The following is a 144,179-nucleotide window of genomic DNA, read 5'->3' as shown; positions in this document are numbered from 1 at the left end:
TAATTATGTTTTGACAGTATAGTTGGCCTTTCATTAGTGTTACAGGGCTGTAACATCTCCCGAAGGAGGAACCAGAGCACAGCTTCCATCACATGTGGGTTTCCTTTGATACTCCCCTGACTGCACCGTGAAGGAACTCTGAATTCTGCATTCAGGCCGTAAAGGAGCAGCCCAGCTGAGCTCCACAGGGCACCGCTTCTGACAGCCAACTGGTGCTTTCTCCATCCCATTAAGGCATAAAGGGATGAAAAATGCAATCTAAGCATCTGTGCAGGTTATTCATATGCAGACTGTGCTGTGCATAGGTGCTGGAATAGTCACTTGCCTCAGCTGCTGAGCTCTCATCAGGTGCAAGAACAGGTAGAAACTTGCTTATATATCATCAGGAAAACAAAGCTGGAGAGATGGGGAGAACTATTTGCTGTTACAGACAAGTTACAGTACTGCTTCCTCTAGGTCTACAGATAAAGGAGATGATGCTCAGAAAGTTTTACCTCTCTGGACTTCTGCTACTGCAATATTTTTGATGGGGACTGCTTTAGCAGTGAGTGATCACAAAGCCCAGCTCCATTCAATCAGCCTTGCAAAGAGATTTAAAATCCTAGAGTTGTTTTCAGAGGGAGGAATGGTTGACCATATATATAGATCCCAGCTTTAAAAATCCCAAACAACTTAATTAATAAAACTGTCACAAAAACCTTTTGTTTCCCACATGTTCAATGTAAATATCTATACTCTTATACCTGTATGGCATGTTCCTGCTGAATAATGTTATTTTCCATCTTCCAATAAGCTTGTTAAATACATGATAGACAATTTTTTTAAGACTCAGGGATTTAGATGGCAATACAACATGAGGTACAAAATTATTTTCCTTCGCTTCATACTGAAAATTAAATTACATTTGATTAGATTGGATTTAAAGCCAAATTCATTTTGGAGAAATCACACTCAATGCATCACCCGTTGCATTTTGCTCTTCTAAAATCATCTGCCATCTGTTGAATGTGTTATTAATAACTTTGGATTTAGGGTGTGATTTTTAACAATCAGTTGCAATGAATAAAATCGCAGCAGAAATTCCCTGACGCAATCTGAACTGGGAGTGAGACAATGGAAATCTGCAGCTAACATTTGTCAAGTTGGAAACAGGCCTTCTATTGTTTGGCTGTCTGCACAAAGTTTGTGCTAGGCATTATGCAAAGCCTGGTTGTTACCAACTGGGCTATCTGCAAAGCAGATTCTTTTTCAAGTATGCCATAAAATTTAAATAAAAAATATAACTGAATTGGAAACAAATTGTGTTTGCATGAAAGCTTTGTAATAATTCAAATTATAGTACCTTTCAAAGTGTGGTATTTGCTAATTAAAACAAATTCTGTATTTTCAAAAAAACCAATAATTTTCATTGTGAAAATGAACTGATATATTAAATGAGAGAGAAATTACTCAAAAAACTCTGCTCTCCTGAAGCCCTGTAAAACAGATAATGCAGAAGAGCTACAATGGTGTAATATGAAAATTGCTGCAGGTCAGTGCACAGATTGAACCACAGACCCTTAGCTTCTCCCATCTTGCTTGGTGTTTCTTGTGGGACATTAAAAGTCTCATTGAGAGAGAGCAGCATGTTGGACAAGAAAAAAATTAAATTAATGACGGTATATATGTAAGACAAAAATACTTTGAATACCTCTAAGGAAAAAAGAAAAATATGAGCTGCATGCTTTTCTACCTTTGTCAAAAAAAAAAAAAAACAAACTTGAGCAGTAGATCTAAAAATGGAGAAAGATGAATTGCTGCAGAGGAAGTACATGATGCTGAAGTGGGAAAGTATCTGCAGCAAAAATCAGTATAATAACAGAAACAAAACCCCACACAATTAACATGTGCCTTTACTTGGGTTTGACACCTGTCACAACATCATACTCAAAATGAACATGAGAAATCAAAGGCAGTTGTTGTCTAAGATGTGCAAAGGAATGACCAGCTAGGTACCAGGAAAACCAAGCATTATTTTTATCTCTTTTTATCTGTTATTTTTGTAAGAGTTATGAACAAATGACAGATGAAATCTTCAGTCATTTTTTATTTTCTTTTATACCCACGGTCCTCACACAGAAAACATTGCTAACCCTACTGACAAAATGGGAAGAGATCCTGCTTCAAAATAACCTGTTGACATATGGAAAACGATGGAAACAAATGCTGCTGAGAAGCAGAAGGAACATCTGAAATGAATCATTTGAAAGCTGAGCATATGTAGGTGGATTTGGCCAAATTAGACTTTGCTAAAAGGGAAAAAAAAACCCTTTGGAGGGAAAAAAAAGGAAAAAGCAGAATGAGATAATTGTTAGGAAAGATAGTACTGTAATACTTACAGAGAATGGAAATACTTCAGCTTACAAAGCAAAAGGAAGGATTTATGTAGTGAGAATAAAATCTTCATCAGGAAAAAAAATAAATCTAGGAATTATTTCTCTTGATCTTTGCAATTCTATTAGATAGTTTTTAAAGCATATCCTGGTTAAGGTGAGGCAATCTGTTTACAAGATATTTGTCCAAAATGTAAATTCAAAGCATACTGTGTTGTATGCAGGAATCATTCAGTCAATTGCTCTATTAAACTGACCAGGGGATTGCTCATGCAACACTGGAGCAGTTCCTGGTTTCATGCCATGAGTGACCACCAGGACAGCTGGGCTGAAACCCCAGTGCCTCAGCACTACCACAGCAGTGCTGTCTTTAACTGCATATAGAAAGATTTCCTTCTGCAGTAGCCTCTAAAAAAAGCTGTAAGACAACTGACCTAATTTTGGTTTCTAAAAATTCTTATTGGGTTGTTCTGAGAAAAAAAATATTGTTTGAGCATATATAGCCAAGGATACATTGATATGTAGATACTTTTGGCCATGCAAAATTTACCCACAGGTGTCAGCTAATACGAAATTTAATAGAAGGCAAGACACAGGATTTTTAAATTATGTTCAGTTGAACTTAACCATGTGATTTTTTAAATGAAGTTTTATGTAGAAACTAGGCCAACTTCACATGCACTATGCACAATAATTTACCAAGTTGAAGCAGCAATGATGCAAATTACACAACTACAGAACCTCCTAAGAATCCAGTTTGAATCACTGCATCTGGTTTCCAAAACACTGTATTCTGAAAAGCAATAAGGTTTTCCTTAAGCTGTTATTTGTTATAAATTCTCTGTAATTTGTTTAGTAAATTCTTTTCATACTGGCCCTAAACATTTGTGACACCAAACAACATCTCTAAATTAGTAAAGTTAAGTCTCCTTTTCCAGACATGAAGCATCTGCTGCAGTCCTGATCTCTTCTGGCATCCTGAAATGTAAAAGTTTTACCTAATGCACTCTTGAATCCTGCTATCTGCCAACTGCAAACTGCATCCTTTGAGGGTTTTTTTTCATTCTAGAATAAGGTATCTAGATATTACCTAGATAGAATCATATCCTTATCCATGTTTTGCAAATCTGGGTAACAGATTTCAGGGAGGTGTCTGGTGCCAATTTTTTATTACAATGTGAATTATAACCATCTAAACCATCTGCACCAGTTATAAATTCTAAATATCTCTTTGAGATTTTTCTTCCACCTGGATCATCTCACAAGTTTAAAGTGCACCAGTTTTGCTGAGCTCTTGTGTGAAATGAAGAATGTTATTCCGTACATGCCTTAACTCTCACTTTGAAATATCTAGGATTTGTCACACTGACTAATTTTTGTACAGTCTATAGTTCTGCAACATGTGGTAGTTGAAAGACTTCCCATTTGGACTAGGTTTTGCAGGTGCAATCTAGTCTTTGATCCAATAAAAACCACTATTCCTCTTGGAGGTCAGCAGGGAGATTTCCAGAGGCCTCCATCTCATAGCAGCCATGACCTTCTACAAAGCTGCAATTAGACCTTGCTCAGCATTGTTTGAAAATACTGATTCAGCATTTTTCAAAGTGGGTTTGGCTCCAGCAGGAATATATATTTACTCCTCACCAAAATCAGTACAAATCCATCTTTTTTTTTTTTTCCCCGCAGAGGATCACTCACACAATCATAGCTCATGGTCTTGAATAGCTATTATGGTCATTAACTTGCTTCTAGACATCTGCATCACAGCTTTGGTGGATCACAGGAAGCAGAGACTACCAAAGTTTGCTGGAGTGAGCATTCTTTCAGATGCATATTGTACCAAGGCTTACATATTTATTTCCACTTGAAAAATCTATTGTGTCTGTAAAACTCCACGAAAAGTCACTAGCACTGCACAGCCATGTAGGAGAATTTTTGAAATGCATAAAGTATTTTAGGAAAAGAGTGAATAGTAGACAGCAGTCAGACCAAATTTAGCTCTGTGGTACAATCCTTTGTTCAGAAATAGGCATGAAAAATAATTAAAATTTATAAATATCTAAGTTGATGATGCATCCTATACCACCAAATCATAGTTTCCAAAACTTCAAACTGACTATTAGGAAATAAAGTGTTCTTCCTTAATTCTTGAACAGGCAACACTTCTCTTCACTGTCCCATATGGAGCACTAGGGATGCAACAGGGTGTTGGATTGTCTTGACAAGCACTTTTAAACTTAACAGTGTGTCTAAAAACTCTAGGCTCTCCTAAAAATGGGGGAGGAATATGTCATATCTATCTCAGGAAATCCTAGCTTGCAAACCAGCTTTGCTAGCAAATTTTTTGTGGTATGATACCCAATGTGCACACATTGGAATAGTTTAACCACGGCCGCTCCAAAACACATTAGTGTGGTGAATTCTAAATGACTGGCTTGTAGTTGCATCTGTTGTATCATTTATGATGAAGATTGTTTCTTAGCAATATTTACTGTTTTTTTTACAGGTGTGCTAGGTGTGCATCCCAATTCTAGTTGTCAGAGTAAATATTTATATCTCAGAAATAATTTTCTGTTGCCTTTCTCTAGACCTCACCATAGACATTGAGTTTTCCTCATTCAGTATTGCTATTTATTTTACACATTCCTTTTTTTCTTTTGCTATCTCATTATGACAGTATCTCTAAGTACAGAACATGGCAGCACCACCTCAGTATCATTGATACTGTAAAAATATAGGGTCACAATTCCAAAGCCAAAGTGGTTTTGATATAAAAAGGATAAAGACAAAAAGTAGGAAATGTTGTTTAAGCAGTAAATCAGTAAAGGTAAGCTTTACATATTTTACATATTTGCATCTGTGGATTGCCAGAGATGACTCCTTGTGGTTTCAAGGAAACAGATGAAGAACATTACAGAAGTAAGAAATGTGAAAGGACAGACAAGGGAACTAGGTGCTGGAAAATGGGAAACAGAGTGGACAGAGTGAATGAGACTGTGCAGCTGAAAGCTGGGAAGAAACATCCAACAGCAAGGTCAGTGGCACAAATATTGAAAAACTGCAGAATTTTAGCATGCCCAGAGGTACTCAGCCATGGAGCAGTAGTGCAGTGCTACATATGCAATTCAAATGGAAGGATCTTTCAGGTAACGTGAACTGACAAAATGTGTGAGGAATGACTGGTAAGGAGAAACATGTCTGTTTATTTTCCATATCAATGACATCCTTTAGCTCTCTCAGTGGAAGCACAACCATGCAGCTGATGCTTTGTGTCCTGGATTCTCATGGTTTGTCTGTATCTCAGAAAGACATTCACCTAAACTGCTTGCATTTCTTGTAGTTCTACTTTTAAAACATTTTGCTGTTAATGTTTCATCCAGGAAATATTTTTATAAATCTTTCACATACTTTCAGCAAATGCTTGTGTACATTGGCTGGCTTCCTGGAATAGTTTTAAATATAATTCTTCTGAAGGGCATCTCCTTACAACTTAAAACATGCCTTATAGCAATAAAACTTCAATCTCCAGTCTTACCTTCCTAAAGCATCACATGTTGATCTCTCTTTATTGATGGGTAAATCCCAAAAGGGCAATTCCAGAAGGCCCAGCTTGCTATAGAATTATTTAAGAGATAGTTAATGTAGCATTGGTTGCTAAGATCTGCCACCTTATTTTCCAATTAAAATATGTGTTTATAATTTGTTCTTCCTGGTTAGACACAGCTGAACTACAGTTACTGCATGACAAGAACCTGGAAACCTTCCAGCTTTCACTCATCATTGGAAGATGGGTTATAATGTATTAAAAAACATTTAAGTAATGCAAAATAGGCCCTGTAAAGTCTGTCATCATTATCAGAGTTAGTATTTCATGTTAAGTGCTTACCCTCATCCCATTGTTCATCAAAATCAAGCACAAGAAAATGGTGCACTGTCCTATGATCCGTTCCCTCTGCAATGAGCGCATGGGAATGCCAGGGTGCAGGTTAGCTCAGCAAACATCCCTCCTGGAGACAGCCAGCCTCCCCCTGACATCCCTGCCTTTCCTCACCAAATGCCTTGTTCATTCACAGCTCTTTGGACACAGTTACTTAGCTCACATCACAAGTTGGCTGCCAATGGGTGGGCAGTTTGTTTGCCTTCTCTAAGATGCCAGCCAGGAGAGCCTGAAGAGTGGCCCTGCCAGAGGTCCTGCAGTATCAGCCACTGGAGCCCTCTGGGGCTCAAACAGGGAGAAAGAGAAATCTCCTGCAGGCAAATGATAGATTGTCCACGAGGAATCCTGTAGATGGAAGGCAGCTGAATCATGGTCCATACTGATTATAACTGCTTTCACAGCTGCCTGTAAACAGGACTTGAGGTACAACCTAAAGGGCCCTAAATGGTTTAGATGCAGATGCATACAAGTAGACAATTAGAATAAGATTACACCTTCCTGCAGCCAGGAATTTGGATCACTCTCAAAATGATCAGACTTACTACTGTGTACTGTAAGTAAGCTCATGCTCCCATTTCCTCCTTTATTGAGGAGCATCTGGGAAAGTGGCCAGGAACAAGCTGGTTTCTCCAAAAGAGACATTCAAGGAGCTCTCACCTTCTGCTGGCTTCCTCCAGGGCTCCTGAGACACAAGCAGGAAGAGGGCTGGAGGTTGCATACCTTGCTGCAGTCCTCTCCCACATAACACCTTTCCTGAAAGCTCTTCAGCCTCTCAGAGTCTGCCCAAATGTGCACTCATCACACTCCTGGGTCGGTGCAGTGACCCAAAGCAAGATCTGTAGGAGTCCTAATACTAAACCATTCAGCAGAGGCCTTTTAAAATCCAAATTACAGGAAAATAAAGGGCTGAGACTCAGAAATTTCAAGCCCAGGAAGAGAGCATGGAGCTGTTGATGTTTCAGCCTCCTTTCCAAGTCTCTCCACAGTAGCCTGGCTCATGAGGAAAATGTGTTTCAGCAGATCCCCACACTGCTCCTGCTCAATTTCTATGGTGCCAGTGAGTGTGGGTGCACATGCACAGCCCAGCCATAATCAGGATGAACCTCCCAGACATCAGCTTTTCTGGCCACACCTGCAGGACATCACCATTCCAAGAAACTCAGATAAAAGTTAACTTTGCAATGAAGTCTGCAGCCACTGATCAATCCCCTGCCTTATATGCTACATTTGTATTTTGTAGACACAAAATTCAGGATGAAACTTTAAGCATCTTTTGAATATGGTCAGGCCTTAAGAAGTATCATAATTGTAGGTGCTTTATACAGAGCTAAAACACCTCAATCAAGAATAATTTTTTTCCTATGTTGAGATTGTGCCATCTGCCTAGTCCTGGGAAGACATGGCTTACACAGGAGTCACGGGCGCACTTGAGCCCATTGGTGGTTTTGGAAACAATGGTCCAAGTGTTTTACTGGAAGTAGAACAGGGTGGAGACCATAGCTGTAGCTGTACCACTCCTCATTTATTCCCACCAGTTTCTTTGGACAGAGACAAATGAATGAAGTTCATAGAATCATAGAATTGGTGGGAAAGGACCTTAAATATTTTCTATCTGCAACTCCTTTGCCACGGGCAAGGACCCCTTCCACTAGGCCAGGTTGCTCAAAGTCATGTCCAAACTGGCCTTAAACACTTCCAGGGACGGGCCGCCACAGCTTCTCTGGGCAAAGTCTTCCAGTGTCTTACCACTCTCACAGGAAAGAATTTCTTCTAATATCTAATCTAAGTCTACCCTCTTCCAGTGTAAAGCCTTTATCCCCTGTCCTGTCATTACGCCTCCTTGAGAAAAGTCCCTGTCCATCTTTCTTGTAACCCCCTCCAGGTAGCAGGCTGCAGTAAGGTCTCCCCAGAGCAAGCCTGCTGAGATTCGCTCAATGCCAGTGTCTGTGTCACTGACAAAGATGTGACACAGGGCCAGTCCCAACACTGTCCCCTGAGGAGCACCACTGGTCTCCCCTTGGGTATCGAGTCTTTGATCACAACACCTTGAGTGTGACCATCCAGCCAATTCCTTATCTGCTGCAAAGTCCATCCATCAAATCCACGCCCCTTCAATTTAGAGACAAGTGTGAGACAGTGTCAAATGCTTTGCACAAGTCCAGGTAGATTATGTCAGTCACTCTTCAAGGTGTGTGGCTGTCATGAATTGCCTCCTTATTTTTCATGTGCCTTAGCACAATTTCCAGGAGGATCTGCTTCATGATCCTGCCAGGCACAGAGATAAGATTGGCCTGTAGTTCCCCCAGTCTTCATTTTTTCCCTTTTTAAAAATGGGTGTTATGTTTCCCCTTTTCCAGTCAGTGGGAACTTCATGGGACTGCCATGACTTCTCAAATATGATGGACAGCTTAGCAACTCCATCTGCTGGTTCCCTAAGGGCCTGTACATTGATTTCATCAGGTCCCATGGCCTTGTGCACCTTCAGGTGCCTCAGATGGTCTCAAACCCCATCTCCTACAGTGGGTGGTTCTTCACTGTCCCACTCCCTGCCTTTGCTCTCTGTGATGTGGGTGATGTGCTTGGAGCAGTTGCCACTGAAGACTGAGCTCACTGAGTGCCTCAGCCTTCTCCATATCCCAGGTAACCAGGTTTCCTTCTGGAGAGAGCCTACATTTCCTTTAGTGTTCCTTCCATCATCAACACAGAGTATAGAAACTCTTCATGTCACTCTTGATGTCCCTGGCCAGATTTAATTCTATCAGGATTTGAGCCTTCCTAACCTGATACTTGTAGACTTAGACAATTTCTCTGTATTCCTTCCATATTATCTGTCCATGCTTCCATTCTCTCTAAGTTCCCTTTTTGTGTTTGAGTTTGTCCAGGACCTCCTTTTTCATGCATAGAGGTCTACTGGCATTTTTTATTTACTTTGTCTTTGTTGGGATGCATTACTTCTGAGCTTGGAGGTGATCCTTGAATATTAACCATTTCTCTTGGGTCCCTCTTCCCTCCAGGGCTCTATCCCATGGTACCCTACCAAGCAGATCCCTGAAGAGGCCAACATCTGCTCTCCTGAAGTCCAGGCAAGTGAGCTTGCTGTGCATGTCCTCTCTGCCCTAAGGATCTTATATTGCACAATTTCAGCATCACTGCAGCCCAGGCTGCCCTTGAGCATCACGTTCATCACCAGCCCCTCCTCCTGAGAGTGAACAAAGCCCAGAACAGCCCCACTCCTCCTTGATGTTTCTATCACTTGGACAAGGAGGTTTTCACTAACATATTCCAGGAAAGCTCGTGCTAGAAATCCAGGGTTACTTCCAGCAATGTCTAGCAGTGCAGCCTGGGAAGAACACACATGTGGATCTCACTAGTGGGAGGAGGTGAGTTCCCTGCAAGCCTAACCAAAGAAAGAGAAATCACACAATGTGATACCTATTACACTTGTGTGCTGTGAAACAAGGAAACACATATGCTTTGTACTCAGCTCAGAGAATGATGTGTGTGAGCAGAAACAACTGTGCTGCAGCTCACCAGGATTCTGCTCAACACAAGATGATAACAAGTTCATAGGTATTTCCTGCTTAACAATTAAGTGAATCAAAAGCAGAGCAGCACATGCCAGACATCAGCTAAACGTGGCCAGATCCCAGCCAGGGAAATACACCCTAGCAACAGATCATAAACCAAACACAAGAACAGCAGCACTGGTGACAAGAGAAAGACAAAAACTTTTGTAAGTAATGGAGGCACTCTGTGTAGTCAAGTGACAGACAACCTTCAGGATGGCAGGTGACTCCTCTGCAGCTATCAAACCAGCAGACTGAAAACCAAGAGCAAGAAAACACTCTTTTCTCTTTTTTCAGGTAGAAGTACTCTCCTGAGATTCCTCAAGGTCCAAATGACTACAGATGGGAGAAAACAGCTGCACCAAGAAAAAAAAACCAACTTCCTCTCAGCCCCAAATCAACTGGTCCAGCACATACCATAATAGCATCCTGGTTCTACCATCATGATTCATTTTTTGGTATTTTAACTACATCAAAGAAGTGATTTAAGAGATAACATTTGCTGGAGTGATTGCTGCCAGAAAATGCATTGAGTGCTCTCCCTTAGACTAACTGAACATGCAGCAGAGCTTGAAGCAGTGTTTAGAAAGGTATGAGTTGTCTCCCCTATGGTTGTTCAGTGAAAATGTTTGGGATCTGAAGTGCCATTAACTTGTCACAGCTTAAATTCTCCAAAATAGCAGAGGGGAGATGACAGGAAGGGATGGAGGAACAATCACTGCCCTCACTCTGTCATTTAGGAAGGTGGGAGAACTCCTTTCTGGGTCTGTGAAAAATTTCATCTGAAAAAAATTGAACATTTTATTTCAAGAGACTAAAAGCAAATATTTTGATATTTCATTTTGAAATGACATATTTCCTTTTGATAGAAACTTGTATCTTGCAGAAAAGAAAAACATGCAGAACATATCAGTAGGAAACCAAAGCATTATTAAAAATGTTTCACTTCAGTTCTGGGGAAAAAAATACTACACATCTTCTCATTGACATGCCTGAAGTAATACTGGCTATTTTTTTCTCAATTGGAAAAGTTATTTCAACTATCTCCTAATTTAGCTACATGTCCGCTTTTGGCCAGGTTTTAATGAAGATCTGAACAGTTGAGTGTAGTGATATGTCACCCAAGACATGCACATTTGAAAGACAAATTCGATTTTCCCCCTTTCTTTTTTTCCTTCCCCCTGACCTTGTCTCAGAAATAAACCCCCAAGCAGATCTAATAGTCCCTCTAATGCATGACTCAATTTGGGTAGCAAATCTCACCACTCCCATCCATCCAGTCCATATTGTCACCCCAGGTAGTGCTAGTGCTGAGCTGGGCAGCCCGGTGCAGAGGACCTGTAAGCAAACAGGTGCAGGCCTAGGTGGGCTCAGCTCCCAGATTTTTTCCAGGAACAGGCAGAGCAGCAGGTCAGAGTGAGGGGAGTAGCAGCAGCAGGACACAAGGGACAGCAAGACCAGGGTGCCACCTTAAAATGCCAGGGCTGCACCTTCCAACCTGTGTCAGGACTCCAGGACAGGACTGTGTTTGGTAAATGAGCTTGACAGACCACCACTGTCTTTCCTTCCCTCTCAACAGCAAAATTTGCAATATTAAAAAGGACAAGGAAAACAGAAAAACAACTAAGAGCAATATACCCCAGCTGATATTCTTTGCTCAGGCAGAAGAATCCCCAACCACCAGTTTTCTCTGCTCTGCATTCACATGTCCAGATCCTTCTTTTGTGCTCTCTGGTCAGAAACAAAGCCAGTAGGGAAGACCCCAGTGAGATGGAAGAAGGACACCACTGAAGTTACCAGAATGAGACTTTGGAGACAGAACTCGCTTTTGGTTCACTCCTAAGCTCATGAGTGGCTGCAGGCAATTTCCCAGGTCTCATTTCATTAAAGTCATTCCCCAGGAGCTGGACTTAATTACTTCAGTGGGATTCATGTTATGTTCTTAAGTATTTTCCCAAATCAGAACCTTAATTGCTCTGTGCCTTTGCTGCCCATCTGCTAAGAGAGGTTTAATGTTTGCTTTCTCCCGCCGCCGCCAGTTGAGATCTGCGCTCTCCCAGTCGAAGCCCGTCTCACAGTCCCTGTCGGTTCAGCACTTTGCCTGATAAGGCTGAGGTTGCACTCAAGCTATTTTTGGGCCTTGTCACCATTCACATGTGTAGAAGCCATGCTCCAAAATCTGATGGCCTTTTTTGTGGATTTGTGTCTCTTACAGTGACAAAATGAGTTGCTTGTTGATTTGGGAGCAAGGCTGCAAGTGTTTTTTTTTACTTGAACACCATCACAAATAGAATAATTACATGGCACTTTGAGACAATTTGCTAAAGATGATCACACATTTCAAGAGGGTAAAATTACTTTATCCAAAGCAATTACAAAATAGCTAATTAGTGAAACTGACTGTGAGCTCTTACAAATGTGCTTTGTGGAGATGCTGCTTTTAGTGCCAGACAACAAGCCTCCAGTTTATGAGTTATTTTCAGGTAATGAAGAAACTCTTGCAATGCAATAAACACGTTCTTTTCATCTGAGATTTTCTTAGCCAAGATGTGCATAGATTCCCAAATCAATAAATGTGTTCTTGCCACATGCCTTCCCTATGGCCTCATTGCACCGTTGCAACATTGTCAGGTGAGCAGCAAGATAATGTCTGGAGCAGCTGGGCAACAGCTTTGCGAGAGGAGGGACAGCCAGGACATCATCACACTTGGCACAAAACAGACCAGGGGCACCTCCCAGGTGAATGTGCTCTCCCCTGTGTATTCAGGACCAGTGGCCACAGAAAACAGCTTTGGAAGAGCTTTCTAATTCTGATATAAGGATTAATCACCAATTAATTCCTTCTGTCATGTCCCTGCATGCTGACAAAAGACCTGTGGTTAAAAAGGGGTTATCTTGGCCCTGCTGGTTTGCTATGTGAGACCATGGATCCATGAAAACAGAAGGCATTTAATTTAAGTGAATCATATTTAGATTCTACTAGCTGATAAAAAATGAACATGGACAAAATTTCTTTGCAAAAATACAACTTTAAAATTCTTTGGGGAGAAAAATCACGTGTGAAGAAAAATGCAGTTTCTGGGTTGTTGGAGTTTTATTTTCAGACAAAAGGTATCCATTATGTATGAAGTAATTGTTGCAGGCTGTGAAATCAGTCTTAAACATAAGTGATGGACAGGAGTGACATAGTTTTACAGAATTAATAAAATAAAAATTGGAGAGAAAGTGAGCCCCTGGGTTTTTCTTTTTTTTAATTTTTTCTATATTTTGAGAGCTGTTAAAGCAATTGCCAGCAGAACATTACACCTAAGCGTAGATTTAGGGACATTTTGCAATAAATAATGTTTATTAAAAATCCAGACTATGAATATAACGTACAATTTTAAACAGTGTCTACACTGTCACTCTAAGACTGAGATCTCTCTTATTTGTGTATTTTACCCATATGATCTGATGTAAGGGGGAATAGGAAGAAAACACTGACTCCATCAAAATCAGAGATAACACAGATAAGCAATTCATTCTGTGTGGGTATAAGATTTCATTATTTTCATTTTAAAACCCCATCCACATTTTGGGCCCTCTTCATCTGTCATAAAAGCCAGAATTTATGTTTATAGAGCTACAAAAGCATAGATATTTTGTACATTAAACTTCACAAAGTGGAAAAATGAACAATTCTACTCCTTCTGCCCATATAATAAGGGAAGAAACTGGAATATACAGGTGTGTTTTTTAGTTATAACTTCTGTTTTGCAAATTTGCTTGTTTTTTGGATTGATTATTCTCTTACAAATGAATGAAACTGCAGCAAATCTGTTTCAAAACCAAATACCTTCCTTTGCCTGTCTCTTACTCCCTGCAGGTCTCTGAGAGCATTGTATTAATGCTGTAACTGAAATATAAGACCATTATGCAAATCTGATCTAGAGGTATATAGCAAACTCATATTCTTAATAACTAGACACCCCAAATGTGACCTCCACATTTCTGAATACCCAAATTATAAGCAGGCAGTCGATCTAAGGTGAATTCAGTTTAGGAAAACAGAATGAGATGAACTAAAAAATCATGGATTATTGGGAATTACATGTTTGCTCTTACCAAGGACATCTTCCTTTGCTGGTTCATCCATTGCTCCAAGCAGTATTGTAGTAATGTTGCCTCCATTAAAACATTTGGCTACCTTGGATAGGTTCTGGACTAACTTACAGTTCATATATCTGTCTTAGGCCAGAATGGAATGATTTTTGCCACCTGTTTGTGATGATTTTTTTCCGCTGTTTTCATAAAGAAGACCCAATTCCTTATTTGTAAATGCATCAAGCAGCCATTTAAAAAAAAAAAAGTTTGGCTAATCAATTTATTTAAAACTTCTCAGTCATGATACATAAATAACTACATATTCCCACATATTTACTAGACTCTTCTAGTTTGAAATCTTTTGCAAGGAGCTGACCTTCCCACCTGTCACAGTCAGAGCTGCATCACATAGCGTAGCTCACCCCTATTGACAGCCATAGCGTGGTTTCCAAGCAAGACAAGTTGACTCGTAGACATCAATAGCAAACTATGGTCTGGAGGATTTTCCTCCTTGTTTTCATAATGTCTTGACAGTTTTTTTAACAAGCTGTTGATAAGAAGCAATAAATCTACTCAAGTGCTGACAGGGACAATCCAGACAATTGTTTCTCTCTGACTGAGGTAGAACAGGTTTTCTTGGTTTGTTTATTTGTTGAACATTATCTAACACTTATTCTCTTCTGTATGTGAGAAATTTACTATGTGTTGCCCTCTGGCAGATGTTTGAGACAGTGTCATCCTACACTAAAGCTGTATATCTAGGCATCCAGCAGGGTCTAGACTTGGTTATCATCGTTAATCTATGTGTCAGCCTGTGGTTTATGTGCTTGCTCCGGCATAATAGATACTCTCTCACCCAGATGGGAAACCCACTTAACCCTACAACATCACTAAATTACACAGATGCTATACCTCCTAGGTCTTTCCTGTCAGTCCTGGAACAGATATGGCATGTGCAGGTTTCACTAAGCCAGCATTCCTGCCACCCTCTCCATAGCTAAGGCTCTTTCCAACCCCTTTTCAGGTGGCCTTGTTTTGAGACAGACAGCTGGAGGAAGCATGTCTTTGTGCCTTAGCCCTGACCAGCAAATTTATACTTTGCATGTTCCCCCCTCAACACCTCTGTAAATGCTGGGACAGATAAAACCATTCAGACTGAATGGTTTTTGTTCAATAAATATGTCATTGCAATGGTATAGCATCATGCAAGTACAACAAACTCTTTACAAAAATGTAACAATTACACTCAAAAATTACTCTAAGATTCTACTATAAAAGATAAGTAGAGTCGTTCTTTACAATTATTAAAAGTGGACATCCAGTCTTGTCCTCCTGTGTTCATTATACTCTCTGATTGGTCATAGTTAAATTTGCTGCATCGTTGCCTTATCCGGGTTCATTGCCAAACCAGACCACCTTTGTGTCCTGCTGGTCCATTCTCTTTCTGTTTCCCACCACCTGACAGAATGCACTACCATGAGATGCAAGCTGGGATGAAAATGGTATGAAAATACGTAAGAAAGAGTCTCCAAATTGCAGATGCTTCTGAAAAAATAATTAAACTACAATGACAGCTGAACACTGAGAATAGACACAAAAATAAAGATGGTACTCTTTGTCTTCTGCAGGAAATAAGAAACATTTTCTGCTTTCATTTCAGAGCATTAGAAAACATTCTTAAATATTTTGGAACGAAAAGCTGTTATTTCTTGGAGGGTGATATTTTCTCCTTATTCTAGGAGACTGACTGTGCTGGGGAAAATCTCATGGAAGGAGAGACTGCCTGATGGTGAGATGCCATCCAGACGGTAACACCTCACTGCCAGTTATGTAGACACTTTGAAATCTAAAAATGGGTTTTCCCCAAGTGCCCTGTTGGCTGCTAACCTCTTCTCTGGTGCCATCAAAGTGTGCAAGTGTTTGAGATTTACCAGCAAAGCCCACAGAGACTGAATTCCCTGCTGCTGCACACAAATAAATTGCCTGAAGGTGCAACAGCGTCGATGGGTGGCCACCTCAGCCCGGTGCCTATTTGAGGCACCCTGTGCTCATCCTCCCTGCACTGGGAAACTCTGCACACACCAGACTGGACTCACAGAATGTTGGACTGCTCCCCACCACTGCTACATAATAGAATAGAACCATAAAGTCCTACTGTAGTTTGGGTTGGAAAGGACCTTTAAAGGTCACGTAGTCCAACCCTCTGCAATGAAAAGGGACATCTTGAAACAGATCTGGCTGCTCAGGGCCCTGTCCAACCTGATCTTGAATGTTTGCAGGGATGGGGCATCCAACACTTCTCTGGGCAACTTAATTCCCTACATTTGAAGGCTTAGGGTATTCAAAGGAGACTTGGGAGACACAAAGACTTATTATTTTATAATACAGGGATTAGTACTAAATAGAACGTTCATTAATATGCAGGTCTCTCACGTCTCAGATAAGAGCTGTCCTCCCAGCTACAGATTCTTATGGGCATTGACCCAAGATAGTAATAATGAATATATAATTAATCCATACAAAATGAAAGAGGGACTACAACCTGCATAGCTACAGACCAGCAGTCTGTAGTCTAGGAGGAAGCAAATGGGAAAGACTAAAGGAAAAGGGGATTTGAACTTGAGTTCTGCTAAAGAAAGGACAGAAGTCTAAATTTTTGTAACAGGAGATGATGATGATAGAGAAGATCTCTTCTGTCTGCATTTTATAAGAAAGGCTTGGTAAGAGGTCTAACCCCTGGGACAGGCTGCACATGTGAAAAGTGGAAGTCTGTACTCAGAGATGTGACTCTCCAGAGCCACCCTGTCCTCCACAACATTTCCCCCTCAAGTCTCTAGGAAAGATGTCTCCTCCCTGGTCAGCTTACTAAAGTTTGTGTGTTCTGTCTTTGATGCTAAATCCTCCTGTACTCTGTAATAGCCTGTGGGTCTAGATTAGTCTGTAAATTACAGTACAAGCAGAACATTTAACAGGAAGGTGCTGCCATAATTCAAATAATAAGGCTGAAATTTTCTTGAGGAACTATCCCAAAACATAATTTTACTCCTTTTTTTAATAGGAATGCCTGGTTTTCTAATACCGAAGATTCATAGCTGCAAAACCTAATTTATTTTTGAACTGATGATGTTGACATAGTTCAATTTTCTAAATTGGCTTAAGGTGAAATCTGTAGCATGAATTCTCCCTTTACTCTAACCATTCAAAATACCATAGAACCAGTCCTACAAAACTGAACAGTCAGCAGCCAGGTTTAACCCCCATGCAGAGGACTAGCAAAGCATGCACAGCACTAAAGGATTTGCTATCAAAGACGGGTCATCTCTTCACAAGCCAGCCTTTTTTCTCTGTTTCCTTCTTCTGCAATAGTGTCACTCTCTCTCTTCAGAATGTGATTAAAAAATAGTTAGAGCAGCTATCCTCTATAAGCTTATATCCTTTCTAGTTTAAAACAAGAACAACCCTATTTTACTTTCCTTTTAGCTCAGCACAGCAGCCTCAGGCTCCAATACTTTGTCATGCTGTTCTATAGCAGTCTAAATACTAGAAACCACAATTATTTTGGAAATTATTTTAGAACTTGATCTTTATTTTAATAAGAGTATGGTTTTGTTCCTATTTTTCACATAAATCAACTGTTATGATTTCCAAGTTTAATATTATTTGGTATATTTATTTTTGCAACTACCACAGTGAAAGCAGATCAGATATCAGAAACTGCATTTTGTTTCATCACCTTACAAATGCCAACTGTGCATATGGATGTTCCATAAGCTGCTATCACCAAAGCAATCATCTGTAATGGGTTGCCTTGTAAACACAAGTTGTGTGTATTTTTTCTTTCTGAAGTCAGGTGAAGTTCTTTCATCTCAATTCAGATGTGATTTACTGTAAATAACTCTGATGTTGCTAAGAGACAAATTTCAAAACAAGTCCCAACTACAAAAGGATTAATATTAAAAAAATTAAATAGGTGTTCACAGTGTGTAGAACACACTTTAACACCCTTTGATAAGGCCAAGTAACTTTTTATTTGTGGGAAGCTGACTTGCCATCCCTGGCAGGTCAGAGGGCAGTGGGTCTGACATGTTCCATACTGTACCTGTCACACACTCCAGGGATCCCTGCACTCCAGGAGCTGTTTCTCCATGTGCCTCAGAGTGTGGGCTACTCAAATCCAGAACACTGGTGCACTTGAGAGGTCTAGGGGAGGATCTTTTCTTACGTGTAAAAATTGCTTTGTCTTCAAAAGACAACATTAATCTCACTATTAATGCAGAAGATAATTTGTTGCAACAAAGTTGTTTAACAGAAAATATGGGAATCAGACACTGAAAATACATTGTAAGAGTCTGTCTGGTGCAAGGAGAAAAATTACACTATAACTTCCAGATGGGGGCGTTATATGTTGCTTTTTGGTAAACAATCTAAAAACAATCCTCCCTCATTTTAGCCCTTCCTCCTTTTCCAGTATGTATGCAGCTTTGCCTGACCTGGGTAGGGAATAAGGAACCACCTTTTGCCTGCCTTAGGGTAACAATGTAGATGCTATTCAGGAAGAAACGGACAAGCTTTAACTCTTGAATAAGATTCGTAGTGGCACACTGATGGGAATGACAAGAAAAAGATGAGTAAGCTTTCTAGGTGTCTGTGTGAGAGCCTTCAAGTGACAGGTGCTTCATCTAACACCATTCTAATATGTATCCATTCTTTTTTCTTGTATCCATTTAAGTATAATTGAAAAAGGTATCTTAGCACTTATTGCTACGTGCTAACTGCATGGATGCACTTTCACAAGACGCTCCTATTGATTTATCCAAAGGTGGTAGTTAGTTCCCATGAGAATGAAAAAATAACTTTTCACCAAGGATTTGAGAGAGGATTGAAGAAGCAGAGTGCTGAGAACCAAAGGAGGTTTCCTGAAATAAGGCTGTGGGCACTTAACAATGCTGATATGCCTCCATTCTTTTTGGAAGTTGTTGTTCATGCTTGACCTAAATTGCAGAGGCAATTCACTTCACCCTGTTACTTTCTTTACAGATATAGAATTTGAACTTCTAAAAAGCAAACAGATATTTCAAATTTAACATTTGTATTAGTGTTGGGGCCAGGCAGATAATACAAATGCTGGCTGAGGGAGGGTGCAGCTGCAGCCAGGAGATCTGGGAAGACTCGGTTCCCCTGTCATGAGAACAAGCACATGGAAAAGGATGTTTAGAGGATGAAGGGTTCAAAGTGATGAGGAGGAAAAAAATTACAAGAAAGATAAAAAGAGAAGGAATGGGAGGGTCAGACCATGTTGCCACAATTTTAATTACACTGTCTATGGTAACAGTAAAATTAATTGGCAGTGCATGCAATTCATGACATTTGGATTGTCTTATGCCTAGAGAAAGTGAAGCAGAGGAAGAAAAAGTGTATGCAATTTTGGAGTGCTCAAATATCACAACAAAAAGTACCTGGAAATACATGAGTGGCCAGAAACATTCTCCACTTTTTGCTATAGCAACAAACTTTATTTATAGTGTTCAAGTCAGCTGTGAAAAATGAGAATTAAATTAACCCAAGTAAACAACATTGGACAGACCTTCCTGAGCTTTAACAAACTTTGGTGAGCAGGTACTTGCAGCCACAGTGATAGAGTGCTAACTACACTAAAGTCTGGTGTATCCTTTGGCAAGTGCTCCTCTACCATATGAAATGTTCAGGCTGTTTTTGAATGAGCAAGATTTCATGACAATCAGAATGAAACTAATTACATCTGTTTGATGGTAGGGCCTACTTTAAGATAATTTGCAACAAGATCCCTAGGGAAGTTTTCCCCTTTGAAGTGCTTCTTACTCCAGGGTTGCCTTTTGAAGTAGCTCCCCCTTCGGATTGCTTTTGAAGTGCTACTTTTTCCTTTTTTAAGTCTTTGAGTTCTGCTTTGTTGCACCTTTCACATTGGAGGTTAACAGCTGAAGATCACTAGGTAGACTTTGATTTTGAGCAGTTTCTCTCTCACACCATGCAGGAAGGCCTGCCTTCATCTCCCCAGAAGCAGCCAAACAGGGAGGATTAGGAAAGCTATTCATTCACCTCCTCACTGGCACCAGCTTCACATGTAAACTGGCCACCACCCAAACCAAGGTGCAGAAATGTCTCCAGCTATCAAAAATGCCTGTTTTGCATGATTACAGAAAAAAACCTTTTTTTTTTTTTCTTTCCTTTCTCCCATCATCTTGGCTATCTGATTTTCTCCTCTTATTCCCTATGGTATAGGTCTCCACCTGCCATGTGGAAAGCCCTTAGCTCTGAGTGAGTTTGTAAAGCCACAGCTGTGAAGAATGTTTTGGAGACAACACCTTACTCTGGCAGTGAGACATTCTCATCACTAGAAAGATATCAGCTCCCACAACTTCATCCTGACTTAAGGGCTTGGAAATGCTCAGAACAGAGAGAAGAAAGCAAAGGTTTGAGGCTGCAGAAGGTTTTTTAGGTCAGATAAGGCTGATATAAGCCTGAAATAAGGCTGTGTTTGGGAGGCCCTTGCAGAAACACACGAGATCTATCAGTGACCTGAGAGGAGCCTCTCCATCCCTTCAAAGCACCCTATCACACTTCACTACATGCTATATACCATACTGTGGGGACAGATTGAAACAAGGAAAATATAGGTTAGGTATTAGGGGAAATTCTTTACTCTGAGAATGGTCAGACACTGGAACAGATTGACCTGTGAGGGGGGAGTGAAGGCCCCAACCCTGGCAGTGTTCAACGCCAGGCTGGACAAGGCCTTGGGCAACCTGGTCTAGTGGGAGGTGCCTCGGTCTATGGCAAAAGTGTTTCAGATGGTCTTTAAGGGCCATTCCAACCCCTTAATGTTCTGTCATTCAGTGATTCTATGCTGTGGCAGGAGCTCAAAACACTTATGTTATTCTGCATGGGATATCCCACCAATTGTTATCGCAGCCTTTATGCCCCAGTGGTTTTGGTTTCCACAGTTTGGAAATCCCTTTTGTCTCCAGATGAGATGTCCTGGTGTGCAGTTTAGAAGCCTTCATCCACTTTCACCTCCCAGAGTAGCAACCAGCTGTGCAAACCTCTGCTTCCCTCTGTGACCAGACACAACACCCCTGGCTGCCCCTGAAACTGGCCTGGGTCTGGAAGCACTTGACTCTGCTGCTACCCCAAGGCCTGAGGGAACAGGATACTTTTGACAGGGCCAGAGATATTTCTGAGGCAGGAATTGAAGGCAATTCCTCATGGTTGTGGAACTCAGGAAAGCAAGGGTAGATAAGAAAGGCATAGATGCTGTGTGGGGATAGATCTTGGACAGCTGCAAAACCTAATTTATTTTTGAACTGATGCCCCTAAGGCATCACTTCATTTCTTCTTCTTCCCTCCAACCCCCTACTGCGACCTCCTGAGCCATTTCTCCCTCTTCTCTGCATGGGCCCCAGTGTGTGGTACTGACCAGCCCAGCCTCCACCCACAGCCATGCACTGCTGTGAGGGAAAGGTCTCTTGTGATGCCAGCAGAGAAGGGCAAGGTCAGCCATGGAGTTGGACCAACACTGCTGACATCAGGCACTTTGCAACCTGGCCAGAAAACCAGTATGGAACGGCAGTGCACTTCTTAAAGACAAACTGCTCTTTGAACAAGACAGCTAACTGACCACCTGTCAAAACAGCAAATGTTTTAGGGCTTCACTAATAACACTTTCCCCAAGTAATGTAGAGGATATGAAATTGGGCTCAACAGTCTGGGCTGTAGATGTAAGAGCATGAAAAGCTGGCTGACATTAATTTAAGAATACAGTGCTGTCTAAACCAGATTTTAACAACTTACAAAATGTTTTCATTTTAACAGGGTCATAATTGAAACAGAAACAAATGTGCCCCACGAGCAAAGCAATCCAAAAAAATGTGAGAATTGGAAATTTTTTTGGCTCTGCAGAGAAACCAGGTTAAATTAAATCAGCATAGCTGAAAATACTGAAACAAATGGTAAAGAGAAAGATTAAATATTATATAAAATGACATTAAATCAGTGGAAATTCCTTTGCAACACTGTCATTCTTGTTATCATAATAGTAAAATACTAATAATGAAAATGCCAGGGCCTTTGAAATGCAGAAGGATGCTGACAACACCACACTCAGAACTGAGAATCTTCTAATTCATCTAGTCAGAGATCATAATTAGCATCAGTATAAAATTCTACCACCATAATGACTATTTATTAGGTATTTCTGTGGTTATGTCATAGAAAGTTTAGTCATTAAGACTTCTGTATTTAAACTGAAGCTTTAGTTTCATGTTATGTTTTTCCTGGTACTATTGTCAGTGTGAGGAGATTTCCTCCCTGTCTCTGCTACTGTCCCTGCCTTTATGCAGTCTCACCAGGTTGAATGAAATATTTGCAGGTCCACAAGAAAGTCAGTGAAGTAAACTGATGCTTTTGAGTTGGGGGGAGTCTGAAAAACATATCCCTCCGGCAATGTCTCCAGAGAAAACTTCCTATGAATCCATAGCCTCAGAGATTATTCAACACTCTCCATCAGCATTTGTCAAGCAGGGATACATGTGCGTAAAATGAATGAATTATCTATTGTCAGGGAAATTATAACACTTTCTGGGCCACCCAGGTTGAGGTAGAGTTTCAAAAGCATTTTTGCATATCAAAAGCTAACATTGAATCAAGCAGCTTTTCACTAGCAAGAAGATCATAAATTGATAGCCTAATTAAACCAATTATCGAGTCTTTAAGCTACAGGAAACTCCCAGTGTGGCATTTACACTCTGTTGAATTCCCAGGGAAAGCATGAGCTCACCGAGTTTTGGCACAGTCCAGGGGGATGACATTAGAGGGATGAGACTGCTCAGAAGCAGGGCTGTAAGTGCCCCTGGGCTGGTGCCCAGCTGGCTGAGCAGAGGAAGGCAGGCTGTGCCACCCTGCATCCTGTGCCCACCACCATCCTTCCCTGCTCCCTTCTGCAGCCCTGGTATCTGCCAGACATCCTGCCGAGCCCAATGACCCAACTACAACTCCAGACAACCCTTTACTCCCTTTCCTCCTTCTGGGATTCCTTTTCTACTGTTTCAGTGAGCTAAATCAGCCTGTGAAAAGCTTAAGGAAGGTCCAGATCTCATGCAAGAGATGCACAGATGAGTGGCCAGGGGCTGAGATGGGGAGGGGGTATGTGAGGTGAGAGCTGCTCCTTGATTCTTTGCACCTGCTTTCCAAATCTAGAACGCTTTTAAGAACTATTTCTAGCATAGCACAATGAAACTTGTTTTATTTTTTCACCTCAGCAGGATAACCAGTGAAATTCTGCAATGTCATCCTGCACCAGGAGCAATGCGCAAAGAGGAATCCTCTTAGGAGTGTAAGCCTTATTCCCTACTCAGGAATTTTCCTGCCACTGAGCTGACAGGATCTCCTTAGAGGTCTCTAACACTGACAGCCAAGTTGTGGGGAGCAGACCATCACTGAGATTCCTTAGACAAACTCAGTGGCATGGAATCAAATGATGGAGATGAGTAGCAACACTGAGCATAAGGATCTACCTACTCACTTGTGACACTACCTGGTCAGCTGTCACATTGCTCAAAATGCTGCTGTTGGCCCCCATGCATGGTGTCCTTGGTGTTCCTAACACACGTGATGCTGCAGCAGTAACAGCGGGAGGAGGAAGGACTGCAAATCTTTCTGAATCACTCTAAGGGACTCACCTTAGATTCAGCCTGTCTGGGGTTAAGCACCAATTTCTTTGGCTTCCTCAGTCACTGAGCCATGGGCTCTTGCATTGACTGCAAGGGGCCTTGGGAGGCAGATCAGGCTAGAGATCTGCCAGAGATGCCAAGGAGAAGGGATATTTCCTGCTGATTCTCACATGTATTCCCGTCCTGCACCTTCAGGAGGTCTGCACTGCAACACAAAACAGAACAAAATTTGCTTTCTTCCTTTCACAATCACTGAAAGCTGAAACAAATTGCAGTCATCCCTTGGACTAAGCACTAGTTAAAAGCAGAGAGTTTCAAAGCCAAACAAAAAGATCCTGGATCTTTTCCTGATGATGAAATGATTTGATTGTATGAATTTGAGTTATTTCACAAAATTGTTCAAAATATATTTGTTATTTATCTCAAGGTATTGTGAATCAGAGAGCTGCTGACATGGGCCCTGGGACACATCACTCACCCTGGCCATAAAAAGCTGCAGAACAAACAGCAGCACTCATAAAGCATATCCATTGGGCTCTGGCCAAGCAGTCAGTGACTGTGATAAGGGAGGTGGCTGAGTGGGAAAATTAGTTTGATTAACTTTATCAGCAGGAAGGTGAGGAGTGGAAAATCCCTAAGCAGGAGAACAAAGGGGCAGAGGTGATAGAGCAGCAGCTTGAAGAGCCACCAAAGTGGCTTTGGGCAAAAAGGAAGAACAAAGGTGGGTGCCTCCATGGAGAGGGCTTTCCTCCCCACCACCACCAACCAAAGAAACAGGGAACTAGCTGGAGGAGATTTTCTCTGAGCTTCAGGGAAATGATCATGTGGAGGTTGGGGAGAAGGGGTAGATAAAGGGAGATGAAGGTTACTGGCCTTAGTTGATTTTCAAACACATCATCTCTGGATTTTCCCAGACATGCCCACTTTCACTCTCTGCACAAAAACTTTGTTAGGAGAAAGGGTGAGATTTTTTGTCTAACATGTCTGGCCATGTAAAAAGAAGGACAAAGATATAGAATGCTAATGGAAATGCCAGGTGTCTGTAAGTCTCTGACACACAGCCATCACAAAGGGCAGATTGACCACACAGCACATAAAAGGTGGTACTAGGCTCTCCCAGACAGACTGAACTTCACAAGTAGGCTCTGTATGGTTACTCTGCACATGAGCTCACCACCAGCACAACTCATGCTCCAGAGCATGCTGGTATCATATATTGTCCTGGCAGGTGCTTATAGGCCATTTGAAAGGATGCTCCAGAAAGGTGCAGAATTCCAGGAGTTGAGATTCTGTTTCTCCTGTGCAGTCTACGGTCAAGTTGAATTGTGCCAGGGTCCTTCAGAGAGCCTGGGTGCTATCCCTTATTTCAAATTGCTTCAAATATCATATTTCTTTACACATCAAATCAGAAGTTAAACAATAAATTAAAACTCTAATGCTATTTCTTTGATAATTAATGTTTTTTCTGTCAAGAGTGCTATGATGGAACTTAGGATGAATAGAGTATTATCGTCCATTTTCATGAAGACTAAGAGCACAAAGACTGTGCCCAGGAAGTATAAGAGAGAGGCTAAAAAAAACAAAAATAAATAGTGCCTCAGTGCACCTGCAAGCATGAGAGCACATAGCTTGAACATTCTCTCAACAGACAGCAGGCTGACAGATAATTAGGAAGGGAAATTGTGTTACAGCTTAGCTAATTGCTTTTCATCAAGAAACATTAAATATCTCTTCCAACATGTGAGGAGAGTGAAGCATAGGACAGGGAACAAACTCCTCCAAGGTGACCCACTAAGTGAGATAAGAATAGACTCCTCATTCCAAATTCTCACACAGACTGACCTGCAAAAATCCATCCCTTGTGCACTCACCTTAGCAAGGCTAAGGGCACTCACGGTCACTGTGGGGAACTAAAGGTTCAAGGGCACTTGAAAGATAGTACTGTGACTATTGAGGCACCAGGCTCATGGACTTTTTCAGACATTGCTGTGGAAAAGGAGATCTCAAGACAATCATGATTAAAACAAGAGTGGACTGTAGTGCACCAGCAAAAGAAATAAATAGCAGCATATGGAACAAATACACTGGAGAGCATGACCTTCTCTTATGATGACTTAACCTGCTCCAGGGAAAAGTGTGGCACTGTCCAAGGCAAGCTGCTGCTCTGACAGATGTGCTCTGTCTCAAAAACACTTTTCCCAGGCAGATTGTCCTTCCGAGGAGGATACTGGTATGTGGTCAGTGGTGCTGCTAGTTTTCAGCCAGTTGTCCGGAAAACATTCTTGCCTTTCATCTTGTACAAATGACCACAGCATTACAGCCACTTGATTTCAGTACTTTTGAAAAGACATTTCACACTAAGAAGTTCTTACCTGGCCATGCACATCCATTCCAGCTTGCATGGTGTTCTCCAAAGAGAGCTTTTTCCTGCATAGTTCTGGTTATACAGGATAATAAATTGTGCACTCTGCCACTGCTGAGGGTGAATCCTGGCTTTGGGGACAGAAAGTTGCAGATAATTGGCACAAAGTGGATAGAAAAAGCAGTAAAAGCAAGAACACATTCAGGACTAGGATGAAAACTAGCAAGACACAGCAAGCCAGAGAAATATAGATGGACATGGTGCAGTTTACATCTCTGTGGCTCCTGAATTGTATGAAGACATCTGAAGTACACATAGTTACTCTCTGGTTTTGACAAAAGGAGCATTAGAGGAATGTAAAAGCATCAGAGGATTGTAGAGGAAAGTCCCAGGCTGGATCTTAAAGGGAACAAGGATGGCAGAATGACAGAGACAAATCAGAATAGTAGAAGACTGGGTGAAGCTGGGGCCTCCATCAGCTCACAGGAGAAGGAGATGTGGTTTGCAGTCTCATACTGCTCATCAGATGTGGTGTGCACTGATCTGCAGCTCTGATCTCTTTGTGTAAATGGATTGCTCAGAGAGGATGTGAGCACTTACTGCAGAGAGGGAGCGAGATCATTTATTCCTGCAATGTCACTGCATGACACCACAAGGATAGTGTTCCTGCAGCACAGCCTCTTGGCAATACCATTCTGCTATCAAACATCATAAATCTTTTTGATGAAGGGCAAGATATAAATGTGTGGAGTTTAGCTAGAAAGGCATTAGACGTTTATGGGCGGTGTTCCCTGCTTCCTGAGTTCTTTCCTGGGATGCCTGTGTTACCTTTCCTGGTGTCAGCTTTCCTTCAACCTTACGGTATCTTAGCAGCAAAATAAAATATTGTGGAATGACTTCATTCATTGCCTTTACCTCTGGGAGTCTACAGCGAATTTCTCTCAAGTCTCAAGACGGTGAATGGATGGATGGAGAACAGGTGTACTAAACCCACCCTGTTCTCCTTTATGTGCTTTATCCTAGAGCTGAAAGTGTTCAGCTTGGAGCTGTATGTCAACATCTCAAACCACGAAAATCTGACAGTCTGGGAATCACACACGCTCCCAGAATAATTGGTTAGCCATGGTGATTTTGCATGTGCTGTGGCTGGGAAAGGGACTTACAGGGACAGACTTTGGGAAGCACAGATGATTTTCTAGGAACCTCTCAAATGTGCAGGATTTTGTTTCGGGTAGCAGAGCTGGTGCTGAAGTAGGAAATAATTTTAATGATAGCATTGGCTTCTGAGACTGTTCAAATAGTGAGTCCAGAGCCTTGGCCAATGCTCCACTTGAATGACTTGTTTTGTCCAGGTGAGTGCACAGTTAGGAATAAAGTCTTACCAAGAAGGATGGAAAAAATGATTTTAAAGTAGTTCTTTCAACCTTTTTCAATGATCTTAATTCTTGTGCAAAACCAAATGCATTAGCATAAAGCACTGGCACTTTCCATATTGACCCTTTCAGCTTTGCACTGGGCTGAAATAGATACAACTTAAAGAGTTTTCAGAGGAAATTTCTGCTCCATGGCTACTATTGGTGTCCAGGCTGCACATGGGAAGTTCTCCTGGACAGGCTGGCCTTTTGCTGATGCTTGGCTCCTGCTTGCTTAGCAGGCACCATGAAAGTGGGGGCAGAGTTGGAGTTCAGAGATTGAGGAGTTTGTTTGACTTCAAATCAGCAGCTAAGATGGGGCTTAACCAAGACTGTGGGCATCCCTTTAGCATCCTTTAGTGCTCTACAAATGTGTCATTAACAGGGATTTGTGTGAGAGAGTTAGGCTCTTGCAAATGGAAATGGAAATAAATATCTGTAAATAAATTTTGGCCAAATGCAAAATAACACAACAGAGCTCAGAAAATCCTGCTTAGAGATCATCTGTTTGTTTTCTCCTCTAAAAACTAAAGGAGATGTAATGGACCCTTTAGAGAATTCTTTCCTAAATGTAGTCTTAAAATAACTTTACCTGAGTTAAAAGAGGTCTGTACCTCCACAGTGGGCCAGCTCTTGCCTGACTGACAGTGAATAGGCTCTGTGGCTCTGCAGGGGTGGGAAAACAAGGATCACTCTAAGCCTTCAAGATCAGCTCAATCTTCAGTATAGATCAGAGAAATCTGTTCTGATCCTGCTCAGTTGATCATCAAGGCATAGAAGTCACACACATTTTTCATCCTGAAATTGAACTGACTGATTCTATTTGAGGACAGGCAGAAAGCCATCAACCTTGTGGTATTAGAGACCTCTAGATAAATTTATGTGTCTAGATAAATAATTTTGCTTTCTAGATAAAATAATTTAGAGATTTATCTAGAGTAAAAACATCTGCTCATGTCTGATAAGGTCACACACAGTTGCCTCATCAATTTGGGCAGTATATTTTTTTTTCAAGAAGCACACAAAAATTTTCATTTAGAACCAGCCGCATTAAATGTAAGACTTAACTACTTACTTAAAATTTTTAAATGGGAGCACTTGTATTGAGTAATATTTTGAATGTTAATTTTCAAGTAAACTGAACTGATATGACAGCATTGCAGTTGTGCAAAAAGGAAGATGATTAAAAATAGCTGTAGCGCTATATCTGTAAATAAAAGCCATGTGCTTACCACCTCCACGTCCAGCATGACTGTGCCAGTTTTCAACCACATCATTTCAATGCCAGATGGTCTGTGCAAGCACATGGTTGTGCTGAAAGAGGGCTAGAGTCCCAGAGGTAAGGGAATCCCACAGATGAGGGTGGGAATTGCACTGCAGGAAATTGAGAGGAGTGCTTTGTGCAGGGAAGGTGCCACTGGGAGATCAGCGATTGTCAGGGAGTAAAGGCAGTCACACAGAGGTGGGGAAGGCAGTGCTCATCTACCTCAGGCAGGGTCTGACTGGGAAAAGGATGACTGGAACTCAGATCCCAGGGTCTGACTCTCTGTTCCCATGGTAGCTTCTCCATGTGCCTCAGGCCTTACACAAGATTGGTATGTAAAACTCCCTGTGGAGGTGGCTCAGTGTCTCACAAGACAAGACTAGGCTTTGTCCAGCATCAATAACCACCACACTATCCTCCCTCACCACTACAAGAGCTAACAGTTATTTCTTGCTTCACAGCACTCCTAAGTAATTGAATTTTTTAGCAGATGTCCACATGCTATCATCAAGAATGTTCATATACATGTAGAAACATATGCAGATAGAATTGTGTTCATTACAGTGTTTGTATAGTATGCTCTTTTGATGGGAAAACTACTTGACTTCAGTTTTATTTTCATGTTTCCTTCTCTTATTGCTCACTGTTCAGGACATGCCAAAGCCACCACACTGTTTAAAATACTAAAGAGTTGCATGTCATATCTAATGATCTAGTTAATGATCTAACAAATAGATAATTAAAAAACCTTACTGTATACATTTGTGTTAAGGAGATGGAAATTGCAATCACCATCATTTTCATTTTCTGTTTTGTCTGCACTGAAAGTATTCCACCTCCTCCCTCCTCCTCTTTAAACACCAAAGGAAAAAAAACCACATCTCCATGTGTTTCTCAAAAGTCCCAATACAGAGAGTAAGGGAAGTTAGCTTCTGGTCAAAATCAGCTTAAAAGATTTATGTCACCAAATATATAAAGAGGGATCTTGGGGCAAGAAAATGATGAGTTGTAGGAAAGTGTTGGTTGTAAGAAAGTGTTAACACATTTATTATAGCTCTAGGGAAAGGTGTATTTTACATTCTTATCAGACCAGCTGTTAAACTACAAAGGCACTAAATTTTGCAACCAGGTTTGAACACCCAGACAGAGTCACATGATTGACGCAATGCTGAGTTTATCAGATATATTTTTTAACTATCAAATGCCTTGTTACATTAGACAGAAAACTGAGGACTGTGGTCATTATGGCCTACACACAACAGTGGTATTTCGGCTTGTATTAATTTTGTTGTCAAAGATACAGCTGTTGTAGGAAATATTTTGAATTTTTAGTACCATCTGGTGTGCTGAAAGAAGAAGAAATGCTTTAAACTTGGCATAAATCCATTTTCTAAGTGGGTAATATTGGTGCTTTGAGAAAGGGGCTGTCAGAGCAGGAGATGAGAGGAGTTGTTTATTGGGCCTGTTTTCATTGCTCTATTGCACTACAAGCCCTACCCCACCTCAATTAAAACAAACATGTTTATGACTCTTACAGGGTCCTCAGAATGACTTGTCATTGCTAACTACATTTGCATTAAGCCTTTTTTTTCAGGGTTCAGGATTTAGCTATCTTGGGAAATGACAGATATTGGGATTGCAGAAAGCAGCAAATGGAGAAAGCTGAGACCTTACACTGAGCAGTTTTAGCAGCCTCCCCATAAGATGAATTTGATGGCCTCTCTGTAATGCCTGTACCTCTATTTGTCTCTACACATTGTCAAGGCAAGCAAAAATCTTACTGCTTTAACTCCTTTTGTTGTGCAGATAACTGACAGCCAGATTTACCTTTGCCATATAATTAGATCAGAGAGACATAAATGAGCATCTGCAGGAATGCTGGATGTGTGTCTCTATGCAATGTCTCCTACCCAGAGGAATCTCCTGTGGGGATGACTTGGCTTAGAGGAGGAGCAGCAGCTCTGATGCAATAGCACATGTCCACATGGGAGCCCTGAACTCTGCATTCACAGACTCTCCAGGGAAACTATGAACATTAAGACAGTATTATAACCACAGAAACTGAAGACAACAAAAGTTAAGCAATTTGTTCCAGGGCAAAAAAATGAGATGAAAAGTCCCATGTGCCCATATTTTCATACAGTCTTCAAAAGTCCTTTTGAGCAAAACACAGACCTCAGTTTCCAGGTGATTAAATCTCAGTGGACATCAAATTCAGTGAACATTATAAGCGTCAGTTCAGTGAGGGAGATTTGGCAGCTGCATGCTGGCAGTGTTGCATAAATCCATAAGTTCTGGGGGAAGTTGCTATAAACCCATGGAGATCAGTTTGATCTTGCAGCTCCACCGTGAGCAGCATGTCTGCCTGTGCTGGGGGACACTCAGAAGTCACATCACCCAAAGCAAGGGGAGTTACTGAGATCTGACTGCTTCTTTGTAAAAAAAAAAAAAAAAAAAAAAAAAAATCCAAAACAAAACCCCCCCTTAACACTTTTTGACACTTTTTGAGGGTCATGCAAAAAATCTTTCTTTCTTTCTTTCTTTCTTTCTTTCTTTCTTTCTTTCTTTCTTTCTTTCTTTCTTTCTTTCCTTCCTTCCTTCCTTCCTTCCTTCCTTCCTTCCTTCCTTCCTTCCTTCCTTCCTTCCTATATCACCTTGTTGCAACATTAATCATGCCAAAATATATATATTTTTTTTTCCTGAAATACTACTAGAACCTGTTAGCATCATCTCTTGGTATTCCACAAGGGATTCTTTGTGCAGACAACTGGTTTCCTGAGACCAGACTTAACATCCTGCCTCTCTGTGGGATACTTTCTCCTTCACCAATACTGGGCTGTAATTTAACTTTATTGAGTCTACAGTTCAGAGGAGCTTCAACACTTAAGCATATATTTTATTTTCATTTCTATTCCCCTCCTTTACAAAGCCATATTTTGGAAACACATCTTTTTCACACAAATTGCTGTAGAGGAGGAAGAGATGTTTTGAATACCACTTCTAATAAGCATTAGAACTGGATGCTTTTTCTATCACTGTTCAGTAATTTAAAGACTACCCAAATGAGAGCTCTATCACTGCACCACAGACTGGAAGTCAAGCCCCAGAAAACAGGGCTGAGGCTCATCATAATTATCTCTCCTTGGAAAAATACTTGGTCCTGCTCTGGCATTTTGTGGCAGCAGGAGGCCATCTTGTGATGCTATGCCCTTCCACCAGCATTATCACTTAATTCCCTTCTTTTTGAAGGTTTTTATAGGGATTGGGTGCAGCTGTTTTTCATCAGTCCCTTCTTATTAGAATTTTTAAGAATCCTGATTAATTTAAAGCCTGTTTCAACTGCTGCTTAAGGAGATTGAACATTTTGGCCTGCTTTCACAATAGCATTTAAAACATTGTGTGCAGTATTACGGATTTCCTTTTGTTGTTTTTGTGCAAATATATTCATAAACATATTGCTAATGGAGAAATTTTCTTATTCTTAGGGGCTTAATTTTTTATTTCTTCTTTCCCATCTTTTAATTTCTTAAAGTGTGTCTAATTTGTAGGATAGGACAAAACCACGAGGAAATAAATTTAAGCTCTGAAGGGACTGTTTCATACCCAATGCTGAAGGTTGAGTAAAAGCTAAAAAGCAGATCCATTGCTGTAACTTGTAGGACCTTCCATGGTTCTTCTCCAGCTTGTTGAATTTTCAGGGATTTAACCTGAAGAAATTCTTAGAGGAAAAGGTTTCTGCTTCACCAAATAGTCATGTAGCTGTCCTGTAAAGGATTTAAACACCTTTTTGTGTTACTTCCCTGCTGAAGATATTTTGGTCTCTCTCTTCTTGAAAATTGCTGTGGTTCTATTTGTTGCTGCAGCTGAAACCAGGCCTGAGTAATTGCAGTCTCAGGGCTTCCATCTCCCAGGACTGGAACTTGAGCAGGCTGACTGTGTTCTGAAAACCTCTTTCTGTCACCCTTGAACCCAAAGGAGATGGGCATGGCACCGTGAGAGAGGTTGCCAGAGGCTGAGAGCCGCGAGAGCACAGAGAGCCGTGAGTCATGGGCTCCCAGGGAAGGCTGGGGAAGGAAGGCTGGGCTGCCCCTGCCCTTCTGGGATCTTTTCAAGCATACACTGCTAAACTCTGGCCAAACTAGAGGGTCTGTGGCACCAAGAACATCGCTCCAGTGCTATGGGGTTGGATTACCAGAGGATGGTGCCTTGAAGACCAGCAAGGCTGTGGTTGAGTGAAAATGTCAAAGAAAAATCTCAGCAAGTGCTGAAGAGATCTTAGAAAGCTAATTGCCTGGAAGCAGGGACATAAATCCTCAAAGATGCCTGTCTGTAGGTTACAAGTGTTTCTAAAATATCTTTGTTTTAAATGGCAGCTAACTGTCCTTAAAATACCCAAACAAATAAAATACATTGTTATTTTGTTGATTTCCAGCAGGCAATTATAGGGATAAGGAAAGTAATTTCCCTATGGAATCTAAAGACTTCTGGTTTGGCCCTGTTTTAGTTTCTTAACCTCACCCCTTAGATATGTTTCAGCAGATGTAAATTCTCTTCCCCAGAAATCCTCCTGATTGCTTAGCATGGCATGACCTTGTTCTCCCATAAAGTCTTTTGAAGCTTCTCCCCAGACCTTAAGAAGATGGTTTTTAAGCTAGTAGGCTCCTGAATCGAGTGAATTCTCCCTGAATCAAGGAACAAGTTCACTGTTGGAATGCCTGGAAAACTCATTCACAAATGCATTTCAAATGTTGGGATTTTTGGTAATAAATGATATTTCTGCTAATATTTACTGTGGTTTCAAGGCAATATTGCTGAGTTTACAGCAATAACGATTATATTAGTACCCAACTGTTAGATAAAATGGAGAAATAGCCCAATTATTAATTAGGTGACATGATAAAGCCTGTATGCCTCAACCCAGTTGTCTTCTACTGTAAAAATGCTGTATACTGCATAACACTTTACCAGTTTATTGGGGGAAAAGGATGAATTAAGGATGAAACACTTTTCTTCTTAGATTACTGCGAAGACTATACACAAGATTCTTGTTTTAAATACTGTTTATGGTTTTCCTAAGTGATTCATGTGTTTAGTAACATAGTTTTTATGCAGGGTATCTAATCAGTCTCACACAGCAAGTGTGTTATATGGAGAATACAAATAGTCTCTAAAACAGGAATAGGACCATGGGACTTGAGGTTCTGTATCCTTTTAGGCCACATTTGGGGTTTCTAAATCTCAGTAATATAATTTCTGCCTGACTTTTCTCCCCTAACAGGAGTCTACCTCATTTTTGGTGTGAATGCACCAAATGTCTCAGTGTTGCTACAATGCTTTCATTTTCTCATTGGATTGCTCTCCGTTTTCACACTCCTGTGGAAGTTCCCCTAATAGTCACAGAATTGTGTAATACTCAATTTAACAATACATTTCCAAACCCATCCTGTTAAAATAGGTCAGAAATTTACTAAATCAAGCCTGATATTTTTCCTTTTTCAAAAGGGAAAATGTGACCCTTGAGGATGTTAACACATTTGTAGCTAGGAGGTTCTAGAGAAAAATCTGCAGTAGGACTTTATTTTCAATATTAAAGGAGTTCAATGAAAACCCCATTCTCATATGGCCAGTAGTTTAAAAAATTCAGAACTGCAATGCTATCACATCTATGCTGTACAATATCTCCTTATCTAACCCAATTTCACCCTCAGGCAGTGATTTGATTCAGGTGTCTAAAGTGACCAGTGAATCTCACTTGCTTAGAAAATCCCAGTCTTGGTTTTAATGGGCAGTCTACAAAGATGTAGCAGGGAAAGGATGGAAGTTGTGACTTCGGTTTTTGGAAGTCACAATTCAGGTTTCCCTGTGAAGCAGATACACAGGTACAGTTCAGAAACTGGTGTCCATTAACACATACCTGCCCCAGACAATTACCTGATTTTGATTTCCCTTATTTAGTTGTAACACCAGAAGTTCTTCATTTTTACAGCAAAGTGCAATGGTGCAATGATGAGATTAATGGGAGAAGCCTACAAAAGGCAAAAGAGACACAAGCATGGCTCCATTTACTGGCTCAAAATGAAGTTGAGCAGACCCTAATGGTGAGTGAAAGGCAGGGAAGGGAAGTTCACAGAGCAAGGCAGAGCTTTTGATTGACTGATATTTCACTTAACTGAGCAAATGAATGTAGTCTTTAATAGAACAGTTATGTTTCTGATAATACCAGTCTCTGGTAATTTAGTTAAGCTGTGTTAGTTAGAAGCTAATTCATAGTTACTTGATTCCACTGTTTGCAGCAGGGATATGGTTCAGCTCCAGTGGGTTGCTGATGGAGTGATATGGGCAGCAAAAGGGGCTGGTGGAGGCACAGCAAACACTGTGAGGTTTGTACTTGCTGTGGTAGCATACTTTCTGCTTCTTACAGCCTTTGGCAGCCAGGGCTGTTGGACAATATTTATAATGCATGGTAAACTTTATTTGTCTATCTAGGTAGCTTTAGATTTTCTGCTGCTAAAAACAAAGAGGGACCATAGATGCAGGGCTAAGTTACTAACTGGATGTTTATTCTCCCTCCATCTTGTTTTACTTTGCTATCAAAACATATTTTGTTTCTGCTAATCTAGAAAATTAAGCTGCAGTAATCTAAGGCCATTTACCCTGAATGAAGCCATTCACATGCAGCTTGAATATGCTATAACTTACATAAATTGACTTCACACCTTTAGCTGATTGATTTATTTAATTTTCCCAAGTGACCCTGTGTAGGCAATCCAAAATGTTTAATTAGAAAAATGAGGACTGCCCTACAAGCTGTATCTCTTACAGCTTCTCTCAGTCCCTATCATGCAGTTTTTCATTACTGTGCAAATGTAAATTTTTGCAAGGGGCCTGAAGCCAGCTTTAGCTGACTGCTTGGACAACACTTTGGACCCAGCCTTCTTCTCACTGCCATAGGATCTTCACTTCCAGCCCTGCTCCTGCAGCACTCAGTCCTCCCACCCAAGCAGATTTACGGGGTCAGGGCTTCTGGTGTGGTGTGCCAGGGTGTCCTCCTACATTACCAACCCACCCCCATTTTTCTTCTTTCCCTTTCTGACAAATTTTTCTGCTTCTTTATGGTGTTATGTTAATTTGGTATTTTTCCTGGAACCTTTTCCAACAAGGACTCTCTCAAATACATTTCCTACTGACACAGCACAAAGCAAAGCCCTGATGTAGGAAGTGAGTGCCCCCTCTCGTCTGCTTTCCTGTAAAACAGCTCTGACATCTTTTCCGTGGAGGGAGAGGAGAATACAATCATTTGGCTTAATCAGCCCATTTGCATTTCTTTACAGACTGAAATGGAATAAAATAGAGAAGTTCACAGCATGCTAAATGTAGATGCCTACACATACTTGCAGCATGAAAGGCTGGGCTGTCCCTTCTCCTGGCTGTGAAGGAGATTCAAAAGGCACATGTAATATTAGTTTTTCTGCCTACTCCACATTCCTCAGTTTTTTCACTGCAGACAGAGAAATGCTTTTGGTATTGCTTTGATCAGAAAGATCATAGATGATAAAATATTCCCTTTTTTCTCAGCCCTGCTTGAACCTTGGGATTCACTTTTCCTTGAAACAGTTTCTTCAAAATGGTTACACTGCAATATGAAGAAGTCTGATTTCCCAGCTAGTCACACCCATAAATACTAGCATTCTTACAGCCCCTCTACAATAATAAAGGAAAAAAATATCTCTATCCATTTGAAATGTCCTAGGCGATAGGAATGGAAGTGGCAAATGGAGGCCACACAAAGGACTAGTGGGAGCACGGATCCCCTGTGGTTACCATAGCTGGGCTGTCATCTTCAGACCAAGTCTGCAGAGCAGGGCTCTGTCAGGGCACTGGGCTGCAGGATGGCTCTGGACAGAGGAGGCTGTGGGGTAGGATCCACTGGGAGGTGGATTCGTGCAATCTGTACGCTCAAGAATGGCCTTGGGCTGAAATCATCAGCTCCTTGCTGTTAGATGAGTATGGAGAATATGTAGGGCTTGAAAACAAAAATCCTAAACTATGGGTTTAAATATTTCCCCCCAAAACCCCTGAAATATTTCTGTATCATTAATTGAAAGTCTGCAATGCAGCCTGATTTTTGTTCTCTCTTTGCCTTGTTTTCATTCTCCTGCACAACTTTTGGTTTGCTGGCTGGAAAGCGACCCCTGGAGACAAAGTTAATCTTATTTCAGGAACTGTGCCCACAAAACAAGGAGATGACTGTTGAGTTCTGGATACTATTAAATTTTAAAAAAACTGCATTGCAGCACTGAAATCTGTGTGAAGGCAGCGCTGGGGAGCAGGGCCACACTGACAGTGGCAGGGAATAGAGGCTCTGACTTTCACAGGTAACCTGCAAGACCAATGCTCTGTTTTCCCACTAGCACATCTGGATGTCAGGACTTTGTCTTTACCATGCAATCAATATTGTGCTGTGCTGTGCCTGGCCTAATTAGCTGCAATTCTTTAATTAGGCCAGCTGGGATGCTATGCTAATGTGACCAGGCTACGCTGGGACTTCAGCAAGTGTCTCTGCACATCTTTGCACTGCACAGACCTGTCAGCTTGATGGGATTTGAGAGGCCACCCTGCACTGTGAGGGATGTGGACAGTGCACTCGTGGTGTTTGTTTGGTGCTCAGCCCTTGCTGAAGCCCCAGATTTGGTCTGACTGAGCAGCTTGTGTGCTTTGCTCATGCGGGAGTTCTCTCCTGGGGAAGCGAATGATCCTGCAGCAATTGGCAGGACCAAAATATATTTCAGGGCTTTGCCTTAGTAATCTCCAAATAATTGACTCCTCAGTCACAGTCTCTGTCTCCTGGGTGGATTCCGTTGAGGAGAGAGTTCATGTCTCACTATTATTATAATTGAGTTAAAAATCAGTCATCTGTGAAGGGAGAGTCCACCAGAAATGGCGTTTGATGAGTTCCAGCAGCTTGAGGAAGGACACTGCTCCCAGGCCCACAGGATGGGCTGACACCAGCCTCCTCCTCCTCCTCCTCCTCCTTGCCCACTGAGGGGATTTCACTTCTCTCTGATCTAGCCCAGTTGTTTTTTTTTTCAAGCCCTTCAATGCTAACATATTATTTTTATTTTCTTTACAGCTTTGTGATATTTACACTTTCCTAGGATACTCTTCCCAGATGAGGCTGCACTGCCTCGGATCTCTGCCAAAAAGAATTACAGATGTTTTAAAGGAAATGTGCAGAAACCATGCAGCTGAAACAGAATAAATTATGCTTAAAATGAAGGAAATGTCCTAATAAGTGAGAAATGCACCAATTTGTCTGAGAGCTTTTATCCCTGCCTCTACCACCTGTGTTTATTTTTGTTTTTTTTTACTTTACTGTGTGGTACAGCAGATGGTTGTTTCACATGAAAAAGTCTTCAATAAGGCCAAGGCTTGAGAGGATTTTTAGAATTTCTGAAATTTTCTAACTTTAGAGTACTTTACTAAAATTTGCAGATATGTTTCTTTGTCTGTACAGCCAGAAAACATGGTTCTGGAGCAGCTCTTGGAATTGCAGGCCCTCCCTGACAAACTACAGATGTAACAATTGATCCAGTCATCAGGCAGAGCCCCAAGTGCTGGCAGAAGCATCCCCACCTTGAATCAGAGGAGTGAAATGAGCTCCTGAGCACACCTGGATGACACATCTCATTTTCTGTCTGCAACAGGCTGTGAGAGACTGAAATATTAAGGGTTGTAATGACTCAAATGATCAACCTCTGCAAAAGCAGGGATTTGCTGACAGGTAACAGCCCAAGACAGAGGGTGTGAGCACCCACCACCAGAGGCTGCACGCTGGAGTTAAAACCTTGGTAAGGACAGAAGCAGGTCCTGCCTGGTGGGATTGTGCTTTTACCATGCCAATGTCCTCCCTTGCACAACTGGCTCAGGTGTGAAAACTCCCCTCTGGGGAAGTGTCAGGGCATTCCCACGTAGGCCTGGCCCCATCTGATGGGCCATAACTGGCTCAGTTACACTGATGTGAGAGGCAGCTGTCATGTCATGTCTCAAAGCACCCCAAAGTGCCTCCAGACTCATTTCTGGGGCCTTCCACCAGAGGACTGCATGTGACACACAGTGTTGCATCAGATGGTATAAAACTGTCTACCCTGCCCTGGGGGGGTACCTGGGAATTCCATAAACACAAACTTATATAAACCCATCGAGCTCCTGTATTTGGTGGGCTTCCCCTGCTCCTGATGGATGAAAATGAGACCATACTTCTACCAACAGAACTTGAAACTGCAACAATCTCACTGCTGGGTCCACAGGTGGTGGCATCTTATCTTCTTCTTCTTCTTCTCCTCTTCTTTTCTTTTCCTTATACATTTTCTTAAGTGTTATTTTTTATGTTTTTATATTGCTGTATTTCTACAGATAATAAGCAAAATGGCTAAACACCCCCTTTCCATTTCAAGCAGATCATTAGGAAATAAACCTGCTGATTACTTAGTGTCATTTCTCTCTAGTGCACCCCAAGGGACATATTATTAACAAGAACTGTGGGAACTCAGCACATCGTTCCCGATGTCCAGAGATGCCAGGAGAACCCTTGGGGGTCTCAGAAATCCTGGAATGTTGCCAAGAGTGTTTGGTGGCTTGATTTTGGCCCATCCACAGAAGTGACAGCAGTTTGAAGACATGAGAATCACTTTAGAGTGAAGGGTGTAAAAGGGACACATTTATAGGGTGAAATATAAACTTTAAAGTTTTTAGTACAGGGGAGTTATGGAGACAAGATAGAGAGATCAGGGCGTGTCTCGTCCTTCTTCTTTCTTCTTCTTGTCTTCCATCTCCTGTGGTGATGTTGGCACTTGAGGATTGGTTTATAGTGAAGGTGTACTTGCCAACATGGGTGAAAAGTATTGGAAAATAAAAGTAAATATCATGTACGTAGATTTCAGTATAAAAAGACACGACCGCCCTGTGGGTGGTCAGAGTGCCCTTGGCTGCCTTGCAGATCAGACCTCTGTTGGGCAGACAGAAAAATTTTGTAGATAAGAAATAATAAACAACCTGAGGACCGAAAAGCTGAAGAGTCCAGACTCGTCCTTTGAAACGCGTGCCACCCAAGAACCACCGTACCCGTGTCGGGGCAGAGACAGACAGCCGGACCCGACAAAGAACCTCAGCTACCCCTGCTTCAGGGAGGGTTGTAGCACATGCTGTGTTCAGAGAGGAGCATCTTGGTCTTGCTGTATCTGTATCCCAGGAGAAACTGCAAACTTGGGTGATGTCTCATCTCCTTGCTTCCCAATGATCTTCTTTACTTAGCAATGCCCATTGCCTGCACATAGATGTACTCCAACAATCTAAAATACTTCTGTCTAGCTAATTTTAGACTTTTCCTTTTTTAACTCTTCTTGAAAAGCCTGGCCCAAAGTCTCAGAAAACCTGGTTCAAGAGAAGATGCCAGATTTTTACACCTTCCTTGCCAACCCACAGCTACTAATCAAATATCTGATGGGATCATCAAGCCGTTCTGGAGAAAAGGCATTTCTACCCATTTCAGTCAGGAAAATACTTAGATTAAAGTTTATCTGAGGAGGAGGAAGGTATTTTTCCGCACATTTTTATTTTTTGCCAGATTTTCCTCTTCTGTGTTTGATTTCTTTAATTTATCATATTTTCATACTATCAAAGATCAGACTCCCTGAAGAACCATGAGAGGCACAGCAATAACATTCATGAGATGAGGTCATCTGTCCTGTTATGGAATAAAGCTGTAATTCCACTGGAATTTCATTGTAACTTAGCAAGCGTTTGTGTCTCCTTATTTGAAAGTTTTTCTGAATAATGAATTGCAATCCCTCAGGCATTCCATAATAGTTCTTATTTATGTAATACTATACCTTCTGTGCATTTCTAATACCAAAAAAGTCCATGTCAAGCTGAATGATCAAAACTGAATGTAGTTTCCTCAGTGTAATTTAGCCCAAATTTGAATTCCTTTCTTGCTATGTATTTTAATTATGCAAACTAGGGACTCAAAGTAATTTTTCCATGTTAACAGAAAGGACAACTGATTTTCCCAATGTGAAAAAATGCAAATCTCCTCAGCCTTTGCTTGGTTCCCAGACTTACTATATTTTGCTGCATCTTAGAATTCTGTTTATCATGTGCATAGAGTCACCTCTCAGAATGTCACTGTCCTGAGTGTGGGCTGTAGATGTGTGATTTGGTTTTTGTAGTTCATGAGTAAGCTATAGCTTGCACATTGTTTTTTTGGTAACATGTGGACCCTGAGTGTCTGGTCTGCATTTGGGAAGATGCTTTTTCTCACAGAAGTATTTGAAACCACTGTGTGGAAATGAATCCTGAGCCTGTTCTCAATGCTCTCCATCCACCCTGTAACACTGAGCAGTGTGCCCAGCTAGGGCTCCTACCCTGCTGGGATCTGCACATGCTATCCTGTCTCACTTCACACACTGCAGCCTTTGTCCCCCCAGGTTCCCCTCAGCAGCCACAATCATGCCTTCCCTGGCTCTGCTATCACAGCCACATGGATTGTTTTCCTTCAGACTCCAATAATAAGTCAATTAGGGCAGGATTAGCCTCTGGGAAGTGAAACCAGTTAGTTTCTCTCTCCCAGAATGAGGACCTTAAAGGATCTTCTTGAACATTTTAATTCCCTTCCTTTTGCTTCTTTTTTTTTCCTGCAATCCATCGAATCCCTTCTCTTCTAATTAGCTTGCCAGTAGCCATCTATCAAGCATTTCTCTCACTAACTAAAAGACAAAAGAGTCCTCTGTAGCATGTTGTCAGGCTACAGCCAAATTTGGTGTCTGGTAGAGCTGGAAAACAAACAAAAACCCATCCCACCTCCAAAAATACTCTACCTGACCCTGTGCTAAGTTTTCACACAGGAACAAGCTCATTTTCCTCCCTGGCTGACACTCCCATTTCACTCCTCTAGCTGTTGGGAAGAATCATGGTGATCTCTTTTATAAACACCAGCAGGCCAGTGTTTAGAGATGGGGAAAAATTTCTGGTCACAATTTTAATAACCTATATTAAGACAGGAAATAAAAAATGTGGTTAGCCAATAGAAATGAGTTTTGGCCTTTTTCTGTGTTAAAAGGTAAGCAAATTCAAAATATCAGCCAGTTTGTTGTGGCTAGAATTTAAAGGATCAGCACCGGCTCCTCGACATCACATCCAAGCCTTGCTCCAATCCCCCTCCTGTTTGCCAGGCTGATTTATGAGGGCAGTGGTTCCAAAGGATTGGCATTTGCTCTTGAAGACCCTTAGGATTATGAATTTGCCCATTGCAGTTTCCCAGAGCCTCTGCTCCCCCAGGAACAGCAGCTGAGGCTGGGAGTGGCAGCTATAGGAGAGGCATGGAAAGCACCAGGGAAGCAATCCAGCTGTGAGTGCAGCTGTGTGAGGTGTCCCTGCATCCCCTGCTACTGCCCCAAGCCATGCAGGGGCTTCTCCATGGTGTTTGGAATTTTTGCCCTAAGTTTCATAAAACATGCTTGATGCAGGTTTTGCTGCAGGGCCTCAACCATTAGTAAGGGAGAAGAGGAGGCAGAGCACGAGACCAAAATCTGCTGGGAAATGAGTTTCTGAGGAGTTACTAAGAAAAAAACCTGCAAAGACCCTGGAGCCTGGCTCTGGACCTCTTTTAGATGTTTCCTGTAGAGCCATAGAAATTATGCATCTTGTTTCCAAACCAATCACTGCAACTGTAATCTGGCTATAACATGGGCCTTGATTTATCAAAGAGCATATCAGAAAAATATAAGTGAATGACAGCAGGGATTTTTTTTCAAGCAAACCTTTTGAGAAAAGCCAGTTGTTTTCAAATCTGGAAATGCAGCTTCTGCTTTCAGCTTTTCTACCTGCTGGGTGCAAGGGGCCTGCAGATGTAGCTGGATGCTCTGGGTGCTTTGCTTGGGACTGTGTTGTGAATTGCACACTCATGAATCTTCATCTTCTGAACTGCAAAACACATCCTACGTTTTAAACTTAATAAAGCAAATATCTGTTGACAGGGAATGAGAGGCTAATGCCAGGTAGAGCCAGTAAGAGAGACAAATGTAGGGATGTGCACACAGAAAACATCCAGGCAGCTGCCAAGCACCATGGAATCGATTCTGCTGACAGCTTTGCACGGAGCCTTCAGCAGCACCAGTGCCTGCCAAAGAGCTCCCAGCCATCCAGGCTGGACTGCCCCTGCAACAGGCTCTTCTCAGCATCCTCCTCCTGGCACTGGAGCTGTGATTAACAGCCCAGCCAGCCTAGGCCAGGGGCCTCTTGATATATTTGGTATTTTAGAACAAAGCCATCATTCTCCAGGGCAGTTGAATGTGCCGTAATGAACTGAAATAAGGCAGAATGTAAAGGCTGGGAGATACAGGCACACTGCTGGAAAGCAAAGTCATTAAAAATAATGAGCAGCCTTTCACTTCCTTCTTTTTATTAACTTTCTGCAGAGGACAACCTGGCACTTTATTTTTAACACAGTCTCCACTTTACTAATATCTGTCAGACAGATGGCTAATTTTTTTTTCCACAACATGCTCCAAAATATTAAGAAAAGTAAAAGAGAAAAAAAGGAAAAGGAAAGGAAAAGGAAAGGAAAGGAAAGGAAAGGAAAGGAAAGGAAAGGAAAGGAAAGGAAAGGAAAGGAAAGGAAAGGAAAGGAAAGGAAAGGAAAGGAAAGGAAAGGAAAGGAAAGGAAAGGAAAGGAAAGGAAAGGAAAGGAAAGGAGAGACCTGAGCTCCCCCCTCCCAATTTCTTCTTCTCTATATACCTCAGATGGCTTCTTTTGCAATAACCTCTCTGGATTCAGCAACTCCTGCTACACTTTGTGGCAATCACATGAAAAGCAATGCAAAAAGATGCCACACCCAGCAGCATTTGAAGCATGTGTCTATCAACCACCAGTAACAATTAGTGAAAATTTGAATGAATGAAGTTTTGCAATCTCTTCCTTGGGACAGACACATGTCTGTAGCCACAGACAGAGCCCTGGCTTCCTGACTGGGTCCTGATAAATGAGTCCTGCTCTGCAGAGCAGAGCTGAAGCAGGCAATGGGATCCACCAACATTGCATGTCTTGGGTTGAAGTGGCTGCTCAGCCACAACTCCACAGCCCTTAGAAAGGTCAGAGCATCAGAAACCAGGCTGTTATTTGCTCTAGCAGCTCTGTCTTCTTGTATAACCTCAGAAACCTTCAGCCCCAGCTTGGAGCCATGGGTTCAGATCCTGACCCCATTCCCTGGACCAGCATCCTCGGGCTCCTCTGCCCATGTCAGCTGCCCAGGCTCATAGCCCTGGGCAGACCCTGAGGTACCAAGTACACTGAAGGTGAAGTTAGCAGCAAGCAATGCTAGAACATTCCATTGCTGTAATGGATGACATGTGGCTCAAATCATTGCTCTAGATGTAAAGAACTGTTGAGAAGGATTTAGACTTCTAATTTACACTTGTAATTTGTCTTTGTTGCAGCTTTAAACTGGGGTGGTAATTTATTACTGCAATTCTACCATCCTGGCCAAGGCCTCCTGGAATCCTAAAAAACAAAGCCTCTCCCCAGGCCCCCTTGGGTAAGATTTGCCCCTGCTGTCCCTTTAGAAGGGTTCTTAATTTCTGCACTCACACACAGCACTTCTGTGCTTGGATCACAAAAAAATCTGCTGCGAGGCCAGAAATTAATATTTCAGAAGGGTGTAAGATAAACTGAATGAAACATCAAAATGAATAAGCAACATATTTGCATCAGGCTTGAGAAGGGGTGGGTGGGAAGGGAGAGGGAGCTTGCTGAAGATAGACAGCAATATCACACAGCCCTGAACTACCTGCTGGCTACACCTGAAATGTTGGGAAAGCCTCAGAGGGAGAGCAAAAGGAGCCATGAGGAGCATTTTAGTGCTCTCCTGGTCTGCTCAAGCATGAACAACCCCATGCAGAGCCTCCCACTGAATTTGGCTTCAGAGGATGGCTTCCTGCAGCCACAGGGGCCCAAATCATCCTTTAGAAACACCTTCACAAGCTGCTGCATGGTGATTTGGGGTCTAGGGTATAAAGGTCTTTGTACAGGCATTTTCCTACACGACTGCAGCAAAGCTCCAATAGTTCATGTCAGCCACGTTAGTCAGGATTTACAGGGCTGCCATGATAACCTAGTGCTGATCCCCTGATAAGAGAGCAAATATTTAAGTCTGGGTTGGTTGCAAATATTTGCACTGGAGTTGTGCTTCCCAGCTGTAATTGATAAAATGAGTGCTGCCATTTCTGCACAGGAAGGTCTGGTCACATTTTCTCGATACCTTCCCGAGGGATATCTCTGTGAGTTTGCAATCCATACTCTGGCTACTTTTACAGTCCCTTCCAGCAGCAGCAGCAGAGTGGACAAGCCCATACACTGGCAGCAGGTCTGCATTTCAGATTGGATGTTGAATTTTTAAAGTTAAACATTTTTAGAATTTCCTATTTGTGTCAGTGTTTAGACATACAGCTATGTGTAAAGATATGCCTGTCCTGGTTGGGGCTGAATCAAATTTTTTAAAAATCTTAAACTTTTCATGAGCAGTATGAAACAGCACAGCCTTTGTTTCAGTCAGTTCACTACAGAGGCCAGAGGAAATTCAGTTAAGAGAAAAATATTCCTTGTGCTTATGTATCATCATGTATTAATCGTCTTCCCCCTGTTCCACAAATTGCTCTGGGCTGTACTGGTATACAAGGTATACATCAGCTGAGGATTTGTTTTTGAAATCCCTTTTGGGTTTGCACTCCAGCAGGGCCTGTGCCAGAGACTATCTCTGACAGCTCAGAAAAGATATGAACTGTAATTGATTGTGCCCCTGAGAGCTTTTCTTCCTGTTTGTCTGTGTGTGTGCATGAGAGAGAGAGGGAGAGGGAGAGAGAGACTGTCTTTTATCCTCTGCCAAAAATGGCTTTAATCCAGCACTGAGCTTTTCTTCTTCACTCATGTTCTGAAACGCTCAACATTATGTGTTTTCAGGGTGGGATCAGAAAAAGGCAGCTTTCAGAGAACATCTTGCTCCAGAAATTTCAGAAAGAAGCCCTTTTTCTTTAGTTGAGAGGCAAGGGAAGCAGCAGCAGTGATGACAGAGATCATTTTTGAAGACATGGAGAGAATGGCATTGCCACACCATGCCTGGCCTCTGCCATGCTGAAGGACTCTGCCAGCAGAGCACTGCCAGACCCTGCCAGGGCAGTTAGAGGGGTCACAGCTTGTCCCTTCTCTGCCTCCTTACATCCGCTTCCCCTGCACAAGTCCCTGTCCTGCTGCCTGGGATGCTGTGGCGTGGAGGACTGGGTTTCACCTCCAGCCTGCAGCCAGAGAGGACAAGGCTGCTCTTTTCACCAGGCTCTGACAGAAAGTAGAAGGACATGAACCAGTTTTCCTGCTGTTGCATCATCAGCCCATCTTAATGCCTGTAAATCAGAATCACAGATTCATAGGACATCCCAGGCTGGAAGGAACATGAAATGATAATTTGGTTCAACATTTTGTGGGAAAGGGAGATTATAGATGTAAGTAGCACCCTGATAAATCATATACTGAAGTTCTCTAATGACAGTTCTCTACCACATCCTGGAGAGGTTATTCCAATAAATGATTGCTCTCACTGAAATAATTCTTTCTGCATACCCAGACGAAACATCTCAGTGCAACTTGTACCTGGTGTCCCTTGTGTCCCTATGTGGCTCCTTGTGAAGAGAGAGACTCCATCCTCTTTGTAGCTGTCTTTTAAATACTGTAAGGTTATGGAGCTGTTCCTTCTAGAAGATATTCCAAAGCACATAAAAGATGGGAAATGTTTGGGAACAGCCAGAGTGGAGCAAATGATGAACAGCCTGGTTGGTAATCACTTCTGTACTGAGGTGACTGGGAATCAGGCAGGGGGAGAGCACGACCTGCTGTTTTCTTTGACTAAAGCAAGGCTTTCTACAGTATCCTTGGAGCCAAACTGGTGAGGCATGGGCAAGGCCCTTCAAGCGCAGGATATGTGGAAATTCATTCATTGGATGGTGACCAGTAGGGCTTGCTTGGTCCAGAAAAGAGATATCTTTGGAAGGATCTTATTCTTGTCTGCAAAAATTTAATGGAGTCATAGAGAAGAAGAACCCATATTCTAGTTGGAAGTGTGTAAGGCAGCAGACATAAATTGCAATACAGCAAATTCCAATTAGATAGCAAGACAGAATTTTTTTCCTCAGTGTGAGGATAGTCAAACACTGGAAGAGGGTTCCCAGAGACTGTGAAATCTCCATTGTTGTAGATATTCAAAACTCAAATATTCAATTGGATCCTGAGCAACCTGATCTACTTGGCCTTCTAGTTGGAAAGCCAAGTAGGAACAAAGAGATGGGGCTCTGCATTTTGTGTGGTATTTTTCGTTCACATCTTAATTCTTTTCCCCCTTCATTCTTGTATAGGGCCAAGAAGTAGCCCCTGTGAGGCCTGATTTTAAAAAAAGAGTCATCTGCGGGTGTTTTCTCTTCTACAGTTACATTTCCCTTGCTTCTGCTAATGAAAAATCCCACAATGATTGTGTTAAATGCTCTTAAAGAAGTCTAAATAACTTTATAATCTTAAATCTTTATAATCTTAAAACCTTTATTAATCAACTTTATTTTGTTTAACCTTCTGTGTTAAAATAGGTTGAAAGAGGATTCTGTGTGAGCCTGAGGAACTGTTTTCCACAAAGCCAGATCAAGTGGCATGGTTGATAGCACTGAGTTGCAAAGAGAACTTTTCATCAGTAACTCTGATGTTTTGCCCAGGATTGATGGCAAGCCCAGAAGCCTGCTTTCAGATCACTGCATTTATGCCTTTAAAATAATGGCACACATTAAGGTCTTTCTTACAGGCCTCTGGAAACATAAGCCAAAACTTTCCCAGCTGGACGCCAAAGACTGCACATTTAAATAATGTTTGCAAAGACCATGAGAATGGCAGATGCTTAAAAATAGGGCATGTTTATTAATGTGTTGAACATGGGTTTAGGCATCTAGCTTCTTATGTGAAAATTACACAAGTGTGAATAGCCCACTTCCAGACAAGAGTGGTTATGCTTGTGATCATCTTTGCTCCTATGCAAAAACATGCTAAAAGTGGGTGTGGACAGCAGGAACTCATGCAGCATGGTTGTGCCAGCAGGGGAAGGCAAGATTTCCTCCACCATCAGGTTTCAAATGCAGCATCAAACAACAGCAGAGGTGTGGAACCTACAACATGGGGATGCACCTGCGTGGGAATTTGTCACAGAGTGGGTATGGGATGGAGATTATTGGCATTTGAAGAGAGGGATAGAGAGCAGGGAGAGGGAGGGAGGGAGAATAACCCTTAAAATTAGATTTAAAGTGGGAAAATTTTAAGTCCTGCCAAGACCTACTAAGGTACTGCTGCTGAGGACAGGGCTGTCCCCAGATTCAAACCATTGCACTCGCTGCCACTTACACTGCCATCAAAGTGTGCTTTTCCAAATGCCTGCATCCCATCTCCCAGTCTAGGAGTTACTGCTACAAAAAAATCCGACTGAAACTCATATGTACTGTTAAAAATGATGAGCATATCACAATCAGCCTGTGTTGGTTGTGGCCAAAATCCATAGGAAAGAAATTCACAGCAAATGTCTTTGCAGTGCAGAGGGTGGGAGGTGAGATTTTGGAGGCGATCTAAGTACACGCCTCAGCAGGGATGATTTCCCTGCACGGGCTCACGTGGGTGCATCATGTCTGATAGTCAAACAAGCTTGTTTGGAACAAGCTGAGCCTCTCTGCACGCCCTGTTTTACCACAAAAGCTTTGGCTCCTGCATGCATAAATAATTTTAAAGTGGTACTTCTGGCCAGAAATGGAATATATTTAGAGACCAAGTTCATACTTAAATCACTGAGAATTAGATGACTGAATACCTTTGCAAATCTGGTCATGTGGCTTTCAAGTCACTGAAATGCCTCAGTAAGTCTCAGCCAAAGGATTAATCTGATCTTGTCACCTACTGATAGAAACTCACAGGTACAGCTAGGAATGTATTTTCCTCACAATCTTTTTCAAGTACCTGAAGGGCTGGAGCCATTCAGTCTGTTAAACTCAGCTCCCACCTTGACCAAAATAAAGAGCTGGTATTTACATTGTACCTTGAGAATGTAATTTTTATTGTTTCTAAAACAGTAGGACCCTGGAAAAAAACTGTTTCTAATACTGGACAATACTTTCAGTCTTCAAAGACCAGCAGTTTATAATGTGGAATACTTTCTCCATCTCTAGTACCCAGTCTGAGGGCACAGCTACCAAGAAGCAAATTCTGCAGTTCAAGCCCCATTCAGTTCCTCTGCTTGGTTGCCCAAAGAAGCAACTATCCCAAACTGACCATAGTTGAACATAAAAAAAGAAAGTCTAATAAAATATTTTGGGACTAAGTGTAAGGGAGAGTGTTACCAGCCCTTCCTAGCACCTCACTTCTTTCCCATCAAATTTGTTCCTGACCTTGTCTCTGGAGAGCACTGCTCTTCAGTGGCTACCTTTCTTATGCCTAATGTACCATGCCACTTTTTCATGCTTACTTCAGAAATGAAGGAATTTATTGACCGAAAGACCTCACACAAAAAAAATCATTGGAGGGGGTGGGAGGGTGGGCAGGGGGAGGGAAAGGAAGCAGTCTGGCAAAGGGATGGATCAGAAGCAATAAGAGTACTTTTCCCTCTCCAGCATCCAGGGAACTTGTAATTCATAATGTGGATGGACTGAAACTTGCTATGTAGTCCTGAAAGTAATTTAAAATACAATCAACAAAGTACTTAAAAACAATGAAATCTGCCAAATGAGTAACCCATTAAAAATGCCCAAAGTATATTATATAAGCAGACTTAAATGCAACTGCATGGTAAGAAAATATTTGGAGTCGCTAAGACTGTACAGAGCACAAATCAAAATGATGTGTTATAAGAATTGTTTAGTCACCATCTTGTGGGACATTAGGGTAACATCTGGCTGGCTCCTGATTTCAGTTTTTGTGTTCAATGTGTGCTGAAGAAAATGGTGAGAAAGTGACTGCTCTAATATTACACTGGTGTAATATAAGCACACCATACTGCAAAATTTCAGATCACTTCAAGTGTGCTTTAGGGCTCCTGCAGCTTTATTGTGCTGCTGAGCAAACTTTCCAATTTGCAGGTCAAATAATTCTCTCAAAGGGAGTATGCAGATCCTTATAAAAGTTGGCACAATAAAGGGGGGAGAGAAATCAGATTGCTAATGTAAACAGCTATGTCTTCTCAGAGAATGTCTGTGTTTCAGCATCTGATTTCAAATGTTTTCCTTAAGCCCTAATTTATTACTTCAAATTCAGAAACTGTGCCTAGTCTGAAGATGCTTGAGAAATATGCTCCCTCTTTCCATTGGTCCAAACAGTTGGTGTCTGATGCAGACTTTTCTGGGTAAATGTGAACCAGATGTTTCCCAGTCCTAATTTGTGAACTTCTGCCCCAGGTTTGTATGCTGAGGCAGTGCAAGGAGCTGCTCAGCAGTAAAGGGCTGTCTGGGTAAGTGTGCTGTTCCAGACACCCTTCAGTGTAGCAGCACTTTTCTTCTTGTGCTTGGCCACCAAAACACAAACCTCTCTCTTTCTAGGGCCACTGAACAGCACCCAGCATAGCGAAATACACTTGTAGTGAGCAAACACACCATACTGTGTGTTTCTAGGAGAGGTGCCAAGTCTGTGTAGGCTCATTATGGCAATCCCTCTGTGCCAGCTCTACCCATGGAAACCACCTCACAGGCTGCTGCTGCTGTGATAGCCAAGGACATCACATCTGAGAGGTCTGTGATAGAGAAATCTGGAGTCAGATCATATTTCCCAACTATTAATAAAATTTCCCTTGAAATAAAAGTAGAGGGTCTGGCGTCACTTTATGTTATTCAAAACCATGAAATCCCCCTCTCCCATAATCTGCCAGAATTACTGGCACTTCTGCAACTTCTTAAAAATTTGAGATGTTTTCATCAAGTGAGCATCATCCCCCTTCAAAATGCACCCAGGGAAGTTTAGTGTTCCAATTTAGCATTGCTGTTTATGAGAAGAGGGAAGGCTGATATTGACCCAGCACAACACCGTGCATTGGAAACATATTAGCAAGAGTATCTTCACTGCATTTACCCCAAATGGTAAATTTGCTTTTTTGCTGCAAATGTCTCTAGGAATGATGCCCTGGGGACAAGGTGAAGGGTGTAAGCTGTATGTGAGAGGAACAAGGAGAATCTATTTGTTGTCAGCCTCAGGGCTGCTCCTGGGCCAGCAAATGAAACAGAGCTGGGACATTAAGTGACCTCTGTCTTTCTGGCTCTGGCATCAAATTATTGACACATTTCTTGGTGCTATTTTGGCCTCTACTGTTCTCTGGACTGTGTGTGGGTACATTTTGGAGCAGCATGTGCCAGAGGCCCCCTGCAGCAAGCAGGGACCCTGGAGTAGGTATAGATTTACACCTATAGACATATGGAGATGAACTATCTGTGCTGTGTTGTGCTACTACTTAGTAGGGCAGATGAGGCCATCCATGAAGGTAAGAGTTGAGCTGATGCCTGGCAAGACCTGTTCAATATTTCTTGTCTGCATTGAGTCACATTTTCTTGTTGAGAAGCACCTTTGACTCTAAATGCAGCTATGCAGAGAGCTGGATGGGAAATCATCAGATCATTTCCCAGATTTTAACAGCAAATTACCTTATGTCTTTCATTGCTCAGTGTTTTACAGCCCCCCTGTCCCAAAGCCTCTGGGTATATAAAATAGACCACTGATGTCAGATGGAGCATCTTGTTATTACAGTAAAATTACTTGTAAAATTTGTCACACGTAATAAATATTACGAGCAGTCAAGGATCCTAAGCCACCCAACTCAAGGTTTGAAGAAGGCATCTTTCATGTTTGATGTGCCTTTCTCTTTCCAATGAGCTGAAAGGCTGCTGGCTCCTGACCTTCAGCAGGGCAGAATAAGGTCTGTCCTGAGCAGGAGGCAGCAAACACCCCAGTGCCCAGCCTTGGAGGTGCACACAGGACACCTGGGTTCCTTGGCAGCACCTGCAGGAAGAGCTATGAGATTGATTCTGGAGAACCAGCTACCACAGTGTCCCTTGGTGATGTGAAAGCCTGAGCTCTGTGCTGACTGCTGAAGCCCAGGCTGGAAGCAAGCAGCTCCCTGCCTCCCACCTCATGGCCAAGCCCTTGTGATGACAAAGAATCAGCACATTATCACTGGAGAAAGGACAGGGTCACTGAGCTGAGTGAGGATCGCTTCCCAGATGAACAAGCAGGTATTTTATACATGCAAGGGAGATTCTTGGAAATATTCTGTAGTTCAGTAAATGGGATCATGCTTTTTTTTAGGCAGAAGATCTAGATTTGAGACTGTCATCTGCTAGTTGAAACTATATAGGGATGACAACCTGTCTTCTGCATGCCAAGAGGTCATTTTCTTGTCCTCATATTTATTATTCTGATATCTTTAGCACATACTTGGCATAGCACTGATCACATTATTTAGCTTTGGCTCGTATGGTAAAGGCAGCGTGAAGTAGCAGCACAGTATGCAATTAGATCTTTAAAGCAAAATGTGCCCTCAGATTTGCATGAAATTTCTGCTTTCAAAGCAAGTGATTCTTGTGCAGCTATGGGGAATTTACCTGGCAACCTTTCAAATAAGACAGAAGTTTCAAATAGCAACTCCTGATGAAAAAAATACCACACGAGTAACTGTGTTACAATATTTATCCTGTATTTCTCTCAGCAGTAGTACATTTTGAAAAATAACAATTCTGAAAAATAACCACATGCTTGTCCTGAACAAAATGCTAGGGGAAGGTATATGGCTGGGAAAAAACATCCAAAAAAACTCCAGAGCCTGAGGTCTCAAGCATGGGGAACTGGATTCTCATAGAAGATCTGTGCACCAGTGCAGACTTACATGGGTATTACTGGGGTTCAGGGAAGGGCTGGAAGCGTGGCCTGCTGTGGTGACTTGTGGAATCAGACCCAGAAGTCATTTCTTGCACTGAAGAATGGTCATGCCAATTCACATGCATTTTTTGTAATGTACCATGTTACTAAGAAACCTGAACAACTTTGCCAGGCTGGTACTCATGCTTGAGCTGGCTTACGCCTTTTGATATGGAAGAGGCCACTGGCTTGATCAAGAATGTAAATGTGGGTATGGGTAAAAATATTTAAATACTAAAATAGCTGGTTGCTTGAATGTGTGTTTCTAGGGCAATATCATTAAAATAAGAGACCTCACTTTTTTCAGGGAGTAAAGCAGAAAGAAAAAATTTTTAAGAACTGATGTCTCCAGAAGAGTTATTTTTTGGTTAGAAAAGTAAAGCACACTCGAGAGGCATGAAATAATGTTTGCAGCGTACAGAAAAAAACAGAGAGAAAAAGTCGCTGAGCAGTGCAAAATTGCCTGTAGATACAATTTTTTAATTAAATTTTTATGGTTCTGACAGCTTATATAGAATTTAATATGGCAGCAAAAAAACAACACTGGTAACAATGGTGAGGGAGTTGCTTGCATAGGGGCTAGGTAAGCTTTTCAGGTAGCCAGAAGCACATTTTCTTATTAAAGTCCCCTCTCTCCCTCTGCTTAAGCAGGGTGTAAGTTACTGCTGGAAACAGTGCTCCACTCTTCACTTCCTCTGCTGCTTGGGAAATACTCTGAACATTGAATTTCATATGAGGCAATGCTGTCGACAGCTGGTCAGACAAACACATTGCAGGAGGCTAAGCTTCCAGCCCAAAGAATTTCTCCCATTTTTATGCCTGCCTATCTGCATTCTCCAGAGATCTGTCTCAAAATAATCTCTCAGTAAATATTTGGCAGCATGATACCAAAAATTCACTTGTCCACAAAAGAAAAGCAGCAATGACTCTAATCCTGCCATGGAAGAGAGGCTTCTAGAAGCACAATAATGTCATTCTTCGCTGTGCACTTTCTGGTCCTGCTTTTACATCAGCTTACAGGTTGTGTGGTTTCCCTTTGAGGTAACAACTATGAATTTACTTCTTTTCCCTTCTCTCTCAGCAGTTAGAAGTGGGAATTCAGCTAAGGATCTGGAGACACTTACTTTTCTGGCAAAGGTAGTAATAAACCCAAGACAGAAAACAATAATTGAAGGGCAAAAGAATTCTTAGTTAAATACCTTGTAAACCCTGATGAAAGGGGCTACTGGTGGCAGCCTTCTTAGCCCTGTCTGATTTGCAGAGCTTCCAGGAATACAAACACTACCAGGGCTGCTGTTTTCTTTACTGAGGTGTATAATAAATGTTTTTACAACAAGCTTTTCTGCAAGATGTTTTAAATACAAAACACTAAAAAGAAACTTTCTGCTCTCTGGTTTTACAAGCACAAATTTCAATTTGTGTTCTGTGCAACCACATTTTTAATTATTCCATCTTCCAAAAGTAAATTCAAAAGCTCATGGACAATGATGAACTGACCATGAATGTCATGACCATGGTCAGCAAATGACAGCCAGAGACAGCTGAAGTGCAAAACAGGATTTCATCCTACAAGGTGTAAATATATGCTGCTGCTATGAATCACTCTAGTCTTCTGCAAATAGAAAATTCATGAGCTCTCCTTGAATGTTTCTTGCTTCTGTAAACCAGACTGCAAAATAAGCCCATACAGTTATTTCAAAAAACGCCTTTCAGTATTCATAAATGAGGGGTTTTTGCTTTCCAAAACAAAATAGTAATGATGAGCAAGACAGAAAAAGCTTGGTTTATTCCAGTTCTTTAGAGAGAGTCATTTGTTACAATTTACAGCTCAGATTCTCCATGTTGCATGCTTTGTTTAATTATGTAAATAAAATTTGAAAAACATATGTGGACAAGAAAGTTTTGTTGCAGGAACAGAGATAAAACACACACAGATTAAAGAGGGAAACATTTGTTTATTGAAAAGGAAAAGGTTCTGGATGGCAGCACAGAGTCAGACATGAGACAGATGAATGCATGCACAGCTGTTCATGTTTAAAGGCAGAATATAGACATAAATACAGTTAGATCTTTGCTCTGCTCTGCTGCTACAGTATTTTTATACAATCAACTCAAAGGAATATCTATCATAACTGAACACAAGGAGAAATTTATCAGAAACAGAGATTGTTTCTTTAAAGCTAGGATAAACAAAGCCCAGAAAAAGCCTCTCAACCTATAGTATTGCAAAATAAACTTAACTGTGCAAAAGCAAACCACCTTCTGTGGATGGCAATATTAAATGTCAGATCCAAGTCCAAGTCAGATAGCTTGTATTTCTGTTTGAACAAAATGCAGGTAGTTTACCCCTACTATCACAGTTCTGCTCTGTCTCAAGGAAAGCCAGTACTGTGAAACAGGAATGCCCTTTACAAGCAGTATTTTTTTTCTATGATCTATAAAGCTTATTTTCAAAGCACACCAGAAAGAGAGAGGGCCTCCCTCCATGTTTTAATGATTAGATTATGATTAGTGAGACCATCCTGAAAAATCATAAATGCTCAGGAAATGATGGTCAAATACCATAGGAGAGCAAAACAGGCCACACAAGAGAGACCATAAGGAGGTCTATAGATACAAATACTTCTCCAGAGTTGCCACTTTCTAGCCTTTAAAGGACATTTTTCATATTGATTCTGCCATGGTGACCTCCACTCATACTTTTTCTGCATCAAGTAAGATACCATGCAACTGTTCAAGGCATTTAAGTGCAGCCTTTAGTATTTCATGCTTCAATTTCTACAAAAGTAGAAATATGGAAGTCTATCATATCATGAAAACTAATTATTGAAAAATGCTTTGACAGGCTTCTTTGGTGTGCAGTAGGAAATTGTTTCAATTTATAAATAAGGCCAACATGGATTTACTGTCAACATGGATTACTGCCAACATGGATTACTTTGAAATCTCAGTTGTGATGTTTACAGATGATGCTTATTTTAATGTTCCTTATTTAAATATTCAGTTATCTTCCTTCAAAGTTATTTTTGTAAATCGTTTTCCTTTATCTTTTCTAAGTTAAAGTTAAAATACTACAGCCTATTTCTGATCCACTTATAATTCAAGTTCAGTTTTGATAGCCACAGAACATCAACTTTCACATATCTATTTGTTTCTTTATGGAAACTGTGAAAACAACCCCACATACTCCTTCCTAATTTTTTATACTAATACTAATTCCTAATTATTTAAAGCTTTGCAAGTTATAGAAATCACTTGCAAGATAGTAGTGTTTTATTCATATTCTGAATTTTCCAAGAATCTCATGTTTTACTGCATTAAAAATGCAAAGACACAAACCCCCTTCCCTGCTACATGGAACTGTCTTTTCAAACAGCCAACCAAACACAGAAGTTACACTGAACATATTCCAGGTTACAGAAGTGGAAGAAAACCCCAAACATTTCCTTCATCTTGTCAAGTGTGTCTTGGATATTAAAGCCTTTCAGTTAGATAAGAAAACCCATGACTGTCCATCAGAAACCTGCATGTGCTGAAATCACTCAGTCACAGCTCTGCCCATGAGTGTCAGATTGACTGTACAACACCCAGGTCCAGATCAAACACCTGGGCATATGCTGCTTCTCTGCAGAGGGAGAGTGGCACAACAGACCAAGATCAATTCTGCTAGAACAGACAACTCTAAGTGCACCCAGAGCCAAAGTTTCCATCTCCTCTGCCACCTCCCACAAATAACCTTTAGGGAAGTACAAGTAGAAGACATCTAGAGGATGAATTCATCAAGAGAAGTCACAGGTACTGTCACACGTCAAGTGACATTTTGTTAGAGAAATGTGAGAAACAAGGTTTTTCATACCTAGTCCCTTTTTGGCACTTAATATTCAGATAAGCATTAAATATGTTTGTGTACACAGACAGGTAAGTTAAGTGCACACACACAGCCAAGTGCAGTTCTGTCACCTGATGTGTAATGCTGCCATTGATGGGATTGAAAAGATCCTAGAAGCCATCTAACAAAGCATGGTTGCCATCCTCTTTAGGTATTACCATTTATCTTTATTTCTTTTCTCTATGGAGCAGTGATAGGGCAGTTGAGCATTTCATTTCCTAGGCATGACCCAAGCAGGAGAGCCGTGTGACTGTGACAGCCACGGGCAGCTCAGCACAGGCAGACCCAGGAGGTGGAGCCCACAGCTCTGTCATGGAGTGCCCTGCCATTCTGGCAAGCATCTTGGCTCCACAGTGGGATGGAAATTCAGGGAAATTTCAATTAAAGTATATGGAAACATCTTACTGCAAGTACAACCCATGATCCTCTTTTTTGTTTGCATGGCCTCCTAACATGTCAGCATCATCAAATCTCCAGTTTCTTCAGAGCTGATCATTAGGCTTACATCTTTCTTAAATTGCCCTCAGGACAAAAAGTTAGAAACTTGAAATTGGGATGACTGATTGAGCCCTTTTTCCTCAAAGAAAGGAGAAAAAAATCTTACTCAGGGAAGTCACAAAATGTCATAATGGTTACTTTTTCCCTTCAGTAGGCTGAAACTCTAAATCAAGGGTATAATAAAGAAAAGATGCAAAAATCCACAATACAATATAGTGCTGTTCTATGCAAAAGTTGTACCACGTGATATCCTAGAAGTATAGAAAATACATTTTTACTCAAAAATACATTTTACTATCCAAGAAAAACATGATATATTGAATACTGCATTAAAAGTCACTTTTTTTGGCAGTGGATTTACAGAGTGACTTTGTGGCAGCAGAGCTGAACACTTTGTAGCCTTTAGATGAGCTGAAAAGAAAAAAGCTCTGTTGGGGATAGAGGCAAACTGCAGTTGCCCTTCTGCCAAAGCAGCAGGCAAGGGACCATGCTATAAAAGCTGGAAAAAGAGAGGAAAACTATTTCAGATTTCTACATTGTTCCAGTTAAAAACTTACAAGGCAACCCCCCCACAAAAATATAGCTAATCATGGGAGGATAACTGGAAAGAGCAGACAGACATGGAGTTCTTCCCTCTGAAGCAGGATTTGCTTCAATATAAATTATTCCTGTAACTATAACCTCCAGTTATTCCAGTACATGTCAATGTATACCACTGTAGAGGAGCATTAAGAATGTAATTATTCTGTAAATTATCTTATTTCAGCTTAAAGAAGCTGAAATGTTTTTGCAACATTTTGTACTTAGAGTACAATACCAAAAAGAACCCAAACAAAAGTACCCTGGTACCATTCACACAAGCATATTTATTATATAAATATTTTATAAATTACAAGATTTTAATTGCAAATGTAAACACTTCTAGGAAAATAACGTTTTATAGTCTTATTAATGTTTACAACTATTATAAGGCACATAGTGCAAAAATACATTTCTGATGCAGAGATCACAAATAATTACCTACATGTGTTATCTTAAAAGAAGCTGAGTACACTTCTGTGGTACAGTATTGTTTTTAATTAATAAATATTGCTAATTCATGGTTAATTTGTGGATAAAAATGTGATATAGCTGCCACTTGATCTACCAATTATACTGGCTTGCAAAATAAATATTTGGTTTACAAAATGTGTGTGGTCAGAAAAATGCATGTATAGTTATTTGGTACATTATAATTATCTGGTACAATTATCTGGTAGAAAATTTTATTCTGAATACCTGAGAGTTTGCCCTAAAACACATTATCTGTATATGCATATATTTCTACAGTTCTGGATTGTAAGAAAATACAAACCAACAAATCAAAGAACTAGATAATTTTTTAAACCTTGTAACTCTTCTTTAAATAGCAGATGTTAGAACTGTATTTACAGACATTGAAAAACCAAACTGAGTCAAAGATGGACACCAAAACCACAGTGGGTGTTGCCTCAGATTTTTACTAAGGTTATTGAAAATGATACTGAATCAGGCTTTGAAGGATGCACACTAATGCAGCCTTTACTAATGTGCCACTGGCCAGGGTAAAGGAGTAAGGTGGATATGGAAAGTGTTTAAGCAGATACATATTTGTGCAATTATACACCAGATCCCATGGTAAACAGAATGCACTGCTTTCACAGTATACATGGATGAGAGGCAGCGATTTAAAATCAGGTTTTGAAGCAATTTGTTTCCATATTTTCTTTTCCTGTAACCACAGCAAACCTAAGACCTGATGTTTAACATATGCTATAGAGACTACAGAGGTTAAACCACAATTCTCAGTATTTCTGCTAGGATTTGAGCACCACAAAGAATATAATGAAAGGGATGGGGAAAAATGCTTTCACTGACAGAGAAACACACAGATCTATAAAACTATCTCAAGCATTTTGGCTATGTACTTTTCAGCTGTAAGTTATTGACAGATAAACCCTACAAGTTTGCATAAAATTGGAAGTATTGAAATTACCCGTCTCTTTATATAGCAGTAAAGCTTTTGATTCTATATTTTAGCACAATCTGTCATAAAAGATCAGCAGAGGATAAATTTTACTGAATACTGCATAAAGAATTATACTGGTAAGTTACAGGTAAAGAATTACAATTATGGTAAAATTTAGAGTGTTACCCATGGAAGTAATCCCAGTGCAATTTACTTGTTAGTACATACTGTACTTTGAATAAATGCTTCTCCAGTAAAACCTGGTCTCTGATTGTGATTTATGCACTTGCTAGCCCACAAACAGATAATACAACCTTGAGTTAATCCTGAAGAAAACAGGAATTCTTATTAGTGAATGTTACAGTAATGGTCACTACAGACATGAAAAAATTACACTATACACATACAGAGCACCTAAAATTTGAGCCTAAATGGCAAATGTCCCTGCTTTGATGCTCCTAGTACATCAGAGTTCTCACTGTACTTGAAGTTGGAGACCAATAATTGTGTTAGGAACACATTTTCCACAAAATCCTCCACATCTTCCATATATTTTAGTACCATCCTAGGAATTAGACAAAGAGAAGAGTCAATCAAGAAAAGTGATTGAAATCACAGTTGCACAAAATGCTTCTCGAGGTTTGCAGACCTTTTGACAGATCATACAGACCTTTTGACACAACAGACCTTTTGACAAATCATACCTAGAAACACTAAATCAAGAGACAGCAGCATTAGCAAAACAGGAACAGAGATCCTTTATCACTACCACTCTACACCTTGTTCCCAGCTCTCCACCATTCCCAGGCTTACCATCCAATGTTGTCTTAAACCTGGCACACTTACTGTTCTTGTTTAACTTGTTTATTGGTTTCCCATGCTAATAAAGATCAGAGTAAGAAACAAAAAGGATAATCTGTAGAAGGATAATCTTGAACAAAATGTGGAGGCTTGGGTGTTGTGTTTGTGTATTTTTAGAAGCATATTCAAAGCCTCTAATAAACCAAATTAATACAATAACCTCTTAAAATCAGTTAAGTGAAGGGTAGGCAGGGAGTACTGATCTGATTTAAATACTGGACAGTATGTTTAAACATTGTTGAGGAAAACTTTAAAGGGTCAGAGACTTTGAATGCTATTTCTGATTCACAAAAATCACTGTAGCTTTCACTACAGCCAACACTTGTACCTCTTGTTCAAGCTGTAAGAGCAGGTAAAGGAAAACAACATTGACTCACGTGGGATTTGTGTATGTCAGCAGTGGCATAGTTGCCCTGAGCAATCCATCTCACTGTACTGGATAATCTCAGACCTGTACCAGCCAAGTTAATGCTGAACTGGCCCTAGGGAAAAAATTTAAAAAAAGTAAAAAAAAATTACAGACCTGATAAACAACAGATATAGAAGCTATTGATTCTAAAACATTTACCCACACAAATACAGACTCTGAAAACTAGCTTCAGTCAGTTCCTATGAGAATAGGAAATATATTAAAAGTAACAAATTTCACTACCTTGGTAAACAAACTGGGATACAGAAAATGATTAAATTTCATTCACAGAGAAGTGCAATATGCTACAAAGAAGTACTGCCCCCACAAAGAGCCTAATGATTAGTTCAGGCAACACTAAAATCAGAAAACTGCACACCTCTGCATTATTCACTGAAAGCCTGGATTTCTGTATTCAGACCTAGTAATTTTTTATTGCAAATGATAGCTTCTCTGTTTTATTGCTTAATAATGTCATACATATATAAATATATATAGCTTTCATTATGATGATTCATTTAAATTCTGTTGCAAAAATTCAGTTATATTGCTCAGTGTGGCAGATTTATTTTGAGAGCACTTCTATGTAAAGATGCTGTGCTTAGAGCACTCATGTAGCTCAGGATGAGCCAATAAAAACTCATATGGATAGGGTAGGTTGTTCTCCAAGTATCCACAAAGTGGAAGACTTCCATTTAATGAAGGAGGAAATTCATACAAATGGTGTGGACTGATTTCCATTATTAACAGTCCCAGAGTAACTTCTTTCACAGTGACATCCTTTTGCAAAAATAAATGAGAAACGCTATTACAATTACAATGACAGCTCAATAGCTGTCTGATGTATCATGCAGCATGTGCAAGGCCAGGAACAGATTTCAAGGACTAAAAGTACAGGAATGGAAAACTTTTGACTGCATCAAAAGTGTCACCTTCAGTCAGAACTTTTAGATGGAAATAAATGTGTCAGTGCCAAGCCATGTAAGCAGAATGACCTCCCAACAGGAGCTACACACAGCAAACAGATTTGTATCATGCTGCACCCAAAGGACTTGCAGGTTGAAGGCATCCAATACTGTAATGAACTTCAACTGTTTTCTTATCAGGAGTTTAAGTCTGCCAAACCTAGGCACTTCATTTGTACATAAATTGCACATGAACCATCTCTAGCTGCCCTTGGCTGTGCCCACCCACAGCTGGTCCTAAGTTTAGGCAAGCAGGAGAGATGGGCAACAGGGATTCAATTCCAAGCACGCATGAGCCAGTTGGTCTTAATTCCTTTATAACCAGTGAAAAGAAATTCACTTCCAGAGGACAGTTGATCTCATCATAAATTGTCTAATAGTGTAAGGTAAGCTGAAGTGTTTTCTAAGAAATCCTGTTTCTGCCAGGGGGCTGCAAAGGTCAACTAGCTCAGACTAGGGCTACGTCTGCATCATCAAGAAGGACAATGCAGCATAAGCAGACCTGTAAAGTAAAAATTGGCCCAGAGAGCCCAAGTCTGCAGACAGTACACAAATTAGGGGTTTATTTTGGACTAACTCTCCCCTAGTCCCAATCCTCAATAGCATTAGAGTGTATTAAGATCCTTTCTCTGAAGCTCATTGCTGGCTTTAGCTTCATCCAAAAGGGATCCGGTTCATGTCTTTCCAAACTACTCTCTGATGTGAAACAGCAAACAGCAAACTGGGACAATATAGAGATTAATCTAAAAAGCACCACCCAATAAAACTAGAACACTAATGTAGACACAACAATCCATGTGGAAATTTTAAAGTAACCTGCTAAAAAAAAAAAAATTTCCTCTCATAGTCTTCAAAGGCATGAAGCATCAGGAGAGAAACAAAGAAAAGATTAGGAAAATTATGCAGGATTATAGAAAAGTCATTAGAGGAGAACAAAGACTGAGAAAGCATTAGGGGAAACAAAGGATACATCAAATCCAGAGAGGCAGAGCAGTACATGAAACACACAGAAAGCTGGAGACACATACATGGAGCCTACAGGGAAAGGGTGTAATAAACAATTTGGGGGAAAAACTGGAAGGGGGGGATGGTGGAACAGGAGAGAAGAGAGTAAGAAAAAAAATACTTATTAATGTTGTACACTTACCTCACAGAATAGGAGATTGGTTTAGAGCCTTACAGATCTAAACAAGTCACACATATTTTTTTTCCTCCTCTTATGTAAACATTTCAAGGGAGTAAGAAATCATAAATACCTGTGGACATCTGGCTGCACTGTAGCAATCTCCAGCTGTAGCAAATGGTACTGCTCTCCCAAGTATAGTCTGAGCAAAAAGAAAATCTGTAGCTAGAAAACAGAAAATTACTCAACACTAACGGCTGCACTTGAAGTTCAGGGGGAAACAGGGAAAAGTGTGAACACGGGTGTTTTATTGTTTGCATTGGGTGGGGTTTTTTTCTTTGTTGTTCCCTTGGAAAGGAAGGTTGTGTGTTTTGATTTGAGAAACGATGGTTTGAATTTTGGTTATTGCACCACTAGTCCAACCTACAAGGCCAGATTTCTCTCGGAGATATGAGTGGGTTAGGAGGAAGATGGATGTGCACTCGGACACTGCACCAAGTGATCTGAGCCAACTTGCCAGCTTCAGGCAGTGGCTTAAAGCTCTGCAAGATTCCCTGTCCATTTATTTAGTGTCTGCCAAGGTCTGAGAAGGTACTAAGCAGAGTTCCACAGGAAAACAAAATGCTGTGGACTAAAATAAAATGAAATAATGGGAACAAAACCTTAGAAAATGAGGGTAGTTCACATACAAAATATGAATCTGAGATTCATGCCACTTGATCACTTGGGACAATTAAACAAGGTAAGTAGTCATGTTCTTTCTTTTTTTTTTTTTTATTTGACATTGAATTCTTAAGTTAAATAAGAATTTTGTTTGCCCCAAGACGTCACAGCTAGATCTGTAAGTGGATCAAGTGGATCAAAATATAATTTGGCAATTGTGGCCACATACAATTTCAATAGAATGCTCAAATTGGCTGAAACTAACAAAACGCTTACTTTTAATTTGCATAGAAGTTACGTCAAATCTTATTTTGCTAAAAACTGTGAAGCCAGCTGCAAGGTAATCATTTCGACAGGCACAGTCTTGCCTTCTGCTTCCATTGAAGGGACATTCATATGGATTCTGCAACCTAAAGAACAGCAAATATTTAGTTTTCATTTTGAGATTTTTTTCTTAATATCATAATGAAAAATAAGTGTACTGAACTATGCCACATAAAAATATTAGACAACCTTTACTGAACAACAAGCTCAACTTTTAATCTTGGCTCAACTGAAACACTAATGTGGATTTCTACCAAAGTCAAGGCAGAAAAATATTATAATAATTTAGTACAAGTAACATAATTTCAGGCTGGAAGTATCCATATTTCTGTATGTGTGCTCACATACCTGGATATTTAAAACCTAAGGAAAATCAAGGAAAAAAAATCCTACTCTAATTTCTCACAAAAAGTAAGTATTATTTTATTATCTTATTTTGGAAGGAATAAATGCACTTCATAACATTACAAAACCACTTCTGTACCTGTATCCATATACTTCAGAAAAGTTTTCTGCTTCACCTTTTACCAATGTCAAATATTCTTTGGGATTCTCTAAGTTCATGCCTGAGCAATAAATCTGGGAGAGAAAATGCAACCCTTTAGCAAAATTTTTATTAGAAAAGAGTTATTTCATAAAAATATGTACTAATAAAAACTCATAAATATTAACAGTACCTTTATCATCCTTCCCTTAATGTTAAGTAGGTATTCACCATCCCTTCTCATCCCTTTTTTAATCTGCATATCTTTGCAGGTGGTAAGAATTTCACCTTCAAAATGAATGATTAAATCATATTAATATTTCAGGAACAGAGCTTACTTTTAGGATTTAATTTTCCATAATTGCATTCCAAATATATTTATAGCTTTAATATAAGTAACCTGGGAAAACATTAACTGCATAAAATCACAGCTATCACTTACATTCTTTCTCATGGCAGATCTTTCTGGCATCTGGTTTTAAATGGGGCAGGCACAAGTCACTAGATAAGCCATTTTCAGTCATACACTCAACTGTTCTCTGCTTTATCCCCACTCCACAAGATGCTGAGCACTAGACATAGATAACCATTAAGACTTAGTTTAGAAAGAAGCAAATAATTAACACCATTATGTCAGCAAATTATTCTTGGCATTTATTCATGCTAGAGGCAGCTATAAAAATGAGCTTGCACATCTGTACTCACTTTGGTCCACTTCCCCACGGTCCAGGTAGCTGCTTGTGAACATCCTTTGACGTTGCATCTGTAAATGTAGGGGGATGGCTGTACCGGGCACTCCGGGTACGCTACAGCCCGAAGGCCGTGCATGTGCCGCCTTTGCACAGAGTGGATTCCAACACAGTAGGGCATCCTCTGCTGGTGACCAAACCCACAGCTCTCTGAGCACTGAAATAAAATCCCCAAGCACAGAGGTCATTGCTGTGAAAGGTTCTGGGACGTTTCTGCAGAATTGCATTACAGGTAAGTCAGCTCTGAGCCTTGCTCTGGCAAAGCCTGTCATCGGAGGCGTGCCACTTGGGCTGGAACAGCAGTGCACACAAGTGAAGGCCTGCAATTGCTGCATGTGCAAGGGCCACAAAGCCCCATGGTGCCCTTTTCTCAGAGGTTCCAGAGCCATTCCCTCTCAGCTGTGACCCATGCACAGACATGCACACACAGGCAGTGCCGATGTACAAGGGAAACAAAGCACTGATCAAACACTTCACAGAAATCAAGGAAAGCTTTTTGGTTACTTCAGCGAGGTCAGCTTGCAAGAGAGTTTCCTGGAAACCAGCAAAGAAATCCTGTGGTAGGGGCAGCTCTCCTCTAGTTAGTGATCATAGGTCCTGGGTGGTTAAGGGAGGACTCATAGCAGACTCTACAATAAGTCATAGCTGACTTAGAAGGCCAATGTGGAGAAAGTTCAGGCACGTTCAAATGTAAATATACTTCTCCACATATGTAACCTAAATTTTACAGCAATATAACATTCTTAGATGTAAAGATATATAAAAGATGTATGAGCAGTACAATTAGTGTACCTGTGACAGTTCTCCTGTGAGCACAACATATTTAGAGGGAGATAGCCCGCAGGTTTTGGATGATGGAGGCTTTGTGGCAGGATCACAGAAACTGTCATCGACTTGGAGCTGGTTTTCATTCACACATTTTACTTTCCTGTAGATCTCCTTTCTCCTAGATGATGCCGAACACTAAAAGTGAGAAAATTAATCACAGTTCAACTAGACATGTACAGAAGGAAATTACCTTCTGATTGGCATACACCACTAAAACCCAGACAGCAATACCTTTTGACATCTGCTATCAGTGTCAGACTAAATTATTCACTGAATCAGAGTATTTTACTTTGTTTTCAAAGTACTTCTAATCAGGGAAAAAAACCCAAAAAACTGCATAGAGTAACAATGACACAGTAACTGTTGGGTGAGACAGAGAAGAAAGTGAAAAGGTCAAGCCAAGATAATAGGCTGAGGGTAAAAACCCTTCCATATGAAAAGGAAAGAGACAGAAAAGGATTTCAGTGAAATATGAAGGAGTAAGTTGGTCCTGAAAACAAAACAAGTTGATCTTGAAAACAGAACAAGAGGGAGAGGGAGATGGACAGGGAGAGGGAGAGCCTAGAAAATTTAGTATGTCAGATTATCAATATGACACAAATGCACAAAATCTTTTTTTGTTTAATGTTAGAGAAAGGCTCTTCTGCACACCATTTCAGATATTATACATAATTTTTGGGATTTTTCTCTTCCCCTTCTTTATATGTTTGTAGTGCAAAAATAACAAAAGTTATTACATTTTTAGCATGTAGAAAATAGTAATTACACTTTTAGAAATGACAGCTCTTTCCTGAAGGTATCTGTAAATGTTTTTAAATATGCAAATAATACAGGGTAAGAGAATGCTGAGTTTTATTTTCTTATCTTGCTTCCTCTTTGGTAGGACTATAATGAGATTTATTTTGCTTTTTATCTTTTCTGTGACAAGAAAAGATGCTTCACATTTTTTAGATGTTTTAAATCTTCCATACAGAACTTCTTATAAATACTGTCGTCCAAGGATTTTACCTCTGTAGTGTTTACTTCCACAAGACATTTCTTCTGCATTTCTGTTCTTAAAAAGCTGGTTTTTAAAAAGACATTTCATAATAAGGATTTATTAAACTTCTTATGCACTATGTAGAGAAGTATGTAGAGATAGTCCTATCAATAAGTACCAGCTCAGAACTCCACCAGAGCTTTTGTCTACAACAATAGACAAGCAAATCTTGTAGAGATTATAAAAAGGGAGTATAAATAAAGTCTTTGACATTTTTTGTCACTTTTGAAGTTTTGCAAGCCTGACCTTCAAAATTTCTAGCATGGTCATTTGTTATTCTGCAACACAACAGCTACCAGAAATACATCCAAATATGGGGGGGAAAAGAAAAATTTTAAAAAGGACAGAAACCAAACTTATTATGCCATATTGTATGACTCGATGAAGTCATACAGGTTAAAACCTTACTTACATTTTCCCATCCCTGTGCCAGCCAGCGGTGCTGAAGGCAGGGGGGCAGCTGGCAGTGCCTCGTGCTGGCGGGGCGCCGGTCACGGCTGCACAAGGCGTCACTCACGGCCGGCCCCACGCCTGACACCTGGCAGGAGATGTCCCTTTGCTGAGTCCCCTCTCCACAGGATACAGAGCACTAAAAGTGATCAAAATTAGTTGTGGCACTGTGAAACGAGACCGTCCCCAGAGGGAGTATAGCTGTCATTAGAAGTTCTTAGGATATTATTTAAAATAAACTTCACAGCCCTTGTGATATGAGTACAATACCTGAAGAAATTTATGTTGAAAATGCAAAACTATAATTAAACATTTTAAAAATACAGAAAATAATTGCATCTGAGGTACCTAACTGAGCTCTCTGCCTACCTTTATTCACGGTAGGGACGATCACGATAGACATGCAAAGCAAAAGTTTACATTTTTGCAAGATCAGTGATTGAAGCTCTAAGTTTACATCTTGTCTTTATTAGAGACTGACAGTCTTGTCTGTTTTAAAGTACAAATACTACAATAAAAGAGAAAAAATCTCAGTGTTTCAGGTTAGAAAATCTTGCAAAAAGTGTAATATTCTGAGGACACTATCTTTTGCAGGTAGTACTAACAATTTCGAACCCTGAAGAGCTTAAATGCCAAATGCCTCTTTTCCTTCTTCTTGGCCAAAGGAATTTCACCATCCCACTAATGCTTGCTGAGATAAATCTAATTCCCTTTTACCCCAGGCAGAAGCACAATTATGTCCCAAAGCCCACCTAAATGCCCAAGCTCAATCATAAAGTTCATATTGCTCTATCAAGCCTGGCCAAAATGTGGAGAGGGGTACTGTGTCCAATGTGGGGAATCTTGTGTTGAAAGAGTGTGCGAAATACAAAATATTGCAATGTGCTCAGTTACACACAATTTTACAACAAGGTGACAGATGTTTTATAAGACCAAACCAGGGAAAAGGCCAGTATTTGTGCCCACAAACCCTTTTTCTTGTCCTTTTCCCACAAACTTGGCTCCATTTCACTATATAGACTAAGATAGCAAATAGTGATATTACTGAATTCATTGCAGAAGGTAAGAAGTAAGCTTTAAAATTCATTGTTAATATACCAGGTAAGATGAGGAAAGTCCTAAGTAGCTATTCAGTACAAAATTGAGATTAGCAAATAATTTCAGTTTTCACTTACATTTATTTTTCATTACTCTTAAAAGAAAGAAAAAGAAAATACAATTAAGTACTTGCTAATTTGTGAATTTCATTGCAATGTGTGCACTCACAATTTTTCCCAGTGAAGCAGTGTGTCATGAATATGATATTGTCTTGTATTTTCATGGAGACCATAATTATGGAAGCTTTTACATACCTCTTTCCATCTGCTGGCCTTCCAAGAAGGACATCTTCCAGCTCTACATATTTTGTATGTTCGTGGTTTTTTCAAATGTTTGCAGTTGTCCTCTTCTATTTTTATGTGGAAGCTGTTAATGCAATGCACATCACGAAACTTCAAACCTTTTCCACAGGAAACAGAACACTGAAAAGAGAAGTGTTATTTCACTACTTTGCTAAAAGTCTCAGAGCAATAAGAAAACCAGAAGAAGTTGTGGCCTCACCCAAAATGGACTCAGCCATTATAGGAGTTTCTGTATCATGACAGAACATCTGCTATACATGTCTGAAACTTCTCTGTGAGCTCTCTCATACTGACCACTACAGATCAGGTGCCAAATATCTCTCACATCTTCATTCATGTCATCATTGAGAAATACCCGTGCTCAGCCATCCATATCCATGCAGGAGACAGCTTGATACTATGATCTCACAGGAACATGCTCTAGCAGCTGTTTCCAGATGTGTACTGCTATTTTCATGTAAGCACGATGCTTATCACAAGCACCAAAGACAGGAAAATGCAATATCATGGCGATGTGTGTTTCTAGCTAGTAGGCTACAAAGTCATGTTTGCTTGGCAACTCCCCTCCATGAGCTTTGGGTATCTTATGGAATGTGGCAAACAGGCAAGAGAAGAGGTATGAAGTAGACACCACCAGTTTTAGAGCGGTGCTTGGCTCTAAAATGGGATACTGGGGCGGATACCCCCCCAGTATCCCATTTCTTCAGAAGGCTGCTACAAGATACAGAGCTGGTTCTAGGACCTTCCTTCCTTCCTTCCTTCCTTCCTTCCTTCCTTCCTTCCTTCCTTCCTTCCTTCCTTCCTTCCTTCCTTCCTTCCTTCCTTCCTTCCTTCCTTCCTTCCTTCCTTCCTTCCTTCCTTCCTTCCTTCCTTCCTTCCTTCCTTCCTTCCTTCCTTCCTTCCTTCCTTCCTTCCTTCCTTCCTTCCTTCCTTCCTTCCTTCCTTCCTTCCTTCCTTCCTTCCTTCCTTCCTTCCTTCCTTCCTTCCTTCCTCCAATGTAAACTGTTGGGGCTGCAGGTTTGTTCTGTGAAACCCTGCCTGGCAGGGCGCCCTAGCCGAGACTGCAGCGTGCCTGATGGATCAGGCTCTGCTGCAGAAATGGCCATTCCTCTGCTAAACTGCTGGACTGCTGTCAGACTTCAGTGAGGTTGGATTTCAATTCATCACATCAAGGACATCCTATGCACCTACAGAATAGGGCTACAGGGCTTAAAGAGCTTTCAGTCAAACAAGAAAGTCAATCACCTGAACTTCTTCCACATTAGCTGGCTACTCAGCTGATTTCTCTTGAACCATGAACAATGCGAGTATAACTACTTTAGTGTTTCTTTCTTAAATATTGTCCTTAATCCTATTTTACATCGTCCTATATAAAAGTTTAGATCAATGGAGATGATTTTTTTCTGTCTGGAAAGAGAACATGCTTAATTTGATCTAGGATTTCATCCATGATTTATTTTATGCTTGGAAAAGCACTTCCTATGGGAAGATAGTTGATTCAGGTAGAAAAATAATAGTCCAATAAAATTCGAATTTTTTAGTGGATGTGAAAAAAATTATATATAGATTTCCTCAAAAGAAATTACGATATTTCTCTTCCCTTTATGTCATATCATCATCATCTACATCATTATCATTACATGCTAACTTAACGAAGCATTTTTGAATACATACATCTTCTATTTTCAGGAAATTAAGTTCAGGTCATTCACCTTTCACTACAAAACCTGGTAAATATTTGCCTGAGAACTACAGCTGGATGAAAGTTTTTAAAATAGAGAACAAGTAGCTGCAATAAATTATTCTGCTAGGTAAGAAATGTTTTTGTTTAACAGTTTGTTAAACAGAATCTCAGCTTACTCAGTTGTCCTCAATATCACAAGGATTTCTATGTCTTTAAATATTTATATGTATAAAGGTTTAATTGAAACTGCCACTGTGCTTAAAATTAAAACTTTGCAGAATGAAGCAATACATTTGTCACACAATAAAACGGGTGGCATTTTTCTCTTATGCAACAATACTTAAAAAAAAGATAAGGACACTGATTTGGCCACAGTTTGCCTTTTACATGTCTACTCTAAAATCTTCATGAAAAGAATGCTTGTTCCTAAATTACTCCATTTTGCTCTCATCAAAACCCTTCAATGTATCTTTTTAAAATAATGTTCTTGTAGTTTTACAATTTATGTTTTTTTTTTTTAATTTGGAAAATACTTTAAGATAGGAAAATAACAAAAAGTACTTGAAAATGTAATATGTGACTAATGTATGTCATAAAACTTAAAATGTTTAAATCATGTCATTATAAAACCCTTTCAGAAGACTTAGCTCTGGATTTAGAGGATTTATTTATCAAAGAAGGCATGATAACTTGCACAAAAACTAGAATTCTGTTAGTATCTGATAATTGACTCTACCTTCCCTTAAAGCTTTTTTCAAGAATTTCAGACACAAACTATAGACATGAAGGACCCCTAAACTCTAAATGTTCTTCCCTTTAATTCTTTAGCAGGAAGTGAAGCGCAGCTCACAGTTACTTAACCTCCTCCTATGATGTGTCAGAGAAATCCTACATGTCCTTCCTTCCTCAATGGCCTCCACTGCAGAATAAATCAGGCTCCAGAGAGCTCCCAGGAGAGCCCCTCTTGTGCGACAGCATTCCAGGCTGAGAGCTGCAACCAAAGAAACTCTCCTAAGAAGTCTCCACTTCAGGAGGTGAGGCTACCACAACACAGAATAATCTCACAGCAGGGCACACTCTCACTCTAATTTGTTGCCCTCAAAAATAAGTCCTAGGACAACACTTTTCAGCAGATTCATATCTTTTTTATATACCTTGTGCAGATATATTATACTCAACAGAAGTTTTATTTCTTGTACAGGGCTCATGGCTGCTAACAGCAACAGACTATGCATTATGCATTATCTTATCCTGCATCCCAGCCTTAGAAACATCTTCCCATATCTCTACTCACTAGATACAGCATTACACATTTACTTCTACACAGGTGAGAACTTGATCTGAATTTCTGTGGTTGGCCTGGTTTTTTTTCTCTTTGTTGGTTCAAATTCAACTGAGTTATATCTCTGTTATATTTAAATGTCCTTGTTTGATCTTTATAATTTGTGCTATTACTTCTAAAGAAAAAAACTAAAGATTTTTGTGTTAATTTATTAGAAGGTATAATTACCAGTTCCACAGAAATGCCTGCTTCTCTTTTATAAGGATGTTCTACTTACTTTTGTAATTAGAATACAGGAATTAAAAGAGGGAGTTCAGAAAGGAAAATACCAGCTTAGATGTTAAAAATAACAGAGGCTTTATGAACAGTTATTACAAATACTTCACTTAAATACTGTTTAGCTTTGATGGCTAAAAGTAGCTGAAACCTAGGTATCTTAACGTAAAAATACAGAAATTCAGATGAAAGATGCTTAAAATCTGAAGGCAGAAATTACTTTCAATTATTTTAAGAATGTTCACATTTTTAAAAACTAAAAAATATAGGAAATATAAGTTATAACTTTTTATAAGTTATAATTTTAAATAACTTTTCAGTAATGTAACTTGAATAAGTAAACTGATCTATTTTTTTCCTTTGCTGTAAAAGACAATAAGTTAAAAAATACTGCTAACTCATATCATGTAAATATCCACATTTAAATAACTTTTTCCAGGGAGATTTTCATTCCATATCAATTTAATGTTATGTTTAAAACTTAAAAACACATGTTCAACATGTTGGGACTATATCAAAAAGCATTAAATGCATTAAATCCTTAAAAGTGTACAGAGACAATATTTCCGCATATAGATTTGCTATCTCCTTTTTTCCCATATTCATCACGATCTGATTCTCTGTTCACATGTATCCAAACCTTCTGTTGAATATATCTTGCACTGAAAAAAAGGACTGTCACTCTGCAAGAAGTGATTCACTTGCATCCTCTTATGGGTTTCAACTTCAGAGCTTCTCAGCTGGGGATTTTTTGTGGGGTTTTTTGTCTGTGTGTTTTTGTTGTTGTTTTGTGTTTTGGCTGGGTGTTTTTTACTTCATTCATGAGAGAACACTGATGTTTAATTCATTATATTAATGTGGTTTTGCTCTGAAGGAATGAAACTCCTGATGCTTGTAAAAGCTAGAAAACCCCACAGATATTAAGTATCTGTAAAGTTCTTAATATAAATATAATTGCCAAAACTTAAAAACAAAAAAAGCACTAAACAAGATGTGCCTCTAAGCAGCTTTGCTACAGCCAAGTGCTGGGGGTACTGCATCTCCTGAAATTTCATGGAGCAGCTCCTGCCCACTTCAGAGTGGTTCCACAGTGCCAGATTCCTACATCTGCTGCAGTGACCATCTCCCACCTATCACAGTGTGAGGAGTAGAAACCTAAATATCTCTAAAGACCACATCCCGTACAATTTCACTGAGACATCAATAAAATTTAGGCAACTGATTTAAGGACTGTTATTAAAGCCTTGCAAGCATATCAGTTACAGAAGCACCTAGATTGCCCTGAGCCACAGCCAAGGACCTTAAAAATGTTACCTTAAAATTATAACAGTCTAATTCTACATGCACAACCTTTTTAACAGATTGGCCCACTCGGGGCTTTACAAACTCATAAGGATAATTAACATCCTTAAAACACATTTTTCTCTATTTCTAATAACAAGTTAAAGAAAGAAATTGCTCTAAGTGTACACTGAGTGCACAGCAGATGAGTGAAGCACACTGCAAAACACAGTGATAAATGATATTTAGTGCAACTGAAGAAAAATAAATGCTCCAATTTTATTTTTTTAACCACGTGAAAAAGCTAATACACTTGCCATGGATGAGAAGACTCAGGATCATCAGCGGAAAGTTTCAGAGGTTAGATTACTCTGCATGTATAGTATTCTCCTGAAATTTGGTATATTCTGGCTTCATTCCTTAGATAATATATAAAAAAAGAGTTCTTAAAAGGATCACTTCCTCCCAAAGTGCTTTGGATTCATATTCAGGCAGGCTCAGCTATGTTCTTTACTGCATAGTGACCCACCTTCAGCAAGAGGAGACTCTTCCAGTTCAACACACTGCTCATGGGAGACTCCTGACCAAGTAGGTAAGTGTTGCCTGTCCTCCATCACAGAGAACAAATAGCAAAGACAGAACACCAAATCACTCAAATGATGAATAAAAACATTTCATCAATATCAAGTGGGGAATGCCTTTGCATTTGTGTACAGCCAGAGCATAGATCCTGCTCAGTTCCTAGAATGAAAATATAGATTCCATAGAAGATCTGAGTGGGATTGGAAGTGCCTAAAGGCATCTAAATGCAGCTTACAGGGAGATGTCTTGCACTGAGCTCTAACCCCACCAGTCAGTATTTTCTTTAGAGAGCTGCATACTGAACACTGAGCTAAGACACCTGCCTGCCTGGCCTCCCTTCACCTCTGTAATGCCAGTAACAAGTGTCAAATTCTCACTGGTGCAGGAGCAAAGCCTTGTTCTGTGCTCAGGAAGCCACTCCTGTCCTCTCAGTGCATCGAGCTCACAGCACATCTCCTACAGGGCTGAACTTTCCCCTCCATGAGCCTGTGTTCCTTCTCAAAGCTCCTCACGTGTTATTGCACACTCTCTGTGGAATATGGTCCTCTCACTGCTTGTTGCCCACCCTGATGTGGTGGTGATCTTCCCAAGGCTTCACTCTCCTGACTGGGGAAAGTACAACTGCAGTAATTCTGGCTGCTTGACCACCCTCCACTCTAACTTGAACATGGTCCTTGGCTACTTGAGAGCGGTCCTCAGGGCTCAGTTTGTCTATAATGTGGTTTCATTTGTATCACATTCCACACAACTGGAGGTTTATGGTGAGAGAGCACAATTTTCCATATATTTTCTGCAGATTAACCACATAGGAAGAAAAAATCCATAAGAACATTAAATCTCAGAAGAAATATGAACATTTCCTAAAAAAAATGCAAATTGAAAAAACTCCATCCCGTTAGCATTTTACACAGAAATTCTAGCACTTGTCTCAACATTGGATAAAGTAATATTTCCCATATGCCATGTTCTTTTAAAAACATAAATCTGCAGTAAAAGCTGGACTTCATTACAATTGTTCAAAGTCATTCCATAACACTGCTAACTAGGATTCATCTGTTTGTCTTTTCTTCATAGCAATAAAGTTCTGTAGGGATCAGCCTGACAAAACTCATGCTTTCTGTGGCACAGATGGACTCTCAGAAATGCATGCCATCATCAATTCCTACCAAATTAGGGCTCTTCCTGCAGCAGACATGCAACTTCACTAAAAGCTCTTTGATTCTTTTGCTATTATTATTTCATTGAAAAGCTGAAGACCTTGTATTATTTGGTGAATTCTGTACCAAATTTCCATAACCTTTTCTTTATAGGAAGTGCTTTGTGTAGTTTAGCTGGTAGCCTAGTGGGCTTCTGGATACTGAAAAGCAGACCAGTAAATAGAAAGCATGTAATAACTTCTTTTTGTATTTGTTTTAGATATACAGAGATTTAAAATATAAATGCATGACTAGAAGATGATAGAGGTAATTTTCTTCATAATAGCTAGTGCAAGGTTTTGGATTTGTGTGGAAAACACATGGATATTTTAGTTATTGCTGAACAGTGTCACACAGCATCAAGGATAGCAAGGAGGCTGGAGGTGCAAAAGTTTTGAGGGGACACAGTCCAGACCAAGTAATGTCATGGTCAGCAATAAAAGCTGTGGGGAAGAGGGAGGAAGCAGAGGTGTGTGGGAGATTACATTTTTCTTCCCAAAGAATGATCACTCATGATGTAGCCCTGCTTTTCTGGGGATGGTTGAACACCTGCCTGTCCATTGGAAGTGATGAAGGAATCCCTTGGTCTGCTTTGCCTGTTGGTGCAGCTTTTGCATAACCTATAAAAATAACTTTTCTTAACCCATGAGTTTTTTCTACTTTTAACCTCCTAATTCTTGCCCCCATCCCACCAAGGGGGAGGGAGGGAGTGGTTGTGTGGTGTTCAATACCTACAGGGGCTAAGACAGAACAGCAGCACTGAAAAAGGATAAAATGTATTATAAATGTTAAAAGATATTTTCTTCTTTTTTCTGCCTTTTTTTCGGTCAGGGACTTTTCTGACTGGAAAGGAAGTTCAGTTTAAAATGGGATTAAACATGGTAGCTGCTTGAGTTGTCTGGCAAACTTCATTTTCATGATCTCTAACAGGCCCAAAAGCCTGTTTGGACTCTTTTAATATTCTAGAAGTAGAGTGGGATCACAGCTGCACAATTAATAAAACAATATTTTGAGCATTGCCTAGTCGAGAATTGCTTTCAACTTTTCATTTGCTGTATTAGAACTAGATCTTCTTTGTCTGCCTCCACTGCTTGCTTCATCTTGCCAGGGGTTTTTGCAATGCTTGAGCACAATATACATTTTTCAGATAAAAGCACTCAAAGAGTTGTTTGTTGCTTAAAGTATGTTGACAACTGTTAAGAAGCAACACAGACTCTGTAATTAAATCCTACTGAATTAGCTGATTCAGAGTCAGTAATTCTTTGCTAAAACAAATACAAACATTTATACCATTAGCTCATGCACCCAAAAAGGACCAAGGATCAAACATTCCATCACTCCTCAGAAAGAGTGGATTAAACTCCAAGAAATGTGTGTATTATTTACTGTTACATCTAAGTTACACCTATGTCAACTACAGAACTTACACTGAAGAATTTTTAAGTTCTCTCTTTGAGTATGGCTTGATTTCAGAAATTCAGTGTTATATCACATTTCTCTGATGTTCAGAAGATATGTTGATTAAGTCCTCCTTCCATCTGCAGTCTGTAAGTGTGCTTTGCCACTTTTCTGACTGTGCTTTTGCAGCTATAGAAATGGAAGAGAAGAAGGCCAGGCTAAGAAGGACCTACAGACATCATCAAATCCACAATGCCGCTCAGTTTGAATCAGCTATACACGGAACATGTGAACATGTATTCGTGAACAGCAGTTTGTCAGTCTTGTCTTCAATGACAGGGATGCTACACCCTCACTTGCATGAAGTTCATCTTTTATTCTTTCCCGGGCTTTAGCCAGAGGGAGGTCAAAAATGTGGATATTCTTCTGTTTAAAAAGTACAGATTTAGATTATCTGTCCTAGACTGAACCCTCAATGTACCTGTTAGAGCTGCCTGATAGTCCTTTCTGAATCCTTGCTAAACCTGGATTATGGTTCCACAATCACCATGCCTCACCTTAATTATTAAGAAAAATTTTTACAGACTCTGAAATTAATTTTCAACCCCAGATCCTTATACATCCAATATAAGTAATATATTGCTGTGAGCTGCAGGGTATTATTACAAGGAAACGTAGGGAAGCTTAAGAGTCCCAGAGCCACTTTATTCTAACATATGAAGAAAGCCTTCCTCTGTGACCTGAGTTATTTATAACTAGATTCTTCAGATTGCAATCATGTCTTTCTAGTTAATGTTGGCCTAAACTTCATCCAGAAAGTATCACTGGATATTGTTTTTGCATCAGAATTGCAGTACTTACAACAACACCTCTTCTGTATTCCAATAGCTTCCAAGTACAAGTACTGCTCTGGGTTAAATATAAACTTATATTTATATGTTATATTTATAAACTCATTTATAGTGTTACTTCAAAAGCATATATTTGAAGACCACCTTTTAGGACACCTCCCCAGTGACTTCACCTCAATTACTTGTAATTAATAAAAAAAAATCACAAGTGTGGTGTAGCATACATGACTTTTGTAATGGCTTTCCTACTGTTGAAGGTCAGTTCTCATTATTTTTTATAAGGGAAATTTAAAAGTTTACTTTTCAGAAGCCATTCTCTTTAGCACAGCAGCTCAGGAAGGACAAGCCCTGTGCCAAGGAACTGCCATTACCTACTGCCCTGAGTGGAATGGACCAGAGGACAATCCTGGTCCAATCCAAGTATCATCATCTAATATTGGAATTTTTTAATTCAGAAACAAAAGAAGGCAGTGATCCCTTTCTCTAGTCAGCCCAAGAGAAACTTCTACTTTTTATCCCCCTTTCAGTCTACCTACATATTCTGGCTGTATAACAAGCTGAGAAGCAAGCACAAAACAATTGTTTACCGTCCACATTGTTTTCTGAGGCTTCCAGCTGTGTACTGGGGATGTTAACACCAGAGTGCACTGCAGCACAACCTCAGAGCTATTTGCAAGTGGCAGCTGAGCACAGAGACTGCCATGGTTCTCTGAGGTCATCTAACTGGCCACTGTCCCCAGCCATACCTTTTCTGTCAGGACTGAGCACTGTATGCTCCATTAAAAAGCTGCTTCTACTGGACTCCTTTTTAGATAATTTTCTTTCAACTTTCATCTTAAGTGTAACAGAAAACTCCTGAATAACCATTTTCCAAGCATGCTGAAGTGTATCTATTTAACAGATGGACATAAATGAGAAATTACATACATCTACATTCAAACACAGAAAAAGCAGGAATGATGGGGGAATAAAGAGGATTAAAGGCAGATTTTAGGATCGATGTGGATTACAGCAAGGAAAAACTGCTATGAGAGGATATATCTGGCATCTACTAGGAATGTGTTATTCCTCTTAAACATAAAGACATCCTGACTAAAACAAAGTCAGAAACCATCAGCACATACACTGAAAGTAAAAGGATTTCATGTCTGAAGAAGCCACATTCTACTGATGATGCTGAGAAACTTTAGATGATATTTTTTTAAGTTGACACCACATGGTCTGAATTCTTTTGTCCAGTGCAGCTGGCTGTATCCTTACTGCCAGAAAATGGCAATCTGCCTGGATCTCAGATGAACAACCATACTGTTTGCAGCTGTTGGAAAAAATCAAAACCAGAACCCTTGAGAATCCACTTAATGATTATTTACAGAATGTCTTTTATTCATTCCAGTTATATTTGTGAGTAAGTCTTAATTTGGCCTACCTTTCTGACATCTCAAATACTATGCATTTCTCCAAGTTCAGAACAAATAAAACAGATGATCAGGTCTTTCCTTGAAAGCCCTATCATGTTTTTCCCCATCAGGATGAACAAGCTGAGAATCACTATTCTGCCCATCACTGCCTAAAGCCTGAAATCCTTCTTGATGCCAACTACAGAGCATTTGAAAACCAGACCATGCTCGTGGGCAGACCAACTCCCCATGAGTTACTATGCTCAGCTCCCCACCTACTGAGATACTCAGACAGGCTCCACTGTGCCTTGTATTCCTACACTGTCTACATGTATTCATACATGAGACTGAGCTTTTCCAGTCAGCAACCTTCTCTTTGTTTTACCTACATGACTCATATAACACTATTAGACTTTCAAACAAGCTTTTAGCTATTACAATAACACAAGAACAATGGATTATGGAGATGTTAATGGGGGTGGAAATTTAAAAATAATAATCCATTTTTCATGAGTTCTCATTCAACAGTGGTGACATGACACATCACATTTGCTATCTCATTTACCTCTTCCTATATATCTTCCATTTCATCTCTCAATTACAGTAAAAATTGAATTATCTAGTTTTTCTTCCTGCCTTACATGCTCTTGATTTGAGTCTTTGTCTGGTTACCACCTGAGAATCAGGAACCAAGAGGTATTTCTGCCTCCTTTCAGCGGCAATTTGGCAGGCGCAGCTACCTCATGTGCAGTCTTAAATTTGTCACTGAAGGTTCTGCTTGTATCTGTGCTAGAAAATTTACCATCAGCCCTCATTCAAGCAATATTGAAACTATCATTCATGACAGTATATATTAAAACAATGAAAAGTATGATCAGCTTATTAATTGCTGGGAGTGAGAGAACTGATAAACTACTGTGTTCAGCCAGCATTCCTGCAGCAGCTTATCTGGTATGTGCACCTTTTATCATCTTTCAGCTGAATGACATATACAACAGATTGAGACAAATCATAATTAAAAATACAGAGACATTAGTAAATTAAAAAACAAAACCAACACTCCTAACAAATAATTCTGCCTTACCTTTCCATCTGAAATCAGTGGCAGACAGGAACAGAGCTAGACTCTCACTAGGTCCTTTTGAAAATCTAATCTACAAGTATAAATTTGTGTCAAATTTACAAAATTGCAGTCCTGCCCTGTGCCTTTGATACCTTCTGCAAGAGCTTCAAATGGGCACTTTCACCATTACAGACATCAAATTGCTGACTTGGCCAGACTTCAGCAAGATTCATCTTTCTGCACCCCACAGCCATGAAGTACTAGTAACATTTTTAAGCAATTACATGAAAGCACTGGAGGCAGTGAGTAAAGTGCAAGCATCAAGGTTGGCAGAAATGGAGACAGGAGACCTTAAGGAAATCCACCATGAGAAAAAGAAATGCAGGGGTTTCTCTCTGTTTTGAATAAACGGATTAATTTCTGGACACATTTTTCAAATAGAGAATAACAGATGTATCTGTGTCCATCCAGCAGCTGTGTTCAAAAACCTCCATGAAAACCAAAGAGCAACCCAAAATTAGTCTATTTATTGCTTCCAAAAAGTGGACACAGTTTAACAGACTCTATCACAGGTAGTTTAGCCTCCAGCCTCCTGTGAAGCTGGGGAAAACCAAACAAATGCACAGGAATGACATAATCTGCACTCTCACTGAAAAGTATCTTTGGCCCCTTGAGAGGGATATTTTCTTCACAGGTCTTCACAATAAAAGTTGGAGCATATTTTTAATATGATGGAGGACGATATTATGGAAGCTACATTTCCACAAAGGGGTTGCACAGTTAAAAAGCCTTTTCTTGTAATATTTTAACTATTTAAAACTTCATTTTATTATCTGAAGGGATAGGGCCTTTTCAATTAACCAGTTACAAAAGTAAGTAGATATAAGACAGTTTTACCACAGTAGGTGAATTAGTTTCAGCTGAGTTTGCAAAAATTTAAAAATAAGCAAAAGAAATGCTGGTTCCCAGCAAGTGCAAGCTCTGATTTATCATTTTTCGTCATGTTAGCAACAGCAAAAGAGTAGCTCAGAAATTAAAGGAATGGCAAATACATAAGCTCTATGTGCCTTTCTGTTCTATAAAAAACATCATATCATATAATTTTTTTCATTTGATTAAAATCTAAGATTTTGTATTTAAACTTTAAAAAACTTGAAATAAAAAGCAATATGTGCTGGCACAATATAGTATTGTCAGAAACTTTTAAAACTTTTCAAAAGCATAGAAAATACAACTTTTTCTATGGCACTTAACTAAATATAACTGAATGAATTAACACCCCCCCCCCCAATTTATATTAAATATTATTTTAGCATGAAAATATGAGTCTAATTTGGATGAGAAATGCAACATTTTACCTACCTTCACATGTTGAAATCCAGTTTCCTTTCAACCTAAACCACTTTTCTGTATATTTTCAATTTACTAACAACATTTCCAACATTACATTTCCTGTACATAAATATGAGCAGGCATGGAAGCTTCTGAAGGACTGATTCAGCAGGAAATCGAAGTGTTTAATTCTGCTGTCACTGAAGGTAAAGGGCCACAAGTGCTAGAACATACACTGATCAACAGAGCAGCCTGTCATAGGGGAGTCACCAGTCTGCCACAATTACTGGTTTTCAAAGAAAGGACTAGGAACTCATGCAGTACAGAACATATTGTTCATTTCCTAACCCATTCCACCTAATAAAAATATTTATGTATTGACCCTCACAAATGTTTGAAAATGCTAATACTTTAATATATACTTAATAACTTTTTAATCTGAGTTCCAAAACCACTTTGAGCCAACTTTATGAGCTCTGGCTGGGGTTTTTGAAGCTGCCACACACACAGGCAGCTCAGAATGATTTTCACAAGGATTTGACCAACTAGAACCCTTCAGCTTTTCTGAAAGTTCTAATCAATACACCAGTAGCTTCACATTCCTTTCATTCTCATTAAATGGCTTATGTATTTAGGCATGGTATTATGCATTACCTGTTTCTTTTCCCCTTTCATTATATTCTGGTTTTTGGGGTTTTGTGTGGGTTTTTGTTTTTTTTTTTTTGGTGTGTGTGTGATTACATTATTATTATTATTATTTACTGTTTTTATTTTGACTACGTCCCACTCTTACTTGTCCTCTTTCTAAGTGGAAGGTCTGAAAGTTCTGCAAACCTCTTCCTGACAAAAGTATTTTAGGAATGTAAAAACCATGTTATGTCTTTGATATTAAGAGTTGAGCATTATATTGTGATCCTCATTCTTCTGTGTGTTTTGTCACTCACTAAGTGGGAGAGGACTGGGCCACAAAATTACAGCTCCGGCAAAAGATTGAGGAGCTAGGATCTTTCAGCTTTACCATCAAAGACTATCTATCTATTTCAGTCCAGTTGGTAAATGGCATCAACACTGCTTGTATCAGTAACAATTTTTTTTTTGTGTTCAAATATAAGAGCTTTCCCCATGAAAACATCACTGAAGTACAGTATGAAGTTAATATCAATACACAGGTTAAAGAAAACCCTCACTTTCAGCAAAAGTGGTTAGTATCTGTCCCACCCTTTATTTTTTTAAGGGTTTTAAACATTAACATTCCTTAATAAAGAGCACAATAAATATAAACACAAAGCCACACAACATGCATGAAAAAGAAGGGTTAAAATGCAACTGTATTTCACAGACACAAGTCACAGTCATTAAATTAAATTATTACACATACATTATAACTTATTTATTATTTCAAGCTATACAGGCAACATAGCACCAAACTTGAGATTTTTGAACATTACACAAATATTTTGTTTTTGAATGTTGAAAACAAGTTTTGAAAACATTTTTATCAGAATGACCTGAAATAAAATTCACTACCCCAAGACTGTTTTATGACATTATTTGGGCAGTGACATCTGCTATCAGTTATCTCTGATAAGGCCCCCCTCCCACTTTCAAAATTTTAAAAAATGAATAGCAGATGCTAACATCAAGATTTCAGGCAGTGGGATATTAATTTAATGTGCTGTATTGGCAATGAGGTATTTTAAAGTTCAACATTAGGCAGCAGCAGAAGTAGAGGTAAAACCTGAAGGTGGTTTTGAAAACCAAGGTCACTGATTCTGAATTCCCTTTTAATATAAAAGATTATTTTTAAAGATATAAATACTTTTTACACATTAGAAAAGGTGAATGAAGGCACTTATCATACATAGCAAGAATTTTTGCATTAAAATGAAAACAAATAAATATTTTACGTATGAAAGTTTGGCCTGCTTCTGCTCCTGGAGAAGTCAATGGGATGCCTGCCAGTAACAACACTGGAAGGGAACTGGGACTATTTCTAAAAAATAGATTCATATACTTAAAAATTAATAGTAGATTTCTTCCACTACTGCAAAGACAGAATTACATCTAAATTATTCTGGAGCAAGTAAGTAGAAAACTGAAGCACTAGAAAGACAGCCACTTTAAAGAATATTACATCATATGTCTGAAGGGGAGTAAGAAATGGCAGTAACACCTTTCTGAGACTTCAGGGTAACTTTGAAAATAATCCATTACTTTCATGCCTATTTTCTCTGAAATCACAAGTAATACTTATGAATTACATACAAATCCTAAGACTGAAGAAAAGAAAAAGAATGAAAGCCTTTATTTTATAAACATTTCAGACAAGCAAAATATAATTATTTTTTTAAGGAGCTATCTATTCTTTCTAAAAAAAAAAAAAGGACGAGAACCAAACATATTTCAAGTTGAGACATATCTGGTTAAAATTTTCATTATAAAATTAGGTAACTACCAACACTCATACAAGAGCTGATTGCCCAAATGAAATACAAAGCTTCCAAGGTAACATCAACTGACAGCACCAACTGCCTAAGTAGAAACCTTTGCTGTTTGGTACCTGGATCTTCAAGAGTTTTTGCAGGCACTGAAAAAGTAAACAGGGCCAAAAATAAGATCAAAATCTAATCAGAATTCTTGTTGTCTAAAAATGTGAGCGAACTTTCCTCACTATGCAAAGCCTGAAGGTATTGTCTTCCTATATATGAACAGCTTTTTTGATTCCTCAAGTGTAATTTTGGGCAAAGCTTCCTAAAATCTTTAGAAAATGTAGAAAAATTAAAGGAATAAACCTTTCCTCACACCCATTTGGACAACTGCAGGAACCAGGAACAGAGGAGCACACAGCCTTTAAGCTTTGTGAGGGTCAGCTCCAGTAGCCACTGACAGACACTATAAAGTGTAACAGCCAACAGCTGCTAAACTGCAGAAAGCATCAACCAAAATTCTGGCTTCCAATCATAAACTGAACCTTCCTTGCAAGGGCCCTTTTGTGCATTTAAAAGATGTGTTTTATGTTAATTATGTTATGTAAAATTAATCAATAACTATAATAATAAAACAAACTTACTTAGAAAGGATACTGCTGAAAGTCCTCTGTTCTTAAATATATAGCAATAGCTAGTGGACAAGTTAGAATCACAGAATTATGGAGGTTGGAAAAGACTTCCAAGATCATCTAGTCTTGCATGACAGCTTCTGCTTAGGTTTTAACACTGGAATCCCACTTGTAGACACAAAAGCTTGATGCATTGCTCACCTGGCACAGAAATATTACTCAATACTTCTGTGAAAAATATAAATAGTTATTTGTCAGGTTCCTGCAATCTTACAGAGACAGGGGAAGTGCAGATGTGACAGGTTTGAGGACTTCAGCAGCCAGAGAGCATGTAGTCATTAACAGTTCCCTATATTAGGGCATATTTTATGCCAGAAATGTGTAAGATAAGCAGGGCCATGATCTATTGCCAAACTAAAAAATCACTAGTCAACCACGGCTAAAAAAAGCTGTTTGTACTAGGCTACAACAGGGTTCCTGTGACTAAAGTTTTACTGCTCCTTCCTAATAGTCATCCTTAATGAATAAATTCTGCTCTGCTTAAAAAGCAACAAAACCCAACCAGATCTCTGTGTTGGCAGCATTCAAACTAGCTAAATTATTTAAATGACAGCATATTTAATATGTGAGCCTGCTTTTATTTCCTGAATCTGCTATGTTTGTTTCTGTGGCATGAGATGAAATTAAATCTTTTATGGCTTAACCATAGAGCTTGCAATTATATATAAAAGAGGCCTCTCTGTCTGATAAATAGAATCCATTCTAAACTTAGTTTTTGAAGGATTAAAATGGCTTTTTATGTCACTTGAGAAATAAACCAACATGAAAATCTTTATAAAACTAAACCATACATAACATTTAGAATTCAAGATCTTACAGGTAATCTATTAATGTAGGGCAAACTGAATTACTCAGGGAACAAACAGGTTGTGAATAATTCTTGGTCTAAAAGGAAAACAAACATTGAGTTCAAAAGCAATTGTATGCTGAACTCTGCTTGTTCTGTCAGCACCTGATGAATATTAATTAGCAAGTCACCGCTAATTATTTGGAAAATGGCTAAAAAGGATACTCTGGTGTTTGCTAAACACAAACCCTAAACTCTGCTTTGTGTAGTGGAAGAAAGAGATAACTGTGGTAAACCATTAAATCAAACTTACATTTTACAGTCTCTTTGCAATAAATTAGAATAGCTTATATAAATATTAGCAATTATTGTAGTTGAAATCGGACATTTTTTTTAAATGCTGCCATATTAATTCAAAGAGACAAATTACATTATTTTATTAATAAAAAAACCCAAGTTAGTGCTGTCCCAGACCATCTCTCAGGGATGTCAATGACAGGTTTTTTGCTAATTTTGATAGAACCAGAACTGGATCCAACCTCCATTGATTGCCTTTATTCCCCTTAGAACTTAGCACAATAATCAATATTGTTATCAAATTCACAGCTTGGGAATTATAATGCGATCTATACTGCAGAGCTTGCTATGATTACTTCAGTATGTTAATAATCTGCTAGTGGCAATTTTAAAGATTAATGGTGATTACAGTAGGCATTTTTACACATTAATAGACAGTGACATGTAGACAATAACATATTATAGTTACAAACATAATTATACATAGATAACTTCAATTAGTCCCTGTTTTAAAACCACTAATATAAACTTTTATACACAAATGTACAAGTATTATGGAGCAAAATGTTTGATGACAGAGTATAACATACATGGATGTGAGTTATTTTATACTTAAATATACTATAAGAATAAAGTTGTGCACTAAAAAGTTTAGGGTGTTTTTGCAAATATAAATACATAAATAATACTACAGCACAATTTACAGCATAAACTTGTAAATTTAAACACATATCAAATTGTAACCCTTCCAAATGGAGCACCATTAGGTACCTGTTATCAGTTATGATGATTTCTGGTAATTTTCAAAATACTCCCTATCATGTTTTACAGACCATGATATTGTTCCCACTGAAGGAAATGGCTGCTTCTCATTCAATTCTGTGGCTGCAGGAACAATTTCTTTATAAAACTACATTGACTATATTCCACATGCATTATTATTTCACTGTTATCAAATTTAAAAAATTACATAAAATCTTTGAAAAGACATGGTGAAATAGAGTGACAGAAAGAACAAGAAAGCAAAAAATATTATTGAATGCTATCGTACCGATTTCCACGGTCCCCGATGCCAAGAAACATCACCAGGGCAAGAATGCACATTACATTGCGCCATGTTAGGTGGCTTGTCTAGAATTTCACAGCTTTGATCACCTAACATTTGGCCAGTGGGAAGCTGACAAATCACCAGTCTTGTCTTTATTCCATCTCCACAAGTCTGAGTACACTGAAACACAGAATTTTATACGCAATAATTTTATTAACAGAGTCATCACATACCATCAAACCAAAATATATAGCAATCATCAGTACATCATATTATTTACCATGTCTATTTTGATATTCCCTGAACACTCTATTCAAGAATAAGGACTTAAAGTCTAATCTCATGTAATTCCCTCACCAAAACCTTTACCAAATGACACTTTTATGGTTTATCAAGTGATTTTCTGCAGAAAGTCTCAGTAACAGATACTCCATTAAAGAGAAGTAATTGTGAGAATAGATGTGCATGTATCTCTTTCTTTAATACAAGGAAAATATGGAAATCTTTCTTAAAAGTAGTTTTCCCTGCCAAACAGTGCCAGAAAACTCAGATACTGGGCATATTTTTACACAGTCCAGTTTATACAGACTAAGTGTAAAATACTTATAGGATGTGTTTTCTGGGTTTCAGTTAGCCTGCAATTCTTCAATACCAGTTCTCATTCCTAATGAACTCTGAAAGTCAATCTATAATAGTTCAAACCTTTTTATGGTATTCTCAATGATTCAAAATTAGGAAAAGAACTGTATAATCTGCATGAACTGTATCCCAAGCCTATGGCTGTGGACAGAAAAAATATGACATTTAGACTGACCTTGAGAACTGAATGGCTAAATCTGGCTAAAACAAGGAGAAAAAAAGTAAAACAAAAAAGTCACTCAACCAATTTTAATTCTTTTTTCTATTCCAGTAACTGATTTGCAAAAGTAAGAAAAGTGGGGAAGAATCACAATAGATTAGATTAGAATAAATGAAAAAATAATCAGCTTTAACTCTTTCTGCAGCATTTGAGCAGGAGTCAAGATATGACATCACACAGCATGGAGATCAACATGTCCAATAACATCAAATGTGTCATCAAAATATTCTAACCCAGGCACAACTTTTAGATGCATGATCCTATCTCCATATTTCTAATTTGTAACTACATGGAATAAAGTTTCTCTACAGCTTCTTATGCTCATTTTTTTTTCTTAGACTAGCTATTGCACTGTGGTTTTTCAGCATACAATCCAGCTTTTTGTAACAGAACATAATTTTCTGCGTCTCAAGATACATGTTGTACAACAACTATATGATTTGTCAATGTTGTATATCCTTAGCCTCACACAATACTTACTTCTTCTGGATGTATATTTACGTAACTCATATTTCCACTACAGTTCTGGATTTGATCAAAGAATAAAGTTTAGATAAACAGGTTGAAACTCATTCTTTTTAAATTTTAAACTCTATTAAATAAGTAAAAACAAGGTGTTCAGTTCCACTCACAATCACATAATTATGTTTCTACTTCTAAGCTTATGTAGTAAACAATGTTCCCCTTTGTAAGTGAAATGCTCTTACTTCTCCCCAGTTCCCAAAGTTCCACTGTGGGCAGGGTCCAGAATCACAGTGTCTTGACTCTGAAGGTTTTGTTGCCTCATCACAGTTACTGGCACTTCTTCCTTCCTCATCTTGACATACTACAACCCGGCGGTGAAATCCACCTGCACAAGTACTAGAGCACTACCAAAACAGGTAAAAATACATTTTGCCATTGTATGATCAAAGAAGGGTAAAATATGTTGGTTAAAACAGCAGCTTTGTTTTAAACCTTAACTCTCAAAACTGAACTTTTCAAATAAAAATGACAACTATGTAGAAGTATTTTAAATTTGAAATCACAGAAAAATTGCACTTAGAATTTAATATATTCTGAATAATAATAAGAACAAGAATAACAATACTTTTTTAAATGAATGTGCTTTTGTTTTGACCAAATCTGTACTGCAATAACATTTCTAGAAATGTTAACACACATGTGACAGAACAAATCAATATATTTAAAAAAATTTCTTACTGCTCCCCAGGGTCCAGTTCTCCATTGATATCCTCCCATGGAAGGATGGTTCCACTGGTTTAAATTGTCTTGTGGAGGGTGTATTGGGAGGTAACCTGTTTCTGGAAAATGGCTTGGATGGTCATGTAGTTTTGGAACATGATGATAAACCGGTGGGCATGGTGGCATGTTACATTCTTGTTCCTTAGGAGGTCGGCCTTCAGGATCACAGTAGTTCTCACTGATTTGCTGATGATAATTGACACAGATGACTTGTCTTGTTACTATTCCACTGTCACACGTAACCGTGCACTGACCAAAAGATTAACACAGTGTTTGTTGCAGAACATTGATGATTAATAAATATAAATACATTTATATTTACTTTTGACAAGAACAAACATATACTTTGTTTTTTCAAGGGATGCAATTTCAATCATGCTTGCAAAAAAAGGAAAAATGAACTCTCAATTTCTAAACAGAGACTTGGCCAATAATCTAAATACACACATTAAAAAATTGTGACAATTAATACTTACAGGGGACCAATTTCCAACTTTCCACTCTCCACATGGGCTAAAGCAGCTTGAAATTTCAGCTGGTCGTGGTAAGTGAGCACACAAAGACTCATCTGCTATCTCTCCATGAGAGTCTCTGCAACTCACATAGCGAGCACGATCGCCCTTCCCACAGGATGCAGAGCACTGTCAGTGAACAATTCAAGCTCATCACATTTTAGGAGACTAAAACAAGACCATGCAAGCATCTAAAATATTAATATAGTTTCTGTAGGCCTGGAACTGAATTGCATGGCCTTAATTCTCATGAAGCATTTCAGTGTATATAAACTGACAGCATTTAAACTATAACATAGAATAATTATGCAGTTGCAAGAAGCAACAGAAACATCAGTAACTTTCAGAACACTTTAGTTGTTACACAGGGATGCAATATTTACAGGAAGTGTTAAAATAAAAACAGATATTAACAATCCATTTGCCATTATGGTTTGTATTAGCAGATTCCATTGAGCCCCTTCTGATGCCTTTATAGCTGAGAAGTTCAAGGTGGACTTAATGAAGAACTGCTGAGTAGCCTCAGTTTATGCACCCTATACTGCTATTTAGTTAAAATAGCGGAGCAAAAATATAACTGCATTATATGCTTTGTTAAATATCTCAAGGGATTAACAGACACATCCACACTTCATAGAAAATTTTAAATTTTCTCATTGTTATCAAGTAAAACTAATTTTCAACATTATCAAAATAAAAACCTTGCATTGAAGAAAGTTTATGTAGGAACTGTTTTACTAACGCTTATTTTACAAAAAAATGTCAAATTAGATCTTTAAAGACTCCAGCTGTTTAGTATTACTATCACATAAAAGATTTAAATAATATTTTAACATCAAAGATGTTCCAAATACTTAGAAATGGATCAATTACATTTAAAAAAAACACTTCCTTGTGCACTGTCAATGATACAAAAACTATTTCACTCAGAACCCCAGCTCCTAGAATTCCGCTTTTTTTCCTATTATTTTTCCTGGTGGAATTTGAAGCACACAGTTTGCTGGAAGTGTCTATCTGCTCCTTTAGAAACAGCTTCTTTTCTTAAGAACTCCTTTTTAATCTATCCCAAGCTGATTTCAGTCTGAAAAATATCTTAATGAAAGCTTCAAGGAAAAATGGGTGAATGAGTGGAGGGCTGCCCTGCAAGGTGTGACTGCTATATTACATACTGGGGTCCATGATCCATATCTCCATTGGGTCACCTTCCCCACATGAACTAGAGGAAGTGAAGTAGTCCATAATTTTGTATTTTCTGGACAAGAGGGCAATTCACATTCCTGTGGGGGTGAGGAAAAAAAACACTTTTGAAATATACACTTTGGAAGAGCCAAATGTAAAGTAAATGGTTAGCTTTTAATTAACATGTAAATACCATCTTTTACATTTTCCCTGGAATTATTCAAAGACCTTTCATTGAATTGCTTTGTTTCATTTTAAATGGAGTGTCAAAGAAAATTTATTTGCTCTTAAAACTGCATTGGCAATAACTAATAATATTGGCATTTTGAGAAAAAACAGTTTTGGCAAACTTGTTGGAGAGAAGGAGCATAGACATTACAGTTTCCTGCTTCAGAGCCACAGACAGCACAGAAGGACCAAGCAAAGAAAGTGGCTGTGCTATCCTGTCCTTTATACCTTCAGCTACTGAGAATATAAATTTGCCCAGTTTCAGTCAGTATCTAACAGGTACCACAATTAAAAATGCCAAGGATAATCAAATCCAGTGTTTGCACATCTAAGCAGAAATAAACTACACCAATTAAGTGGCTTTTATGTTTAGAAGCTTATTAAAGAAGCCAGTTGGGTACTATTGATTAAGCAGGATGGCAAGCAGTGTCCTTACAATATTCTACACATTGGAGCTACTGCCAAATAATCACAGGCCTTTGGATTCCTTGAAGCCATATACTCTATCAACATCACATACCAGCTTTCAAACATCTCTCAAAATTACTCTTCTTTTACTTAATTCCCTAGGCAAAATTTGACTTTTGTGAAGAAAAGCATAGAGTTTCAGTATTTTGTTCTCATTTTAGAAGTGATGTCCTCCAAGTTCCCACACAGAGTCAGTAGAAAAGAATTGTATTCAGACACTTTTGACAGAGAAGCAGAGAGGTGTTTCTTAACTTACTTGGCTGTCCCTAGGACGAGTGGCAGCATTGCACTCCCTGTCGTCGCTCAGGATGACGCGGTACGTCCCAGCAACACATTTGACTGCGCGCACCTGGTACCCGCGTCCGCACGTTACAGCACACTGTTGAAGGCAGCAGTTTCATACACTTGAAATAGAACTATTTATAACCAAATTTCATTTTTAGTTACATTTTCTACTTTGGAACTCTTTCTAGAATGAATAGAAAGGACCACTGAGATGGTGTTAACTTCCTTTGTGGCAGACCATCAGATACTTAACCGGTGTTCATAGCACACCAATGAACAGTGCTTGTGCAGGACAAAGGCTTTCTCTCTTTCCCCTTTTCTAGCCCCTGCAGTGAGTAGGCTGGAGGTTGGGCAGGAGGCTGGGAAGGAACACTGCCAGAACAGCTGACCTGACCTGATCAAAGGGACAATCCATGCTCCATTATGTCATGCTCAGCAATAAAAACTGGTGAAGAGAAAGTAGAGGAGGGGAAAGAGAGGAATAAGGAGTAGCTTCAAATGAATCACTAACTGCAGCTGTTACATGTTTTTCCCTTCACTACAGAGTTTGACCAGAGTACACTCAAAGCTGCCACCTAAAACATTAGATGGCTGAAAATATTATGACACAAATCCTATCCCTATAAATGTTGTGGTTCAAGCCCAAGCACTTGTTGTGAAGGGCTATTACCAGGTGGTACAGTTGAAAAACTGCAGTGAAAAGTTCTGCTCCAGTGACATAGATTGGTAAATTACTTATACAAGCTATTTCAGAAAACTATTTTTATTCATAAGGATTCTATCATGGGACTGAATTAATCTTTTATTTAACTTTTGCATTTAGCTTGTAGGAATGGAAATTCATGGTCCAGTGATCACAAGATTACTCTACATTATGTTAGATAACAGTATGCTTATCTCTAAGGTAAAAAAGTAAAAGAAATGTCTAAATTAAAAAAATACATAATTTCCAAAGGTATATTTATTCTGTATTTTAATAACAGGTTGTATATAATAAGATAAAGATCAGCTGCTATTTGGTTATGATTTCCCACTAATATCCAAGAAACACTGTTTCTTGGATAAGTATTCTTCTGTTTGTTTGAGTAACCTGATCTTATAAACGCCACATGAAGTTGAGTACCTCATATTTTTAATTAATTCTCATCTATTTACTGACAAAAGTTTTCTTCACAAATCAATTCACTTTTTCCTAGTGTTTTAAATCCACTTTGGTTTACATGCGATTACTGTCACACAGGAATATATTTTTCAACAGTGCTTTCACATAAAGAGATAGCAGATCTTATATCACTGAAGATAAAAACAAAATGTAACAATAAAATACTAAGTCCTTTTTCCTGCTATTATTAGCATATACATTTCTATGATTGATTGAAGTATATTGTAGATTGAAGATTGATCTTGATCTGTACCAATTGAAGTATATTGTAGATCGAAGACTGATCTATATTAATTAAAGCTACCATTTGAATATGTCCACTTACCTATAAATACTTGGTCTTTTAGCTGTCTCGTTCATCTGAACAGTTTGCTACCCTCATTTTCATTATTCTGGTAATGTAATACACTGATGTGTAAAACATCTTTGATATTAAGGTTCAGGACCAATTACTATTTTAGGCATTTAACTTCTTTATGCTTTATGTTCCTAAATTACAAGTTAGATAGCCAATAGGATCCTGCAAACAAATATGTGAATCAATTCAACTAAAACAAATGTGTAAGATTCAAGTAAAATGTTTAAAAGGTATTGTTTCATGATTGCTCATGGCCTGAGCTATAAAACAAGAAGCCAGAAATCCTTATGTACTCACTGATCCCCAAGGCCCTACTTGCCAAGATGCACATTGATGAAGTTCACATGGTGTTATTGACTCTGGTCTGTCATTTGGGTTACAGAAATCATCTCTCAGTTGTTCGTCATTAAGTTGGCACCAGACTTGACGATGCTTCATTCCTTTGCCACATGTCACAGGGCACTGTAAAATTATTATAAATACCAGTTTGCAGAGACATGAATCTGCATTAGGGCTTCAATTTCTTTTAGCAACTTGTTCATAAATAAATCACATAAATAACAAAAATATTCCATGAATGTAAGTAGTCCAAAAAACCCTACTTTTTAAAGAACTTTTCATTTCCTGTTCAATTCAAAAGCTAATACAAAGAAATTACTATTAAGATTCTAAAGCTGCAAATTATGAAAACTATGTGCAGATCATTTATTTCCAATACAATAATAGTGCATATATCACAGCTTTCACTGGAAAAATGCTTAAACTGTCCACAATTCTTTTATATCCATCTAACCTATAATAAAATTATTACAATTCTATTAAACAGTTGCCATTGCTTCATAAAAAAGGAAGGTATGCAAATTACTGCAAATATATTTACTTTACATATCTTCACAACCTCATTTAAATGTAACAAAATTAAGGAGAAAATAAATTCTAGGAGTGTTTTAGAGAAGTTCTCATGCCAGTCATAGATGTGTGATGTGTATCAGACAAATCATAGGACTTAAGAACTTTCATAACCATGTGGCCCAAAATATAGAACAAAACCCCTAAGCACTGAATGCAGCTTATTTTAATACCAATGACCAGGACCAAATGTACTTTAAGTTTTACAAAGTTTCATTACCTCACTCCAGTCAGTAACAGACCAGCTTGGGCATAAGAATTCATTGCAGCTCTGTGTAACAACTCTTGGAAGTTCCTGGCATTCTCTTTCAGGAAGATGACGTCCCAAGTTGTTCATACAAAAAGCTTCTCTGGTTCTGACACCTCTTGCACAGCTCCTGGAACACTGCATAGTTATGAAACAGGAAACAAGACAATAAAACCAGGCCAAAATACATTATCAGTCTTAAAGGTAAAAAGACGTTAAGGATTGCACCAGACAAAAGCATCCTCCATTTAATCCACAGAATGCTAATATGTTCATTTGAGATAAATTCAGCACTTTATATAATAGTTCCAAGATAAAGCTCTAACAAAGAATAAAACCAAAATAGTACAGAATTAAATTATTTAGTAAATAAAATATACACCTTCAATTACCAGATCTTCACTGCTGACATCCAAAACCAAGCTGCAGACAAGCTTATAAAAATACAAGGAAGTTGCTGAAATATAAAGGCTGGTATGAGATGATTCTACATATCTGTACTTATCAAACATTGTTTCCTCTTAGTTATTAAAGTAAAAAAATATAGAGGATTAAAAATTTTGTATGAATGCCAACCAGAACGGTAATGGTACAATTATAAAGTTTTAAATCTGTACCTCTGACCATTCTGTGTAGTGCCAACTTCTTAACGTACAGTCACCATGGCAAGGCTCTCTGGCTGGTGGTTTCTGCTGATCAGCACAGTACTTATCCTCCACTGGAGCACTGAGTCCTCTTGCAATTGAGTATTTCATGCAGTGGATCTCAACAGACCGATGTCCTGGGCCACACTTTGATGTACAGTCACTTTTGCCAACACTGTGCCACCTAAAATGACAAACTGTTACAGAAAGCTAGCTATGTTTTAAAAAACACGACCATGGCAATTACAGCACTCAAAGAATGTACCAAGAATCATAATGTAAATATAGATACGCATTTTAGGGAACAAATAAAACTGTAAACTCTATCTCACGACTGAATTTTGAAAGCAATATAAAAGAATTTGACTTATAGGCTTAAAATAACTTTTTTATATTTAAAGGATCTCTTATCCTAATCTCCTAGGTGACTTTGAAAAATGTAAGCTATAATTCTAACTCTTCATCCTCTGAATATTTCAGTGTGGGCTATCTTGGAATGCAAAAAAACCAGTCTGTTTCAAATTATTTCCAGTTGTGGATACAATTCTGGTGGAAAATGTATTTCATGCAGCAGTACAAGTTTTTGTGCCAGAATATATAGAACAGATACACAATTCTAACATGAGATCTTGTACTTTACCAATAAAAATTAGAAAAGTACCCTACTTCTATATGGAGTTGAAGGTGTAAATGTCCTGTATAAAACCACTACACCAACAGATTTAAGGAAAACAAGGAGACATGGGAAGGATGAGGAAGGTAAAGAGGGATGAAGGGACAGAGGATAAAGCAATCTGAATTACATTGTTTCAATGTCAATCAATAAAACCATTTAAGACCACAATAACTCCATCAGTTAGGAACCTTTTTTACCTTAATTCACATTCTGTATTACACTCCTCAAAGACACTTGGTACAGTGGGTATAAGTTCACATCTTTGATCAGACACTACCACACGATCACTTTTACGTATACATGCCATTCTTCTTCTTCGAATACCTTCAAAAAGCATCAGAAGAAGTAAATAAAGGGCTAAACTTAGAAAGACTGCCTTATGGGTTCCATTCATCAGCTAGGAACTGAGATGCCCCATTAACACAAATTGCTGTACATAGCAGATTCTGCACAAACACGCTCCTTTGTGCAGCTCACTACATTCCAGGTGGAGAATAACCTTTTCCAGTCACCTTCTCCACCTTCCAGCTGTCCTAGAGTGGTCTCATAGGATATCAACTTCCAGAGAACTACAAAAGTGCAACAGTCCATTTACTCATCAGGCTAAGTATTCCAAGCACATCATGTATGCCCTGCTAATTAACATATTTCCTAAACCACTATGTTAACTTAGACATTGTGATCCTTTCCCTTAAAGAAGCAGAAAAATTGATCACCTAAAAGATCTGGAGTTCTAGGAGAAATACCTCAGTTGACTGCTGTTCTGCTTCTCTAGGACATGAGCATGTATACAATCAGAAGAATCTCATCATTACATATTTTCAGGCTTTTTTAGCACCCACTAAGAAGAGTATTTGTCAAAAATCTGTGTACATACACTTTTATATATAGCATTTCATAAATGCTGTGGCTTTATTTTTATACTGGAATGGCCTAGAGCGTAACAGCTTAAAATAGTCAAATATATCTTTAAACAGCATTGTCTCATTTAGATGGGATAATGATAATCAAAAAAAGATAAATAAATGAGTATGAAAGACACCAGACAAATCAGTGATCACCTGGAAGTGGTATAATGGAAGCCTAATGAATATTAATAGACATACAATACCACTTTATAAGAACATATTAGATTTGATCCAACCGTTTTTTAATAAACTGCTCCTATGTCTCCAAATGTAGGTTTGAATATAGAATTGTACTGCATAAGTAGTAAAAATAACCAAAAAAAAAAATCAGAAGCTGTTCTGTCCTTAAAGGCTTTGTGAACTTGAAGGTTACTGAGGGTAACAAGCCTCTCCCTTACAAGTAATGGTGAAAAGTCAGAGAACTTAGAAGAGTCCCTTCCTAAATCCCATCAGGTCTTTGGTTCTGGTGAAAAAAAAATACTTCACAGTACCTTGGCACATCCTGCTGCAATCTTGCCAGGGTCCATAAGGATCCCATGTAAACAGATCACTTCCATCTTCTATCGGGACATTGAATGAATAACGCACATCAGGGTTGTATAAATTCCCTACACACAAAACCTTGATTGAGATAAAATAATAGCTGTTTTTCAGTGAATTTGAACATAAAATTATGAACATAATGATCATGTAGGAAATTTTCAAACTTCTGAGAAAAGTAAACATGCACCTGTAAGGTTAGCTCTTCTTCAACTTTATCAGTGCTGTTAATTCGTTCTATGGTATTGTTCGAACCACTGTACTCGAAAATGGCTCCTTGTATATTGATTTCTCTTTTTGACATGCTTACAACAAAATTTCCATTCAAGATAAAATTTCCATGGGCATCTGATAAAGCTGCAAGTGAAATAAAATATTGGACATCTATTTAGTTAAAAGGTTCTATCAATAAAATCTCACCAACACGTGGCTTTATTGTAGTCAATGTAAAACGGTATCAAACAGTTCAAAGTAATGAATTCAACCCTAATAATCAGTACCTTTCACCTGAGCAGTGGTCAGGGATTTTCTAAGTTATGCATTTTCTCTGCATTATAGTACTTAAATAATATTTGTTCTTCTGAATTGCTGACTGCAGCCCTAACTTTTAAATTTGGCTAGGTTCTGCTACTGAAGAAGGAAAAAATAATTATTGGTATTTCTGCCCTATGCTACAGTCCAAATCCTTGTATTTGCTACAGCTGCTTCTAGTGAAGTGGGCTTTAAAAGTAAACTGGAAAATAAATTATTAAGCATTTGTGATAGTAATTTAATACAATAACCCATTTGCAATAATAAAGATTAATGACAAGTTAAACGTTTTTAAAATAAAGTAAAATCTGTAGTACAAGATGCTATTCAGGCACATTACTACATTTGAAATGGAAGCTAATGGCAGGGGGCAAAGGTTGCTTCTGGGCAGCAAGTGACAAGGAAAACATTTTGAGAATTCTTCAGTTTGTTGGCTAGGATGACAAAGGAAGAAGAGACAGGAAGCAAATAAGCTTCAACATTTTTTCAGGCACTTCAGATACAATGTAACTACTGTGAAATAGAACAACCAAGATCTTTGGCAGGACCTACTTATGAGTTCTTTGTTGCTTACACACACTTGCAAATCTATCAGCATGTGACAACCTTTATACTCTTTATGTCCCAGACATAATAGAAAAAGAGAAATTTGAGACAACTGGTAAGTAAGAAATATGGTAAGTTTGCTGATGGTCAGACTGTTTTGTTCATAAACAAAGTAAATGTTTCCAAGATTTAAAACAACAAATACCTGCATTGTTCCTGAGCTCACTTGTGGCATTTCAATTAACATTGTGGCAACAAAGTAAAGAATTGACAAAATTATGCAGAGTGCTATAATTCTTACTCTCTGATGAATGAACACACTCATCTAAGAACTAGAAACCTTAACATCTTACTGATTTCCAGAGAGACCCAGGCCAATGAATATAAAAAACAATTAGGTATTTTCTCCAATGTCTTTATCAGATTTCTCATAATATACATCCAGAGCAGATCTCTGTCAAAGCACAAAACCTATCCATCAATATTGTACACAGGAGGCTTTTACCAAGGTAGTTGTCATCCTCTGGTTTCCCTGAGTAGCTGTGCTGTCGAATATCAATGTTTGTTGCTCCTTTGGGAATATTTACTACAAAATTGTAACCTGCAAATTAATTATATACAAAAATAGCCAAGTATTAGTAAATATGAAAATACATTTTCATTCACAAAACCCTACACTGCACCAGAGACAACCAATACTGAATGCCTTCACATGTTAGGAAGTGTTAGGTTCTCTGTTCAGATATGTGAATGCAATTCTTCACCCCTAACATAAGTCCAATCTACTCAGAAAAATCCCTACAGAGCAGAACAACTCTAGAAAGCAGTCAAATATATCAAGAGGGAGTCAGGAAACACTGAGACTGCTTTTACAGAAATCTGTGAAAAGCAGATTAAAAATTTTACAGAAATCTGTGAAAGTCACCTAACAGGAAATATCTCCATTCCCTCTTTACATGATTGAGATAGCTTTTCTCTCCAAGAGTATTCCACGACAGCCCACTAAAGAATGAGTATTAAATACTAAAATATTGCAGTGTTGCAGGCCATATGCATAGGCAGATACAGCTGTTAAACTAGCCATGCTTGATTCACCTTCTTCTGCCTAAAATACTGAGGGCACTCCCTTCAAAATACAAATGCTTCACAAATGAGTCACCATTTCTTGTTATCTCCAAGTAATATTATGGTAGCCTTTCCACCAGGTAACAAAATAATGTTGCATCAAGATCTACTTTTAAAAAATCATGCTGCACATAAAACTAGGGTAAAAAATCCAAACATGTTTCTCACAGATGCTAACCACGAATTCAAAATACTTATGGCTGAGAAAAACTGAGTACAGCAAACATCGGAAACAACTAACAAATACAAACATGTAATCTGAGGTATTAATAAAAATTTTGGCAATTTTTCCACTTATTTCACTGTGATTACAATATTACTGTGGCTTTAGTTGATGCACCTCTGTCGGTAAAAATTTAAATGGCAATATCCTTTTCATTTTGTACTAGGTTTGACTGGAATAGAGTTAGTTTTCTTCACAGTAGCTGGTAGAGGCTGTGTTTTGGATTTGTGCTGGAAAATGTTGATAATTCAGGGATGTTTTGGTTATTGCTGAGCAGAGCTTACAGAGTCAAGGCCTTTTCTGCCTCTCACCCCACTCCAACAACGAGGAGGCACAAGGAGTTGTGAGGGCATACAGATGGACACCATCTGACCACAGGGATATCCCAGACCATATGGCATCATGCTGGGCACATAAAACTGGGAGAAGAAGGAAGGGGGGAATGTTCAGAGTGATGGCATTTGTCTTCCCAAGTCACTGTTTTGCATGACAGAGACGTGCTTTCCTGGCTGGACACCTGCCTGCCCATGGGAAGTGGTGAACCAATTCTTGCTTTGCTTTGTGTGCATGGCTTTTGCTTTACCTATTAAACTCTGTTTATCTGAACCATCTGAATTTTCTCACTTGTATTCTTCCCGTTCTTTCTCCCATCCCACTGGGAGGTAGTGTGTGAGTGACTGGCTTTGTGGTTCCAGCTGGGGCTAAGCCATGCCAAATTTAATAATTCATTAACTTCCAAGTGTTTTTAATCTATTAAAACTATGCCATTCATTTAAATGAAGATTTAATCGAATTACACGTCCATCACATTTACCAGCTGGGGGCAGCACTGCAATTGCAAATTGACAAAATGCATGCTCTGGATAAATACGCAGTTTGGTCAATCTTTCAACATACCGGGAAGAAAACCAAAACACAGTTAAAAAAGCCTCTCATCTCACACACTCAAGACTTTGTGGTAATAGAATGAAAGAAGAAAAAATACAGGAGGAAACTATAATTAAAACTGCATGGCATGTTGTCAAGGATACACAAAGAGAATAAATCACACACCAGGATGCTGAGAATGACCATTATCCAGGAAAGCCTCAGATACTCAAATTTGATGCAATAATAATAACCAACATAGTAATAATGTGTACATAATTAGATTACCATCTCCTAAAATGGAAGCCAAGTGAATTACTATTTTGCTGTAATGAATTTTGGATTATTTCTTTACTACTGTTTACACAGTTACTGACAACATCATAACTGGATGACTATAAGCACACACCATGGGCTGCTATTATCAATTCCAAGTTCTGCCTTAGTAAAATGGCTCATTTCAGTTTGAAAGGGAACCAAATGAAGTTAAAAGAAAAAGATCAAGTGCACATCAGCATACTTAGCTTGTGATCCTAATTCAGAATTTTTTTTTGGAAAATTGTATTTCCTCAGACAATACCTTCAGTCATTAGCCTAGGGATGTCTTAGACCTCCCATGGACATGAGAGCTTTAGTTATCAGCTAAATACAATTTATTGTTTGCATGGCTGTATTCCAACTTGAGCACACCCCATGATAATCCCAAATGTTCAGCATACTGTTCATTGGTATAACTCAGTATTCTCTCTTACATGCTTTAATTCAAGAATTTGAACATAATTTAAAACATTCTACTAACTAGAAAACCAAATAATAACTCAAAACTTTCCTCATCCCAAAACATGGGGGCTTTTTTCCCCTTCAACTTCAATTTGAAGCAAATAAGTCTGTGACAATGGGAAGTCATTAAATCAGAGTGACAGTCTTGACTTTATTTGCACAATGGCAGTTTCACATAATGGTCACTTGACTTGTAACAAACGTGAGTGTGACAAAATTCATGTGCTATCTATAAGCAACTTAGAACAGACACAAGAAAAAATACATGTTTTTGCATGGGAAATGGGAAGGGTAGTTGTATAAATTTTTTGGTAATTTTCGATGCATCTGTGCCTTCTGCCAGGTTAAAAGAAAATCTAACAGGATACTTGGCATACTTCCCTCTTCAGCAGCAATCCCTTTGTTCTATGAAAATCCTATTTGGCAACTCTCCAGGTATCAATTTCACTTCACTTGTGGTCTCTTTCAACCAGTGAAGTGTACGAAGGAGCCTCAAGGCTGATATTAATCTGGAGAGTGCTGTCCTTATGTTCTATGCTCTAACTACCTAACTGCACTGCTACACACACACAGTAGTCTCTCCATGCTTCACAGAAAAGACTACATATAGAAGAAATAACAGTAGCTCTTGTAGAGAAACTAAATCAAATCAATAAGAAATACCAGGGTTATTCAGAACTTTCTCATTTCTCACTTGTCAATGAGGAGGAAAAACATAAATATTGTTACCCCTGTTCTCTGGAAGGAGGAGGGTCACATTTCATAGGCTGTATTTTTCACTCTAGTAGAAAAGGAACCTCATCAGCTGCTCACAACACAAACTTCTTTCTATCTCTTTACACAACCAAAATGAGACACTGGGATATGTTCTTCAGCTGCAAAGTTTCAGACCAGAGAACGCAAAGTACAAAGCAGGAACCATTCATCCTTTTAAAGTACTTTTACTCTCATAATTTCTTTTCTTTTTGGCTTTGACTTTTGAGGAGATTGATTTTTTTTTTCACCAGAATGAGTTAGTATGTCATAGTGCTTGCCTCTGTATTCTTGAGATGGAATGTCACTGAAAATCAAAGATATTTTTGTTGCTATAGGCCCTAAAGAACATACACTGAAATCCTTAAATGTAAAGAATAATTTCTGCTTCCTTAAATGTAAAGAATAATTTCTAAGCCATAGTGAAGTGTGCATTAAGATTAAAAAAAGGCAAAAGAAACATACCATAATGAGCACTGTTGAAAGTACCTGCAAGTGTCTTACATGAAGAATTATCACCACCACAGATTCCACATTTGTCTCTCCTTGCCTTTGAATTCAAAACGTGATCACAGCCTGCTTGCTAAAAATAATGATAAAAATAAAAAGGCCCAGTGTCACTCAGCCCAATGGAAAACAATGAAAATAAGTAATATAAGCTTCCCACTACCCAATAATATTGTTGTTCACTGTATATATATTTAGTCTTCCTTGGCAATCCATTAAAAGCCATCAATGGTTTTGGATTCTGCAATGTAAGGACAAAATAGAATGGTGCAATCCCAACAGACTCCATATGTCAAGATCTGCATAAGAATATATAACAGCACATAAAGATTTTGTATTAAAAAATCAACATAATTTATAAATTTTAATTTATATTTACATTAGAAGTCTTGGAAGTCTAAAAGCAGTATGTATATATACATGGTCATCAATTCATTTAAACTCTGTCTTTACTGAAAAGAAGCAAAGGATAAAACATAGACTGTGCTGGTTAAACTAACATAAGCACAGTTTTTGTTTATGTATCTTTACTTAAACTTCATGGGTTTTTTTGAATTATGATAAACAGGACAATTCTCTGGCATTTCCTCTTTATTCAACCATAAAAAAATAAGTTATATTTTCTCCTCATTTTGAATTTCCTCAGTTTCACTGCAATCAGCAAAACCTCAACAAGGCTCAATAAAAAAGTCTTGAATTGTTAAAATAGAGCACCTTGCTTCTCCCAACAAAATCTTGTGGAAATGCCATAGCTGCTATTAAGCAGAGTACTGAATTGATTTAAGGGTCAGTTCCTCCTGATTTTACAGTAAAATAATAATTACATAAACCATTTACCCTTGGATTTTCTATTGACTATTTACTTCTTTAGTAGCAGAAATAAAAATGCTAGTAATGACACAGCATGCTTCTTTCCTCCCTTTATCCTAATTTTGGATCAGTTTCTCACTGCTCACTTGAACAATATTTACTCTTCCACATGTGAGGCTTAATGAGGCAAGACTGTGGGTCTTCAGATTCAACGATATGTTTTTAACTTAATTGCTTCCGTTTCCAGATCTTTAATTTGATAGGTAATAAGATTAGCTTAAGTGAACTCAGAACACCATATTTTCAGAATAATGTTGATTTGTATTAATATTTAAAATCTACTTTATCACCTGTTAAAATTGATTTTAATAATTAATAAGTTTAGATTTAAATACCCTGCATAAGCCTTGAACACAAAGGTCATTGGTTTCTGCTCCACAGGGAGTACCATCAGCAACTCTGTCCTTCAGCTGATAGTAGGAAGTTGTTCCAGAAACTCGGCAAAAAAGTTTACAGCGATCTTTCATAGAAACTGGAAAGAAAATCCAAGAGGTTTCTTGTCTGTTTTAAAAGTTTAAATAAAGTAACATTTTTATTGTGTTAACTGAAAAGATGTGTGATTACTTACTACCACTGTATTTTGGAAGCCAGCGAACAGCAGAGGTAAGACCATTGATATTGAAGTGTTTGCCATCAAATTCAGAGCACTGTTGCTCCCGAAAATCTTTTTTGCCTTTTGGACATGAATCAGTATTACATGACCGAAATTTCATCCTGCGACCAACACAGTACCTTCCTTCATTTCTTGGTCTAAAAAAAAGGTAAATGTAAAACACACTCATTTTCTAAAATTGCTGTTTTACACAAAAAGTGGCCTCAGCCACTAATCTAAAGAGGAAAAATCTCACACAGCATTCTGTCAGCTGTGTAACTGATTTACACATGCTCAGCCTCTACTGTGCATTCAATTATGCCCAAAATAAACCCTATCCTTGTAAAATACTGTTGCTGAGGTGGTAATCTCATTGCGGATGTTTATTAATGCATTATTACTTTTACTTCTCTTACAGCTATAACTATTTACCCTGAGTAAAAGCATTAATAATTTTAATGCTTTTTTCAATTTAGCTGAGATTAGAGTCATATTTCTACACAAGTGGCACCTCCCTCTGTAATTTGAAATTATTACTTTACAGAGTGACAGAGAAAGATGGCAATTAGGAGCTGGCACAGTCTCTTCTGTACTCTTAATATTGGTTTCACTTTGGGGATCAAAAGAATAAAAAAGGGAAATTGTGGAAAACACCTCATTTACTGTAAAGTCTAAAATACATTTTAACAGTTATAAACCTTGACACAAAATAATTCAGTATTCGTATGTTCTTGGGGAAGAAAAAAAGATTAAATCAACTAAAAATTGATACTATCAATCAGTAGAGACTGAAAGAGGCATTATCTAATGGCAATCTAGTCTACTGCCTCTTACTCATCAGAGAAAATAAAATAACCTGGGCCATTTGATTGAATTTCATTTACCCTACTGATAACATCAAGCTGACATGACTTCCTAGAGAAACACTGAAATTACTCAGGCACCAGCTGTAGTTCTGCTTCTGGACAAGTTACGGGTAAAGTTCTCCTTGACTTTTATTACAGAGACCAAAATCCACATGGAATTATTCAGTCAATGTAATTTTCTAATTATAAAGGGAAGTTTTAAATGCCTCTGTTATAACCACTGCTCCTTGTGGGTTGTTACTGGTGGTGATATTGTGGAAAAGCCTTAAATCAAAGCAAATCAAGTGTTTCACTAAACAGATTAGTAGGGAATACATGTATTTATTTTTGCAGTTCTTACTGCAAAAAAAGCATCTTATGTTTAAAGAAACTTCAACAGTTAGAGTAAACCTAGAAAAAAAGACCCCGCCAAACTAATTTTTTAGAAACATCTGCACGAATGGATAATATTGCAGAAAGACATGAGTAATCTAAAGGTCCTCTGCATAATAAAGTCTGTGAACTTATCTCTTTCCAAACACGGCTGAAAGAAGCATTTTTTTGCTGGTGCTTCAAACTGATTTGCACAGCCCACAATACCTCTCTTTTATTTTGAGCCAACCCATAATTTTTTAATACCTTCATTATGAAAATGTAAAACACATTAAAACATAATAAAAAATGTGAAACACAATAAAAAAACACACTCTGGTCGATTACACAGCCTGGTGGTGCTCTTGATTCCACCTCCACAAGTTCTTGAACACGAGCTATAAGGTCCCCATGGTCCCCATTCTCCATCTACAGGGCGCAGCTCCATTTCTTTGCTCACGCAAATTCCATGGCGGCAGTGCTGCACAGTCGACAAACAAAATAAAATTTGTAATTCAGGCAAACAGGTTACTGTCTATTTTAGGGCAGAAAAAGAATAAAATTTAAGCATTCACTACTCTTATCTGAATCTGGACATTTTCTAAAATGTTCCATTTCCTTTTAGACAACTTCCCCAGTAGTCTTGTTTTAATAAATGCTATCCAGAGTACTTTGATAGCTAGGAAATCTACTGGATATTGAATACTTATCTGTCTTGTCACTTTATTCAAATATCTCTAAAAGATCTTGAATTCCTGATACATTTTCATACATAAAGTTCAAAAATAGGTTTACAACTGTCTCTTATATACAAGATTTTTCTGTTTAATTTTGAATTCATACTGATACAAAAAGTGAAAAGTTAAAAGAAACCACCAAGAAAATCAGGGTGTTTTGAACATCTCAAAAGCTAACTATCTAGTGGGATTGTTTGGGAAAAGCAGACAAGCATGTAAGACCTTGATCATGTAAAGCAAGATGATGCTATAGATTCATACTTGAACCTAGAATTTCATACCTGTAACAGAAGGTGTAAAATATTTTAATTTATTAACATTTTTAAATTTACTACTAATTTAACAAAGCTATTAACATTAAAATGGAATGAATGGTTAAATTTTTATAAAAGAATAGTAAAGAAATAATAATTCTTAGAGCAAGATACTACATTGCAAAGCCTATTATGTTACTTTACATCTCATTCTCAGTGAAGAATTACCTATTTCCACTAAAAAATTACATAAAGGAGGAATTTTCATTTCATCTGCTGGGATTTACATTATTAAGAAGACAAAGACTGCAAGACTATTTTGTTGTGGTCATGCCAGGTATGAGACTTTACCACACTGTAATTGTACACTTTTACTGTTTATAGAAAGTAATTATCCCTTTTTCCCCAGAAGCATCAACCTCTTGCTTCTAAGTATTTACTATCCCTGTTCCTGACTGCATATATGTTTCCACTTCAGCGATTATTGAAAAAGTACATGAATAAAAAGTATAAAAGAGAATCTTATGATGGGTGCATGTGTGACTTTTTCCAAAGAACCCACAGGAACTATCAGGACTAATCCTACTGATGACTTACAGCAGTTGGAATTCTAATTCACTTGTATCCTTTAGAAAATCCCAAGTAGTATATTTGATCACAACACAGTGGAATAGTTTACATACTAAAATAGAATATTTACGAGATACTATATTTTCAGCATTACATATCCTGCTGACTTCTATGTGGGAAACGTGTCAATTTTGTCCTTGACTTCAAACACCCTCTGAGGCATCAAAGACTGCCCTCATCTGGAGACAAGACACTGGCCAGGACTGAATACATGGGGTCAGTCCTCATACATAATAGAGAGAATTCTTTATTTTAGATGCCTGTTTGTAGACTCAGGATTAGATTGTCCATTAATTAGGTTTGTTGTCAGGAGGGATTCCGCTAGTTGTATTGACAGGGAGTGGCTCATCCCATCTTTCCCTGCAGGAAATATAGTGTATGGATCAGTCTAGTACCTAATGTCAAATCCCTAGCAATCAGAGGTAGATTTTCTACATAGTCCATCCATAATAAGGAACATTAAGAACTTGCCTTTCCAAGAACTGTCCTTACCATCCTATGAAATAATTTTTTCCACTACAGGCTGAAGAGTCTAAATCCTCCTTCACAAAATGAACACTGCATTCTAATATAGACAGTGATCTAGCATTTAGGCTCTTTGTCCGTCCAGAAAAACATGTACAATAACTTGAAGGCAGATTTCAAGAAAAGAGTTTTTAAACAAAATTTTATAGCCTCAACAGTACAATTTTGATCCATAAAAATGCAAAGCATATGCTTACATCTGGGATTTTAATAGCTTATTCAACAAACTTGTCTCAGCTATTATTCGGCTGCATTCCTACAGAAGCAACATGATGAAGTCACGGTAGAAAACTCCTGCACCAGACATGTTCCAGATGTTCCTCTGTGTTCACTTGAATCATTGCTTCACTGAGAATACTATGATACACAGAGCTTTCATAAACTTAAATATAATTGCTAAAAAATTTTTCTACATTCTTATGGCAAATATAGCATATGTGTCATGTAAAGTGGGTATGACACATAATTCCAAACATACCAATTGAAGAAAGTGGCGAGGGCGCTCTAGTCAAGATCAACAGTTGGTTTTCTGTCGAAAAATGTAGAAATGCTTCAAATTTGGAATCAGTAAACCTATGGGTACCCAAACTCGTTTTTATTAATAACCTCCTTATAATAAGCACTTGGAGCCTTTCCTATGGATTAACCTATGACTTGATAAATTGATTTTGACATCTTTCAACTTATCTCCAACCAAACTTTCTAAATTTCCAGGAAAGAAACCTTGAAAGAAATTATTAAAGCATTACTTGACAGGCTATGCTCAACTTTGACTGAATGAAGGAGAGGGGTGGATGCATGCAGAACAGGACTAGAGCTCGTCTGAAATCAACCACTTCCCACACAGCCCACCAAGATGAGAAGTGGGACCCTAAGGTACATAAAAGGAGCTAAACCAGAGCAGTTAATAAAATGAGCATACAAGGCATATAAGCTTCCAATGGAGCTTGGAAAGCCATCAAACTGAAGGTGCCACCACAGCATCTCAGGTCTTCATCTCGGACAAGTTACTCAAATGACATTATCTACAAAACCCACACTATTTAAGTTTTTTCAATGTTTTCAACTTTTTCTTGCAAAAAAATGGCATTCTTTTTTTCTCCCTTGAAACTTCTAATTTTCTGAAATTATAGCTCATAGAAAAATATTTCACAGAAATCCCAGTTTACAGAAAAAAATTATGGCTTGAGCCCATACTTTACTCTGTTCTTACAGTTCAAAAAATCTGCTGCTGTTTTCCAGATGGTGAACATATTCCCCTATCCCCAACTCTGATAAAATCCATCTGATTTTTTTATACTTACTTTACATAAATATACACATAAAATTATTTATTCTTTCAGATTCAATATCTTCATGTATTACTTTGATGAAGTAATGAATGCTACGTCAAGCTATGCAACAATTCTTAATAATAATCAATTACTGGGTACTAACTACCAGTCAAGAACAGCAAACATACTTCAGAATTAGAAGGGTATTTCTTTTACTGTTCAAAGCAATTCTTTGTTGCTCTGCATCCCCATTCTCAGTTGTACCTGTATTCCTGTCTTTTATGCCAAAAGGACTAGGATGAAATCTTAATTTATTTGATTGCTATTCTGAATATTTTTAGTTGCTAGCTCAATATCCATTACATATCTACAGTGAATAGAATTGATTAACATGTCTCTAAAACACAGAAAGGCACATTCTTTCCAATCCAACTGTTACTTGTATCATGTGAATTCCTTCTTGTTGTTAAAGAGATTTTTCCAAACTTCAGTGACAGTTAGTTTTTTTCAGTGTTCAAGTAGCAAACTTCCATTATGCAGAACACTGGGATATCCCCAGGACACTGAAAAGCTTGGGTCAGAATCATATAGCTATGTCCTACCTCTCCATTCCAATGCTCAAGGAATCAAAAGAATATGGGCATATTTCTATACTCCTCAGGAATCCAGGAAGGATCAGAGTGCAATCTTTTGGAGTGCCTCAAAAAAACAGCAATAAACCACTCATGCTTTACTGGGTATTTTTGATGTTATTTTCGTATCAATAAAGACTTTTTCTGAGAATACCACTCCTGGAAGAGAGGTGTTTTCAACATTTTTTCTTCTTTGGAGGTGGGTTTTTTTTGACTCAGATATGCTTCACTAAATCCAACTGTTAGCGCAGTCCATAGAGCAAGATCCAGTAATACAATACATGATGTTTGAAATCTGAGCTTAAAAAGTTGATTCCAAAATAACAAATGTCTTAAATGGATCTTTTCTGCATCCATCACAGCAATAATGTTGTAAATGCCAAAAATAAATCAATTTAGCTTGCTGGAAAATATTAATTACAATTAATAGTCACCATCTCTTATGCCCATTAACATCAGCAGCGACTTGCAGTCTGAGCTTGAGAAGAGCTGTCCCTTAGTCAGGAACAGATGACAATTTGTCAGATTAATTAATTGCTGTTCTTTCTTACATCTTTCAGAGGTAATGACTGTAATTAGCTCTTTACTTCCTAGAGAAAAATGGTTCCACTCCGCTAATTACATAAAAAAGGTTTTTGTATTCTTCTATAAAAGAAATCCTCTGACATTGGCAAATTAGAGTCAGTTTAACTGAAGATTACAAATGAAGTTTACATAAAAGATGAACTTCCTTTCTGATGAGTGACTGATTGAAAAATGGGTTAAACGTTTTAACATCAACGGCATGCATAGGCTACAATCAAGCAAAGCTTCCACTACAGCCTTCAAGTAACTTTTTCTAATCTTGCAAAACAGAAAGAAGCCATTTGAGACAGTTTACCCACTACATTTGTTTCCATTAAGACACTCTTTTCAAATTCCTCATTAATATTGTCTTACCAAACATAGAATCTTGTAAGATTAAAAGTTATTGGGGAAAAATTAGAAATAACTGAGTGAAATGTAGCTGCCCATTATACAAGGAAATGAAATTAGAGCTTTTAATCATTTTTGAATATATAAAATTATTTTTAAAAAAATTAACATTACTCCCACATTGCCCCCTGAAGCCGATGAAGCACACTACTATATAAAATTAGCTCAACATAATAAACCACCCACACATAAGAAAATTATTGTCATACCTTACCATCTAAAATCTCAAAAATATTTATTCCCACAATACCCTGACAAATAAGAAAACACTTCTGTTTGCTGGTGGTGAAGTAAGACATGAAGAAGACAAATACTAGACCAGTAAAGAACTTAAGCACCTTATTTGAATCCACTTCCCAAACCACATACAAATCCAAAACTAAAAGCCTCAAATCTTCATTGGAAACTGCATACAACTAGCCTCCACCATTGCTTCTGTTTCTACCGAGGTTCTGTAAGTGCCTTGACTATATCTACTAATAAGATATTCATGACCCTTATGGACATCCCAAGGAAGGATATATTGTCCAATTTTACAGATCAGGATCAGCATTCAAACACTTGCAAATGAAGAAGCAGTGAGTGGCACCCTTATCACCCAAAAACTCCTTACCAAATAAACTAATGAGCAGAATATAGGAAACACAGTTTCCACTTCCTTTTTTTTAATCTGACAAAGCATTTAATCTGCACTTCAAGCAGCCAGGTAGTCTTACACATTGGGGTATAAATGAGAAGAGAGCTCCTGTTTCTAGCACTGAACAGACCCAAGTATCCTGAATTAGGTTACAATAGGAAAGACAGAAAATGAATCCAAGTTATGTGTGCTTAAGGCACTTCCTGGAGCAGGTGAAGAGCTATTGACACGTTTTCATATTTTCTCTGAAACAGATACAGTGCAGATACAAATATCTGAGATCAGATTCTAATCCAAAGACTCCCTCTTTCAAAAAGCATACACCTGTACCTAAGTGATTCATACTTAATTTGTGCTGGTTCAATAAACAACCTCTACAAGATGAACTGGGGGAAACACAGTTTAAGGATGTCATATTTCAGATAATTTTACTTTGGACACTACCAATCAAGAAAAAAACAACTTATGCATGCTGAACATTTCAAACAGAAGGAAAGATGTCAACTTTCCCCTGACTTCTTTCACCTATTTTCAACCAGTGTGGCATCTGTAAACTTTCATAATTACTCTGAACAGACAAACGGGGGGTTTTTATGTCACAAGATTACAGAACTAAGAGAAACTGCATGTAAAGTCAGGTAGACAATTTTCATACCATCAGTAGTCTATAGGCACAGTATTGCCACACAGCAAGCACTCATCTTTCTTACCTACATCCGAAATTTCAAGTACTGAGAAACAAAACAAGGCTTACCATGCCTACACCACAAGCTGTTCCATCAGCCAAAGGCATGTGCTGAGTACGACAACCCTTGTGAACACCTTCTGTGCTTGTGCACCATAAGCGTTTGCATTGTTTCTAAAAAGAAAACCAGGTTACTTTTTTTGCACCGGCAATACCATTTTAGACATTAGTTGTGATTATTTTATTGTTTTATTGATTGTGTTATTTTTATTTTCTCACACCATACAGGCTTAGGGTTTGCTATTGTACTACCATTTTATCACAGATAAAGCTCCACAGGACCAAAACAGATTTTGCTTAAGGCCAAGCAGGAATGTGGAATTTCTGAAATTGATCCCATCAGATTAATAGATAACTTCATTTTCTACTTCAGTAGAAAATTTTATTTAAAAGTCTAAGAGGTTATGGGTAATACTACACACAACAGCTTCCATTGAATCCCCCAGAAGAAGACCCTAAGTGAATTTAACAGGAATTAAGTGTACTGTCTTCAAAATTAAGCAGAAAGCCTCATTTTCAAATTGCTAAAAGACTCTTAATAGACAAATAACCCTTACGGATTAAACAAATTTATAAATTAGTTTTCAGTAACACCATCTTCAGGTGTTTGAAATCCCCTTTTCCTTTCCTTTAATTTTCTTACAAAGCCTGACCCCTCTTATACAACGTTTTACCTCACCAAAAAGCTCCACTCAATTCAGTCTGAATTTGAGCTTAAATGCTCTTCTTTAAACAGCTCCAACAAGACATACAATGCTGGTAGAGGAATTTTACAAGTTGCTCCAAAATCTAACTCTACCTGAAATCTTGTCAGCAGTGAATAAAGTGTTATATTTGTGTTTATATTGCAACAGCCACATTAAGTTTTCAAAATACAACTTAAGTTTCAGTACTAATCTGTTCAAGTTTTCTCTCCGCATCTCAGTTTTGTATACAAAACTGTGAAGCATGAAAATATTTTTGGACTCTGACAAAGTAGAGGGAATATACAATTTGGAACAAACATTTAGAAGAAATGTTTGAGATAGTCTATTTTTAAGTTATAAGTTTCTAAAAAGCATTAAAAGAAGCAGAGAAGCAAGACCTGCTAATGTAAGATATGATGAAAACATTTGCAGGAAGTGCTGAAATAAATCCCTTTAAGTTGTTGCAGGAAACTTTAGTATATGCAGCTTTAGATATTTTAAACAAATTCTCACATTCATAGATATGGAAATCAAAATGAATTAAACCTATTTTCTATTGCTATAGATTTCTCACATGTGAAATTGCAATGCTGTATACTGAACTCTTCCACTTCAAAACAATATAACCTGAAATTTTAGTTATTTCAGGATAAAATCATTCCAAAACCAGAACGTTTCAGTAATTTTTTAGCCTAGATTAAGCATGACTTTGTTTGGTTTTCACTTACCAAGTAAGGGCATACTTGTGACCCAATACCAAATGTAAGCTCACACTGCTTGTTGACATCATACATTGACCCAGGCAGCTGAGAGGAGAGATGGTATGTTTCTTCACTAGGTTTGTCAAGGAGGCATTCACCATAACCAGTACTGTTGTAAAACAGGAACAAAATGTGAATAAATCACTCAACTCTTTGCGAACCTTCTCACTATTCACACAACATTTTACACACGCACATCTCAGTGGAGTTATGGTTTTGCATGCCTACTTGCCTGTAGAATGACTTTAACTGAATTAATGAATAAAGAAATGTACCGGGTCACTTGATTTTGCTTTTTTGTATTTTGCATTTAGATCCACCAAACAAAATTAAGTGGGGTTTTTCTCATTTTTTAAAAAAGGAAAAAATGGTACTACCTAAATTATACCCATCACTTATTTTTAACATAAAAACTTTAGAAAATAAAGGGTGCCTATTCTAACCTACTAAAATAATCCTAAAGGTATTTTCAATAAAAAATACCACTACATTAAAAAAATTTTCCAAGCTTTAGATATTCAGTGCAACTTTAATGGTTATCATTCACAAAAAAAGTTAAATACATGTATTTTTCTGGAAGACTGAGGCCCTGCAAGTCAGTGGTTAAACCAAAGAACAGGGCAAAAACTATATTTAAGCAATACCTTTAAATACTTCGCAGAAATAAATGAAATTGGTAAGGGGAAAAAAAAAAAAACAACCAAAAAACTCCACTCCAAACCATAGCATTATATTGATACTTACTCAAGAAATTCAGTGATGTATTTTTGACTGCATTTTGACCAGGTCCATGGACTTGTATGATAATTTAAAGTTGGAGCCATCACGTGATATTGGTGTTTAATTCCAGCTTCTTTACATTTAAAACTATCATCATGAGGCACATTAAACCTAAAAAGCAAAAGAGATAAACTCCAAAACAAATTCAGCAATAATTAACTGAAACTTTCTTTGCTGCAGCAGCAAATGCTTGAATTTTGAGTTTGAAAATGCCTTAAAATTTAATGGGACTCACTTAATACATCTATCTGACCTTTTGGCAACAGGTATCTTTAAAATGCCTTACATAATTATCCCCCTATCCAAACGCTCCTAGTTGTATAGTGGTGGGTACAGGAAGAATTGTACAAGTAACATACTTTTTTAGCTTACCAGAAAAATTCCAGTGTTTTAGGAGTGTGTCACTTTAAAGGAACAACCCATGTCCTCAACTGAATACACAGGCCATGGCTGGTCTGTTCACAACATGCAACCCCAACACTCACATCATAACTCTTACTACTCAGAACAAAAACTGCAGAGCACATCAATATCATACTCAATGCAACTAACATCTTACATTACTATCTCAGTTCAAGTACCAAGACAAATAGCATGTGTCTAAGTGGACTTGCAGGCACAAGAAAATGAACAAGCTAGCTACTGAGCTTTGTAACGTCGTCGTTACCTACACTGTGGCATGCTCATGGAGCTAGAGTATAGCACCTTTCTGCCATCACTGATGAGGTATGCTTCATAAAATAAAATGCTGTCATCTCCTCTTATTTTTCAGTGTAAAGTATTTCTCTTTGTGTTACTCTACTGTACTCTGAAAGGATCAAACACAAGGAAGAATATTTCTGTGTTATATTAACAATTGTCTTTTCTTAAAGGTAAATTCCTAACAGAGCTAGAATACACTTAGAGTTAACATGACTATTTTGCACTACCTAGGGTATGTCCCAGTGTCCCAACCAGTTCATATGACAAAAGGACAGAATTCATCTTTTGGACAGCTTTTCCTAGAATTCAGGATACCAAACAAATTATAAAACTCACAATTTCTTAACCAGGCTCACCGCAAGGGACAAAAATAATAACTCTTCTAAAAGGCCATATCAGACTGCACCCTCTTAGAAATGCAAAGCCCACTGCTGAAAATTGGTCACATTGAAAAGGAAATTTAAAACAACAAAAAAAGTTACCTGCCAAGTCATAGGTACTTACACATGTCCAAGCTCATGTGCTATAGTAAAAGCAGCACTCAATCCATTTTCTTCACTTACAGAACAACTGCGTAGTGGGTCACACATTGTACCTAGCTCTGCTAAACCTGCAAAATTGAATCCTTATATAAAAGCTTAAGGGAATGAATTTTCACATGTTGCCATGCATTACAGTGAATGTTATGGCACTCAAGTCAAAGGTTGTGCCTCAAGTATGCAGTAAATTTACACAAAACAAACAACCACCTGGCACCAAAGTCCATGCCAGGAGAGAATAGCAACAAGAAATGGGAAACCATTATATTTGTCTGTGTGGTTTAAATTTTGTATCTCTTTTCTGACTATTCCTAAACCAATATTGACACTGATATTCTTATATATGTAAAATCATACTGATGAAAAAGAGAGTAACTTACCAAGAGTATCACACTTCTCTCTAGCTCTGCAGATATCTTCCCTTGAAAGAAAATATTTATTTCAAATCATTACAGTATATAAAAGAATATTTGAAAAGTATTTCACTGTTGCTACACTAGTTACAGCAATTGCAAATCTGATTCTCATTTTTTAATGTTACAGGCCATTCAAACCATTTTTATTCTAGTGAAAGAAGTAATTTAAATTCACCAGACTAAGCCCACAGTGATGCCTTTTATCTAGCATGCAAAGAATAAAAATTTATTATGTTCTTTCTCTAGAATGCAGAAGGTAGCTTAAGTATGAAATGATGCTGAAAAACATGCAAATTGCAGTATACCTGAAACCTTACTGAGGAAAAAATCAGTGAAAAACAGACTATTCCAGTGAATGAACATCAGAACCCTCACTAAGGTGACTGGTGTACAGGCAGAAAACATACTAATATTTATATGCTTTCCATTTTAAGCTTTTCATAGTTCTGATTATATCAGGGCTATCAGGAGCTGTCTGTCACTGCATCCTTCAGCTGACTCTAACAACACTCCTCCCCTATCACATGTATGTACCAAAACTAGAGATTTAACTTCCTTGCAACACTTTCAGGTCTAATTAATTTCTATCATCTTTAATGGAAGGATAATCAGATGCTTATCTATCAACATAGCAATGTCAGAGTAATGGCTCACATATTGATAATCAGTGGTTTGGAAGGGCAGGATAGTGTTATTCACTTATCTATGAATAATGTCAGTGGAATGGTTAAAAGATTATATAGTAAAAACAAAACAAGCATTTGTCTCACCTAGGTGGGTAACTGTGGCTATTTTAGATACTGTACCTAGTGATGAGAACAGCAGTATCATGATGAGAAGGGTGAGTATCATCCAAAGTGTTTTGTGCTTGCTGCCATAAGCAAAAATTACGCAGAGTGGTAGCTGCATTAAAAGTGATAGCTGGTCCTTCCTAAGCAAGAAATGGCCAAAAACATCAAATAAGGGCTTCAATATTCATGCACTTGCACTTACTGCATTGTCATTCATGCTGCTAATCTACAAAGTAATGACTTGTGCATGGAAAGAGTCAGCAGGACCCCACATAAGAATTCCCTCAGCACATTTGTTTGAAGGGTCAGATCTGAATTCAGCTACAAGTCATCAGTCATAAGAACCCATTATTCTAAACAATGTATGTGAGCATTTACCATGTGTTCAATATTAGAAAATATAGTGACAAGACATTCATAATAAATAAATATAAATCCGTGTATTTAAAAAGTAAGTACCTCTTACAATCTTAAAATACTACAGCTGGTAGGGCTGAAATTGTGCCACCAAAACTCTCTATAAAAACTGCCATTTTCCTGCCATGTTCCCATGAGCATAACCACACTTCAGGTAGTTCTGCCATAAGCTTTCATATACTATCTGATTTATGTCAGTATAGGTCAAATGGACTTACTAATACAGACAGGAAAATAGAGGCATTAAGTACAGGCCTTGAAGTTAACATTGCATTTGACATATTGTTTCCTATTTTAAAACAAAATTATGTAGGTTAAAAATATTTTATATTTAAACTAAAAAAAAACTTTGTAATTACAATGTAAGTTCATGCATCTTGTTTCTTATATAAGAAAGAAATCTTTTAAATATTTCTTTTTCTTACCTGTTCATTGTGAATTACAATTAATTTGACAATAACTATATTTATAAGATTTCCAATACTTGAATCTTTATAAATAGCTGCAACCTAAAGAGAAAAAAAGAAGATTAGAGTATTAAACTCACCTGGTAAACTATCTCTTTTAATGAAACAAACAAATTACCAAAGCAAACCAAGCCACCACACAACAGGTATCTCATGCATCCAACTGTACCTTCTACCCAAGGACACGGTGACAAAAAAAAAGTTTCTCAGTTTTTAATACCCAAATAGCTTCAATTCTATAGTCATTTCCAAGCAGACAGACAACATGTTGAAATGATGTACTTCCCAAAAATGTAAAAAGTACACTTATACAGTTTATTGATAAAATATCAAAGAAAGGAAAAAAGTACTGTGACTGAGAGGTATAAGCTGCTTTATATGGATGATTTGCAGAATCAATACCTGAAATATTAGAGAGTCTTAGAAAGCAACTTTGAACAAATAAGTTTTTATCTTGCTCTTAATGGAAGCTAGACTGAGCTGTAAAACTGTATTGAAAATAAACATGACATATACAAAGGTAGCTTTCTGCATTCATAAAATTTGAATTTATATACCCAACAGGCATTTTTATACATACTCTTGCAGACAGATAGTAAAATTCATGAGTCAATTCCATACACCAAAGTGAACTACTTTGAAAGTTATTTTTCATAAAAACAGTATAAAAAATTTATGCACTCCAAGTAACAGCTTCAGATATCTCATCCATGTGAATTCTGGCTTAAAGCAGTAGTCAAATGACAGCCTTATGTAAACAAGAGTTGCCACCAAACACAGAAGTACTGCCTTTCCTCCCTTCAAGCTTGTGCTAAGGCTGCAAGGCTACAAAATGATCAAGGAACTGATCCAACTGCAAATTTTTGGGGTTTTTTAAAATCACGTTTTACTGGTCAATATGCTCTCATTTCTTGTGCAGTCTCCAACACAAGTGCTGACAGAGGGAAAGGGGAAGAAGAACAGACTTCTTTCAGAAGTCTTTTGAGCCACTTGAACTGGCTCAAATTGCTTGTGAAACCACAGCCTTGCAGTGTATAAATTCTGTTTACCTGATGTCAAGTAATACTGCTAAAACTTAGAACTGATAGAGCACTGGCTCCCAACTCATGCCCCACCTTTCTCTGAACTGGAGAGAACACAATATGCAGCACTGTCCTTCATTCCTTTGTTTATAAACAAGCTGGAAGTAGAGGATTCAATAAGAGTAGGGGAGGAGCCAGAGAGCTTCAGAACCCATGTGGAGAACATATTTCAGAGAAGTACAGCTATTGTTTGCTTCTTTCCATACAGACTCCTTTCTTGGCTACTAACCAGCAAGTAGCCAATTACTCTTAGGTGGGAATAAGGAACATCTCTCAAATACTCACAAAAGGGCTGAATCCACTGGGCATGGACAAACTCAGAAACCTTTACAAAAGGTATCTGAAATGCTCAAGCACAATTTAGGCAGAATTGAGTGGAATAAACTATCATTTTTCTAATATCAAAATTACCACAATCAAGCCCATAATTTGTGTTCTTATACTTTGAGATCCACTTTGATAAACTTAGAAAGGATATTTCTGGACATTTATCCTCTCCACAGTCAAAGTATGTTCCTATAGGAACTGCCGTTTTACAATAGCACAATTATCACATCCATCTCAACTCGTGTAACTTATAGGGAGCAAATTCCATCAATGGTCAATTGAGAAGGAGAAGGGATGAACTGTTCTGTAGACATGACTATATAGAGATATGTATTTAAACATACATTTCCATACAAGACATGAAGAGTAGCTATTTCATTTCTTCATCCCTTTACTATGGAAAGAGACAGGATGTTTAATTTTCAGATGTATGAGGCTAAGGCAGATTAATTCCAGCCCTGCTCTTTCAAGTTTTATTTTTCTTCAGCAAAGAAGAAACAGAATATGGGTTCATATGGCATTCCAAAATCATGTCAGAGAGGAATCTGAAATGAGATCTGGAGGATCTTCTTATTCCAAGAATTGGAAGACACTTGTTCCAAGGATTGATTCTAACACCATTTAAGCTGATATAAGAGGCACTTACAACTGAGAATTTGTTACAGCATAAACCTATGCAAGAAGATTACATGTGTATAGCATTAACACAGACTTTTTTCACTGGACATGGTTGTTGCACTTGACCTTGTAGACCTTCATGGATTCACACAGGCCCACTCCTCAAGCCTCTCAAGGTCACTCTGGAAGGCATCCCTTCCCTCAAGCAACTCAGCCAAATCACTGAACTTGGTGTCACCTGAAAACTCGCTGAGGGTGCACACAATTACACTGTCAGTGTCATTGATGAAGATATTAAAAAGTGTTGGCTCCAATATGGTCCCTTGAGGGACGCCACTCATTACTGGTTTCTGTTTGGACATTGAGCCATTGATGATACCTCTTTGGACTGGCCATCCAGTCAATTCCTTATCCATCTAACAGTCCATGCATCAAATCCTTATCTTTCCAATTTACTGGCCCCTGGTGCAGTTACTCCATCACAGAATGCCACTAGCTTAGAAACATATCTTAATTAACTTGTAAATCAGTCTAGTTAGTGTCTGGTTTTGGAACAGAAAGCTCTGAAACTCAGGAACCAGATGCATTTCACTGGCTGTCAAGTAAAGAGCATGCAGGTCATCTGAGATAGTGACACAATCAACAAAAACCAATACGTGACTTGTCCAGTACTCTAAGGCATATATATCAGGTAGAATAGGCAAAGGGATTGAGGACTGAATGGGAGAGTTAACTAGGTTCAGCTAACACCAAATATTGCCTGAATGCCTAAACTGTGACTTTAAATGTGCAGTGCAAAATTAGCCTTAAGTTTCCCAAATGCCTCCTCTGCTATAGTACAGATAATTTCTGCTCCTGGGTGATTAGAATGATCCAGGCAAGGAGTTAAGGCTGGAGCCTTCTTGTAACTAAAACTTAGCAGTTCTTGTTCATGGCTGCAGTAGTCCTTATACTGTAGTTGATGGATGTTCCCTCATATACATTATTAGTTCCTTGAAAAAAATCTTTTACTGTTGTGAAAGTGCTTTCTGTCAAGGTAAAATCTGGAAAAATAAAGGAGGCAAAGAAACCAACACAAAACACAGAGACAAGAGTCCTCCTTCCTGCCTGTTGACCCAATGTCCATTTAAAACATTTGAGCAAGATTGTATCTTCAAAATACAAAACTAGTTACTCATACCTCAGAGGAGATGCATTAGGCTGAGTAAGTATATGAGAGAAAAATATCTCATTTCATGCCTGAAGAGAATCTGTTGCAGGACTTTCAACACTATATCTATGCAGCATTTGAATTATGTACTGGTTATCTCTGCAGAATAGCTGAGGACTGAAATAATGTCATGTAGATGCCAGAGGTCTGCAGTTCCTGCCAAAATCTGAAACATACCTGTTTCCATTATGAGAGAGAGTAAGTTCATGATAAATGTAAAATAACACTGCTCTCAACCCTATGTTTGAGTCAAACTATGGATCCTTTGCCTCATGAGCATGACCTCCAAACATTTAGTTAATACCACTGCTTTCAAAAGATCAAGAGCAAGACTGTATGCTGATAACAAGATGCTCTTACCAGCAAAGTTCAGTATACATTCTCAGCATTGTTGAACAACTGTGAAAAGTCCTGAAAACTGATAACCACAAATCAAACTTGAAGATTTACCTAAGGAACTAGGCAGACAAAAATAATCCACTGAGACTTGAAATTTTACAATTATGCAGGAAACTATCAAAGATCTGGAATATAATATCCTTATTTTCAGTGAAAAAAAATTAAGAGGTAAGTAGTCCCTGTTCCTGTATTCTAAGGATACTCCTCTCAGTCATCTCTTATTGGAGGCATTCCTGAAAAGGGATGATGAAATGGGATAGGAATTTAATAGCATATACCATTCCTTTACAATTTCCAGATCCCCTTGGTTTACAGTGATCTAAATACAGGCTTTAGAGAAGTAGGAGGTAATAGCCAAAATAAAGTGAAATTAGTTTCAAAAGATTTTTCAAACTCTTAAAACCAGCCTTCACATCAGAATACAATAAAGAATGGGGAAAAAATATAAATGAAACTAGTTACACTTTAGTGGAAGGATCACAGCTTTTATTTTCAAGGAAGTGTGAAAGATTAAGTCAGACAGCTGTGGCTGCCAGTTTACTGGAAGCAACTTGGCCACACAGTTTAGTTTCTCTTGAAAATCCTGTTGCAACTGTCCATGAAAGTGTGACTGAATAGAGGCAAAATGCCCTATTTAGAAAAGGTGCTGATAAACAAGCAAGTACACCTAGAGGCTGGAAGGCAAGTAAATGATATATCCAAATCCAATTGGATACATCTTGTTTAGCTCTTTTTTCCTTCCTTTTTTCACTCCTAAACGTATCACAAGACCTCTTTTTCTTTCCTCTTGTCTGGTACACACAAGCATGGTACCAAGAAAATACAAACATTCATATCCCCTGAAAGAAACACAGCATCACTTCATAGCTTGTATGTCTTTTGTAGGCTCCAGAATCTTCTATGTATCACTGTAGTGCTGAAAGCATGTAAGATATCCAGGATCGGGAAGATTTCTCCTTCACCTTTTCCAGTGTCATACTGATTCTATCATATATTTCATAAGACCCAAAAATTGTCTGAAGTCATGAGATATATGAGCAGCTACTGCTTCAGAGAAAGAACCATGTTGGTGCTACTCCTATTCTGTGGCATACATATTTCTGTACAAAACTGGCTTCCACAAGCAGATCCTAATGGCAGCAAAGACTTCTCATGCAAACAAGTATACCCATGCCTCAGACTTCCCAATTTTTTCCCCTCTAAGTTTTAGTTCATCTACTGCCCCCTCACCCAAGTCTTGTTCAAGCTACTATCCCCTCAGTTAATCAAGTAGAGGTTCTACATGTCACCTCATGGAGTGCCTTAGTGGAAGCAAAAGGAAAGAATACATACCTGCATTTTAAAGCCTGAGTGGCCTTTTGTGTTGGTTTTGGCTAGGGTAGAAATATTGTCTTCATCCTAGCTGGTATGGGGCTATGTTTTGGATTTTTACTGACCACGGGGTTGATAATACAGAGATGTTTTTGTTTTTTCTGAGCAGAGCTTACACAGAGCCAAGGCCTTTCCTGCTTTTCTTACTGCCACACTGGGAAGGAGACTGGGGGTGCCTGGGGGGTTGGGAGGAGACACAGCCAGGACAGGTGACCCAAAGTGACCACAGGGAGATCCCAGACCATGTGCCATCGTGCTCAGTGTATGCACTGGGGGAAAGGAGGAGGGAGAGGGGGACATTTGGAGTGATGTCATTTGTCTTCTCCAGTAACCATTACATGTGATGGGGCCCTGCTCTCCTGGAGATGGCTGAACACCTGCCTCCCCATAGGAAGCACTGAATTCTTTGCTTTCCCTATTAAATTCTTTGCTTTCCCTATTAAACTGTCTTTATCTCAACCCACGAGTTTCTAGCTTTTACCCTTCTGATTGTCTCCCTGATCCTGTTGGCAGGGGAGTGAGCAAGTGGTTGTGTGGGGCTTAGTTGCCAGCTGGTGACACTCCATCAGGAATTCCTGTTTTCTGTCTCACCTCTAACTTGTAACTGAGATGGGTGTAAAGATAGACCTTTAATATTGCAGTAACTCAGAAGATGGTAACAGTCATGATCATCACCATCTACAACTGTTCAATGAAAACACATACCACAGTTAGATCACATCAAATGCCACCATGTACAGCACAATGTCAATGCATCCTTCCTTTCAGAATCTAAAAGAAATGACCTTCAAAGATCATTTCAGAAGACACAGCCATTGACAGGCTTCTCTAGCTGTTAGAAGCTACTCAGAGAAACACTGAGCTGCTTGGCAAGATTGTCTCCTTATACTCCTCATTCCTATTCTTGTATGAGATGAGTCTCAAGCAGTTTAAAGGAAGGCCTTTGTCATAATTGGACAGTACCAAGGCTTCACCTTAGGAACACCTCTTGAACTACTGAAGAGAAAGTCATAGAGACAAGTCTAATTATTGAACCAACAACAACAATCACCACCTAGACAAAAATAGTAGTAAATAGTACTAACAGTAGCGAAATGTAAAGACAGGCAAGTATGTGCCTGCCCACATACTGCAAAATAAAATCACTTAGTTAGGAAAAGACCCTTAAAATTATTGAGTTCAACCAAACACTGCCAAGTCCATTATGAAAACCTACTCCTAAGCGCCACATCTGCAAATCTTTTACTTATCTCCAGGGATGGTGACTCCCCTGCTTCCCAGGGCAGCCTGTTACAATGCTTCACAACCCTCTCCATCACAGAATTTTTTCTACACCTTCCTGGTGCAGCTTGAAACCATTTTCTCTGGTCCTTCACTTGTTATTTGGGAGACAAAACTGTTCCCCAACTCACTACAATCTCCTGACAGGTAGCTGTACACAGTGGTAAGGTTCCCCTGAGCCTATTTTTTTCCAGGTTAAATGCCTCCAGCTCCCTCAGCCACTCCTCATATGACTTGTGCTCCAGACCCTCCATCAGCCTTATTGCCTTTCTCTGGCCATGCTCCAGCACCTCAATGTCTTGGAGTGAAGGGCCCAGAACTGGACACAGCACTCAAGGTGCAGCCTCACCAGTGCTGAGCACAAGGGAACAATCACTGCCTTGGTGCTGCTGGCCACACTATTTCTCATACAAGACAGGATGCCATTGGCCTTCTTGGCTACCTGGGCACATTAATATCTCTGTATTAGTTGGTCAACCTCAAGATGTAGTGAGGTATCATTATGACATTTCCTATACAGGCATCCTGGAGATGCAATTAAAGGACAGTCACAACTAAAGAATAGCTGGCTTTTATACCCCCACAGATACCCATATGTCAAGATAAATAAGAAGGCCAGTTTGGAGAATTTATATGAATGATACTTTGAAAATAATTGTTTCCAGCTATACATATTTATTGGTGAATAAACAAATACCCACTTTCATTTTAACCATGCCAAAGATCAAGGGGTTTTATATACACAGAAGAAACATAATAAGGTATATCCTTAGCTTGTGCCAAGAAAAATATGCCTTGTGCTGGCCTTCTAGATTTTACTGGATAAGAGATAAAAAGCACTAAACATTCCTGTAGCTTTAATACTAATGCAATGATCTGAATGAGAAAGGGGAAAAATACACTACTGAGGTTCAAAGGAACAGATACAAGGAACAATATATTCACCCCTAAATTTTGAATGCAACTATATTCATTGCTTTTCAGATGGTAGCAATACAAATTAAATTATGAACCTATAAAATATTTAGGTCTACTGCCTATTTTTAAATGATGACTGTAGGCAAAATCAGTATGCCAAATATTCTTAAAGGCATCAATGTTTACCCAGTGTGTTCTGAAAAGATGAACTGTTAACTATTGTACATTATGAACTGCGAAGTATAAAAACAGTCTTTAAATTCACCCCATATATATTAAGATAAAATAATTTGTCTGGTTTTAATGATGGGACACATTGGTGCGCACGCTCTTCCCATATAGGAAATACTTCATGGTCATTGCTTATTATGATTGCAAACAAAAGCATCAACAAGACTCTTACTAGAAAATTTTTTTAGTGTTAAGACCTACTAATCGCTGCCTTCTATTACATATGTCAGTAAAAGATGGTAACCCTAAAACTTTTCTAAAGTTTTTGTCTTAATGAAAATCAAAAGCACCAGCTTTTAACAGGATATTATAATAGTACTGTTTTACCATGATACAACACCCCTTTATGGCTGCAAGTTAAATGATTTAAATTGATGTTGTCTCAATCCTGTCCTTGAATGCATGGCTCTCCCCTCCCATGCTCTGACTTCAGCATTCCCATGACTAGGCCATCAGAGCTGGCCATTGCAGCCCTACCACAGGTGGTTTTATATGTCATGACTTCTTTTCAAAAAGGCAAGATTACAAAGTTTTTCCTTCAAGCAGACTAAGAACAGACCTAGTAGAGTTTTTTTTCACTACCAAACAAACTATATAAGCAGTACAGTACTTAAAAGGATGTCAATAATCACGTTATTGATTCAGAAAATGAGGACAGTACCTCAAAATGTTTAATGGAACCAAATTTCAGGTGGTTTTGAATTTTATAGTAAACTTCAGTGTTTTAATAAATTATCTCAGTTGCTAAGATCAAGCCTTCATGTCTGGGGCTCTGAACTTTCACAACATAGTGTAAGTCCTCCAGTTACTAAATCTATTCAGGCAGTGCCTACTGCCTGCTCTGCTGATACAATACTTGGAGGAACAAGAAGAAACTGTGCAAATTAAGCAATTAAAGTATTCTTATTGTTTTATTTATTGTTTCACATTAAAGAATGCCACTCTTTGTGTTGAAATACAATAAAATTTTTCATAAAATCCTATGGCAAAGGTACTCCTTCTATCTTGAAGTACATATTTCAATCAGAAGGAGTAAATATTTCCAAGATTTAACGTAAGTAATGTGAGTACTCATATTGCCAACATTTATGCAGTTTTAAAGAAATGAGATGACTTGCATGCTGAGAGCTAAGCCTTTTCAGGTTGAATTGGATGAGTGACAAGACATTTAAAACCCTAAAAATATTTAGCAGTATACTTCAGTTCTTATTTTCCACTCATAAAACAGCAGCAAGTTTACTTTTGGTGGCTTTGTTGATGCTAAAAAAAGCCCCAAAGAAAATAAAAGAAAAATGGGCGAGGATTTCAAAGGTTCTTCTGGGAGCTAGATGTCTAAGTTTCATTAAATTTAATGTGATTTATATGCTTAAAGTTTTTAGGTTTCTTTAATATCCAAGCCAGAACCAAATAACCTTAAAAGTTTCAGAATTATTACAAGAGTAAAGTATAATGCTTGCTTCAATTAAAATGCCAGCAACCTGACAATTTCCCATAAGAGAAGTTGCTTGACCAGATACAAGTACCAGTAAAATTTAATAACCGAAGCTATCTGTATAATGGCAGAAAGGATAAAATTTAAAAGTTTCATTTCTTTCCTTTAAGGCTATCAAATAAGACTAAAAATGGTTCCATTTCAAACACTAAGAGGCTGTGGGTCAAGAAATCACCCACTAGCATACTGATAAATTCTAAAGCAGATTACATAGCAAAGAAAGGTAGTCACTTGTTTTCCTATCCTTCACATTTTTTTTACTAGTTTACAGAAAAATAACTGTTATGGATAAGAAGTGATAGAAGGCTGTATATTCATTCACATTATTTGTGTGACTAATATCTGTGTCAGGAGAGGGTTGGATTAGATGACTTCCACTTGTTCTGTGATTCCAAGCCATTGCTGAAAATGCTTGGAAGGAAGCAAAAGGAGAAGGGATACAAGTTAGGAGTTGTATTTTGTGGGGGAAATGGAGGCAGCAGAAGGGAGAGTGCACCGAATTAACTGAACTGTAAAGAAAATCTTTTAAAAATAAGAACTGAATTTATACTTTTGATATCTGCATTTATAAAAGCTCAACATTACTAGAAATAACATCTTAAGAAATTTTTGTTTCAAGATTACTGTCTTCTGCATATATATATATATTTATGTGGAATAGAGCTGCCAACAGATGCAAGCAATAGATCATACCACCTACAGAGGTATTCAGAGATATTAAACTCACATTAAAGATGTAGTGACCTATTGAAGGCTATTACCCTAAAGCCAGCAATAAGTGAAAAACCCTAGTTTTACAGTACAGATAGGAAAGCACAAGAAAGAAATGACAAGTTTTTTAGAAGAGAACTGGTATTCTTTCACTCATACAGTATATGTTAAATACTAGATCTTAAAAACAGTTCATGTATAGGCTATCTTTAATAGCAATTATACAATGCTTATCTTATTCACCTAAAAGTCCAATTGTGTAAGACAAATATGGCACTGTAAGGAATAGTACTTGAATGTACAACATCTACAGATGCAGGAATAATGATTTCTTCTTAAAAAAAAACATCAGGAATTACCTATAATCACAACAAGGCCTCCTGAAAAAGATATAATAAATGTTCCATTTCATCTTATTGTAAAGTTATCTAAAAAACAGCTTCTATTTTAAAGTAACATCTTTACCACTTCACTTTGTTCCTTAGTAAACCTCTTTAATAAAGGAAGTAACTATAAAAAAATTGCATCTTAGGGATTAATTGTTTCAAAAGGAATTCCAAACCGAGTCTGTACTGTAAGAGGCAAAAGAACTTTCAGTATGCATTTTTTTTGGTAATACATGAACTTTCATACCTTCACACCACTAAAAGTGGAAAAATTCAGAAGACTTACAATAACATATGCTAATCTCCCTTAAAACATTATTTTTCTTACAAACTAATTAAAAGAAACTCCTGTTCTAAATTTACTTACCTACATCATCTGTGTAATAGATGGCAGCAGCTCTACTGTCATCAGCTGGAGATGTGGATATTAGAGTGAGCAGAATTCAGCTCACTTCTCTAAGTGCCTATTACCAGGCATCCCTTCACACACTATAGGTTATCAGAATGCACAACTGGCAGATGCAACACATGTTTTACAGGAGACTTGCATAGCTTGCTGAAGCAGCAGCTGAGGCCACATCAGATGTCCTACAACATCCTAAATGGCATGGGGCACTTCTATGAAGCAAGTTAATTAATCATGGTAAAACTACAGTGCTATTCTGTTCATCCAAAAGTACATGTCTGTAACTGGTCAAGTTAAAAGCCATCTAAAAGCAGATGTCTCTATAGATACTTATGTGATAGGTGCTTTAATTTGCTACCCCAAGCTAGATGTAGTTTCATATAAATTAAGCTTCCTGAATAGATGTAAGGACAGAAATCTAAGAATAATTACAATGCAGAATATGCATGCCTTTTCCTAACAGATGATTCAAGTGATGTCATGGTAAAACTTTTGATTTTAGAGCTTACTGTACTATATTCTAAATCATTTTTGGTTCAAGAAACAATTTACCACATAAAGATCACAAATAAATTATACCAAGTCAAAGTATGACCCATATTAATCTGAAGTTTCTTGAAAAATTGAAAAACTAGGATTACTATAACCAAGCTTTTTTTTTTCACAATGCCATTTAATATCTGTCTGCTGTAATTAATATGTATTTTTCACATCCTGAAGCTTAAGAATTCTTCTAAAGCAACAAAAAATCAGGAAATGGATCTCATAACTTCATGTACACATGGTACACTGCATTGAACTGAAAAGATCCATAATCTTAAATTTTGACCCATCTTTTTTATTTATGTTTATGTAAACTCTTTTTATTATACAGAATTTGATCAAACCAGAAGACAGGAAAGTTGCAGAAAAGAAAACAACAGAACAGAAATAATTAAAATTCCTAATGCTTAAGAACTTACTTACTATTGACATCAGTGTTAGTACATAGTGCTGTAAATTCTGCCCATGGTGACGAACCATTTTGGTGTCAGCTGTGACCATCACTTCTACATATCTTGGATAGGAAAGAAAACGTTTCTTCCTGGAATGTGGATTGCCACCATCCTCTACAGAGATGTTATTTAAATCATATTCTAAACTGAGAGACTTCTGTAAAATGCTGCTCTTTTCATCTAAACTGCTGAAGGTTGGACGTAATAAAGTGCTCTTCTGCAACTCTTGCTCTGTAAAATAAAAAGATTTATTGTTGAATGCAGATGCTAAATAGTACAAAGGCAAAAGGCTGCCCAAATTTCCACGGGAAACTGTGAAAGAATTAAAAAAAAAACAAAAACACAGAAGACTGTAATAGGAACATCAAAAGAGATGTCTTGTATATTTTTATATAGTTCTATCATAAATGGATTATTTCTTACAAATTAGTTAAGAGACAGCAATACTACACAATTCCTAGAAAGCACTATAATCCAAACAGGAAGGCTGGAAGGAGATAAGCACTACAGCTTACTCAGTACAACAAAGGACCCAAGTTAGTTAAACAAAACACATTTTTACACACAAACTTTTGGCACCAGCAGAACAAATAAAATCAAACTACTTCCAACTCCTGAATTCAAGTCTTTACTGACTTTCAAATTTACATAACATTATATTTAAAGAAATATGGAGTTTAACTTCATAAGCAAGTACATACCAAAAGCCTTAAGTGACCTCTTTGACAGTTTTGTAAATATTCATTGTGTAGAATCAGGCTCTAGGAAATACACAATCTACTTAGATATCTTCAAACTAAGTACAGTAATACTTCCAATTACACTGTGTAGTCCAGCCAACAAATGCTTCTGATGTCTGATACAGAAACACAATGCCTTTACCAGAGTCATCTTAGCTCACATGAAAAATACCCAACAGAGAAGCATATCTGAATTCTCACTACCCTCTAGCACTTCAGCAGCTAACTGGGCACTCCAGCCCCTTCAGAAGAAACCTCCACTGTCTTTCTGGAAACTCGATTTCGCTCTTAAGAAGTAGCCAAAGGCTATGTCTCCTAATCATTTTGTTCTAATGACTTAGTGACTACAGCACTGACCCAAGAATTCAGAGACCACACTTCTGTCACCCTCAACTTGAGAGGATTTAAATCTACATATTCCATTGTTCAAGAGAAGAGCCCTCATGTCTAAACTTTAAGGTATTTTTGAGAGATCCATAGTTTGTCTTCCTTAAAGTTAGGGTACAATATGGCAAGAAAGAAAACAGTAGAGACAACAGCAATTACTTTACTGAGTAATTGTTTAAAAATCAATCGCAAAATAAAGCTATACTAATCGTGAAGCCATTAGCACTAACAATGAGGGGAGAAAGCAGGGACTGGCTCTGAAAAGGAACTAGTTCAAGAGTATCCACAGATACTCTTATGTGTTTAGACTAAGTTGGATGCACTGAAGAGAATTGGCTGAAGCAATTTCATATACACAATCTTTACTAGGTCACAGAAAGTGTCTGAGATTCCAGAGTACTGGCAAAATGGGAAATAATACTTATATTTAAAGGGAGAGTTTAAAGATTATCTAAATTTATGGATCAAACAAATCAAGAAAAAATCAAATTAATTTTGTTTACCAACACCAGAAATCAACAAGTGGATAAGTAATAGCTATGAGACTTATCCAAAACCTATTCTGGCAAACTCTGATGAGCTTCCACATCTAAAGGAAACAGAACTTATGGACTGAGGAGATGCAATAAATATCCCATCCTGAACTGAGTAAGGCATATATCAGGGTTGCAAAAAATTTCTTCATTGGCAAACTAGTTTTAGAAGAAACAGTACAAAGTGGAGAAAAGATTTGTTACACAATTTTAGAATTACCATGGCCCAATTTCAAACTAAAAATATGTATTGACTGGTATGTTCCTCCATATCATCTGTCAAGGTTCCCTTACTAGAGAAAGAGAAACTTTCATGATTCCAAGTAGTGATATAAGTTGTTCCTCTGTGAAGAAAACATATGAATAACCAAGCAAGACTAGCATTAAAGGAGACACATCATTTTTAGAACAGAAACATAAAAACACAAAGCTTTTCTTAATAAACATTTCTGCAGCTTCACTGCCCCCAAACTGACAGTAAGCCCTAGCTCACAATCTTTTATAATTGTTCCAAAAAATGAAAAGGGAGAAAATGACTATGTTCTTAATGCTTGAAGCCTTTTTGTCACACTAGCTTGTTTAGATTAAAGAAAAAAAGACACAAAACAAACTGAAAGACCTCTAATTTGGTTCAGTACATATTATTTATCATTTAATAAAAAAAGGCATAGGAATAAGAACATTTGCTTGAAGTAATGGTTATTTTCTGGCCTTAGTACCTATGGGAAAGCAAAATTCTCAAAAGAATGTTTTCGACTATAAAATATGTTATAAAAATTTTCAAAAATTAATAACACTAATCACCCAAGCTTTTTTTTAATCTTTATGTTTTTAACCATCTACATAGATATTCCTCAAGAAGAGTTCCAGTCAAAGTTCCCTGTTCAGCCCAGGAACTGATCAGGGAGCTGATCTTCCCTGCTGGCTCAGCTGTCAGCACATAGGGATGGCGTTCCCCTGCACCTGCAAAATTTCTTTCTTAAATTATGCCCACCCTTCCTGTTCCCCTTTGTTATTAAGGACTGTTTCCCAAGGGACACCTTGAACCAGTGCCCTGAACAGGCCAAAGGCAGTGGTTCTGTTGACACCCTTCCTTTAACCTTAAATAATACTAAATATTATGAATATGTAGCCTAAATAAATCATTAAAATACCCACAAGGACAAACATTTACAATAATGGGTAAGATTGGATTGTATTAAATTAATGAGTAATATTAGATACTTCCATTATTAAGGAAGACAGAAGTCATGTATTATCTGCTAGAATTGCAGTAAGTTCATTATCTTTTATTATCTGCTAGAATTGCAGTTAGTTCATTATCTTTTGTGAATATAAGCAACAGCTCCTGTGGATCTATTCTTTCAATGTTTACACATGGGACAATGTAGGGCAAAGCAAACCCCCACCAGAGTTCTTGCAACATCATGGGGTTTTTTTATATCTACATTCTGTCCTACTTTTGAATTTGCCACTGTCACAAAACAAAAGGAAAAGCTGACAAGCTTATGTGAAAGAAATGTGTAGGTTCTAATGGCAATGTGGAGAAAAATTATTTATGAAATAAAATCTTCCTTTTTTTTTCTTTAGAACAACTGACATTTGAAAAAGGCACAATGGAATTTAAAGTATGACTCTACCTGAAACTTCACAAGGTTTATAGGATTTCTGATACTCTTTTTTAAGTTCATCATGCCTGTATATAAGATGTGGTTTGTTATGTTCATCTTCATCTTCACCTCCATCCGCTTTCATCAGAGGTTCTAAAATGTATTCACCATCGTGTGCCTTGAAGGTGCCCATCTGAAAGCAACAGAAGTAATTTAATTATTTTCCACTGAAAATACTGATGTAAAAATAATTCTCATTGAAATAAAAGCTATTTATGATAACATTTTGATGTTAATGATCATAGACATGCATGTGAGACAGGAGAAACTCCAATAAAACCTGGAAGGTAAGGCAAGAGAAGTTTGCTTTCAGGGACTTGTCCCACCAGAATAACTCAGATTACCTCACATATTAACAATGTATTAAAGGTAATTACAATAAGAGTTATGAAACAAAGGAGATCACAAAAATACAGAGAAACAAGGTATAACCAAGCAAGACCAGTTGGGAGCTGTGCAAAGGAGAGCAGAGGCCATCAAGAAATTCAGAATTTGACTACTGTCCAAATTCTGGACTGATTTGTTGCTTTCTGTCCTTAACATAATTTACATAGTATTCTTCTTCTAAAATTGCATTTCCCCCATAGATTAGAAACAGTGTTAACATGGTATTATTTTTGAAGATTTTTAACTGGAGCACCAGAAAGTCAAAGTTGACACCATTTAAGTTTTTTTTATCCTTGATTCCCCCAAAACACTCCCCATCCCTGACCACCGTAGACACACATGGTTAACTATGTAATGGGAGCCACAGTAACTTGATTACTAACAAAAGCACTGGCACATACACAAAGAAAAAAATTAAGCTCCTTTCCCCCAGCCCCCTGCCCCATAATCCTCTCAATTATGAAATCCTAAAGCAGACTCTGTTCTTTCTCACTGCACTTCTAACCGAATTCATAATTTCCTATGGCTTAAGTACTCCACCTCAGGAGACTACAAGGAGGAAGAAAGAATTTCATCAAATTATTTTCAAACTTTTTAGCAACTTCCTCACTTCAGCCAATTAAACATATCAAGTGAGTAGGTACACCGCATCCTGATAGATATTTTGCCACTAAAGCATAAGATTGACCAAAAAGACAGAAGCAACAACATACATAATACAGTTTAAGAGATTAAATGTTCATGTCAGCCTTGAAACTCAGGGTTATAGAGAGAGTGGCAGAGCAGGATAAATGAGAACAGAATGAAGAATAGGGCTTTTTCAAACAACCTACTAAGTCTTCTAACCTACTAACTGCTGCAGACTACTTTACTGTCCAGGGTATTGTACTGGAATTATAATTTCCCCTTGAATTTGGGATCCTTCTAAGCAGTTATCAGCTGTCGATCTGTAAGAGTCTGTTAGTCTGACACATGGCTGAAGCCCATCTGCAATCTTGTCTGATATATAACATTATTAGAGATAATGTCAACACATTGTGGATGAATCCTCTGCACCAGCTTTGTTGCAGAATGAAAAAAGAAATCTAAATAGTATTTTCATTTCAAGACTGTTTAAATCTAACTCACAGAAGCACTTTTCCCCTCAGTTTCATTTAAATTCTTTGCAAGTAGTCTTCATGCTAGATCCTTTGTACATTCAGTTTAGCCTTCTCACATGCAGTGTTTCCAGGGCATGTAATTTGTAGAGGACAGCAGATCGAGTGTACCAAGACCAGCCTGGAAAGGGCTTCAGGAAAAGAGACATGCCACAGCTTGTCAGTTAGTCTTAAAGTACAGCCTTTTAGGTTTGCAATGACAGGGACAGACAAGAGCCTGTCACTCAGGGACAAAGCATCAATTCCTGTTAAGATTCATCTTTTATTACATATACTATTATAAAGTCCCAGTTAGCAAAATGTCATAAATCTGACCCTATACTATTTGTCAACACTCACATGCTAATTAATTATTTTCTCCTGATATACCAAAACCCATATTTCTACATAATAAATATTTAAAGTATGTTCTTCCAGATTTAAGCAAGAACTTTATTTTCCACATACATTTTACTTCCCTCCTATTCTTTCAAACAGGTGGAGCAGATAATCTGGGTTTGTTTCCTCAAGAGCTTTTCCAACAAACAGACAAGGAATGGTTTCAGTTATAACACAGAGATTATAAGAACAATACCCCAGAACTAACAAGGAAAGAGATCGTACTACATTCTAAACTAAACTTCCAGAATATCAGACTTCCACTGGAAAAGACAACTGCAACAAGGCTATATTATTTTTCTATGATTACATTCTAAAAATAAAGATTAAAAAAAAAAAAAAGTAAAACTCCCAAACACAAGACATACGTTTTTGACCAAGTCTCCTCACTTCAAAACTTCACAACAACAGACCACAAATTTACAGGCCAAAAAGAGAGACAGCTGGATGGGCAGAATCCTCCATTATGATTCCTGGCCTCAAAATTATTCCTAGCTTTTTTTCACGTCAAAAGATTAACATAAGACAGTACAATTGTGTCCTTAAGACTAGAGAGTCCACCTTTACAGATACTTGGGACAACCATTTTAGAAAAATGGACTCAAGCTGTCAAGCTTCCTTTTGCTCACTCTTCGGCCCACTGATTCTCAGACAGTTTCCCAGGATCAACGGCCTGTTCAGATATGGAAAAAAATAGCTGAGCAAAAATTTATAATGCAAAAAGCTTTCATTCTTTCTACAATGAACTCTCTCCTCTTCAACAATGTATGGGTAAAGAAGCAATTACTACCACTGAGTAGTTATGAAGACCTCCTATCTGTAGTCTATGACAAATTTTTGCACATCACTGAACACACTATGTTGTATGGGAAAAAGAGCAAAACTTAAGAGATCAAGCAGTGCTCTATCTTAAGAAAGGTATTTGATATTTGTCATTCAAAGCCAAAGAAGACATTGAACTTGTAGCCACTGATTCCAATCCTCCAAATCTGCCATGAAACTACACGGTTTGCTCCTCATTTTCCTAACACATGCATCTACAAAAATTCAGTCACCAGTTACACTCCCTGTTTACAGTCCTCCAGCCAGGAAAGTGATACTTCATGTGGCTACAGATTCTGCTGATACAAATGGAACTATTGCTGCATCTGGGACACACAAGGAAAAGAGCCGTGAGATCCAAATGAAGAATACTTTTGGTAAAATGAAATAAAGAAAAGTCACTTAGTGTACAGAGGTAGGTTGCTGAAACAGGAGCACAAGCATTTGCAGGAAATTAAATCAGAAATGAACTGGATTTATTTATCATCTACAGATGCCTCTCAAATCATCTAACATGAAAGCTGCCTGAATCATTCTATTTCTGTTCTTCAGATAAAGAGATAAAAGTACATTTAAAAGATTCTTCAGTAGAAGTAGAGTACAAAATTGAAAACAGCCTCTTGCACATCATAAATAAGTGGTCCAAAGGAGTGCTACCCAGAACTATGCATATGCATAGATTTGAGAAAATTTATGAGAAAGCCCACATGAGAATGATAATTTATATTTTGGATTTAAAATATTATGGATGATCTAGACACTTAAGATTAAATCAAGGTTCAGGGGATCAACACAGCTACTCACTATATGGTATGACTTAGTGGTTTAAAGTGGCTTAAAACTGTATAGTCTCAACCAATATTAACTCTATTGCAAGAGTTATAGAAGTAAATATTGCAAAATTATGGTTAAAGAATGTACCAGGCCCATATACTAATTACATCTTTGTTTATAAAGTTTTCAGAACACATGGAAAACATAAGGGATATATAGCAGATTTCAGAAATGAGGAATTTGTATGTCCAACAGCACAATTGGAATTGTTTCATAAAAACACTAAAAGGACAACTGAAGCTCTGGAAAACTTGACTCTAGACTGGCAGACTCCCTCCCAGGTAAGCTCCACTCCTGTGCTCAAGTACATCTCATGCTCTTAAAGTATGGCTTCTTAACTCACTTAAAAATCTGTAAGTAGTTTATAGCAAGAGCACTTTAACAGTCAAAGTAATGTACAAAATCCCTTCCTTTTATACTATTCTCTTCCCCTCTACTTTCCCTCCTCTTTTGATTATTCAAATCTCTTGAATCATATAAGAATCCCTCCCCCTTTTTCTTCCTGCTTTGCTGTTACAATATTTTATGATGAAAGACTTAAGAAACATTGACTAATTAAAGAAAAAAGTATTACAGTGATCATAGTACACTGTCAACATTTGGAAAAAGTATTTCTGCTAGAAAATAATTCAGCTAGAAACACAATTAAGAGATAGCAGTTCAAGCTAATGTATTAAAATCAGAGCTAACATAATTGAAATAAGAAAATAGTAATAAAATCATAAATTTTTATTTCTTCCCTCACCAGGGAAGAAATATCTAGCAACAAATGCTTTCTGGTAGGAAACATTTTAGAAGTGATTGAAAGCAACATTATGTTTGAAGTTCTTAGAGAATAAAATTCTAGAAATTTGTTACAGGTGTCTAACTACATCTTACAAATTCTGTGATGTGAAGATTGCATGAGCTGACTATAATCACACCACTAAAAGAATTGATGGGGCATTCACCTATGGTTGGAAGTGTCCTGGTCTGCAAAAAGACACCTGAGATTAAATTTCTTAATTCCAGATTGAAACTTAAGTTCCATGTAAGTGCTTAAAGGGATTTTACCTATTTGTATGTTTAGACCATGCCTTACCAATAAACATATGATAACCATGAGTTTCTAAATAAAATTTGTAGCCAAAACAGAGGGGCTAAACAGCAAAAAACTTGAGAGAATGTTAAAAAACAATCTCAAAGCCACTTGGAAAGAGCATTGGTTCATGGAAACAAACAAGATTCAGTGGAGTGGAAGGAAGAGAGAAGGGCCATTTATTTATTTATTTTTATCTTTATATAGAATTCACAGTGAACAAGCTAGACAAGCCAACTAAAAATATGCATAACTTTTTTTAATAGATATATACATGGAGATTCTATTACAGAATAGCAGTTATACAATGCCTGTTGACATTGGCAAAACAAAATGTATAAATACATACAGGGGATTTTCTTGCTTGTTTGGGGGTTACTTTGGGAGGGAGTAAGTTGTTGGCTTTTATTTTTTAGTTTTAGGGGATTTAGTTTTAACACCTCAACTATCATCAAGCTAAGTATTCTGACAGAACACAGACCTAGAGGATCCATACACTTTATCTTGAAGGAAACTCCATCATATCATCTCGCCTGTCTCAGAAAACATCAAGCAAATTTACATTTGCAACTTATCTCTGTTTAAAGAGAACTTCCTAGTTTGATGTTTTTAAATAGATGCAGAACCACCTTTTTATCTCACTGGGAGATGAATAGCTCCATACAGTCCTTTTGACTCATAAGCACCATCACAGGCAGTTATCACTCAAGAGCACACAAGCTATGGTTAGATTTTCACCTTAGTCAGCCACACAGTAAGCTACCTTGAGTACTTCTGTAAATATGTGCATTCCCAGAAGATATTAACTGCTCTCAGTGTCTGGCTTTGCTATCTTTATCTTGCCATTTTCTACATGAGGGTACGTCTGAAACAGAATGAGAATTGAGACTACTGCAGATACACTATCTCATATGGGAAGCCTATCTATTCCCCAAGAGTACAAAGTTTCCTGAGATCCATGACAGCTAGATGTTGACTGCCACCTGGGACTGGAAGCATTAACTTCAGACAAAAAAAGAAAACCCACACACAACCCCTCCCCCCACCTATTTGCACGCCAGTAATTTAGCTTAGTGACAGCAAAGGGCCATATGTTGTGTACTCTGCCCTTCCCTGACACAGAAACTTCTGTGTACTTCCTCAAAGTTTAATGAACATATGTTTGTGTATATACAGATAAAAGTAAATCAAAGTTCCTCTGGCTGCCCAGAGCATACCAGCAAATTCACCTGGGTCACATAGATCCAAACAATAAAAGCAGCAGTTGAGAACAAGCTGCAGCCATCAAAACAATTTATTTGGCAACATATGGGCAAAGAATGTGCCCAAGCAGTAACCAATGAAAGGCCACTAGACACAGGACATGGGCAGAAGGCAGCCCAGTGATGGCTCAGCACCCTTGACATAAAACATTACATAGGCACATCCTCTCTGTTGAGAGGACAATTCCTGCACAATTTTGCTGATGAACAAGTAGACACATACTCAGGTCCTACTGCTTTAGATAAAAGATTTTCTGTGACAGACCTTCAGCTGCACAATCTACAACTCCACATATCTTCTCAGTTTATAACTGCAATTACCACCTGTATTTGCTGATCTGTGCTGTGTGCTGTGTGATGTGTGAAGGTATATCACCTGTGGAAGTATTGCCAGGAAAAGTTGAGATGCAAAGAGCCTGAGAAAAACATACTGGAGAAGATTCAGGGTTTTTAAAACAGCTGTAGAGGGGACCTAAATTGTCTCACTAGTCAAAAAGAAAGAATATTTTATCTTAAACTTGCAAAGTAAAACCTGTTACTTAAAACCCCTTTGTGCTGATCAGAGACAGAGCAAATGCTCAGGATTATAATGGAAGCACTGAAACTCTTTCTGTTTTGCAAATCCAGAGCCAGAGTCTCACCTTGTATACATGTATGACACAGGAAACCAGAACTACCACGTGGAAGTCTTCAGATCACCCAGCCAGTAGTAATAAGACTTTGTTTGCTCAAGCAAGAATCAATTGCCTTGAGCTGACATTTTAATAGGACTGTTTTCCTAGCTTATGATGGAATCAGTATATTAAGATAAAAAAACTATGAAATCCAGTATGTGCCTTATGGATATTCATAACATTATAAATGTAACCCAAATATGAAAACTATCCTGCCTTCCAGATTTAGAAAGTATCTTTTTTGAAGTGACAGCTTAGAAGTTAAAGCATTAAATTACCTCAAGGTAAGCATATTTTCTAGTTACAAGTGTTAAAGTTTCTTGGAAAAAACAACTTAGTTTCACTCACTGAGGTTGTTAATACTAAGGAGCACAAAACCAGGGAGCAAATATTTGGGGTTTGTCACCTGCACTAGATCTGCACAAGAAACTGGATGCTGGCTATGCCAGCAGTAGCTTCTAGCAAGTTTTTGGGCTTTGGACTGTTGGACTTTTTAACCAATTAAAAATCACAGTTTTTTAAGACAAATTCCAAGACTGCTTACTTTTCCCTAAAAGGAGCCACTTTACCAATCCATAGCAGCAGACAGAGTTGTTTTCAAAACCTCTGAGAAAGGTGATTCGCTGACCTGGATTAATAAAAATTAAACACAACCTCCTGTACTGAGGATTGTGAAGACCCACACTTAGGTTCATACTCCTGCCCTTCTCCAGACTGAAGTAAGTCTGATGTGCAGTAAGGGAGCATTACCAAAGGGCTCCCTTGAGCTGCTGAGGAAGAAACTTGTCACACTCCAAAGCTACATTAGAACAAAGTGGTCCTGCCTTCCTGGACTGCAGGCAAATCCACACAAGAACAGATTCATGTGTACTTTTCTACTCCTAACTACTGCCAGCCAGTGAGCATGTGAAATTGCTCTACACACGAGAGACCAGACACCCAAAAGAATGTATTTTTTCCTTCTTTCTTACCTTTTCATCTCTCACAGTAGTCACATAAAACACCTTTGGCACTTAAGCATTTTTCTAGCTCACAAAAACTGATTTTAACTGTTCTCAGCATCAGCCAACACCGTCCTAACCCCTGATAAAAAAATACCAGGTTTCTCAACAGCCTAAAGAAACTGTTTCTGTAGCATTCATTCAGGATGATGGAAAAAAAAAAAACAACCAAAAAAGTTCCTTTCTTTAGATGGGTCCTGCTGGGAATTGAAGGTGCATTCTAGTTAAAATAAGGGAGCTATCATCATTTATAAGACACTTCATTCACTGGTATTAGCTCGTATTTTCATTAAGCTCATAAGTCGCATGTTCTCAAAAGTGAAATTATTTTTAACTATTTGGGGATTTACCTCTTTGATTTTGCTGTCTGCCTAACCTTTGAAAGGTATATTTAGTCTACATATATGCAGGGACATCCTCAGCAGATCCCATTCCCTGTTTGTAGGAAGCTATAATTGACTAAGGCAATAAAAGCAAAACATATGGAACTTCAGAAAATAAAGTGAAATAAAGCATGAAATCTCAAAAATTACTCTAAAGATGCAAGAAATATGCCTGTATGTGATCAGATGTTCAGCTAGGCACCCAGGCCATCACTCTAAATGACCTTCTGCCTTTGATGGATCCCAAAGTTCCCTAATTATACACTCCCTCCTTGCAATTACGACAGACTCCCTGCTGACCTTCTAACCTCCCTGTGCCATTTGCACCCCTGAACCCAGGGCATGCTCTGAAATGTAACACAACAAAACTGCATACAGGGTGTCAGGAGCCATTAAGCAATGCTCCATGGGTACTCTGGGTTGTAGGTGCTCTTAGCAAATGCAGGAAAAGGCTTAACAGAGGGTGAAATGGCTAATCAGGGTGGAGGGGGACAACACACTCAACCTGAGAATGCAAAAAAAGGAAAGAAAGAAGGAACTTGAGGAGAAATGAAGCTGTGAATGAACGCAGTCAGACCTTGGGGTTAGACGCCTACAGGATAAAGTGAACACAAGTTTCTTGTCTCACTTCACATGACTCAGGCACATATCCTGAGCAATTTTTAAAATTCCATTGTTACACTTCCTGTACCTTTATAACTAAGTACAAGTCATTTTCTCCTCCCTAGCTTTTCCAGCACTGGTCAAATATAAGCAGTTCTCTTATATATGCAAAGCTGGAAGATAGTTCAAACCAGTATCATAACTTCCATACACTAAGCTCAAGTTCAGTGATCCTGCAAAGAGAAAGGACTTTACCTAAAATAAATATAATGCAAGGCTACTGAGTCACTAGCCTGGTTTCTACCCTCTTGCTCCCAATAAATAGTATCTTACCTCAGCAGCAGTCAGACTATAAATGTTTGGATGCACTCATGAAGCATGGCACTGCTCATTAAAAGAGCAATAACTGACTAATGTATTTTTTCAGGTACATTTGTTGAATGCACAAACCCATGAAATTTTAAAAGCTTTGAGGATAAAACATCTTTTTACTAATTTTTGAGGGTAGTCCCATCTAGGAATAGGGAATGCATTCAGGGAGGACAAGATCTCACAGGATAATTCCACCGGGTCTGTAGTTCCCTCTTTTCACATTCATTCTTCCCTAAACTCCAAAAAAGTTTTCTCCTTTGGCAGTGGCACAAGGCAGAAAACATTTGCTTTGAATCCATGAGGATGAGGAAAAACATTAGCTTGAAGTTTCTGAGTCAGGTTGGAGGACACTCTGTGCAGTTACAGGCAACCAGCTGGCTGTGACCACCCTACAATCCCTCCCTGGAAAACTATAGGCATAACCCACAGAAGTGCAACAGCATCCATGGAGGCTCTGCTTCCTCTTCTGAAAACCTCCACCACTGAGAGGAAAGCAGACACAACCCTGGCTATGCTACATACCTTCCAAGGTTGCATCTGCCTGGGCAGAAAGTGAAATGAGAGGTGAAAGTCCTGAGAGCAGCGAGACAGAGAGGTCTTTGCTGGTGGCTCAGACAGGCACTCTGTGAGCCAGGCAATGACTGAGGACATGAAGTACAGCTGGAAACTGCAGTGACAAGTTCACAAGGCTCATCTAGGAGAGACAAAGGTCTAATTTAAAGGCACTCAGGGATTTCTGACCATACACATACATGATGATACTGTAATGTATCAGTAAGGAGGAGAGGAAAGAGAAATAAGAAGTGAGACATTCAGCTTGTTGCAGGCAAGAAGATGATGTGATGAAGAAATTGAGAACTGACAAATAAGGTATTTGAGACACCTTTTAGCAGCAGTAAGTACAGGTTTTGATGAAAAGTTATTTTTAATGTACGTGGTTCCTTTAAGTAATGCAAAGCAACAGTTTACAGGAATAGAATTCAAACAGGCAACAAAGGTTGTTGAAAGTAGAAATTCTTAGAACTTCTTGTATTTTTCTGTATAAAGTATGCTACCATTCTCAATGACATGACATTTGAGCATCTATTAAAACATGAATCATGAAAGAAATAAACCAAAACCAACCATACTTGTGATACCTCATCTTTCCCTCTCTTAGTAAACATACTACTCCCTCTCTTAGTAAACATATTAAGATATTTTGTATAGTTTTGAATTGGGATTTGGACAACATAGTCAAGAACCAAGGACAGTTATTTGTAAAGCAAGATATATAGATAAAACTTAGGATGAATACAGAATTACTGTTTTCAAATGCTTGCTTCTACACTAATTTCCAAGGACTATCCAAAATCCACACACCTCAACCCAAAGACAAGATGGTACACATGCAAATTTCCAAGAAGCACAAGAAAGAGGTGTTTCTTTCAAATAGCAGTTATTTCTGGTTCTCTCTTCTATCCTGTGTATCACCCTCTATTAATACACATCACACAGTCCTCAATACATCCAACCAATTGCATTCTGTTTTGTGTAGGCTACTAGAAAGAGCCTAGTATATGAAGTTGGATTTTTCTTGAGGTCCCAAAAATAAGTCTTGCACCTTTAGTTTCCTGAGTGACCACAAAAAAAAAAATGGAACACCAACTTCAATTCACAGTAATATTTACAATGCTATATTTCTACAGTGTTCCTGTCAAACAACATGTCCTTGGCATTTCAATAAGTAGTGATTTGATAAAGCACAGGGTACCAGTCTTCATGCTTCTAGGCGCAAAACTATAAAATTTAACAACACAGTACAACTGTTTTCAAAGACAGTTGTGTGATACTATTTCTCCCTTTTCACCTTGGAAGACACAATAAATGCTATCAAGGGATAAGTACAGAATGTGTATCATTGCAGTTTTGATTTGTCTACTCAATACAATTTTTAAGAAGGGTTTCACAGACACACTTCCACTGAAGTTAGGAAATTTCCTATTCCCTTTTAGCAGAAATGTGTTTAGAGAGCACTGCTGCACACTTATTAGGATACAACATACCTTTACAGCATTGTTGAAAGCTGAGGAAGAAACTAATCAACACCAGCTCTTCTTTCACCATCTCAACTACCATTACTCCTCACCCACAACCACAATATCTGTGTTAAGCTACAAACACATAACTGATGCAACTGACAGCATCATTTTATCGAGACAATAGCTTACTGTGTTTCTAAGGCATGCTTTTTCCCTCCATTATAATGCTCTTGGTGTCAGGAGTTACATCAACCAACTACATTACTGGCCAGCAAGAGATCCTTTGAAAGCGGCATTTGTATATCCCACCAGAGAAGTATCATCATGACTGCACACTGCTGATGCCAAGACATTTCATGACCAACTACTTGGAATGATGCCCAAGAATTTCCAGCTTAGCTCTCCAGCAAAGGCATCCCACTACATTTCTTCCAGGGAGGAGAATATGAATGGAGACAGGAAGCATTGACCAACATGCTTACCAAACCACCACAGATGCTGAAGACAGCCATGTGCGTTTCCTGGGCATTGACATGCCCGCGGTAGAAACAGTGGCGCAAATCAGGGGACGGCTGCTTCTGCGGGGCCCCGACGTGCACCACCGTGTACTGAGCAGCAAGGAAGCCTGCATCAGCACTCAGGTTCAGCTGGAAGACCTGCCCGTATGCTCTGAGCTGGTAATGTGTTCGAAAAGCAGCGGGCTCCAGCGGTGCCTCCAAGCTCCTTTTCCTCCTTCTGAAGTGATGCGTGTGCGGGAAAACTTCTCCAAACTCATTCACTCGGACAGGTGTGATGATTTCATAAGAAGAGAGCTGCTTCACCAAGGTCTCTGTAACACAAGGCAAGAGGCTCAGCCTGACGCCGCAGCACAGCAGCAATGCCCCGCCGGCATCCGCACGGCTGCTGGCACGGCACTCGTGGCGCCAGCCCGGGCTCCGGTGACAGCCGGGGGCGGGGGGCTGCCGCCGGTACGCCCGGTGAGACCCGCGGCCGCCCGGCCCCGCCGCTCGCCGCCGCCGGGAGCCAGCGCTGCCTCCTCCCGCCCGCCCGCCGGGGAGCGGCGGCTGCCCCGGAGGGCACGGCTCCCGCCGCAGGGCCAGGACCCCCGGGCCGGTCGCCGCCTTTGCTGCCGCTCGCTTACCTTGCCCGGGGTGGAAGCGGACTCCCCACGACGCCGTGACGAGCAGGGAGAGGGGGCACAGCAGAGCCGCCAGCCGCCTCGCCCCCCGCATGGCTCGCTCCGCGGCGGCCGTGCCCGCCGCGCCCCCGGGCCGCCGCCGCCTCAGCGCCCGCCGGCCGCCCGGGCCGGCTCCGCTCCGCGCCGCTCCTCCATGCGCCCCGCGCCCCTCCTCGCGTCCCGCCGCCTCCGCGGCCCCGCACACGCCCGCGGGAAGCCGCCCCGCGCTCCTTCTCCTCCCGCCCCTCGCCTCCGCTCCCCCAGCTCGCTCTCCGCCGCCGGGGTGGGCGAGGGCGGCCCTTCCCTTCCCGTCCCTGCCTCCGCCTCCCGTGCCGCTGCCCCCGCGGCCGGCGGGGCGGCGCGGAGATGCCCGCTACTCTCAGGCGGGGCCATCCCGCACCTCAGGCAGACGCGGGCCCGGCCCGCCCCCGGGACACGGGCCGCCCAGGGGCGGAGGGCAGCTCCCCTCCGCGGCCTGGGCAGGGGCGGCCCCGGGGTCTCGGCCCCGTCCCGCCGCCTCCCGCCCCGGCTGCAGGCGGCGTTACCGCACGCGAGAGGTGTCGCTCCAGTCAAAATACGGGATTGTGAGGAGCCTGGCAACGCCGCATTCCCACCGGGAACGGCAGAGGCCGTGCCGTGAGATCCAGCGGTGTGTGTCCCACAGATTCAGTGTCAACCGCAGCCCCCGCCGATCACCTGCCCCTGCGCTCAGCTCTGGGGGAAGCCGCTTCCCCAGGCTGCTTCGAAGGAAGGGGATGTCCAGAGGCAGAGACTGACACCACGGTGTCGACGGACAGGAATTGTTCTGGTTCCGCATCCCTGCTTCGGTTGTTCTGTCTGGGTGAAGTCTTCATAAAGCTGCTTGTCCTAGATTCAGGGAGCCCAGCATCCCTCACATGGAGTGTGTGGAGTATCTGTTTTACCTGAATATTTTTTTCCTGAAATTAGGGAATGGGCCAATCAGGCCTTGAGTGAAGCTGTGTAGTACAGAAACAGCCTTCACTGCTAGAATAAAATCATATATCCCTTGTCAAGAGTCTAGGATTGTAGAATGAGTACCTGGATTGTTCCAATGTATATTCGCATCCAGAATCATCTTG

The 144,179-nt window shown here is 38.7% G+C and overlaps 1 protein-coding gene across 1 annotated transcript; it reads right to left on the bottom strand.

The window, feature by feature from the left end:
* Positions 1–54,648: 54,648 nt before the first annotated feature.
* On the bottom strand, positions 54,649–143,273 carry ADAMTS20 (ADAM metallopeptidase with thrombospondin type 1 motif 20). Its single transcript, XM_071423578.1, has 39 exons — positions 143,044–143,273; positions 142,385–142,731; positions 130,901–131,063; positions 127,572–127,831; positions 116,132–116,215; positions 115,305–115,429; positions 114,463–114,503; positions 114,048–114,153; positions 112,806–112,952; positions 112,029–112,170; positions 110,624–110,728; positions 104,541–104,686; positions 102,965–103,146; positions 102,732–102,868; positions 101,485–101,602; positions 97,777–97,872; positions 96,385–96,551; positions 96,146–96,275; positions 94,944–95,070; positions 94,044–94,254; positions 93,400–93,564; positions 92,568–92,732; positions 90,722–90,844; positions 89,760–89,867; positions 88,555–88,719; positions 88,037–88,327; positions 87,541–87,702; positions 85,978–86,154; positions 68,335–68,502; positions 66,945–67,121; positions 65,458–65,628; positions 64,622–64,822; positions 64,359–64,488; positions 64,110–64,204; positions 63,917–64,011; positions 63,385–63,518; positions 62,579–62,670; positions 60,326–60,430; positions 54,649–59,652 (listed from the first exon to the last, which is right to left on the bottom strand). The coding sequence occupies exons 1-39, from the start codon at positions 143,132–143,134 to the stop codon at positions 59,563–59,565; spliced, it is 5,739 nt and encodes a 1,912-aa protein (XP_071279679.1). The 5' UTR covers positions 143,135–143,273; the 3' UTR covers positions 54,649–59,562.
* Positions 143,274–144,179: the final 906 nt, after the last annotated feature.

The sequence above is a fragment of the Agelaius tricolor genome, unplaced genomic scaffold, assembly GCF_023055355.1.
Source record: "Agelaius tricolor isolate 1412-34295 unplaced genomic scaffold, bAgeTri1.0.p SCAF_3, whole genome shotgun sequence".
NCBI lineage: Eukaryota > Metazoa > Chordata > Aves > Passeriformes > Icteridae > Agelaius > Agelaius tricolor.
Note: the sequence above shows the minus strand (reverse complement) of the source record. Positions and strands in the feature narration are given on the sequence as shown.

Bases quoted from the DNA above. Each gene is read 5' to 3' on its own strand.
- ADAMTS20 (XM_071423578.1), bottom strand. From the start codon at position 143,134: ATGCGGGGGGCGAGGCGGCTGGCGGCTCTGCTGTGCCCCCTCTCCCTG. The intron at 102,869-102,964 runs GTAAGTAATCAC...TTTTCTTTCCAG, and splicing joins GCTTCCAAAATACAGTGGTA to TTTCTATGAAAGATCGCTGT. The intron at 64,823-65,457 runs GTACACTAATTG...ATTTTATTTCAG, and splicing joins TCACAGGAGAACTGTCACAG to TGCTCAGAGAGCTGTGGGTT.